The sequence below is a fragment of the Onychostruthus taczanowskii genome, unplaced genomic scaffold (assembly GCF_017590055.1).
Source record: "Onychostruthus taczanowskii isolate IOZ18803 unplaced genomic scaffold, ASM1759005v1 scaffold11, whole genome shotgun sequence".
Taxonomy (NCBI): domain Eukaryota; kingdom Metazoa; phylum Chordata; class Aves; order Passeriformes; family Passeridae; genus Onychostruthus; species Onychostruthus taczanowskii.
The window spans coordinates 10,438,298-10,582,476 of record NW_024497629.1 but is presented as its reverse complement, the minus strand read 5'-3'; the positions used below and the strand labels follow the sequence as shown (position 1 = coordinate 10,582,476).

At 39.8% G+C, this 144,179-nt stretch overlaps 3 protein-coding genes across 5 annotated transcripts; 2 read left to right on the top strand and 1 right to left on the bottom strand.

Annotated features, from left to right (window-relative positions):
• Positions 1–34,669: 34,669 nt before the first annotated feature.
• Positions 34,670–47,630, bottom strand: CMPK2 (cytidine/uridine monophosphate kinase 2). The gene is made up of 6 exons (XM_041420103.1): positions 47,554–47,630; positions 41,644–42,232; positions 41,183–41,297; positions 40,184–40,385; positions 38,804–39,037; positions 34,670–35,940 (listed from the first exon to the last, which is right to left on the bottom strand). Exons 1-6 carry the CDS (start codon positions 47,628–47,630, stop codon positions 35,820–35,822), a joined length of 1,338 nt encoding a protein of 445 aa, XP_041276037.1. The 3' UTR covers positions 34,670–35,819.
• Positions 47,631–48,119: 489 nt separating this feature from the next.
• RSAD2 (radical S-adenosyl methionine domain containing 2) lies at positions 48,120–53,988 on the top strand. Its single transcript, XM_041422011.1, has 6 exons — positions 48,120–48,631; positions 48,809–48,970; positions 49,415–49,644; positions 50,480–50,629; positions 52,340–52,372; positions 52,929–53,988. The coding sequence occupies exons 1-6, from the start codon at positions 48,313–48,315 to the stop codon at positions 53,091–53,093; spliced, it is 1,059 nt and encodes a 352-aa protein (XP_041277945.1). The 5' UTR covers positions 48,120–48,312; the 3' UTR covers positions 53,094–53,988.
• A 17,817-nt stretch (positions 53,989–71,805) lies between these two features.
• Positions 71,806–130,759, top strand: RNF144A (ring finger protein 144A). Of its 3 annotated transcripts, XR_005953793.1 has the most exons (9): positions 71,806–71,939; positions 92,037–92,182; positions 106,585–106,689; positions 106,881–106,941; positions 107,939–108,146; positions 109,911–110,058; positions 111,313–111,402; positions 119,131–119,353; positions 130,256–130,759. XR_005953793.1 is itself a non-coding variant. In XM_041419818.1 (8 exons), the coding sequence occupies exons 2-8, from the start codon at positions 92,048–92,050 to the stop codon at positions 119,200–119,202; spliced, it is 819 nt and encodes a 272-aa protein (XP_041275752.1). In that variant the 5' UTR covers positions 71,806–71,939; positions 92,037–92,047; the 3' UTR covers positions 119,203–121,825. The 3 variants fall into 3 exon arrangements, 2 of the variants coding, with proteins under 2 accessions (XP_041275752.1, XP_041275744.1); XM_041419818.1 differs by lacking the exon at positions 130,256–130,759 and having other exon boundaries at positions 119,131–121,825; XM_041419810.1 differs by lacking the exons at positions 119,131–119,353; positions 130,256–130,759 and adding an exon at positions 114,293–119,070.
• Positions 130,760–144,179: the final 13,420 nt, after the last annotated feature.

Genomic DNA, 144,179 nt, shown 5'->3' with positions numbered 1-144,179 from the left:
TCAGTTGTTTGTTTTCAGGTCTTCTTGCCCAGAGCTCAATCACTCTGACATTGCTCAAGTGCACTGAGTGCACCCTTCAGTTAACAACAGTAGGAAAAGGGTTGTGAAAACAGATGATGCTTGAGGTCAGAGATGGAGTTAAGTGCCATAGAAGTTCAGGACTATGTGAGAAATTTTCCCAGATGCAGTTTGCCAAAAAAAGATTCTATATTCATCAGTAATGTGATATGTGCTAACTTAGTGTGAAAATCCTACCTTCATTCTCAACCTTTGCAGAATCCCCTTTGCAGAAAACCCAAGTAGTATTGCTGAATAATACATGACTTAAATTAGCAGATTACTGGAGACAAGAAACAGCCATAAACTGTAGTCATCATTCAGTGCGCATAAAACTTTCCAATCACTATCTCTAAATCACCTTGGTTCTACCCACATTTTCTTTTTCATCTTCTTTCTCTAGAAATGAACAGGAAATAATAAAATCCTGGTAATTTATTAACATAAGAAAAAAATATGAGGATGGGATGACATACATTCATTGAAAATCTAATTTCCTTCCATCATTCAGAAAATAAATTTCCTGGGTTTGGTTTGCTTTGGTTTGGTTTCAATCAGAGAGCACGCTAGGAATACTTGCAAAATTATAGCAGGACTTTTACTTTAATATCAACTAGAAGACACCTGTACTGCCCTGTAAAAAACTATAAAACAAAACTTTTTTAAAGTATCACAGAAGTATAAGCACAATGCTGCTTCATGATCTGGAGTAGGTCAGATCATGCCTTGAATGCTATTTTTGCATGTAACCATCTTTATCATATTTGTTGAACAGCCAGGACTTCTCTTCTGTACCCACATGACCATCCCATGGAGGAGCACAGACCCTTTATAGACAACTGTGGACATTACCTTCATTAAAAAAACCAGAATCAATGTGCTTGGGGGCTTTGTTTTCAGCCATTACAATTATCTGCTGCTTACCATCAGCTAGAGCACGCTGCACTGCAGGACAGAGATCCCACTGGGTCATCTATGTTAAAAAATTTCTTAATAAGCTCTAGAGCTTGAAAGTTTTGCTGGGGGGGTCTGTGACCAGGGAGAACCTAAACCTCAGTAGCTCTGACCCAGCTGCACTCAACTGTGCTGATCCAGCTGGGCACACCACAATTTGCCAACATTACCAAAATAAGTGAGGTAAGGTTCATCTATCAGCAGAGTGATTGCCAAGAAGTAACTCACAGTGCAATATCAGCTTTGACCCACCTTCTCTTGCCTCCTTCCCCATCAGTGAACCTGCCTGTCAATCTCTAGCTTCAAGGTGCCAGAAATATGCTTCTTCCTGCTGAAGTAACCAATTAAGTTTTATTGCTTTATTGATGCCACAGATATAAAATGACTATGTAGAGCATCTGTCATAAAATGCTTGCTTAAGAATCTGTTGCTGGAGACATCAGTACTGCAGTGGAAAGATGAAAGGAAGATTTAAAACGCGTGATGTGGATATGTGTTAGAAGCTAATTACATGCAGTGGGAACAGATACAAGGATGGCTTGCCATCAGCTGTGGATTGCATCGAAGATGTGGTTATCAGTGCTAAAATGTTTTCATAAAACAATCTTATGTGCTGTCGAGCTAGTCATTTTTCCATCATGAATTGTTTCTTCTAGTGATTTTTTTTAAGAAGATGAAAACTCAGTCCGGGTATTCTCTTATACTGTATAGAGTGGAGTTCTTTTATGGGGAGCTCACAAGTACACACAAAACATTAAATGCTGGTCCTGAACAGGGAAGTCTATTGTCAGGAGGTGACAATATAGCAATGGCATTAATTTATAGAAATATAAAGAATAAATTCAGCATGAAGAATCTATGACCATATAAATCTATCGTGCATCAGTTCAAATGAAAGCTGTTGAAAAGAACGGGACTGCAAATATATTCATGTAACTGCCTGTGACACAGAAAGTTTACAAAAGAAAAAAAGAAATGCTAGCAATAAAAATGGAAAGGTGTCTTTCTTCTACCATATCCTTTTATCCTTGATATATGCCCTGCTCCTGCATTTTTCATATGAAAGCTTAAGAGAGTGTTGAAATTCTTTTTAAAAAAAAAAAGTAAAAGGAAAAGCAATTCCTATTGCCTATCAGATATAGTCACAGAGGCAGTTGACTCAGATATACAGATTAGAGAATCTTTTATGTTTTGGCAGCATTGGCCCCTGCTTTTTTCTGTGTAGCCCACAGCAGTATTACCTTCTTAATTTGTTATTTTATAAATATTTTGAGTGCTGAAACCTTTAAAAAGCCCCAGAACAAAATAAAAAATAAAAAAGACCAAACAGCATCACTATTGTCAGTTTTAAAATGGCAAACTCAGATTCCTAGCAGGTTCCTTTGAAAAGCAAAATTGTGTATGAGGATCATGTGCACAGGGACATATTATCAGTTCTGAACGATTTTCAAGATGTAGTCTTGCCTGCTGCTAACACATTATACAGTGCTGCAAATCACATGTACCCTTAAGAAAGGTCAAAAGCAAGAAATTTTAAATACCATGGGATTCTTCCTCTTTTTATACAAAAGGCCATGCTTTATTGAAGAGGTTAGGAAATCTGGTATTGCAAAATCCACAGTGGAGATCAATTTTGTATCACTGAAATAGGAGACTATGTTATTTACTATGTATCTAAATATTAAAAAATTGAAAACTTGTTCTAACTTAATATTAAAATACATTTTTCAGAGATCTGGACATGTATCTAATAAATTCACTATCTTATTCCGTAAAACAAGGAGATAGAAGCAAGTATTAAAGTCCCATACAAAACCTGCCCAAAGAAATATTCACCGATTGTTTTCATTCCTTATTCCTTTTCTACCCTAATTTCCTTTCTGCCTTCTCTTCCCTTTTTTAGCTATATAAATAGTTGTTTTTTCAGGGTCAGGAAGGATGTATTGTGTGTGGCAAGAGGAGGAAAGCCACCTTTTAAAGAAAAAAAAAATTGCTCCTGTTTGTTTCATCCATATATTCAGACAGAAATAGTTTTAAAATAACCTGTAATTATCGAAATTCAAAAGAATGAGAAAATTTCAATCTTTTTGACCTGACTTGATCAACTCTCATTGCAGCACCACCCAAGCATTCAGCAATCCATTCACTCAAGCTAATGGCTAAAATATTGATGAAGAAATATTTGTTTTGCTCCTTGACCATGCCCTAAAATCATTGTAAGATTAATAATTTCTTTGTGTTTATTTATTGGTCCTGACACAAATCCCATCTCTTATTGATGCAATAAGCTTTGTGACCACTAGACATCCTCAAAAGTGAGAAGGAGGAAACCAAAGCACTGCTTCTTTACAGAACATGTTTCCTGCCCCGACATTTCAAGAGTCAAATGCAGATGTTATATGTCTTCAGGTGGTTTAACCCCATCCTGTCAAATAAGATCAGGTAAATCAAGATGTATCAGGAGCAGTCTTTGTAGCAGTAACAACAAAAAATAATTGTTATGGGAAAGTACACAGAAATGCTGCAATGTCTCTATCACCACGCCCCAGTCCCCTCTGTCCAAGACCACATCAGTCACCATTACCAGGCACATGTGTGTGTATTCTCTCTGTAGTTACACTAACTTGGAGACCAAACCTAATTATATATGAACCTCTGCTTGAAAAATTGCCTGTTGAAATATCCAATTTTCTCAAAAATTATTAAATAATTATTTGTTCATGCATAGTTTCTGCTATAGAATTATTTTTGTATTTCAGATATTATTTAAATTAAAATGGTCCATACAAATGGACAACCTTCTTTCATTAGTGCTTTGTACTCTCTTAATCATAAATTTCAATTCACAGCAGAGAAATAGTGTCTGTTACAAACATTCCAGGTACAAGATTTCTGGTAGTGTCCATCCAGGACAAAAGATGGATCTATGTCATCATTATTAGAATATGTTATTCAGGTTGCATGCATGCAGACTGAATTCCTGGTCCAGCCAAAAGAGACATTGGAAAGATGAGTTCATCCTCCCTGTTCCACAGTTCCTTATCTCAAAAATGTGAAAAATTATTTTCTCTCCCAAAGGGGTAGAGGAAGTGCAAACCTATGAATGGTTGTGTAAGCTTGCATACTACAGTGCTGAGGACCAGCAAGAAACCTTTGTAACTACATTTTCTTCCAACTTTTTTAAATGTTCCTTAGTCCCCACCCTCTGGGAATTCCTACAAATAATCCTTCATCTCGTCTTGCCCCTCTGTTTTTATAGCATATGCTGGTCCACCACAATGTTATTCAGCAGTGGCTAGGGTCACGCTGTAAAGCTGTGAAACTTAGAGCATAACCACATGGTTTTAATGTGGATCAACCACCTCCTGAACTCTTCCTGTAATGGCAGTCTATCTTAAGATATGCATTAGTGAAGAAAATCAATTAAATTACCACCACTTAATGAACTATTTCTTGTTGGCCAGTCAGGGTACCTGATTGTTACCACAATTGAAAAAAATAGGCCATAAAGGGCATAAAGTAGTTGTATTCCATATCTGAGTGAATCACATATTCAGATAGCAATGAAAAATATTGATTCTTTTTGCTTGTATTGAGTCTTCTCCTGTGGTCAAACAACAAGTCACAAACTGCAATTGATAACAAATTGCAGCAGACAAGACCTAATCTTCTTCCATTGCTCTTCCCATCCCCAAACTATACATCTTGCTTTGGACTACACCTTAGTAGGAATTCTTGGCAGAATGTTTAAGACAAGGAACTGAATCACTGCATGAAGACAGGTACAGTCAAGTGTTAATTCTGTTCAGTTTAAGCTACACAGTGTATTTCTCAGGCTATTGAGTGTTTGTACTGGTGCAAGGATTAGCATTTAGTTTGAAAACTTCTGGGCTTCTAGCTTTACAGTTTCTAGTATATCCAAGGTATGTTTCCATCACTAAGAAATTTGCAAACATGCAGTTGCTTGTAGCTCACATTGTAATGTCAGCAGTGAGTGTCTTGCACAGCCCTACACAGGAAATGGCCATAAATGATCTGGACCAAATTTCCCCTTTTCCCTCAAGAGGACTTCCAGGGTCAGAGTTGAGGTCATTAACAGGATGGTGTGGGGAAACTCACACTGCAGCTATCTCTTGTGTTTGCAGCTCATGGATAAACAATGGACCTCACTGTAAAATATTTCAGTCCATTAATCATCAAAAATACAAATATTTATAATGCAGTAAGAATGTATTAGCCCTGTACACAGTATCTGTCTGATTTTTTTTCCCTTTGTGCAGTTCATGAGCTATTTTAATTCAAATACATGAGCTGTTTAATACTACTACATGAGCTGGTTTAATACAGGCGTCAGTTCTGAGGTGTGCTGTGCTCACTCTTCATCCATCTGTGCATGCACAGACTATCTGAGAATGTAGGGGTCATCTTCTGGCTTATGGATTTTGTTATGGTGTTCAGGAGAACTTAATCTTTGCAAATCTACTCTCTCCCTCTGAGGTTGACAAGGCCAGGAGAAAGAGGGCACTTTCTCCAATTGCTTTGAAACTGAGCAAAAAAAGCAAAGCACAAAAAAAGCAATCCCATTAAAGCAGTTTTTATACTCTGTTCCCAAATTGTGCCAAGCGTTCTTCAAAAAAAGGTGCTGATCCAGAAGAACAGTATTTTCAGAACAGGCTTTCTTCTTTGGTGATTTTAATTTGAACAGTTAATGTTTCATTCTGCTCCATCAATGCAAATGGGTCTCACTACAGCAATGAACTTGCCCCTCATAACTGTATTTTGTGTCCTGCATTTACTTTTCAAAAACAGGTTTGGCATTTAGACCTGCAAAGGATGATTTTTCACAATACAGTGCAGTAATAACAAGACAGTTTCTCTTGTAGAGCTAAGACTGACATAATATCATATCTAATGGGCCACTGTCAACAATGAACGGTCCATGAAAGAGCACATTCAGCACTGTCACTTTCTAGGCAATTAGTTTCACCATTTAAATTATTACACTTCCAGTAATATTATGGCAGTGACACAGGCACATCAAGAAAAAACTGTATTCTGCCCTTTCTTCACCCATGCTAATTGCTTGCAGACCTGCAAAGAAATGGAATAAAAAAAAAAAAAAAAAAAAAAAAAAAAAAAAAAAAAAAGAGGAAAAGACAATGGAATGAAAAAAAACAAAAAAGAAAATAAAAAAGAAAAAGAGAGGGGAGAAGGCAAAACAACCCCAACAATTTATGGGTCCTTGATGGAAATGACTTATCAACATTAGTTGTACATTATATGTTGTCAATTTATAGATACATAGATGTTGTTTGCATTGTTTTTACCAATATTTGCTTACTTAGATTCCTAGTTTCAAAACATGAGCTAATGTTTCAAAATCCTTTTCATTCATATTTCAATAGCTCTGCTATTTCTGCTAGAAATAGTTCTGCTTTCTTGCTCAATTTACTAACAGAGAGGAATGTCTCTTCTATACAGAGCTAAGCTTTGCATTTTGCTATGCCCAGGCACCAGTGCAGATCAGCAGGACCATACAGCTCATGCTTTACTGTAGGATTTTTCCAATAAACAGCTAGATTTTTGCTCCAGCCAGTTATATGAACTGGGCAGAGCAGGAGTGTACTCTGGCACCATCTAGCAAAAACACAAGGCAACCCAGTCTTCTTCTCTGAGTACAGACAAAAATGGGTTCATGAAATAACTAAACTGCAAGAGAATTCAAAATATTGGCACCATGTCTCTTTTTTGACACAGGTGAAAAAGTGCTTTAAGGCTGATTTGTAAATATACATCCCTTTGTCAAACGGCTATTTGTGCTGTCATAGCAGAATCTTATTTCTTATATTTCAAAGAAAATGTAATAGAATATATAATCTATAGTGATGATTGATGCCTCTGCAGAAGTGGATTAAAAAGCAAACTAATTTCTTAAGTGTAGGCTTCTGCTTTAACCTTACTTGAAATCACCAGCTGAGGCAAAAACCTAGTGTATCCTGAGAACAAGGATCTCTTTAACAGTGACTTATTTACCGGCCATAGAGAAACATCCTGGTTTTCAGTGTCTCCATATGTACAATGAAAAAAATTTTACAGGATTGCAGAGAAAATAAATTATTGCACACTTACTGGTTGTTCTTAAAGTATGACCAAAGCTGAAGCAACTATTTTCCTTCCTATCAATACTATAATAAGGCAGTTTTCAGACAGAAGCTTAAACTTTTAAAGAGAAATGAAGAACCAAAGCCTGGAGACAAGAAAAGAAAACATGTTATTGTATTAATGAGAGCAGCTCTGCTGTTTTTGCTTTACCTTGGATAAGAAGGTGAGCTCCTCAGATGGTATAAATTACACTACTTCCAACTTCCTTCAAATGGTGCCCTTTCACACTGACTGAAAGACTGGCCTGTGTTCTCTAGCAGCTCTGACCTTGTAAATCCCTTTGCTTGAAGAAGTTTTATGGAAAGCTTGCCTTAAAAACATTTATTTTTTGAAAAAACAGAGGCACTCAAAAATTTTTTTCATTAAATGACAAATAATTGCTAACATTTCTAAGTAGCATTTAGAAACACAAGATCACAGAATAAACTGAGTTGGAAGGGATCCACAAGGATCAAGCCCAGCACAGCACAGCACCATCCCCAAGAGTCACACCATGTGCCTGAGATCACTGTCCAAACGTTTCTTGAGCTCTGTCAGGCTTGATGCTGTGACCACTTCCCTGTTCTAGTGCCCAAACACCCTTTGGGTGAAGAACCTTTTTCTAATCCAACCTAAAACTCCCCTGGCACAACTTCAGGCCATAATACAATTAGCCTGCCTTTATAAATCCTGTGGTCTGAGTTCATGTTTTCATTTTTTTCTCATCAAATGACTTGTTATATAACTAGTTTCTTTTCTGTCATCTCACCAGTGCAATCTTCCTTGCAATTTCTGATAAGGTCTTTGGGATGGTTAATAAAATTTCCTTAGTAATCTGGTAATTTTTGCAGTCATTTTTAAATGTCTGTAAACTTGCGTGGATCAAGAAAAAATTATAAGCAAGTGGTTTGAATAAAAAAATGTTAAAACTGTTATTTCAGACATAATTCAGTAAATAAATGGCCCCGGTTTTCATAAGTACAATATTTATCTTTTAAGTGGACTTTTTCTTGCTTTTCTCCTTTTACCTGAAAGAAGGAATTTCTTTAAATCTCTGCTTAAGACTCATACTATCCTCTCTTTCCCAAAAATTCTTGTTTCTTTTCACCATCTCTTCTATAAAAAAAAACCTAACTTTTGGAATATCTACTCTGAAACCTGAATGCAATTAAATTCTCTCCAATACTTTACTAATTAATTCATATACCATTATATAATACCTGTGAAATCCTCAAAGAAGAGATCACATTTCTGATTTTCCCACCTCTCCAAAGACACACAGGCAGTTTCCATGTCTGAACGATTTTCTTTTTCTGGCTTCTCTTAATCACTGCACTATTCAGGCTAAATGTTTCCATCTGCAGGGTGTAACCTCAAAATACAGAGCCCTCAGCTGTTTTCTGGGCCAACACATAACTTGATAGAGACATGTGCAACACACCAGGTTGTCAGTGAAGAAGACACATTTATACTTTGCCTCCCATGGCAAGCACAGGCATAGCAGTCCCTGACACGGTGGCCTCAGCAGGGTCCTTTCCTCACCAGCACCAGGTTCCTCCCATGGGTGGAATGTCCCCACAGTCAGTGTGGCATGTCCCTGCCTCCCCAGGGACTCTGAACCCAAGCACACTTAATGGAATTCTCATTCCAAGTCACGCTGGGGAGCCGTGTGGACACCACAGAACATGACCACACTAATAAACCACAGCAGGAGGGGACAACTATAACCCACAGGACAGGTCTGTGCTCCTGCCACCATTGCAAAGACTGATGGGAGGACTTGACCTAGAGCCTCAAGGAGATCCACAGTGTCAGTCAAGTATAGGCACACTGTTTTACTCAAGTTTATTTTTAAGAGTAATGTTTGGAAACATTTTTACATCTGATTGCATGTGTTATTTAGCCACCTGCATTGGCTGTTCCATACATAAAGACAAATTTCTGTTGGCTTCTTGACATGAGTTTAAAATACATTTGTGAACACAGTAATGTGGGAAACTATTTGAAAGTGGGTCTTCTTCTATTCTGCTGGAGCAATCCCTATGGCTTCAGGGTAAACCAAATGGAAAGCATTTTATTTAGGATCTGGCAAGTGTCCACACCAATTTTTCACAAAGTCATGATATGCTTATGCCAAAAAGGTTGACATATATGAAACCTCTGTGCAGCAAAATGTCATACTAACAATAAAGCAAATGGAGTATGGTTTAGCCTATTTTTTTTGGGGTTTTTTTGTTTGTTTGTTTGTTTGTTTTTGTTTTGTTTTGTTTTGTTTTTTTGTACTGTGCCAAATTCCCCCATAGGATGAACTGCAGAGAAATTGTCTCTGGAAAAACAGACTGATTATTCCTGGTTTCATTAACAAGCTGTCAGTGTCTTCCTCTAAAAGACCCACATATGCAAATAATGGTGTTCTTTTATTTAGATTTTTCTCTATCACCTTAAAACTATCATATCTCACTGCAGCTGTGTCCTTTCCAAGCTGTCAGATTCGCATATTAACTGATATTTCATCAATTTGGCCTGAGCTGCATTTGTAACTGAGTCCCAAGGGGTAAAGCTAATGCATTAAACAGAACATTAGCCTCCTGGAAGTCGTATTTCCTTCAGAAGCAAAGAAGCCTTCCTCAGCTGAGCTGTACAAACCAGAAGCACCAAGATGGCGTGGAGAAACTCATATTGTTCCTCGTGAATTTTTCATGAGGGTTTCTGCCCATGCATCTCTAACATCCATCACTGACTTTTACTTATCCTCATCCTCATAGCAAAGATGGGAAAAGTAAAATGACCTGGGCCTCCACATTTTTGGAAATATTTGATACAGAATTGAGAATAACAGGGAGTATTTGGAGCTGGAGATAGGAATCAGGTTGGATGGATGTTTGCTTGCTAGTCCATAGCCCAGTGTCTACAGAATCATGCAGTGCCAGAGGTAGTTAGTTTGTAGCTGTACAGATGGTCATGGATGATAAGATTTGCCTCAGGCAGGAGAGCTGTTCTTGCTTATTCCACTGAAATGCAGCCTTAGATATTTGTAGCTAAATTGCTTTGATTTTTTTTTTTTTTATTCTAAACTCCTCAAGTTAAAAGAGTAAAGCTCAATTTATGAACAAGATATCAGAAGGCAAAGTTTAAAATGCAAGCATCCCTTAACCTAGCTTAAATACAAATTTCAGAAACAATTTCATTTGAAATACATTTAACTTGCAAGCTTACCAATCGCATCATTTCCCATACAGTTCAAATCAAGACTCGGCAGAACTTTCTCATTAATGCATCAAATAATGCAGATGTCCTTTTCTTGCCCCCTTTGAAGTGACATATGCTTCAATTTATTTTTAATCTTCTTAGTGATGTTGTAAGTAAAGCTTCCCTGTGTGACATATGAAGTTACTATTTTCTTCATTGCTATGAATCTGGAGAACGCAGGCAGTAGTGGCTAAATACAGATTGAATCAGGCTGTTTAACCTAAACGCCAAGGAATGAAAGCCAGCATTTAATTATGAGGACATACACAAAGGCAAATGCAATGAATTTGCCCCTTGCACTAAGAGAGAGAATACACTAAACGCTTAAAACCCCACATCTGCACTTCTCTTTTACAAGGCACATTTCCACTGCCAGATGAAGTATTTTGGCTGTAGCTGTGTGGAACAACAGTGTCATCCAGTGGTTACTTGGCTAACCACACGCTGCTCTTCCCTCCAGGCTGCCCAAAGTCTGCATCCCAAGCTTGCCGCATTGCTTGAGATAACAGCCTGGAAATGAGCCGGCACGGGCAGCCCTCTGCCTCACACTTTAGGGAATATTTCTCGTGACAGAACTGCTCTCTGCACCCTCAGTGCTGGGCAAGGATTGGGTTTCATGAGGAGCCTGCCTTTTGGGGACAGTGCAGAACAAGCAGCTGCTATGGCCAAGGACATTTCCATGTATGCTTTTAGAATCTAACTCTGAGATCCCTTTGACAAGAGCAAACAGCCAAAGGAGGGCCAGATAAGGAGACACTTGGGTACTCTCCCTTGGCTTCTGGCATTCACAGCCCAGGAGCTCCCCAAACCAGAGGCAGCGTCTCTGTGCCCTGAGCCTGACATGTAGTTTGTCCAGTTGCTCAGTTAAATGTTTGATCCTTCCATGTGTAAGTTTATGTGTACTTTGCAGGGAAAACAATATCTCTTGTCTACTTTGCTTCCACCAAAAGTCTTTTTCATTCTTTCACTGGCAGAGGAAATGAATAATCTGTTCTGATACATTTTTTCCAGGCCACCACAAACAGAGATCTTCCTTCATCCCCTTTTCCAGCTGCCAGACTTGTATTTGATCACAACAGCCACTCCACATCTTTGAGCTTCTTTGACCTTCTCTGTGCTTCTACAAGCTCTAAAATTTTGTTTTTGAGACAGAGAGACATGTCTGAATATTCAAGACTAAAGATGGCATTTTTGGCAAAGCTGAAATATTCACTCACAATAAAAGAAAGTCAAAATCACTAATATATTTTTCTTTCATTTAAATAACATAAAGATCTTCACTGGTATTAAAATAAATTGATTTGGCTTTATTGTTTTCATGCATTTTCCTCTGACCTAAGGATTAAATATTAATATCATCCTCTATATAACATATCTAGAGTATTTAATATTTTATACTGTGATTTCCCATGGTCTAAATGAAATCCTATAATATTACTGAACTGAAACTTTCTGACATTCTCAAAATAAAATGCAATAAGTGCTCTGATGTTTTCAAACTGAGGGAAATAATTAAGAATAAAAGATTCAGTCTGTCATAAAATTCAAAATTTCCATTTTAGGTTGGCATGAGATGTTTAAAAGAAAATATCATGGGAAAACAGTTCTATCTTCTCAAGTTTAGCTGCAAGAGTTTTCCAGATGGGAAATGATGCAGCTTCTCATGGGGATATAATGCTTTCCGTATATTTTGTTAAAGAAGTGCACATGATCACTTTGGAAAAATATATTAAACTTAAGATTTATGCTTTGTTTGCAAAAAAAAATATGATGCCAGGGAAAAATAAAACCTAAAGTACATCTTAGAAGAGGCTATCTTTACGACTAAGGTTTTTTGTGGGTTTTTTTGGTTTTTTTTTTTTTTTGTGAGATTCTAGTTTTTTTCAACGTTTAATTTTTCTTCTCTTGAACAATACATTTAAAAGAAATTGGGCAGTCTCAGAGTACAAGACCCCTCTGCCTCCTTTCGTCCATGCAGACTCATTATTTTACTGCAGGAGAGCCCTGGAGATAAGGAATTTTATAAAAGAACATAAGTGATTTAGGCACAATTAGATATGTGCTCTTAAACCTGCCAGGTGCATTTAAAAGTCTCCCTAGACAGGTTATGACCATTTATATCCTCATTTATATGGCCTGCCAGGGCTACTTCTTTAAATTAGCTTGAAGCAGGCCAGATAAACCCAGAAGGAAGTCAATTGTCTTTTCTTTTGGCATATAGATAGCCATTGCTCTGCTTTCAAGGCTAACAACAAACAAGATGAGGGTAGAGAGATAAAGAGGACAAAGACTAAGCCATCTTCTTCCTGAAAAGTTCACCATGCAAGCAGCAAAATGTCAAGATGAATTGGATGAAATAGTAAACCCCAATAGGAACAATACATCTTTTGAAAAGAAAGACTGCCAGATAGGAAAATGTTCCTTGGCTAGATTACCTATTCCCCAGCAAAGCTCATGAAATCATCACACTAAGAAATCACAGATAAAATGATGGGGTAATTATGAAGGTTTAAGTAATAATACTTGAACTTGGCAAAAAAGCAAGATAAAAGCTCTCTGTTCATTAGGGGTTATTAGGCTTCAGTTTGTGCTGAAAATCTGTGATATTTTAAGGAGCCTGGGAACATAACTCAGCTTCAAGAGCAGTTTCTGAAAGAGCCTCAATTAAAGAAGAGGAAAGCAAGCACGATAACATCCCTGCCAGTCTGAATGGAACAGGGTGCTGGGGAGGTATTATAATGTTCCTCAAAAGGTAGCATTGCTGGGAAAATTTTGGGCAACATGTGTTGGGAATCTGGAGGAAGAAGGCAGGTTTTATATGAAAGTGATCTTCAGAAATCATAAGCAGAATATGATCACTGACCTCTGCCCACAGCAGGAAGAGAAAGCTGTATGTTCCTGGGGGGAGAATGGGGTCACATCTACAGATGCAGATGCAGCACATATGTCTTTTTTTCTGATTTTAATGAAACTATGTAACACTGATGCCTTTTTCATTTAACAGACTGTTTTGTTTGTGGGTTTTTGTTGTTGTTCTTGCTGTTACTGGTCTTGATGTTTTTTGTTTCTTTACGTTTTTTGGCAGGGCTTGCATAGGTGTGTATAGCTGCAGCTGTCACATGGCAGAGTACACATATATATATATATATATATATGCATATATATATACATATATGTCTAGGTTTCATCTAAAATAAGCTTTTTAGTTTCCAAGGAGAAAGAAGTAGAAGAAGGACAGTAAAGTCTTTAGCTATCTGGACATCTGAACAGCAGTGCACAGAAAATTCCTACTGTGGGATAGGGAGAGAAAAAATAAGTTCATTCACAGCAAGTGAGAGGCTGAAACAGACAAAGACCAACCTCAGCTGCAAAAAAAAATTGAAAAAATATTGGCAGTATATATACATAACAAATAGGGGCACACAGAGGGCTAAACCCAATGTCTGAAGCAATGTAATGAATTCAACCTCCTGTTCCCAACGCAAAGCACCTGTAACCATGACTCTCTGCAGCTGACTGGAAGCCAGTCCTTCACAACCAAACCACAGCTTACCCAGGCTGCAGACTGGTGGGTGGAGGTCCCCTAATTCTCTTGGGTTTATAAAACCTGAGGAGACACCTCCACTAACTCTGAGGGGTAAGAGATGTATCCCCTCCTCACCTCTCCACACTGCTCCAGTTCAATAAGACAGTTCAATAAGACAGTTCAATAAGACCATGCTTCAGAGAACAGCAGAGAGGCGGCTGAGTGATAGCACTTCATTCCCATCCTGCAGCAAGTGAAATACTCCAGACCCCCACAATTGCAGATGTAATTCCATTGAGGTTTTCTGGTGACATTAGCCAAACTCCTCAAGTCTTTCTCTTGATGGAATTAGAGACCTTCTATGGTCTGTGGGATAGACATCATGTCATTAGCATCAGCACTGGTTCTGCCTGAAAAGCTGAAGCACTGAAAAGCAGCTTCTGAAAGTAAGAGCCATTTGAAATATTGCTTTAATGGGAAGACAAAGAGCTCATGTAGTTCAATGTAGCTTTCAAGATAACAATAGCTAAAAGATATAACAATATACAGAGAAACTCAATTTGCTGTTTGCATTATATGTTTTAGCATGGTACCTCCTTGTTTTTCACCTTGCTTGCACCAATATCAACTAAAATAGCATAACTGAGGGCAGTGGGATCACATTGCATAAACCCATCTAATGTGGAGTCATGATCAAGCTTTAAGTACAAACATATTACTAATTTTAGGACTGCAGCCAGACAATGGCACAAATCCTCATTACCTAAGGGGCACTTTTGTGCCTGGAGCTCTGTTTGCACAGGGCTTCACCTTCTATAGAAGGCTGCCTAACTGGTTTCTGCACTTTGTCATCTAAGTGGCCTAAAAATATGCTGACAATAAAAGCTTTTTTTGACAGCTGTGTAGAGGCCTCTAGTGGGGAGATAAACAGAGAGTGGATGTTATTCCTCCTTGTCCCTCCCCCACCCAGCCTAACCCTCCACCCAAGTTAGCAGAGCCAAAAATATGTCCACCGCAGAAGCTTTCTCTTATTTTTGAAAGTTAATCTCCCCCAGAACTGGATTACCACTGGCTAATCCCTTTAACCACAGGCACATAATGCTGGAAATGGATAACTTGCTTAGAAACCTGCTCAGAGCGTGCACATTTGAGACACGTCCACAGCCTTCGGCTGCTCGGCATCACGGCTCAGAGCAGACACTGCCCGCTGCTCTTTGCTGGCTCCTGCCCTGCTGAAGAGCCTGGCACACCCTTCCTCTTCTCATCACCTAGGGGGTTTTACTGAGCTGCTCTGCACTACCCTCCACATTATGCTGGAGCTCTGCTATTCCACCTCCTGCTTCCTCAGAATGTGTTTTATATTTTAGCTGGGGAGCTGTAGTAAAGATTCTAAATGAGTGGTTTCTGCTCATTACACAAGCTTGCTGCCCTATTAAACAGATAGATGTTGTGCTTCTCATCCTGATAGAGTGTTCTGCAGCAGTTCGTGTACCAAGTCCCACACTACACTGCTTTTTATTTACATTTCAAAACACCTGTCTAGAGATGTGCATGCAGCACAAAAATTAAAATTACAGCCTAGTGCTGAAAATATGCTAAATATTTCTGCCTGGTTGATACTGCACTGGAATGTGGGAGAGGGAAGACAGAAAAAAACCACATTATTGTTTAATTCAGAAAGTATATGAGGAATCAAAGCTTTTTTTGATCAGTCTTGTGAAGCTCAAAGGTTATGGCACAGGAGTGATAACACACCTTGGTTGATGAGTCAGCACTGAGCCAGGAGGCAGTGACATTGTTTTTTACTCTGAGCATTGCTGGCATTTGTTCCACAATCAGACAGTATCTAGGGTATTGATTACGTATAGATAGCAACACTGATTATAGTCTAATCATGTAACTGGAAGGCAGCTTCTAAACATATAATTACTTATAAAAAAAAATTTAGTCCATGCTCTGCGCTGAATTATCATACAAAAAAGAACATAATTAATATTCTGCACTGACACACTGGGGAAGATAATGACTGTACAGTATATTCCAAGTGTCACATTAAAGACTAATCCAATCCTACACTATGATTGAGGGCATAAAGTTAGGGCAGTCAAACACAGTCTTACCCACCTGATAACCTTCAGTGTTCATACCCTCTTGATGTAAGATGGAAGGGGCATTTGACTCTTTCAGCATAAGCAAACCTCAAATTTACAGATACTTACAAAGTGGTCATTGCATTTGCCTGCAGATTCCCTGCAGTACCAGTTTCTAATCAGATTATGTATTTTCACTATGTATAATGTCTAGAAATTCGTTCTGAGTTACCTATGGTTAGAAAGTTTACAGCTGGTTCAAAGAGAAATGGTCATAAAATGAAATAAGGCTGTGTCTAAATAAAACACAGATAATGAAGAGCAAAGGCACTATTACTTTTTGTCATTTTAATATGACCAGCACTGGCATAACCAAGTAGGAAGAGTTGTTAGCTTCATAGATTCCTACTGTATTGAGAACAGAAGTGACAATATGCCAGGATGCTGCATGTGCATCACTTCTGTCTCCTAGGCATAACAGGGAAATTATCACCACAGTGCACCCAACATGTTCCCATCTATCAGACAGTTCCTTCATCATATGTTTGAGCCTCCATTTCAACAGCAGGTACAAAATGTCATGCTTGTATTTACTACTTCTGGGTTCTGCTGATGCAGCTCCTCAAAAGCATTTGTACTACAAAAGCCCATCGTTCACCAGAGAAGACATGAAAGAAATTCACAGACTGTGCCAAGGTAGGTGTCTACACTGGATTGGCTGCTGTTGGCAGAAATCCAAGGTCTAGGTAAACTGTTTTGGAAGTGGTTCAGATGCTCAGGTGAAGTCTAGACTACAACCAGCACATGAATTTTACCTGCTGTCAGGAGATTTCCAAAGAGACAGCTGGCCAGTGAGGAAGTCTATCAGCCTGTGGAGGCTCAGATGTGATGCTGCCTTTTTTCATGCTTCAGCCACAACAGCCCAGGGATGGTCTTCATCTTTGGAAAGGCAACTACCTGTAACACTGAACTTGTTTCAGTCCTGTCAAACGGAAAAGTGTTTTCCATATGCCAAAGGTATGTTGTTTTATTTATGATTTAGTGACAGTTTGCCATAATGAAAGACTGCAATATCGGCAGTAATCTCACTGGAGCAGGAAACAGAAATTACCTTCATTAGTTAAGATAGTTAAGACTTCAAATATTGTTAATTTCTTAAAATAATTCTTAAATGAGAAAAATGAATCTACACAAGACATTTGCTTCCACTCTGTGGAATGGGGCTGGCTCTCAATGCTACAGTGATTAAGAAGTGCTCACATATCTCTGGTGACAGAGACTGTGTAGATGTTTCGACTAATCATGTATAGAGAAACATTGCAGCTTTTAATTCTAGTTTCCCTCCATTTTCTATAAAATTCAAAGGTTCTTTCACTAACTGACAGACCTGATGGTGATGTAAGATTTATAAACCTGGATTTTAAGTTAGGTAATTTATGTTACTTTGGATAATCCAAAGCACATTCTTGGTTTGACCAACAGATGCTTTGTGTCCCAAAATGCTGAATTCAGATATTTTTCATGTACCTCTTGGGAAAGCAGAGACTGCTACCCCAGAATGAGATCTGAGCTACATCTACATGCTGAGCTGCTGTTAAATACTTAGCACAGTCCTGAGAATATTAAATAGACTAATAGAAAATAATTATCTTTCCAGGAGGAGAGCAGATGACTCGAGAAGCTGTAGAGACCCCTCTTCTGGCTGTTATCAGACACCATTTGCCACTCCAAAAAACAGTATTTGATATTTTCAAACTTTAGCTCTGGGGCTTTGCAAAGGTTCCTAAACCGTAACTGTTTGAATTGTACAAGGTATAGACAGATCTTTCAACTACTGCAATGCCCAGATGAAGTCTCTGCCTCACTTTCTCCAGCAACTCTGTCCATTCTCTCCAAGCTAGGCTGGACCAGCTCAGAAATCACAGACCTTCCTGTGCAGAACTTGTCCCAGAGAAAAGTTTGTCCTGCTTATCAAAGCACAAAAAAATTTCCTAGTTTGAATAAAAATCTTAGTCTTGTATTACACTGTAAGGGCTATAAAAACGTTGCTAATTTTTTATTCATTGAACCCAAGCATTGTGGCATCTCATGCTTACCTTCAATAGACAAGAAGAAAGGAAGCAAAAGCTTAATTGCAAGCATTTAGTACAAGGAGTTGATAATTTTAAATTCATTAATTGAAAATAAACAGGCCTGTAATAGTGATGAACCCAAACATAAGATCTAAGCAGTTTTTATATCCATTATATACTCACCCTAGCAAATCAAAATGATTTAGAATTACTTCAGTGGCAAAAAAAAATTGTTTACTGTAGAAGGGAAGATACTACCGCTTAAAGAACAGTATTTGTCTCACAGTAATAGGTGAAATTTATCCAATTCACTCATTTTGGCCATCAGGGGGTTTTTTATAATGGAGCAATGGAAAATGTACAGTTGGGAAAATACCTTTTTTTTTTTTTTTAATTTGAATCTACACTGAACATCTGATATAATGCAGATGAGAATGCATTAAGAAAGCATGCTGGTGAGGCACTGGATGAAGTCAGCCTGGCCAAGATTTTATTAAATGAGTGCAATAGCAGAAAGGTGACAAGGTGCACTTTTTCTATCCAGAATACACACTCAGCAGACAGTACCAGTCTCTGTGTGATTAGTTGTGTACTGACACATCTAATGTGTGTTTTGATGAACCTGTAACAAAAAAAACATGTTACTCCAGCAATTTGTTTCTCAAAATATGTAAACTTCCTTGGGGCTAAAGTGTGGTACAATTTCCAGAGCCATGCAAGGGAACAATAGGATTCAGACACTCCATAAAAAATTATACAGTGAGAGACTCAGCTTGCCTTGTAGCCTGCTGCTGGGGCATTGGAACATTATCCAGCCCTTTGCATGGGTTTCACAGAAAACCCACAGCTTAGCCTTGAAAGAATAAATCTTCATTCTTATACGATGCCTGAATTGTCAGCATTAACATACCAATGGTTACTCTTGGAAGTTTCATGGTGTTGCTGACTAATACAATGGCCAAGCATATGTAAAGTGGAAATTCTGAATATTGCAGCAGAATATTTATAATTTAAGTTTTTCAAGGCAAAATTCAGCATTACTATTGGTTTCAGAGTGGTGGCACAGTCTGTCTTGGGGTTGTGGGGAGGAAATGAAAAACGAGAAAGGAAGGTTTAAGGGGGCAAAATTTTCAATGAAGGGAGCTTAAGAAAGAGGGTATCGGAGGAAAAAACTGTAGCAGAAAGGAAAAGCAGCAGAAGGTTGCAGGTGAAGATGTTTTCCTTTCCTGATGCTTCAGAGGTGGGAACAGGGGCAGGAGCTTCACGCGGGTGGGAGCAGCGCATGCCAAGCAGTAACTGCTCCGTGCCCTCCTGCGGAGGCTGGAGCTGGGGAGTGGACGAGGTGGGATGTTCTGTCTCTGGGCAGCTGCCTGCTCTGACCCGCCTTGAGCAGTTTTCAGAAGCCCTGCCTCGCATTCCTTCTCTCTCCGCCGGAGCTCCGCGGACTCGGCAGCGCCTTCGCCTTTCCTGGGGCAGCGGCAGCGGAGCGGCGATGGAGCACGGCGCCAGCGGCCCTTGGGAGCTTTTCAGCCACACGATCCTCGCAAAACACATCCTGCGCTCCCCACGCCTGCTCTGCACGCCGGCCTGGCAGGCTGGGCAGCGCGGCAGGGCTGAGGGCTGAGCCCGGCCGCAGCCTGTGCCCGGCTGCCCGCCCTTGCAGCCCCGGGGCCCGGCAGCGCTCATTTCCCGCTGCAGCCAGCACAGCCGCGCAGCCCTGCCTGCACAGGAACACACACACACAGACACACAGACACACACATGGACACACAGACACACACAAAGACACACACACAGACACACAGGAGTGCCCCTCTGAGAAGGTGACAGTAACCAGCGGTTATAATTTTACTTAATCCTTTATGACGTCTTTAATTAAAAAGGCTTTAGTGCTTTTCTAGCGTGACATTTGATTGCACTCTAGATAATGCACCCTAACCAATTCTGGCAGCAGTAAAGCACTCAGAAAATATATGAAATATTTTTATAAGGAATTCTGTCAGATCTGTCTTCAATGGGAAACACAATGATTTCAAACCATGTGTATTCTTTTCAATAAAACAAGAATATATGCCAGAGCAAGAGAACTGAAAAAAAATCACCCTGTCCAAATTACTGTCCATTCTAAATTGTTTTCATTCTTTCTGCTTAGATTCACATTTTTTTCGTATAAGAATTAACTGAAATTTGTTGCACCATTTTGAAGTACTGACTGAAATTAAACCTACTACAAGCTGTTTCTAGCTGGTCTGAAAAAAACCTGAGTCTGATTCTCTTGTCATCCATACCATTTTAATTTACTTGACTTAATCTTTATTTTCATCTAAAGCAGAATCATAGATCCTCATTCCTCAGAAACTCAGAATTATGATGTATTTTTACTTTTATCACTGTTATATATAACCCTTTGATTTATTCGCATGTATTCCTTTATCCATTTTGGTCAGCAATAATCACACTTTGCTTAAACATGGTACCTTGTTAATCTCTGACATTGAGCTGTAATGTTATGCTCTTTCCTGGATTTATGCAAATCTGAAAGCAAAAATGCTGCTACTAAGGACTTCACATACTTTGATGACAGGAATGCATTTACAAGATCAAGGAACAAAATTCTAGTCCCACTGTAGTCATCTGAAGGTAGCCATTGACAAAAAGAGCTCCTAGACTTTTTTCTCAAAATAATCGATCTCTTAAAGAATTATTTGGCTTGTTGTTTTGGTGGGTTTTTTTCCAATTAAACAAAGCTTTTGGGATTTCAAATTGTTTCTACCTAAATTGAATGGAAAAAAATAATTAAACAAAGCTTTTGGGATTTCAAATTGTTTCTACCTGAATTGAATGGAAAAAAATATTTTGTATTAATTCTGAGGGGGGGAAAAAACCCCTGTATCGAGCAAAGTTTCCGGCCAAAATCCTGTATGTTTTTTCTGGAAAATAAAAATTCAGTGGAATAATTCTGAAGAAAGCTTCAGTCATGGGAGACAGGGATACAGTCATTTCATGACAAATTTGTCTATGGGTCCATCACAGCAGTATATAAATGCTTTCCAAACAGATATGTCCTCGTAGCATCCTTATTAACAGTCCTTCCCCTTTCTTCTATGGATGATGCAAAATGCACGTCAAAACCTCCTCCTCATTTGTTAAATCTTGATTTTAAATGCCAAGCCCTAGATTTTTCAAGTGCTGTATTTATGGTAGTGTTTCCTTTACCCCCAGTACAATCCCCACTGGCTCGGACTCTCCCTGAAAACTCAGCGCTGCTGCCAGCCCTGCACCAGGTGTGCCCCGGAGGACACTGCAGCGAGGAGCACACACACACTTAGTTATCACCAGTGTAAAGAGTGGCCTGTGCCACTTGCTCAGGGACAGGAGGTGACCTGAGCCTGCAAGGGCACTGATGCTCCACTGGACCTGCCCAGCCTTGGCCCATCTGCCTGTGCAAAGGGAAGGATGGAGGGGACTGGCAGGGGACAAGGAGCATGTGTTGCAGGAAGGAGGTGGCTCCTCAGGAGACAGCTCTGGGGACTATGTGTTATCTAGGCAGATTGCTTTGAATTTGATATATGCTTGAAAAAATCAGTCCCACACTGGATCTGCTGTTAGCCTGTTTCCTTAGAGGGGCTGGTGAGGAGATTGTTATGTCCACACTGAGGATGGCAATGGGTTTCACAGTCAGAGCACACACTAATCAGTGACCCATACGACCTTCCTGTGGCTGCTAAACCTTCACTGCTTTCCATTTCTATGGTGAGGTGAAGGGCCTTTTTAACAAGGCATTGCTAAAACCCTGCCTTGAGCCATTTCCTGAATCCCATCCACCTCCTACAGTGTGTGAAGATGAGATAGAGAAGAAAACATTTTGTCAGACTGAATCTGGTGAATCCTGTCTCATTCACCAGCCCATGAGCCTCAAAAGGTGTGATCTGCCATTTGGTTGCATATAGAGAGGGGTCCTCTGTTGTGCACAACCAAGTGCATAGCTCCTTGCTTTTGGGTCATCCCAAAACTTTTTGATCCTTAGGTTAATATCATGGAGCTCTTCTTCCCAGTTAGCTGGGAGAGGTGGTGGAAGTAGCCCTGTGCCACAGCGCCTGATTCCCAGGGCTGGATTTGGGTGATGAGGCTGCAGGGAGGGTTCTGCTCAGCTCTGCCAGACCGTGGTCACCAAGAGGAGTGTCAGGTTTCTTTAACAACCCTGCTGTCACTGCAGTGTAGAGGCTTATGACTTGCTCAGATGCTGATAGGCTTTGGGCTGAGTTTTTTTGTGAGTGCTGCCCCCATGTTTCTGATACATAGTTGGGAGTGGCTCATAACCCAAGTTTCTGCTGCAGTGCAAACCATGGAGATGAGCATCCTTCAACCAAATGGTGGCTGAAACTTTCTAAAATGGGTGAAGCAGCTTGTCTTTTCCTACGTGCCATGCTGGGAAGTCAGTGCACTGGTTTTGCAATGTTTCTCCTGAATGTTTTGATAACTCTTTTCCAAAAAGCATTAACTCTGGGACAAATACAATGCAATATTTCAACTCAGAAAAACTGGCAAAGTTATGAGAAACTAAAAAGGGTGTCTTAAAAGAGCACATTTCCAACAACATTCACCATAAATACCACTATTTATGTGGTTTAGAAAAGGCATGGACTTACACAGTACCTGTAATTTTTGAGGAACTACAACTAATTTTTCAACAGTAAATCTTTCCCTTGCTTTGTAATCAAAATTCAATAAAGCCTATGGAGCTTTCATGTTATGTCTACAATGAAAAAGAACTGGCTGGACATCCAGGCTCAGAGGGTGGTGCATTAAGTTACATCCAGTTGGTAGCCAGTCACTAGTGATGTTCTCCAGAGCTCAGTTTTGGGGATAGTCCTGTTTAATATCTTTGTCAATGACCTGACAAGGGGATCAAGGACACACTCAGTCAGTTAGCAGGTGACACCAAGTTGTGCAGGAGTGTTGATCTGCTGAGAGCTGGAAAGCTGCACAGTGGTGATGGGCCAAGGCCAATGGTAAGAAATTCGACAGGGCCAAGTTCTGGGTCCTGCCCTTGAATCACAACAACTGCAGGTTTGGGGCAGGAAAGCTGGCTGGTTGAAAAGGATCTGGGGGGCTGAGAACAAGCTGAACACGAGCAAGCATGTGCCTAGAGAGCCAAGAAGGCCAATGGCATCCTAGATTGTATCAGAAACAGTGTGGCCAGCAGGACCAGGGCAATGTACTCAGCACTGATGAGACTGCACCTCGAGTCCTGTGACGAGCTCTGGGGCCCTCACTACAAGAAAGACATTGAGGGGCTGGAGTGAGTCCAGAGAAGGGCAACAGAGCTGGTGAAGGGCCTGGAGAGTAAGTCATATGAGGCACAGCTGAGGAAGCAGGGGGTGTTTAGCCTGGACTAAAAGGAGGTTCAGGGATAACCTTATTGCTCTCTACAACTACCTGAAAGAAGGTTGTAGCCAGGCGAGTGTTGACCTTTTCTAACAGCTAACAAGTGATAGACAAGAGGAAATGGCTTCAAGTTGTGCCAGGAAAGCTTTAGATCAGATATTAGAAAACATTTCTTCACAGAAAGGGGTTTTTCCAGCATTGGAACATGCCATGGAAGTGGTTGCGTCACCACTTCTGGAGGTATTTAAAGGATGTGTAGATGTGACACTTGGGGACATGGTCTAGTGGTGGACTTGTATGTTTTAGATTAAAGGTTGGACTTAGAATTTTTTCCAACCTAAATGATGCTATGATATTTAACACCAGTAATGTGTATTACTCCTACCATTATCTGTGGCCTGAGAGATGTCAGGAGAAGGATGGGGATGAATTCCAATTTTAGAACCAATTTTCTATGGGGTGCAGTCCCCCTTTTTTTAATAGCCCAATTTGGCTCAAAGAATGCTTCAAGGCATGCTTTAAAAGCAGCAGCTTCTCAACTACATATGTCAGGTGGCAGCCAATAATAAAATTTTATAACTTGTTGAAAAGTAAGATCTGCAATGGAAAAAACTGTCACACCCTTAATTATTGCATCCTGAATGAGCCCAGTACAATAAAGGATACTGATAAATCTCGGGAGACACAAAAGTCACGTCTGTAACAGCAAGACAGACCAATGCTGTGTGTTCTGTGCAGCAGAGTTCTGGAGATCTTGACTTTTTAATCAGAATGCCTGGCTTGTAGCCTCAGCAGCATGCCTTCTGCATGGCTGCATGGAAAACCAGCCCAGGACGTCCTTGAACAAAAAATAACATTGTTAAAAGTCCCAGTTATCTTATGCTAGGTGTAACAATCAAAGACCCTGAGCCCCAGTTCCTGAAACATAAAATCTTGCACTCTTTGGTGCGCTCTTTACAGCATGGTCTGTTTTTCTGTGAGGGAAAGAAGCTGCAGTTCAGACACACAGAGCAAATGGAGCATAGGGGAAATAGGACTACAGTATGATTTAGGTACTTGAGTTCTGCTGGTTTTCGGAGTGCTAAGTTTCCTTATTATCAATGAGGATCTGGCTTTGGGTGATTTGTGCACAGCCACACAAGGAAGAAGTGACAGAAGAGCAAACCTTGTTTCAGCAGTGCTGTTGTAAAGATACAGTATTGTGTTTAAATGCTGTGCAACTGTGGGTCTTTGTAATCACTTTATTTAATATGCTACTTTTGCCTTTCTCTTAGAGGAATGGTATAAAATACTTGTAATAGCCACATCTTTACACCATTTGGCAGTTTATGCAGTTTAACCAGTGTTGATTATATAAAAAAATCAAGAAGAAGGAAAAAAAACCAAAAAACACACACAAAAAACCCAAAAAACAGTGTTGATTATAAAAAGAAATAAAGAATTAGGGAAAAAATATACAAAAACAAAACAACCAAAAAACCAACACCTACCAAATGCATCAAAATGGGCTTTAAAATTTCTTTGGGGTTTCTCCATCTAAATGCAACCACATGCATTTTGAGCCAGCCCTCCCCTCCTCCCGGCTCGTGGTGATTTCTGTGCTTGCATCCCGGTGAAGCCTGGATCCCGAGCTGCCTTGCCTGGGGCTGTCGCTCCCTCTGGTGGCTCTGTGCTCTCCGCACCGCGACTCCAGAAGATGGCTTCCTCACAAACGCAGGAGAGGAGACAGCACTAATCTGATGTGCCGCAGATTTCCCTGCGTGCACAAGCGTGCTTGGTACACTGGATTAAAGAAGGAGATAAAGAAATGAGACTTAAAGAGAAGGAGCTGGCATCCCAGCTGGTTTAGGCCCACAATGGAGTGAGATAGGTGGGTTGCAGCCCACCAGCTCCTCTGCAGTGTTTCCCTGCTTGATGGAATTTATGGCACGGTGTATTTGGAAATGAGACTGCTCACACAGCTCGTGCCAGCTCTGCTCCCTGTGAGGGGAAATCTGGGCAAGCATCAGGAAAATCTGCAAGGTTCCCTCCACGAGCCTTCCAGCAGATTGTTTTGTCAGATGTTGGCCACCCTGCAGATACAGCCCCAGGCTCTATAGATCTCTGAGGGCCCCTGCCAAAACCTCCTGTGTGTCACTGGGCTCTGCTCTCCCTCCTCACCTCCTCACAGGATTTGTGGAGCAGAATCCATTTCCCTGCATCTCCCTTTGGGCCCCCAGGAGCCTGCAAGGAGAGGATTTCATTGTCCTGAGCCTGCCTCAGGCAACATTCACTCTAAAATATCTTTCCGCAGCGATCCAAAGAGAGGATCCTAATGCCAAGAGACAGTGCTCCTTTCTGTGCAAGTCTCTGCACAGATCACCATGGACATCAATAGGTCAGGCGTGCAGGCAGAGAGCCGGTGATGGAAAACATGCAGTCTGAGATCTCTGCTTCTGTCGGTGATGGGCAGACAGCCCTTATTACACAGGACAAGGTTTGACAAAAGAAATAAGTTATTTGTCTGAAGAAAATGCTGTTCCTTTCATTCCCTTTTATGCTATAGAACAAATTATGATGAGGGTAATTCCTTTGAAATTCACTGAAGTATTTCCTGTATGGCTCTGTTGCTTCATGGATTTGATTCTTATTGAAGTGCTTGAAAATGAGTATATCTTGAGGCTCTAAACCCTTTCCACTGTCTGAAACAGAGTGAGACCCCTTCTCATCACTAACCAACACTCAGGACCTGCTAGCCCAAGTCTCAGCTTGTGCACAGCTCCTGTTAAAGATTGGAGCTTAGTGCCCATGGCTCTCTGCATCTGAATATTAGATTCCAAATCCACCATGTGGATCCTGTTAACTCCACGCTGAGAAAGAATACCAGAGCTCAGAGTGATAATCTGTAATGAGCCTAACCCAAAATCCCCAGCCAAAGCAGCTGTGACCTCTGAAGGAGCTCAGACCCAGATCCAGACTTCTGTGACTTACCCCAGCTCCACAGGCTGTGCATGCAACATTAGCACAACTCCAGTCCCAGGGGACAAAAGCAAACCACAGACTTGCTGATGCCCCAGCTGTGCTTGATTTACTGAAACTGGATTACAGGCTTTCCCTATCACAACCGGCCATACCACTGGCATGGCTGGAAGCAAGGGACATGATTGTTTTCTCCTGCAGCATGCTAGTATGTTCCTGCTTATTTTCTATACCGTAAACAAAAGCGAAGCAAGGTTTGATATTTACACAAAAGCTGTTTCTCTGCAGAGTGGGAATGAGAACAAAGTCGTTGATTACAGAAATCTTCCAACTCCTCCTTTCCACTGGTCATCTCCTTGCCCCTTCTTATGTCAATACTTCCAATTCTGCAGCTATTTTCTGCTCCTTAACCTGGCAATGGGAAATGCTAAAATCACTCACCTCTTCAATTTTTCTGGCAAGATATGAATCAACACTATCTACAATATATTAATGTCTCTCTCAGTAAGTACAGCTGTGAGGAAAAGAACAAAACAAAGAGAGGTGAAACAATGGTGAGAACAAGCCTCCTGCAAAGCTTTCAAGCCTGCTGTGTTTTTATTGATGCATACCCCTCTGTGTGCAGGATATCTTACTTCTTCAGCATTTATAGTCTTGGGTGAAGGCAAGGAGATATATGAGAGAAGTCTAGCTTCAGAAGCTTCTTGATCAGTTTCTTGGGCTACAATTTTAGTTTTGATTTTTTCCAGAATACATCTCCCATGCCTATTGCTGATTTTCTCTGAAAACTAATCAACACATCAATTTTTTTTTTTGTTGTCTTCCAAAGATGATGTCAAAAATCTGAATAGGTATTATACACTTTACATGCAAAATGTAGATTTTGATCAAGGAACTTGTTACAGAAATTATGCACAGCTTAAAGGTCTCCAAAAATATCAAAGTGGAAAGACTGAGAAGGCCCTTATTAGATCCACCTTGTCATCAGATGCACCACTTATATCTGCCCAGGAACACAACCTTACTTTGTTGTTACCCTTCCAGTGAAAAGCCTGTCCAGGGCTCACCCACCTGTCTTGAAGGAACAGGAACAGAAATGCTTTTCCTGTTTACAACAGATTGACATAATACACTCCAAGAAGACATAAACCACAGGTCAGGTCCTTACTCTGCCTTCAAAATTTCAATACCTTGTCTCTTTTCCCTGGTAAGAGTCAGGCTGAAATTGCTTTGGGAATAAGAGAGATTTTGCTCATGTAGCCCTGTGGGGAAAAGATTAGGAAATCACAAGCCTCGTCTTTCCTATGTGAAAGAAGTCATGCTTTGCTAAGGGATCACAGTGCTTTCTGAAGGAGATATGCAGCGGTTTCAGAAGTGTGCTGCATGGCATTGAGGGCTAGAGAGCCAAAACTATCTATGCAGATCATTGCACCCACTGGAGCATCCCTTGCACGGGTCAGGTTATGCTTGAATCATCTCTCCCCACTGGTGAGCTATACAGAGAGAGGCAGCCCAGGGAAACTTCTGGGATCCACTGACCTACAGCTGCCTTTCTTAGGTATGTAAATTAAATTTCCAGATAGGAGACACTTGAAACAAAATACCCATAATATAATAAAGCCACATGTTAGTGACAGATGTAATTCCCTATGCCTTCCCGCAGCACATGGGTGTGCACACATGCCCACACACCAGTACACATGTGCACAGTTCAGGATGGTGTGCATTCAGTTCAGCCTTGCATCTTTGCATCCTTTCAATTTTGCATCAGTGTGATTCTCTCCTAAATGATGAGTTTTTGAAGCAAAAATGCCTCTACTTTTGTTCCTTATATTCCTTTGAACCTGCTATTTGTTAGAATACTACTCATTTTTCTTGTCTCATTCTTTTTCCTCTCTCATTCTTTGTAATGGCATGGGCTGAGCACAGCATTTGCTGGTTCCCCTGTAACTCAGATCTCCCCTCTGCCTGGTGGGCTGCAAACTTGGAGCAGGTCCCTGGTTGTTTTGTTTCTGTTGGGATACTTTTCCTGTTTGCCTTTGTCCTCCTCAAGGGGTTTTCTGCAGCCTCCTGCAATCTTGTTTGATTTGGTTTCTAAGGCAGTGCCCCAGTGCCTGTGAGCAGGCTGGTGAATTTATGTGTACAACTGGCTGCAGACCATTCTGCCTCATTCTCTGGGACAGTTCTACAGCTGCTATTTTGTTTTGCCCTGAAAAAATGAGGGTAACAGCATCTGTCTCTCCTCATAATTGTGAAATTGTCCTGAAAATCCATGCTCTAGATCCAGTGCTCCTGGAGACTTACAAGAACAATATATTTTTGCCCAACAGAATTAGATTTATAGGAAAATGTCTCTAAAAAACAAGAAATTTCTTCCTAAGGTCAAAGACTTTGAGAAAGTGAATCTATTTTGGGAGTTTGCTGGCAAAGCTACATATAGGTGCTTCCTTTGAATTGCAGCTGCAGATAACTAAGTCCTAATTTCCTATGAAGAGCCCACATTTAGATCATTTTGGAGCTGTCTTCTCAGTGAAACTCCCACTCAGAAAAAGGAGAGGCTTTTCACGGTACTTTGAGAGCAGTTGTTGCACAGATGATGCATCCTCTGAGGAGGCAGCTGTAATTGTAAAGTAGATGAACTCTACAGCTGAACTCTTTGCTGTGTTACCAGAGTCATATGGGAATGCTGCTTGGAGCTGAGCAGCACTGCCATGGGGAAGCAGAGTCACCCCCACCTCAAGGCATCTGATCTTAAATATCACAGTTAAACCTGACAGCAGTTCAGAAGCTGTGAACTGATAAATAAAAGCTAACTGTAAGTACTCTTCCTTTACTAAAATAAAGTAAGCTAACTGTAAGTACTGTAAGTACTCTTCCTTTACTATGTTCCATTTACCAAATAAATCTGATGTGGAAATGGGAAAAGCAGAGCAAAACCCATATTGTTTGGGCAATACACATACATAGTACATAAACATGATACACAAACTACATTACAAAGGAATGTCTATATAGCTTATTTGACACTTAGTAATCAACTTTAGTAAAATATTGTTGTAGAGTGAATGAATTTTTCAAATTAAAATATTGGTGCAGAGATATTTTTGCCAACCTAACACTGAAGCATTGCATCCATTTTGGAAGAAAACAATAAGTAGTTTTAAGATGTTTGAGGATTTCTCCTGTGGAGGCACAAGGAGAATCAGGCATGTCTGAAGCTTGTGCTGCCACCACTTCAGAATATAGGAGGGAAAAGCAAGTTTCTGGGAGCTGCAGTCCTCAACTGGATTATTCACCCCAAAATTTGCTGGCTGTGAACAAGGAATACGTGCAGCTTTATACAGACTAGACTTCAGAGACAGCAGCAGCACAATATTGTCTGTGTGTCAATAATATGAAACCTGCTTCCATCAGCAGATGAGGCTCTCTCCTTAGCCTGGAGCATCAATCCAACCTCCTCCAAGTATGACTAACATCAGAGTCAAGGAAGACTTACTTGGAAATGGTCGAAGAATCACAGAATCATAGGATTGTTTAGGTGGGAAAAGCCCTCTAAGGTTCTTGAGTCCAACAGTTAACCCAGCACTGCCAAGCCCACCACCAAATACCCCATCTACACAATTTTTAAATACCTCCAGGGATGGCCACCACTTCCCTGAGCAGCCTTTTATAATGCTGGACAAATCTTTCCATTAAGAATTTTTTTCTGGTATCAAATCTAAACCTTTCCTTGCACAACTTTAAGCCATTTTCTCTTGTCCTGTTGCTTTATTATCTGCAAGAAAAGATCAACCCCCACTTCAATACAACCTCCTCTCTGGTAGTTGTAGATAGTGATAAGATATCCACCAGACCTCCTTTTCTCCAGGCTAAATGCCCCCAGCTCCCTCAAGCACTCCCCATAGGATTTGTGGTCTCAACTTTTCACCAGCTTTGTTGCTCCTCTTTGGACACCCTCTGGCACCTCAATGCCTTTCTTGTAGTGAGGATCTCTTGAGCACAGTACTCAAGGTGTGGCACTTGTGTCACCAACAAAAGCCTCACCACTGGCTCAGGAGACTTACAGATGTGGGATGTGGTCTGAAACATCTGCAAAATTGTGTCTTCTGTCTTCTCAGGGAATGCTGTGCCTACTTGGTTACAACATCTTTCATGAAACAAAACTGAAAGCCCGGGCAATTCTACAGCCTGCACTAAGCTTTCACCAGTGCAGCTGGCTTCAGTGAGGGGAAGAGCAGCAGAAAAAGTAAATTTCCCTACTGGAATTCATTCTGTACTTGCCAGATGCTTAAAGTGCAGCTTTTCTGTCTGGGTATTTTCATAAGCAATGAGGTTGCAGACATAGCATTTTTCATCATATTTCCCCTGCTTTGGAGTACATGACATGCACTGTCTTTATGGCTGAATAAAAGGTCATGACTGGCCAGCTGGTAACACAAAATACATTTTTACAGTAATGGCAAGGTATTCTAGCTTTGTTTCATAAAATTGCACTCACTGCGTATTTACATAAACCCTACATCTGTTTAGTTAAGTTAAGCCAGAGGGTGATGATCTTTGTCTTTACAAGAGAGCTGATTTAATTTTATTGAACAAAGCTTTCTATTTAAAAGATCAAAGTCATTGCAGCCCCCTGCAGCAACAACTTAAAAGTTTCTTCAACTATTCAAATTAATGAAATATGGTAACTGAGACTGAACAAGCAGGAAAAAGAAAAAAAGGAAAATAAAAACTCCTCGGGGGCTTTGTTTATCACGAACTTGGAGAGAGACATTTTTCCTTGCATCAAAGTCCCATTGAGTGTCCTGACTCTCCTGCTTCTGAGAAGGCAGGAATTGATAGCAGAAGCAGCATGCACAGTTTTAGACAAATTTTTAGAAGCTGGTAATCCTGTGGGGAAAAGGCATAGTACAGTGAAGAAAATCTAGCAAAGAACTGGCCTCTCTAGCTTCCATCTGCTAGTTCCAGGTGCTAGTGAAGTCCTACTTGATAAAATATCAGTTTATATACAAAATTGCTTGGTAACTCAACAGAAAATAATGGTAAAGTCATGAGTTTGAAAATGTAGCTGTAGTGGAGATTGATATTTCATGCCTTCTGAGAGAGCCTGCCTGTCACCTCCTAGCATCTGATTTTGGGGAAATTGTCTTGCAAACTTGTTTTTGGGAGGGGAATGGGTAACACCTGCCTTACATTTCACTCCTGAAGTTTGGTATTTGCTTGCAAGTAGCTTCCTCATCTCCCATAGTGACAGCAGCACTCACTACTGATACACTGGGTGAACCCATGGCTACGCCTCATGCTATAGCAGGATGGGGTCAAACACACACCAGAATTCACTCTTTGTGCCTGTCCACAGGTTATATCTGGCAGGCAGCCCAGGAACATGGACCAAAAGGAACTGCAGCATGTTCCAACTTAGCCCCCAATTAGGACACTGATGAAACTGGCCTCAAAGTCTGTTTTGACTGCAAGGAAACCTTTCCCAGAGATCTGTGCTGCTGCTACATCTCTTCTACACAGTACATCTACATTAGCATTTCAGCTTGGATCAGGAGAGTGCTGTGGCAGCTTTCCTCATGTCCACCCCTCCTTACCATGCTTTGCTTCACATGCTGAAACAGTTCTGGCATCTATCAACTGGACTCCATCCAAACAAAGCTACACAAAAAATCTGGTGTAGGAGTGCACTTACTGCACTACAGCTGCAAACATGAGGCCAGTCAATGTGACCAGATTAGAGCTGGTCTAAAATAAATCTCTGAAATACACAGAGGGCACACACTGGGTCCCCTGTGCCAGCTCCTCTGTGCTACAGATCATCCCTACTTGTTCCAGGCCACCTGCTAATGTAGACTCAACCCAAAGAGGTTGCACTGCTGCTTTCTGACCCTCTCACTGTTTAAATGGGTGAATCGTGCCATTTTAGGCACCATATGGTACCCCTGCAGGCCTCCAGCTGCCACTCTGCAGATCAACAGCTCAACCAAATGTCTCGTGTCATATCTGGCAGCCCCACGCAGACATCTCAGATACCTTAGGGAGAATAACTGCTGTGGATATCTATGTTTAGACAACTGAATACCATTTTATTTTAGCACCTATTCCCCTCTAGACCAAAAAAAATTAAGCAAATTAGATTAAAAATGAGAATGGAGACGCTTGGAATACTATGGTGTGTTTTAGGAAGTAAAATACACAATATAGAATAAATAAAATAATAAAAATAAAATTTATTGAAAAAATATTAAAACTCTTTTTAAAATAATCTAAAAAGTATACAAATCTTAATCTGACAACAACAGAAATCTTGTTTGGTCCTTCAAGAAACAGCTGAATTTTACAAATTGCATTTATTATTCAGTAAGGGCTGAATTCACTGGCTTTAACAGAATAATTGCAAAGCTTGAGATTTAGTTTCTGTTTGTATAATTTACTGGCCTAATTCCCCAGATGCTTTGAGGACTGTAGCATCAGAGTCATTGCTAGTAAATCAATAAATTATTGAATTACTAATTTTGCTGGGATAATAATAAATGAAATAGACTTTGGTATGTTTTCTGCCCTGAGGGTGACTGACAGAGAGCAGCCCTTCTCTGTTACTAGCAAACTCCTGGTGTCCAGCATGGGCTGGCTGCAGGTGAGCAGGGATGCTCTCTGGGCTGACCACGCTGAGGACAGCCTGGCAGAGGCTGGAGGCCACGGCTTAACCTCCCTTACACAGCAAGCACCCAACAAAGCTGCAGAAAAACATTTACACGCCAAGGAACTGACTTCTGAATCTGCATGGAAATACTTGAAGATTACAGGTCTTTCAAACACTTAAACGTTAAAATCCTGACCTCTTGTGGCCATCAAACTGTCCAGCAAAATCATCTGTCAGTTTCTAACCCAGGTGATGCTCTTGCTGGATGCAGGATGGCCATTTGTGTATTCCTGCTCCCAGACTTCCTGTGTGCCAGGAGTCATTGACAAACCTCACATTTGAACATCTCTGTGGGTCCAGAGGAGGCTACAGATAAGATCAGAGGGCTGGAGCACCTCTCCTACAAAGGCAGGCTGAGAGAGCTGGGGCTGTTCAGCCTGGAGAAGTAAATGTTTTGGGGAGACCTTAAAACAGCCTCCAGTACCTAAAAGGGTCTTATAAACAAGAGGGAGAGTGACTTTTCACATGGGCAGATAGTGACAAGACAAGGTAAATAGTTTTAACCTAAAAGAGGGGACATTTAGATTAGATAATTTGAATAAATTCTTTACTGTGAGAATGTTGAGGCACTGCAAGAGGATGCCCAGAGAAGCTGAGAATGCCTGGATGTGTTCAAGTCCAGATTTAATGGGTTCCTGAGAAACCTGATCTAGTGGGTGATATCCCAGCCCACAGCAGGGGTTTGGAAACAGATGGTCCTTAAGGTGCCTTCTAACCTAAGCCATTTTTTGATTCTGTGATTTGTCCTAAATGTAAATGAAGTGCAGTCTTTTTAGACACTGTGGAAAAACATCTGGCAGAAATGTTGCAGAAATGGGAAGTATGGGTCTGCACATTAACATCCTGCACGTGGCACAAAGCTACTAGCAGACCTTTAATTCTAACAAAGATTTGAGAAAGGGAATGCTTGTTTTGTGTACCTTGCTTTGTTGTTCTCCTAGTCTGCATCAGTAGCTTTGGGCTATAGAACAATTTAGACTATGAATATATTCTGCATGTGTGTAATTGATAATGTCTGATGTCAATTTTTGCAGATATATATTATCAGCACCATTTCAAACATGAACCTACACTTCTAAGAACCCAGCATCAAAACCCAGAAAGTCTGGCTTCATGTGCAAATCTGCATAAGGAGAAAGGACAAGTGGAGTTTCTCAGGCCACATCATCTTTTACCTGGACAAGTTAAGGCTACACAGTATTTAGGACAGGCACATATTTGCACCCTGATCATTCATACGCAGTAGTGTCTTCTGTATAAGAATTTCCTCTATCCAGGACTGAGTACCTGAATGCTTTATAATTTCTAAAATAATTGGAGCATCTACAAGTGTGCATTTTCAGTCTGCATGTATGGCAAATCCAAAGGCTGCTGAAATACAAATAATATACAAAACAGCATCTATTACTAGAATTTACAAATTTATAGAATGTATAATTTATACAACATATTAATAACATACTCAAAACCATTAAACAGTGCATAAATAAAATGTATTTTTAGAAGTTTTTCTTTCTATCACCTTGCACATACAAACTGGACATAGGAACTAAAACATAAAAACATAGTATGTTTTTATTTAGAAGACATATTAATTGATAATTGCACTTGCTTAAAACAGGAAAGTAAGTAAAAGTGTTTTAAATCAAATTTACATTTTAAGAGTTTTTTTTCCTGGAACTACAGCTTTATTTCTGACGTCACAAAGGCTTATCCATATGTTTAGTTTTACGCTTAGGAGTAACAATGGTTAAACTAATGTACATAAAAATAAGCTTTTGCAGACCTGAAGTCTTGATGTAGCCTATGTTCACATTCAACCTGTTCAAACACCCACACAAGAAAGAACAGATGAGCTGAAAAGGTGCAATCATTCCCATTCCCATTTCATTTCGCATTCTCTCAAAAGAATACTAATTCTCATTAAAAAATATTAATAGGATAAAGAAAAAGTTTTGTAAAAAATATTTTAGTGATCATTTATAAGTTTTTAATTTCAGGTTGTTCTCAGATCTCTGTTTCTCACTTGCTGGCATTGTCTGGTTTCCCTCTGAAAATAACTGATATTCCATTTGAGCATATAAACAGGTTTGGACTTTATTACTTAGAGCCCTTAGTGTTTACTGGCACTCATTTACAACACATTTTGTTTTTCCAGGATGCCCATCACAGTAACAGCTGCTCATCATCTATTCCAAAAAAAACTCCAACACTGGGCACTGGATTTTCTGTTCCTAAACGTTATAATCACTTTATGGTTTTAGTGCTGATGGTATTTCAGCCTCTCCTTGGGCATCTAATGCTCCTGATGCAGTGCAGAAAATTTTGGTACACAATGGATTGGGGAATAGGTTCTCCTGGTGATGAAGATGCAACAACATGATAGCATCTCAAAACATCTTGGTGTCAGAAGGCGCTCTGAGGCACTTCATGCATGACTGTAGTATGTTTGTTTCTTTACGAAGAATGCTGAATCACGTGAGTAGCATTTTGCCTTATTCAGAAAAGTAGAGTAGCAACCACAAAACAGATAACCTGCACAGATTACTGTTGACAGAATAAAACCATGTTCAGTATTTCTGTGAGACAAACACAGAAATCACTGTACATTTTCAGGTACCAAAACAGTGGGGCAATAAAAAATATCTTTTAAGTGCTACTACAAACAAAAGTTGCTTTCAAAAAGCACAGTGTTTCTTAATTAGTTGTAGAACAGTCTTGAGAACCTCTTCCTTGGAGGGGCTGGCATCAACCTCTTGGCATGCAGGATTCACCATCCTTCTGTATGACTCTTCAACTCTAAAAACAAAACAAGAGAAATTAAACTTCAAAATGCAGGGATATGACATGAAATGAGTCATCAGTGTCAGAAGACAGCACTTGCACTGCAGAGGCAGAGGATAGAAAATCTAATATGAATCTAAAAATGAAATCTCCTGCAAAGAGCAATAAACCATTAGTAACTATTAGAATATAAATCTCAAACCATGTAGTTTCCTTGACATTGATTCCTAGAGCTCCAACCATATTAACAAGGTATGGCATAAAGTATTTCTTTCTTCACAGATTATCACTGGATACAGTTTTGTATAGCAGTAGAGTAGACAGTCTGCTTCTAGCACCTGAATTAATTTTTTTCCGTTTCTGCTAAGGCATCTCTGAACTATATGGCATTGCATTGTGTAGTTGTGCTCATTGACTGATCTCAGCTTTGACTCACTAGATTACAGAGTTGACATATCATTCAACCCCTTCCTCTGATCAACTAACCAGATGAATAACAGGATAAAATACAGGATGAAAACCTCCTCACTTAGGCTATAAGCATAATGCAGAACCCTCCCACATTTAGTCTTTGAGGGTGTGAATATTATTGTCTATTGTCCCATAATGCCATTCAGGACAGAAGTCACAAGACAAATCAAGGAAGATTCTGGATGTTCCTATATTCAGACTGACATAATAAACAGAGAGAAATAACTAAAAGCTTTCTGACACGAATATGCACAAACAGGATTAAAATGCAAAAGATGCTTAAATGGCAGTATGTTCCCTAGCTAACTCATCCTTCAGCAGGTCCCAATATATGAGCTGTGTGTTCACACAGACTTCCTGTCAAAATTAAGCAACCACAGAATCATAGAATGTTAAGTGGCTGGAATGAACCTTAAAGATCATCTAGTCCCAATCCCCGTACCATGGGCAGGGACACCTCCCACCAGACCAGGCTGCTTAAGGCCTTACCCAACCTGACTTTGAACACTGCCAGAGTTGGGGCATCAACAGCATCTCTGGGCAACCTGTTTCAGTATCTCACCACCCTCACAGTTAAAAATTTCTTCCTAATAGCTAACCTAAATTTTCGCTCTTTCCATCTGTATCCATTGCTCCTTGTTCTACCTCTACAGTTCCTGACAAAGAGTCCCTCTCTTCCCTGTAGGCTTCCCTGTAGGCACCTTCAGATACTGGAAGGTTGCTATGAGGTGTCCACTCAACCTTCTCTTTCCCAAGCTGAACAGCACCCCCTTTCTCAGTCTGTCTTTTAGAGGAGGTGCTCCAGTTCTCTCATCAACTTTGTGATCCTCCTCTGAGCTTGCTCCAAGAATTCCATGTCCTTCTTATGTTAGGGACACTGGACTCAAAACTGGACTCAGCACTGCAAGTGGGGTCTCACAAGAGCAATGTAGAGAAGGAGAATCCCCTCCTTCAACCTGCTGGCCATGGTGCACAGATGCAGCCCAGGGCACAGTTGGCATGCTGGGCTGTGAGTGCACATTGCCAGCTCATGATGAGATTTTCATCAACCATCGCCCTCAAGTCTTTCTCTGCAGGGCACTTGCAATCACTTCTCCATCCAACCTGTAGATGTGCTCAGGACTGCCACGACCCAGGTGTAGGACATTGTCCTTCCCCTTGTTGAATTTCATGAGGTTTCTCAGGCCTGTTCAGGTTCCTCTGAATGGCATCCCTTCCCTCCAGTATGTCCACTGCACCACACAGCTTGGTCTTGTCAGCAGATCTGCTGAGGGTGCACTCACTTCCACTGTTCATGTCACCAAAAAGATGCTGAATAGTATCAGCCCCAGTAGCAACCCCAGGGAACACCACTTGTCATTGGTGTGGTGTCCCCTGGGGTCACCACTGTAGACAGTAAGCCAGGGGCACCCATGTGCACAGTAAGCCATTGACCACAACTCATTCACTGAACGGTCCATCCATCAAATCCACATCTCTCCAATATGAAGATGAGGATGTCATGTGGGACACTGTCAAACATTTTCCAGAAATCCAGGTAGATGTCATCAGCTGCTCTGCCCCATTCAGCAATGTTGAATTGGTCAGGCAGAACCTCCCCTTTGTAAAGCCACTTTGTCTTTACAAATTATAGCTACTTCTGAGTTTCCATCTTAGACAAAGATGATCTAATCAATACATTTGGCAGAGCCTAGACAGCAATTCAGCACATCCTGAAGCAGGATACCTAGGGTGCCATTCAGTTGCTTAAATTAATGTACCTAGTACTGCTTGAGATGGTCTGGACTATCTCATTTAGCTTCCAGTTCCTAGACCAGGAAGTGTCCACAGGTTCTGTATCACATCTGATATGAAAAGGTTTTAGATACTTAAGTTTAGATCACCGAGCTCCAAACAAGTGGTGAGAAGAATCACTTTGAAGGCTCCATTGAATGTATTGAGTTTGCTGGTACCTGAAACACTTTGTACAGCTAAAGACATCTACAGCAGGATGTTTAAATTTTATTCTCTCTCTTAATATGGAGCTCAATTCCAGAATTTCCTGGGGAATCTGTGCGTTTCAACTTCTTGCCTCCCAGTTCTGGAACTCATAAGTCCATCTCCTTTATGACTTCACTGAGAAAGATGTGAAAATAAAAGCAGCAAAGCAAAATATAAGTATTTTAACTCAAAGCTCTTTTACAATTAAATTATACATCTGCTTAATAATTTCAGTTAGAAGTGAGAGAATTTACCTTCCCCGAAAGCCATGCATTCTTTCCAAAAAAACACCAAAACCAAACAGAAGCTTATACAAAGGAAATTCTTGTGGAAATTCTTGTCCCAATAATGTGAGAGGCACATTTGTTATTGATCCCACAGGATCCAAGAGTGCCTCCAGCCTCTTATTCCCCATTAAAGGAATTACCTTTGGCGAAACAAGCTGTTAGCTTCCAGCTCAGCTTCCTCCTTTGTTTTCTCCAGCCCCCGATGCTGAAGCCTCCGGACTCGTTCTTCAGGGTCAACAGTCAGGAGAAGAACAAGATCAGGTTTAAGCAGATCGTCAGGCCACTGATACACCTCATCTTGAGCTGGTGGAAGATCCTGGACTTTCCCACTTGTTTCAGTAGCAATTGCATAGGCAGCTGTGCTGTGCCAGTATCTGTCAGGAAAATACAAAATGGAGGGAGAGAAATTTAAAAGAGAACATTAATTCTTCAGTAATATAGGAGTCAGTTGGAATTATAACAACAAGTCAATAATGATGAGATAGGTGACACCATGGCTTTGAAGTGAAATCCAGATAATAGTTCTGTGCTATCCATTATTTCTTAACATGATAATAGTCAGTGCACTATTCAGAGTTCATGTGAACTATTAATTAAAACATTATGTAGAGACTGTTTCAGATACTCCTATCAAAAGAAAATCTCCTCATATATTGAGATGGATCAAAGAAGAGTTACAATATATCTCAAAATCCTTTACTTTGAGTGCCCTTTTTTGTGGTTCCCATCCTACTTAATGCAATAGCTTTGCAGAGAGAGGTAGAGAACATGCGGTCTCCACAAACACGTGAATGAACACAAGCATTACTAATGTTACTAATTTCACTTGCATTTAACATTCTCCCAACTACAAGGCACTGTGTTTGATAGATTTCAGTGGATTCGGGGCTGGCTGAAAATAGCACTCACATGCAAACAACGTATGTGTGCATGTGTGTCTGTGTGTGTTGCAGCAGGAGGTTACAGTACACCTGCTGAAATAAGCAGAGGGTTCAAAGTACATCTAGACATTTTTATGAGCAGTAATATCATAATCTGCCTACACAGTTAGTGAAAACCAGAAATAAGAAACAAACCCAAAAAAGTGGGAAATATATCTCTGTTTAAATTCACAAAGAGTAAGTCCACCTAAAACTCAGTCATTCCAATCCACCCATATCTGAGACACATCTTAGAGACAGCCATGACCAGCAGCCCACAGTCTCCTCTGGTTTGTCACAAAACACTGGTTTAGCTCAGGATGCACAATCTGTGCCTTCACTATTCCTAACTGAAGACATAACAATTTTCATGTGTCCTAAAGATAGTTATGAGTATTACACTGATTTAAGTTCCCTATTTTATAAGTGTTACTATTTAAAAGATATAATATTTATCTGACTCTCTGCAAAAAAACTAAACAAACTACAAAAACCCAAAACAAAACCCCTGAAGAAACACAGAGATGATTGCTGACTGCTTGCAACACTGAACAACTGTATGATGGCACTGACATAAGAGGGCTGCTTAAATAGACAAACCTGTCTATGATCACAGGTGCCTGAGTGGATGCTTTCGCTATCTCTGAAGCCAGTATGTAGTTGCCTGCAGCATAAAATGCTCTTTTAACAGGTGTTGGCTCATCATCAAACACAGTCCTCCACTGGCTGATGCAGGCTGGTGGGGACCGCAGCAGAACGCCATTCAGGGTGTCCTTAACAGCCTGGGTCACTGTGGTTTTGCCTGCATTTCATTTACAGAAGGAAACATTCATTATATTATTTACCAGATACACTTGAGTTTTAAAAACTGAAAAATGCTCCTGTCTGTTCATGTGGAGTACAGGTTCTGATATCTGAATATGTAATCTGAGCATCTTGTCATAAGGTTTCCAGTGGAAAATGATTCTGAGTCTGGTTGCAGGAATTATTATTCCCCTTCCTGCTCTCTGGGCGTTCCAGCCCTTCCTTTAGCCAGCTTTCAGTTTTCACTCCTTTAAATGCATTAGGTGCATGGCAATTTCTCTATATCTATTAATTTATAATATTTTTGTTGGTTGCAATTTATGTGAATATTGCCATGCTTGTCATCCAGTTCCTTCTTTTTATGAGGATTTTCAGGTCTCTTTAACTGACAAGTCAGAAAACAAAGTTAGTCAGAAGCAAATAATAATTCTCTTAGACAAACTGCTGGCAGTTCCCCAGACTACCACTAGTTTCGTTCATTTATTTGAAAACTCTCCATTTAAAGTATGTTTCATCATCTGCACAAGAAATTTAATTTTCAATACTCCACTCCGTATTCTTTAATTTGCATAGGTAAGGAATTAAACCACTGAATGTATATTAGCATACACTAATCTTTTACAAGTAAGAGAAGACAGCATGGCATTTGTAATTATTAATTCCACATCTGTCACAGGTTTCCGAAAATTTTTAAAAAAAAATTTTTTAAAGCCTTATGCCTAAAAAAAAACCCATAGCAGTGGCTCCTTTCAACAATTTCTCATCTGTGGTTCTTCAACCACACGTTGCTCTTACCAGTGGCATCCAGCCCCTCAAAAACTATGACGGGAAAACCTCCCTTCTTTTGGTGCTCTGGGCATTTCTCCAGCAGGTCGAGTACTGCTTCAGCCTCTGGGATCCGTTCTGCACACTGCAAGGAGAGATCACAGAATGCCTTGGCTCGGAAGGGACCTTTAAAGACCATCTAGTCCAGTCCCCATGCAGCGCACTGGACCATCCTAAACTAGATCAGGTCTCTTAGATCAGGTGTTCCATCTCTTGAAACCTGGAGTGTTTCAAGAGATGGAGCACCCATCACCTTTCTGGGAAACCTATGCCGGTGTTCCACCACCCTCCAGACGTAAAAAACTTCTTCCTTACATCTGATCAGAACCTGCCCTCCCTTCGTTTGAAACGATTACCCCTCGTTCCCCCGACACCCTCCCGCCCCACGGCGCTGCAGAGCCAAAGGCGGGCTCCGCGCCCGCGGTGCTGACCTGGCGCAGGCGCTGGCGGAGCGCGCTGGCGGAGGGCGGCAGGGCGCGGACCACGGGCCGGGGGCCCGGTGAGCCCGGGGCGCAGCGCCCCAGCATCGCCGGGAGCCGAGAGCAGCGAGACGGCAGCCGGGAGCAGCGAACCAGGAGCCGGGAGCCGGGAGCAGCGAGCAGCGAGCCGGGCCAGCGGCAGAGCGGAGGGGCCGGGCGGAGGCGGAGGAGGAGCCAGCGGGAAACGAAACTGGCCCGGCCAGCCGGGAAAGCTCCTCGGAACAAGGGGCAGCTCCTCGGAACGCCCTTCTGCCTTCCCCGCCCCGCGTCACCCGCACCGGGTTGCACGGGTTCGGTCCCGCGGGATCTGTGCGCGGACGGGCGCCAGCAATCACGGGATAGAAGGTCCCAGCTCGGGATCTGGCAATCACGGGATGGAAAGTCCCAGCTCGGGATCTGGCAATCACGGGATGGAAGGTCCCAGCTCGGGATCTGGCAATCACGGGATGGAAGGTCCCAGCTTCGGGATCCGGCCTGCCCGCCCGCCAGCAATATAGGGCGACATTCCCACAGGCTCTCGTGGCTGAATCCGGGCGGTCTTCTGAAAAAAAAAAAAAAATAAAAAAAAAAAAAAGAAAAAAAAAAAAAAATAAAAAAAAAAAAAAGAAAAAAAAAAAAAAAGATTAAAAAAACTAAAAGTGCAAATATGCTCCACTGATTAGGACTGGCCCAAAATGACAAACAAGTCCTAACCCAAGCTGAACTACTTTGTTGAGTTGCAGTGCCCAAGCGGCACTGGGCTGTCAGGCATATCAGTAACTTGACCCCATTATTTGGTAATTCAGCACCTTGATAACAAGACCAACAGACACAAATAATTTTGGGAGTAAACTGGATTATTAGAAGCCTGTTTTCATTTTTCAAGCACTTTTGCAATGGCCAATTTCAGCTTTCATCAGCTCAGATGCAGGAACCAAGAACACTACAAATAGCAATAGCACAGACTTAGTCTTGTGACAGCTGCTATGAGTAACATTGCCTGAAATGTAGTTTTTGAGTTTTCAGAAGATATATCTTAAAAATGTTGGAGAACCTGCATCTCTGTAGAAAGCTTCTCTTTTTGAATAGCTGGAGAACTGCCACTCAGAGATGGTTATGCCATCTGGGTATGGATACCAGGGTAAAACATGGTTCATTATACAAGAAGCCAATAGATATTTTTAAGACCATAATAATATGCACTGATTAAGAGTAGGGGCTCTTCTCAGCCAATATTTTGTCTGGCAGAATGACATGCTGTATGTGCCTGTCTTGTCCGTGGTCCCTTCTCCTAGTCCTTGTGCTCCTTCAGCCTCCACACTGAATTGGGAATGTTAAACGGTACATCCTCATCTTTCAGGATCTGTTATGGACTCTTGGAGTTGGCTAAATGTGATACAGTCTACCTCCACAAACCCCTGTGGTCCCAATTCCAGCAATGCTACTCTTGCATAAAAATTTCATAAGTTTTAAACTCGCGTCCTTATTTCAACAAATGCCCCTTCTGATAATATTACTGATTTTGGTGAATAACAGTTCAACATTCAGTTTATTTATTACCTACAGGATTTTTTAAAGATCACTCAGATTTCTCCTTCAGTTTCTTCCATGTCAGAAATTACAGCCTCCATCCCCTAGTAAGGCAGCTGCTTCATCCCCTTGATCAGTTAGAAACAAGGATAACTTCTTTAACTGTAAGGTCCTGCCAAGGTGTGGAGACCTGAACTGGACCACTAGTCAGGGTTTGGTTACACTTACCAAAGTTTCACAGACCAGCAGAGTAATGCAATCTACTTTGTTTCTGGGTGATACTAAGCTTTAAGTTGACTTTCTTCTCTGCTGCCTCCCTCAGAGCCTTTGATTTCAGAGGAGAAGCAACAGTGACTAAGATGTCCTTCCTGAGCACAAGTGCCACTGCTGAGCTCAGCATCAGGTACACAAGGTTTCAATGACTCTTTTGGATTTGCACTGCCTCACCTTTATCTATACTGAAACTTACCTGCCACTTTTCTGTTAATTTGTTTGCTTGAGGTCCAGCTGACTTGCAGCCAAGTTTCGTTTCAAAAGCACTTGTAAAGCTGGCCATTTCCCTCACTGACCTCTCAGCTTCTTTCTCTTCTTTTTTTTTTTTTTTTTTTTTTTTTTTGGTTTTTTTGTGGGTTTTTTTTTTTTTTTTTGGCTTTTTTTTCCCTCCAATGCTATTATTGTCTTTCCCCTCTCTGCTGAACAAATGGAAAGCACTTTCATTTTCTGTTTCCCTTTTCCCATCTCATTGCCTTGATATAACCTTCTTACAATCATTCCTGAACCAAGCTGGTGGTGATTCCTTCATATTTATTATGCTTATGAGATCATTCATAATAGGCATGCCTGTTCTCCTGCCTAATTACTTTAAAGTACCCTCTCTCAGGATTTAAGTAAAAATATAGGAAAAGAGAGTTGTCTTTTTATGCCCAAGATGTTTTGCTGTATTTAAAATCAGTGGAGACAGTATGACTTTTTCAGCCTCTTTTCAAGGACGTTTATAACTTTTTCCTCTGTATGTTGTGAAGAAATGTTGAAGAAAAAATGTGCTAATTATGTACAAAACACTGTTCAGGAGCATTTTTACATCTTTGAGTGTCCACTGTGCTTACATAGAGCTATAGGGGTGAGATACAGAGACAACAAGAGGCCATATGTATATTCAAATCAATTTGATCCACACAAAGTGGAAAAAGAGAAAAACAACCAAAACCAAACCACGGAAATTAATTAGCCTGTAACTTAAAAATATAGCAAAGTGTCCAGTCCTGTAAATAGCTGTCTGATACACAGGCAGGAAAAACTTAAATCAAAGGCCCATAAAATGTGTAGGTACATAGAATACATGCAAATAAAACTTCTCTTTTAATGGAGAATAAACTTTAAAGGATATCAATAAAGAGCCCTCCAGGAAAGAAAAAGATTTGGAGCTAAGACCATAAGAATACAGAAGTGAGTATAGTGTCCGGCCAAGAGAGATTCCTCATCCTTCTGCCCATGACAGTGGCCCCTGCCAGATGTTTGAGGAAGGCTATGGAAAGGAGCAGAAGGATCCTTCTCTCAACATACTTTTGTCAAGAAACAATCCTTGAGGTCCCTTCCAACCTGGTCTTCTATCATTCTAAAAGTCTATGATCTTTACCTAGATCATATAAACCATCTTTTTAATGCTTCCTGAATGGGAAATCACATATACACTATTAAGGGCCCATGGTGGACTTCTTTCAAGTGTGCCTAATCTGTATCTATATTCATATTGTGTGTTTCATATGTCTTTCGTAACTTAATTGCATGTGGGTTTGAGCTTTCTGTTTGGTAATTTACCCTTGGATTTTTTCATCCCAAGGAGAGCTGAGTCACTCTAAGTACAAGGTCCTTGACAGATTTGCATTTATAGGGCTGCAGATGCAATGAGAAAGAGATAGTTTCCAGATGAGACTAGAGCAAGAATACATTTACCAAATGCTAAAATTGATCTGTTGTTGCATGATTTGCATGAGTTGCCTGGTTGTCCTTGGACTGTTTCTTGTCCTCCCAGGTGATGTGATAGGACTCCTCCTTTAGCCTTTTTTGTGTTACTGGTTTGTATCAGTAGTTTGGTTTGCCTAACAAAATACTGTCTGACTGAACTGCCAAATGGCCACTCTGGAGAAAGCAATACATTTATTTCAAATATAAAATTACATTAATTTAATAAATATTATATAGTTGTTTTAAAGATTTTGCTTTCCTAGCAACTAGGCACAAGAGCATTATCTATGTTTATCCATTTGGATTCTTCCATGTTGGTTGTATACTTATTATCTAGTACACCATTAATAACAATATTCAATAATTTTTGAAAAAAATATATTAATCCTTAAAGGGTTTTCAGATACAGATTTGGAAAACAGAAACATTTTTGTTACTGGGACTCCATCGTGCCACTGTAAGATGACTTCTGGAGGAAGCTAGAGGAAGGAATCATACTTCCTACAATTTTCAAAGAATATTTATGCTTGCTTATCTGAAGTTCTTCCAGAAAGCATCAGGACAGAAAATTCCATTATAGTTCTTGCTTGCAATATTTCTTGTAGATTCAAAGCTTGTGCATAAAAATGCACATTTGTGTTTTCTTGTGGCCTCACCATAGAGTCTGTGAGCTAACACAGTTTGGGATGTAAAATGTGAATGTCCTTCTTGATGCTGCTGGTACTTGTGTATATGTAGGGGGCACATCCTGGTCTGGGTTTACTTTGAGAGGCTTTACAGTAAAGCAGAGAGTGTCATCTAAAAACGTACTTAATTGAGGCAAAAGTAAAAAGAGCTATAATTTCCATTTTTCTAAGAAAGCACTGATAGAATTGCAAAGAACAGGAAGCCTTGAGTATGCTTGGGTACAAAGTTCTCTGCATGTTTTTTTCCTTGAAACAGAGGTCTGTGTTTTCAAAGAAAAACAGTCCAAAAATGCTAATGCTTTCATTTTCTGATTTATTGAGCAATATTTTTCTGACATGTTTTTGGAGTGTTTGGGTATCAGATGTAATTTTTGTGTTGAGAGACATTGATAATCATCAAGGATTCTTTACCAACTTTTGAAATTAATGATTTTGAACCTAATTTTTCTGGCCATCTGAGGTACTAGGAAACAAGCTCAGGGCTAGTCATGAACATTCCAGCTCAAAGAAGAGAGAAAGGCTGTAGTTCCTGCACCTGCATTGACATGAGCAAGGGATATGAATGAGGACAGAAAGGAATTTGAATTGGGGCCAGAGAAGGTAACAAATGAAATAGGGTTCCTACCATGCAACAGAAGGGATGTTTGAAGTGAGGAGGAAACAGGGCATGTCAGAATTCTCCAAATTAATTGAAACATTGAAGCTACCGATGAGCAACTCCAATGTCAGATTTCAGTTTAAATTTGCATTGTCTTGTCCACCTTTCTTTCCAATCATATTTTCAAGTTTGTGATCAACAAACTATTTATTAGAACAGCCTGCTTTTATCCTTAATCTTGTGTCTTACATAAACCTCAAGGAACTGGAAGGGCACATAGTTAACTCCTGCTGGAATAATCTCTGCCGACAGCCTCTGAGACCATTTTGGAAAGCCTCAGAAGTGAGATGTTTCACATCATGCTGCAGCAATACCTTTGTGAGGGGGCATTACTGGAGCCAGACACAGCAAGAAGTTTCTCATCCTGCCCTACTAGTATGAACCTGCTCCAGCAAGAAACAGCTGACAGAGACAACAATAAAAACTGTTCAAACAATAAAAACTGTTCAAAATGGTTTTTGCTGATCCACACATTCAGCCAGTAGATCACCTCCAGGAAAGTGAAGGAAAGATAACGGGAATTTGACAATAGCCAATGACAGGCCTAATTAATACTTGTTATTCACAAGCAGGTTTTGTTTCCCATGAAAATTGCAGGATGCAGATAGTTCTACCCTTTTTTTTTTTTTTCAGGGGAAAAAAAGGGAAATAAAAAGAAGGAAACATGAGAGCAAGGCTGCTTGGCTACATCAACAGTTCTGGCTGGTCAGTGGAAGTGAGGGAAGCTCCATTTTAGGCCATTGACAACACGCAGGTGGAAGGTGTTAAGATTTGAGTATGACTGTACCTTGGCAGTAGTGGCAATGTTAAGCAGTCCATACAAGAGTGAGGACAGGCTGACTGAAGATGAAGTGAGGCTGAAAATTCGTGGTGTTGGTGTGTCTGGACACACTGGAAGACTGAAGATAGCAACCAGTATTATCATGGAGGGGCTCCTCCAGAAGCACCTGTTGTACCACCAAGGAATTGAGGAATATGGAAACTGGCAGCTTTGTCCTTGTCTCTCCTAGTGTTACTGTGAGTGGGCAGCCACCAATGTCTCACCTCAGGCTGCCAACTGTTCCTGCTGTTAAGGCTAACCATGTGCTCAACTTGGTGCAGTAGCTTTGCTTGAGGAGCATTATTGGAGACCAAGAATTAAAGAACCTGCAATTACTTTCTTTTCATGTATCTGAAGTCATCAGGCTCCCTCACTTGGGTTGCTCTTCCATGCAAAACTGTTTAAACTTAAAGGAGCTCTTGAATGCCTGGTGCAGTGCAGTTATACAAGCCCAGTTTTCCCCCTGCTACACGAGTTTAACGACAAGAGCCAAAGTCACTGAGACCTCACACACCAAAAGGGGTCCTAGGTGCTAGACCCACTCAAACCCAGAGGTGCTCAAATCCGCTCCCAGCGCCAGGCAGCCGGCGGTTCTGCGGCGGCCGTGGCCAAGAAGCGGCTCTGGAGCGTGGGGACTCTGGAATCACGGGTGGGGCAGGCAGCAGAAGGAAAACATCTCATCTCGGTGCCAAGTTTCGCTTCTGGAAGAAGGGAAAACGAAACCGAGCTGTTCCCCGCGGTCCTGCACGGCGGGGCGAGACGGGCGGGGAGGGGAGGAGGTCACCGCGCATTTAAGTGCGGAGCGCCGGACACCCTGCAGCCTGCGAGCCGAGCCGAGCCGAGCCGGGTCGGATTGAAGTGAACCGAGACCAGCTGAACTGACTCCAGCCGAATCAAGTCCAGTCGAACTGTTCCCAGGCGGGTCCGAAACCGCAGCGCATCCCGCCGGGTCCGAGCCGAGCCGAGCCGAGCCGAGCCGAGCCATGCAACTGGCCCTGCTGGCCCGGCTGCTCTCCGTCGGGCGGGCGGTGCTGGCGGCGCTGCGAGGGCGCCTGGGCGCGCTGTGCTGGAGCCTGGCTCCCTTGTCCCTGTCCCTGTCCCTGCTCGGCTGGCGGGACTCGCCCCCCCGGCCGCAGCGGGAGCAGGAAGGGGACGAGGCGCCCCCGACGCCCACCAGCGTCAATTATCACTTCACCCGGCAGTGCAACTACAAGTGCGGCTTCTGCTTCCACACGGCCAAGACCTCCTTCGTGCTGCCCCTGGAGGAGGCCAAGCGGGGGCTGGCGATGCTCAAGGAAGGAGGTGAGTCCACGGAAGGTGGGTCTGGAGGGAACCGGGGAAAGGGGGCCCCACTGGACCAAGTGCCGTGGAAAAAGTTATCCCGGGTATGTCCCTTGTCCCGCTGCTGTGGGGCACTGATAACATGGAACAGGAGCAGGCGACAGAGGCTCATAGCATCTTTCTTTGGTCCTTCTCTAGGAATGGAGAAAATAAATTTCTCGGGAGGAGAACCGTTTCTCCAGGACAAAGGCGAATTTGTAGGCAAACTGGTCCAGTTTTGCAAGCAGGAGTTGGAGCTCCCAAGTGTCAGCATTGTTAGCAATGGCAGCCTGATCAGAAAGCAGTGGTTCAAGAAGTACGGTAAGGAGGGAGCACTGGGCACAGCTAAACTGGCAGGGCTGGGAAGCCTCCATGGGGCAGCCTCACCCCTGGATGGTCTTGGGGCAAGCGGGAGATGGTTTCTTAGCACTTCATTTATAGTAAATGCAACCTGGATGTAAATACCAGTGAAACAGTGTTGATTATCTGTTGTAAAGATAGGCATTACACCACAAAAACTTTTTGGTATAATGGTGTAATAAAACAATAGTTCCACCTGTTTCTGTAATGCTGGGGACACACACACACAAGATACATGTTGCAATGCTGCTGTTGATGTGGCTTTTGTGGTTGATGGGATGAATTCACAGAACTGCATTTACCCAGCATTTTGTGACAGATGACAAGGAAGTGAAAGTAAGAAGAGTCCTGACAGCTTTTAGCTGATGGACTGGATATTAATCAATTTTTAAAACTTGTTTTCAGGTGAATATTTAGATATTCTGGCAATTTCATGTGATAGTTTTGATGAGGATGTCAATGTTTTAATTGGCCGTCATCAAGGAAAGAAGAACCATGTGGAAAATCTGCATAAACTGCGGCAGTGGTGCCGAGAGTATGCTGTTGCTTTTAAAATAAATTCAGTCATCAACAGATTTAATGTTGAGGAAGATATGAATGAGCAGATCAAGGCACTCAACCCTGTGCGCTGGAAGGTAAGAAAGTAATATATACCACATGTTTCCTGTTCAAAGAAAAGTAATAATGAAATCCTGGAGTTGTCTGATCCTCTATTGACCTGAGTTTCAGCTCCAGCTCCAGCTTGGGCTGGTGTTAGGAGCCTTCTTGTCAATTTTGCATGGTGCTGAGATACTTTCTATCTCATTCTGCACTTAAATGGAGCCCAGTAGGTCAAGAATCTTTTTTCTGGTTGCGTTATGTACAGAAAATTACTATTTCAGTGTGTGTAGATCCAGGTTGTTTTAGTATATTAAAATTATCACAGAAAGCCTTTAACATGTGAATATATGTTATGGTGTAGAGAAAATTAGGAAAGATTACTGAACAATGATACATTAAAGTCAATATATTGTTAGCAAGATATAAGTGTATATTAATTTTCTTTTACAGAGTATTAGAGGTTAGTGTACACATATTATTATTTCTTACTAGAAATAAGTTTGAAAATGGGTACATAAAATGTGACATAAATATGGGAGAATTTGTGGAATAATTTATCATTATTTGTCTCATGGATATTGTTATAGATACAGAATGACTCAGAAAAAAAAAAAAACAAACCAAAAAACACTGTAAGTGAAATCTCAGATAGTAAGGAAAATCATCATTTATAACATTTAGAACTCTGTAATGTTAATTTACAAAAAATAAATCTGCACCATGCCCTTTGTGGAGTATTCAGTTATCACAAGTTGTGTCATTTTGGCTCCACTGACAGAAAAATTAAAGACATTGCTACTGAGACTGAAGTCTCTTATCCTCAAGGCAAGTGAAAACATAAAGTCTTAACCAGGTGCTTTCTTTGTCCAGGTATTCCAGTGCCTGCTTATCGAAGGGGAGAACAGTGGTGAGGATGCTCTAAGAGAAGCAGAAAAATTTGTTATCAGTGATGAAGACTTCGATAGATTCCTGGATCGCCACAAAGATGTCTCCTGCTTGGTACCTGAATCTAATCAGAAGGTAAAAATGAAACTGTCCCTTTGTAACTTTATTTTTAAATAATGCTAGAATATTTGAAAGGAACAAGAAACTTTCATGGTAATTAATACTTTCCCTATTAATAGTGGCTCAGAAGAGGTTCAGTACAACTTTATCAGCAACTGCTTTTGTTATGGTGGAAGCCAAGATTTTAAATTTTCTTTAAGCCTTTTCATTGACAACAAAGTTATTAGTGGAAGAGGAAAAACCCATTGTTCCCACTCCTGCGGACCCCAGTGGGAGTACTCTTCCTGACTTGGGCACAAGATCCTGAAAATTTCAGAGTTAATGTAAACACGCTTTATAGTCTAAGTATAGTTTCCTAGTAGAGATTGACTGTGATGTCACATTATGCCAGAGTCATCAACCTACATGAATAAGCATCCCAATCAGCATTATATTGGGTACTGAGGAACAGTACTCAACTAATTGCACTTTTGGGTAATCCCTCTCACAATAAAGTTGCGTTTTTAACATTTTCTGTCTGAACTCCAATTTTGGATTGCACACTCAGGCTCTTTATTCAGGAGAAGACTCCTTGTGCTCCTGCAGAGCCTACCAGTCAACTTGATCAGCTGCCATGCAGCTTACATTGATCACACTTAAGGACTTTGGTGCCTAAGGTGGAGCTCAGGCCATTTTGTAAATGCCTACAGACCCTAAAGACAGGATGAGGGGAGTTAGAAGACTCACTGTTCGGAAAGTTTATGAATTAAGTGAAGAAATAGCAATTTGAACCAAGTTCAGGAATGTGTTAAATCTCCCATCTTGTGTTCCTTTTCCTCTCCAGAGATAAGGACTCCATTTACACTTTACTTCTTAATATATATAGAGGTCAAGTGAGCAGACTGGGTTGCCTTTGCTATGTAAGACCTAAAAATGAGGCTGTGCAGTTAGCATTTAAAGCATTTGGTGAGAGGGAGCACTCATCAGAGAAAGGGTTAAGATGAGAACCCAGAACTGTTTCTACTTTTTTTTTTCTTTTTTTTTTTTTTTTTTTTCATAATAGAAGTCGTACAAAAAAGGCTTCCCATGGTAGGTTTGGTTCCAGAAGACTGTTTTTGATTTCTGGTAAACCTTTGTGAAAGATGAATACCAAATTGATCAGATTTCCTGTTCTACATAGCAGCAATCTCCAGCTACCCAGAGAATTTTAAGGAGGATTTAGGAGATGTCCATTTAGCTAAGCAAGCCTGTCTTATTTCAGCTGTTGTTGGCATATTTCTTTGTGGAGACCTGAGAGCTTTTTTACCTTTGAGCCAGCAGAACACCTTTGTTTGGTGGGGTTATATTTAGACTTTCCAGTTAAAATGGTCATGTCATTTGTTTGGAAAATGGCATAATCATTCCAGCATGCAAAACTCTAAGTTCTTCTGGTGTAGAAGTTAATAGAAAACTTGGATATTATTTAAAAAACCTTTGTCCAGTTGGGCGCCCACACTTCACTTAGACACTGGAGAGGTAATATTCCAGGAATAACTAGTTTATTCATACATATAGTTTTTCTAGTAATTCTGTCATTTATGTCTACAAATTTCATCCAAGCTCACTGAAATAGTGGTGATACAGCAACTGTTTAAAAGATTTGTATCAGACCTTGAATGAATAGTTGTTTGTTTTGTCCCTCATTTTCAGTGGAATAGAATTTTGACTTGTACATTAATTTAGTTTTTTTCTTTTGATCTATTACAGATGAGGGATTCATACCTCATTCTGGATGAATATGTAAGTCTTTTTTTGATACATGGTATTTGTATGCTAATATATGTATGTATAGAACAGTGATAACCAGTTAATTTACTCTGCATTCTATAAAACAATTTTACCATGTAGTACAAGGAACAGATGTGATTTATGCCCATCAGACATGTTGTGAACTACAATATAGTATGATTTAAGGAGGCATTGCCATCAGCCTGCACACATAATCCTTGCACCACAAATCTTAAGGTGTAGGATATCTAGTTTTGCAGGACATCTTTGCTTTTTTTCTTTAATATAAAAATGCAGAACTTGAAAGTTTCAGAGTGCCCACTTAGTTTACATGTAACCGAAGTGACAGCATTTAATCTTCAAGAATTATGATATTGCTTTGTTCCAGCTAAGATATGTCACATGTCTAACCATGAGTTTCTGAGCCTTCTAAGGACTAGAGTGAACCTCTTCATGCACTTGCATAGGCTTTGGAGGAATTGCAGCGCAACTTGCTTAAGTCTGTAGAAAAAATTAAGCTTTTGCAAACTTTCTAACATCTTATGATCTTATCCATCTTACGTTCCAGATGCGTTTTCTAAACTGTAGAAATGGACGGAAAGAACCTTCCAAGTCTATCCTGGATGTTGGTGTAGAAGCAGCTATAAAATTCAGTGGATTTGATGAGAAGATGTTCCTAAAAAGAGGAGGAAAGTATGTGTGGAGTAAAGCCGATATGAAACTGGACTGGTGACTCAATATACCGTGTTAGGGCAGTGCATTCTGTAAAAATAGGTGTATCTTTATAGGTGAGTGTATACTTGTATCTAATGCTTTTAACTACACTTGGTATTTTACACAGAGTGATGCTCAGTATAACTCTACATGTGAATATGTTACATGCTTTCTAAATGCAGATTACATTGTCTATTACTTTCTTGAGCACGACCAAACACTCTCAGAGCTTTCACATGAACAGTTCTCTGAAATAAACTTTCTAGTCCATTGCACCAAGGAATAAAAGGCAAACTATTTTTATGAAATACTACATGAGTGTGCATGCCAGATAACAAGAAAAATAACACCCCAAACTCGAATTCATTCTAAACAGCTGTAATGATGGAGAAGTCAAAATTCTTATCAGGGAACATATTCTGCCTGTTTCTCAGGGCAGGATGGATTGCAGTTCCCGGGTAAATCACTGGAGGGCCAGCTGGCAGGCCTCTGGAAGCACCTTCTGCTTTTTTCAGGGGTAATAGAGGGTCAGAATCCAGGAATCTTTAAATAATAATGTATCTAAAAGGAAATCAAGGTGAAAAAACTGGCAGTTTTTATTCTTTAACACTTAATTGTTACAGCATCTTCTCCCTCTCCTCTCTATACCCACATGATATTTGCAAAAATGTTGGGGCATGTAATTTTCTGTGAAAACATATTTTTAGTCATGAAAAAGTATTATATTCATCCATCCTAAAACATAGAGGTACATTTTACCTAATGATAAACAACATCATATTTCACATTGAAAATGCCCTTCAAATATTTGTTCTAACAAATATTTACAGGGCAACATTAGTGTCTCAATTTTCCTTTTATTTGTAAATATTGAATTATTATTTTGAACTATTTTTGAACTGTGGGCACATAGTTCTGATGAATATTCCTTCTCAAACTAATTAATACCATGTAGAACAACCCAACATATATCTAATGTTGGGTTATATATATCTTATATATATATATATATATATAAAAAATAATAATCTAATTTTTATTTTGCTAAGGCATGAAACTACAAACAACAAAGTTCATATATCAAGTATATCAAGCAACCTTATTTTAAAGGTTGTTTGTCTCAGTAACTAATTAGCTTGCTGGTTATAATGCTGCAGACTTTAAATGAAACTAATTTGATTTTGTGGGAGCTACCTTTGATTTTAAGAGCATGTAGCATCAATATAAAATACAAAAATTTTTTAAAAATCCCCAAAACCTGAAAAATAATTTAATATACTGCCCTTGTTCTTGGTTTTCTGGCAATTGTTATGGCTTTATAATCGCACGTTTTCAAATTTAACTAGTCCCATCCTCCCTCTGTCTGAAAGGCACTGCACAGAGCAGAAGTGAGATGGCACTACTCATTCATCCTGTCCACTGAACTCAATGTCTGGACTGTCTCACACATTTAAATATTTGCAGCAGTTGGGAGCCAGCATGAATTAAATATACCACATAGAGAAAATGACACCTTATTCAATTTTTTTGGAAATGCTAGTTGATTTTTTTAAAGAAGTTTTTGGAAGAAGTGTTTTGCATTCACCTAATGCATCTTCAAAGTTGAAGGGGGAAAATGCTTAAGTAGGAGCTATTACTTCTGTGTAAAGGAAATTGCTCCTATGAATACTCTGTGAAAATGGTTCCATTTATAATTCCTTCAGTTCCTATTTTTACTATCCTAACTGTAAATATACTCAGTGGTGCTCTTTTGTCCCTTTGTATTTTGCATTTTGCAATTACAACACTTCCTAGACACTGACATTTCAGTATTTTTTTTCTTGCATTAACACTAAGTGACATTTAAAATGTGGCCCACACACAGTAACCCCACAGTCTTTTGGCAGCTATTTCACTGACCTTGGCTGGAGTTCTCCCTGGCTCTATGGCCAGTGCAAATTTATGTAACTGGGGTTTGACTTCCCCTACTCAAATATTAAACCTAGTATCTTCCCCAGTACCTACACCCACTGATAGGAAAAAAGCATTTTCCTTTGTTGTTGTCTCAGCCCCAGGATGGGGAAAGATTTAGTGCATCAATGTACCAAAAAAATCTACCACCCTGCAGCTTCTGCAGAAAATGCCAGCTGTAGCACAGCACACAGATATGAGGTACACAAACTCCTGTTCAGATCCAGAAATCCTGCCATTCTTTGCTTTGCATTTTACCCTGCAAATGGCTATTCTTTTACTTCCTCTGTGCCTACAGAGGAAACTGCAGGAGAAACAAGAAGGAGCTGAAAATGTCAAAATCCAGTAAATAATGCACAGACATTTAAGATGGCTTTTGTTAGAAGGTTCTATGTGCTATCTTCTTAAAATGTTAGGGAATTCACATCACCTCATATTACCATATATAATTAGTAAAAGGTTTCTGCTCTGTGTGATACTCCTTTTCAAAGGAAATATGAGTTGTGTACACTGGAAATGAAGAATCTCACATTACAGTTTGAGAGTAATTTAAGTTAATGTACAGCTATTGGCATTTTTATATGAAAACTTAATGTTGTGTAAAACAACAAAAATTTGGCTATAGTTGATGAATCTAGTTTATTTTAAAAAAATAAATTATAAACACATATTGGACCAAAAGTGGACTTTGGGCTTTTGTTATATATTAGGGGCTACCTTTCAATATGGGACTAGAAAAATAAAACAGAATTCAATGGGGTTACTCCCAGGCTTAGTGATTACAGGTATGTTGTGATCCTGAAAATCAGGATTAAAGTCTTATAAGCACAGGTATGCTTAATTGTATCTTTGTGTATAATATCATAGTATTGCAGCTAATCAGTTGCTAAAGATGCTGAATTGGGAAGGAACTGACACTGCATTCTACTATCATTATACAATTGTTTCTATTTGTAAAAAAAAAATGTAGAGAATGAGTGTTTGGGAGGATGACTTCTGATAAAATTGTGACTATACCCTGGGTAAAATTGTCACTTAGGATGCACTTTAGGATGCCCTCTTTTTCAGTGTGAAGGATCCTGATGTATTTGAGTGTTACAAATGAACAGTTTTGGACTAATAGTGTTAAATAATTAGTGCTACGTATTTCATGAGTGTGTTGCACCTTTCAATAAATGTTTCTATTTTCCTAAGTTTCCCTGAAATTTAATTTTTTTTTTCTATAATACAAGCCATACTAGCAGAATGTGTGGCTGCATTCCAAAGAGATCTGTAATTCTGGATGCATTGAGTCTGTATTTAGCAGGGGGCTGTTGCACGGTGCCAAGGGCAGCATGGAGGCCGAAATGGAGAACAATGGTGGTGATTCTCCTCGCGATGAAAGGCACTTGTTACAAGCCTGAGTGGACTGCTCTGTGCTGGGAGAAGACAGTTCAAATACCTTGTGCTGTTCAGATGACAGCCGACACGAAAAGCACAGCTATCCATAAATATCCGAGAACAAAAAAAAAGATTATCTTCTGTTATGGTAAATAAGAGAGAAAAGACAGTCTATTTAGAAGATTGAAGACAAGCAGCTTCTCAAGCTCATCTTCCATCTTCAGGCTCGGTGCAAACTCTTGTACTGGACCACCTCAAATTGAGCTTTTCACGGTATTTGGCCGTGAGTGACAGGATGCTTAGCGTTTTACGCCCGCTCTGCCATTCCCCCGCACACTGCGGCGCTGCGAGGGGCCCAGTACCGGGCCGCAGCGAGATGCTGCGGGCCCCGTGCCCGGGGCTGCTGTGCTGTGCGCGTCACGCCGGGGCGGCTGCTGGGCTGAATCCGCCAGACAGCTCCCGTTCCCCCGTTTTCCCGTTCGCCTCCCCGCTCCTTGCGGCGCCTGCCGTGCCTCCTGCCTGCCGCAGGAGCACCGGCCCTTGAATGGCGACACTCCTCAAAGACACCGACAACAGGGACGCTCGGACAGCTCCCGCAGAACAGCCGTGCTCGTCATGGTTCCCGTGCCTTCCCCTCCTTCCTTCCCTGGCAGGCAGGACAAGCCCCTCGCCTCCTCGGCACAACCAGCCCCGTTGTTCTCTCTGCCGCTGACGGACCTGCTGGGCCCATCACGCCCAGGCAACTCGAAGTGCTATTGCTTCAAGCAGATGAAAAGCCTCACGGTACAACCGGCGGCTCGACTCGGCACGCGCGGGCCGGCGGCGCTGCCAAGCGGGAAATCCCGGGATCCCCGCGCCCGCGGCCGGGAGGCGCCTCCCGCCGCCGCCAGGGGGCGCCACTGTGCCTAGCGCGGCGCGGCCGCTTCAAAGTGGGCGGGGGGCCTTCCCCCCGCCGCTGCCGCCCGCCGGGAGCCCCCGGGCGGCAGGGCGCTGTGCCGGGAGCGGTGCCGGGCTGCGGGGCGGGCACGGCGGGGCGCAGGCTGCCCGCGGGAAGCGCGGCCGCCGGCGGAGCGCCGCGTCGGGGGCGTACTGACAGCGGCAGCTCGCCCCGCGTGTGCTCTGTCTTGGGGCTTCCATAAACGAGCGAAAACGTCTCGAAAGAGACCAGCGCTCTGGAGTGCGGTAGCCATCCTTTGGGGAGGGGGAAATAATGAGTGTAGGGGTCTGTGGAGTGCCACCTCTAGCCGGGCTCTCGGTACGAGCGGAGTGTGCAGCCTGGGGAGAAACCAGATCGTTTGGGTTGCAGGGGTGGAAGGAGTAGGAGTAAGGCTCGGGTTTTCCTTCCCGGAGCTGAAGTGATGTTACCGTTGACTTTGGCTGAGCTGTTGGAAGAACCCATGGGTGCGATAATGAGGTTGTCTTCCCACCCGCTGGATCAGGGGTATCTTGTTCCTAAAGATCAGGCCCTACATCGTGTGTTTATTGCTTCTATAGTACTGGAACAGGGAGTGTCAGCAGGGCAGGCTGATGGAAGAAGATACCAGCTCTTTGAATTTTTTGCTGTGTTCTTGGAAATACTATCACTTCTGCCCTGGAACATAATATTCCTGTTCTATAACAAGCATAAATGATGATTTATAAATAGATCCGTTTGTTTATATTGTTCCCCGTGTAGCCAAACAACTGTTTACATTGGGAAATGGATTGCTTCATTTCACATTAGCTTATCAGTGCTGGCCCAGGAGTGGCTAGGCTGAAGTTACATGTTCTTGGGCAGAGTGCTACTGGAGAGATTACATCAGTACCTTAAACTTCTGGTGGCTGGCTTATCTGCTTGTGTGTGCTTCTCTCACAGGCATCGGAGGCTGGTGAAGGGGTGATTGCGGGGTTAAAAGAGTGTGTGGGGTTGTGGTACAGTGAGGGGGAGATTTGTGCCTTTTAAGGAAAATGGTTAGTTTATTCTTTAATGGGACTTTACAATGTGGGAAAACTTAGATTATGTTTTCCTGGCAGTGAGGAATCAAGGTGTCCTGACATGAAGTTTGTTAAATGCCCAAGAGAAGCAAGATCAAATGAGAAGAGTAGTGGTGGGAGGGAAAATACTTGCTTTTGTTTACGAGTGTCTTGTAAAAGACAGGATTTTTCCCCATGACCATCTTTGCCCCCTGGGATGAAGTTTTATTTTTTTACTTCCCCCCTTTCCCTGACCATCATGTCTCATTATCATTGTCCTCTTGTGCTATCTGTGTATTACGAGGGGGAAAACCATTTGTGATTGAAGTAATAGTACAATGATAGATGTTTCAGTTTGATGTAACTGCTTTGAATAAGCCATCCTTTATGTAAAACAGGGTTGATTTCCCCTCATAAATCTAATTCACCATGATTCATATCCTAGGAGCTGCTAGATCAAATAATGTGTTTGTTGTCTGCAGTTATTGTAGTTTTTTGCCCTTGAAGCGCAGTTTTGAGAGTTACACTTTTACACTATTAGAAGTAACAATTACAGACTGGGGTTTTTTTGCCTGATTCAGTATTTCAAGGCAATAATTTGTAGGGGAAAAAGACTACATAGTTGCTTAAGTTCTTTGGTTTTAAGTGTGGGTTGGTGGGTTTTTTTTTCCCCCAATACTATATTCCAAGTATTTGTCAGATTTCGTGTGGGATTTTTTTTATAACTTCTGACAACTTTTCTTTCAGTTAAGCCAAAAGACAAAGCTGCTGTCTTAAACATGAGTTTTGGCTGCAGTGTCATACAGTGGGTATGAATGGCTTCAGTGTATCTGCTGTATTTACAAGAATGCTCTCACAGGCTGGCAGAAAACTCGCATTTGCCCTCCCAGTGCTGATTCAGGGGAAATAATGGCTCTGATCATCCTGCAGCCTGGTCAGCAAGCAAAGACCTTTTCTCTCTTAGAGACCTGATGCAGCAGGGGAACTGGAACCTGTTATACTTATCACCATGTTTCCTGTGGATTAGTATCAATAGTTAGGTAATTAAGTTAGTAGTCTGTGGATTAACTAGAAGACTCGCTTTTCATTGTGTTCCTTTTTACATCTTGAGTTACAAAAAGGAAATGGAAGACAATTACAAACTAACCCACCACTTCTTTTGAGTGGCATAGTGATTCTGCCTAACTTAGGCTGTGGTCAGCTGTTCTTTTTATAAGGCACGATCCTTTTCTGTATTGCTTTGCAGAAACAAGCTCATAAAATTCATTTTATAGGAGATCAGACAAAAAGATCATAATGATAATGTCTGTTTTTCACTTCTGATGGCTGGGAGGAAGGAGCAGTTGAAAATAGACTTGCTCTTCTGGCTGCTTGCTGAAAAGTGATATGTTTTTTGTATTTCTTAATCATCTGGGATCAGAAATGCTTACAGTTTTTCTGCATATGCAGTCAGCAAATGCTGGAGCCGGCAAAGATAGTATAAAATGGATTTTCAAATAGCGTGGCTGTTTGCTGATGGTGCTGCTTATAGTGGTAATACCATTAAGTGTCTTTTCTAAAAGGCTGAAGACAAAGAGGAACAGAGAAAGTGAATCACTGGTAAAAGTGGTAACTTTTTATTTACTGTGAAGACAGACTGTCGTGTCAGATTGTTCTAGTCTTGGTATGACTGTTATTTCCTTATTACAGCAATATTTTCACCTTTTCATTCATAGAATATCAAGTGAGTGGCAGCTTGTTGCATTGGAACACCTTGCTGTTACCCTCCAGGTATCACTATGACAGTTTAATACCACTTCATCCTCTTTATATTGAATGGAAATGACTTGTGATTGAAAAAATGCACTAAAGCTATTAAATACAAACATTTTCTTCTTCATGATGTCCAATGGATCATCTAAAATACTTGAGAATGTGGGCAGGTCTTGCAGGTTGTCTGGAAAATAAAGTTCTAACTTACCAGGTTCAGGTGTAATTTTTTCATTACTTACAAATGTTCAGCTTTATTTGCACTGATCACTGCTTTGCTTGTGAACAACCAGATTCCATAGTTTTGGAGTCTTTATTCTTGAATTTCACTTGGAAATTTTACTGACTGATCTGTTTCTGGAGTATTTGGGTTATTTCCTCTAACCATAAAACTCCAGTATGAACTACAAGTTATGAAAGCTATCACTATGGTTCTTGGAGACAGTTTCAGCTGACCAGCCTTTGTCTGAACTCTACTCTCTACTAAATAGATTATATACAGCATAAGAATTGTATACTGTTCTACACATCTAGTCCTTGCAGAGGACTCTTATATTTAGCGAGGAATATGAAAAGGAATTAGTAAAATATATTGAGGCAAAAATCCATTATTAGCCCTTGATAATCAGGTGCACAATCAGCTTCTTCCTATGCTTATTGTTTCTGTCATTGTTCAGCAGTTGATTTGCTTCGTGTTTGATCACTGATGAGGATCTGTGTGTGGGTTTTATGATCTCACAGGTATTAATTTCCTTCTATATATACTTTTTATGTGTCTGTATATAGAACGTTCTATGCAGTGTATGTATATAAATATATCTGTTTTTATTTCTCTAATGGGGGCAGGTCTGACAGAAGCATCGGAAGTGGTTGCCTGCTCTCTTCCTACACAATGTTTTCAGTCAGGGCTGCCTCCCTGCAGTGACCACACAGGATGGCTGTGGTGGTATGGGTGAGCAGAGTCTGTTCCCTGCCAAAATGCCCCCTCCCTGGGGTGATAGGAGGGGTCTTGCTGCATTCTGTAAAGCAGCTGTATTTTTCTGGGCCTGATGCTTCAGACAGTGTTTGTCCTCTTAGGAGGAAAATGAATGTTTTTTAAGTCTGGGTTTCCTTCTATTACTGCAGTCTTCCCTTCATCTCTCTATTCCCGTATTAAGAAATACATCCATCCCAACAGAATGAGAGCAATGCTCTGCGACTTGTGTGGTCAGGCTCGTGTCTCCAGTGCAGTCTTGTAACAAAAACTTCAAGACCAAGCCATGTGCAGTCAGTATATATACATATCTAGCCTGTTTTTTTGAGAAAATAGATTGTGTGCAAGTCTCTGTGAATGTCTGACTTCCATTTTTGCTCTTAATTTCTAAACCTTTTGAGCAATTCCAATTGCATTTGTGAGAGGATGGTAGCTTATGTCCAATAAACCTATACCTTTTCTGGCAGTAGGTAGCCTTGGCAGATAGAAAGATGCTGCTGAAGGACAGATTGAAATCTGAACTCTTCCTGCAACTTTGACACACATTCCTAGGAAACTGGGTTTTACTGCCCCAGTTGCTTACAAATCAACTTACACTGTGTTCCTATTTTTTGACACTGTTTCAAATTATACTTTTCTTTCATTTGAGTATTTTTGCAACAGTTTTGAATATGAAGAAGAGCAAGTGTTTGGTCTTCAGCCCCAAGTAGCTTTATAATATGGCAAAAAGTGCATGATGAGAAAGGAAAGATTGTTTTTTTAAAACATTTTATTTTATTATTATTCTTCATACATGCCCTGCTTATGTGAATTCGTTTTTTAAAATAATTATTTTAACTCTTTCTTTTATAAATTTTACTTTGTAATAGCAACTCTTTAGACACCCAGAAACTTTCTTTGTGGTTGTATCATATAAAGATTGTTCCCCAAATGGAACAAGACTTAATAGGATGCAAACTGAAACAGTTCAGGCTTATTTCTGTATTTCTCCTCAGCGTTTGTTTTCTGTAAACAGACTCTGTGTGAACCTTTCAGTTAGCTGATCACTTTTGCACACTGCTATCTGTTGAATGCATCTTGTGGTCTTTGTTTGTCTTGTCATGCTGACTTGATTAATGTTGTACCATCATCTTCCTTCATGAATAATGTATTTTCTGTCATGCAGTTGGAGCCTAGAGGAGAAGACACCCACACCTACTTTCTTAGATTAATTATGCATTACTTTTACCTTTGATGTGTACTGTCTATTCTTACTTTAATGGAAAAAATGTTGACCAAAAGAAACATGTTGAGGGTGTATAAGGTATGTTAGATCTGTGGAAAGGCAGACCATATTTAAATAAAACCAACCAAACCAAGCCCCAACTCTTTTTTTCTTTGTACTTCTGATATTTATTGACAATTTGTATTTGGAAAGGTTTGCTGGTGATGTCTCTACTTGAAATCACCAGGTTTTGCTGGTATCAGTTACTGTTTCTTGGTTGTGTGTGTCTGGCTTTCTAGCAAAGATGTGACAGTGTTCATTAGGTCTCACTGTTGCTGGAAAGCTGTGAGAGGTAGAATAACCTCAGTCACAGCTGTAGGATGCATGTGCCAGCTCAAATGGGCTCTTGATGATTATTTCATCTTATTGTTTGGTCTCATTGATCCACAGGACCACACTTGGAGCCTGCTGGGCTCTGGCTTGCTCCAAACACTGAGCTGACCTCATAAGCTTTGTGCCTCAGGTAAAACAGAGCAGTTCTCTTTTGCTGTTAATCACTGAGAAGTGAAACTGATACAGGTTAAGCACAACATGGTGGTGAACCTTGTAGCTGCTACAGGAGCTGAAGCCAGCTGCTTCCTAAGGATGCAGTATGAAGCATCTGTAGATGCTTCATACTGCATCCTTCTGCAGTATGAAGCATCTTAAAAACATTCAAGGCTTGTGGATGCTCATACAGGAGCTGAAGCCAGCTGCTTCCTAAGGATGCAGTATGAAGCATCTGTAGTAAGCACTTAAAAACATTCAAGGCTTTTGGATGCTCGTCCATTCATACTCATCTGCAGGATGTAAGTTTATCTCAAGGTTACAAGCTTGTTTGTTTCTCTTTACCATGTGATGTGGCAGTCCCTGGCCTTGGACAAGGTTGTGCTGGAAGAACTGGTGCTGTGTGAAGCTTGCTCAAAGCAGTGCTGCTGACCCTGGCACCTCTCCATGCTGTTGGTGGCTTTGCTCTGTGTGTTTGGTTGTGCCCTGTACTTTGGATCCTTGTGGCTCTGAGGGAGGCATTCTCTGCAGTGTGAGTTCATCCTTTTCTCCACTGTAGTTTTTCACCCCTGCTGCTTGTTGAAGCAAACAGCTTGGCTCCATCAAACTGCTGCTGCCACTGTGCATCAGCTGTGGTGGTGTTCAGAATATGCAATGTCAAGTCACCTATTTCCTTTCTTGCATGATGTGATGTCCCACTGGAGCAGCAGCATTGGCCATTTACTTTGCATGGATTTATGTCTGAAAATCCATTCTTAAAGGTTTTACCACTGGCTTTTATTGAGACTGAAACATGATAGTTCTTAGTGGTTTTACAGTCTTAACCCCTTTGCATATGTAGAGTCAGTAGGAGTGTGATAAGCCATTTCTGTCTTTTGTTCTCTTTTGTTCTAGCTTGTCATTGTCTTAAGAATAAAATCTCACTTCAGTAGGAGCAACAGGGTAGTTCTAATTTCAGTTAATGTTACATATTTTGTCAAAAATCAAGGCATGACAAATTCACAGACAACTCATAAATCCAAAGAATATGATATCTTTTTGGCAAACTGTCAGTGCTAAATATTTGCATCAGTCACTTCACATTTCCACTAGCTCCTTAGAAAGGTGAACGTCACAGATTTGAATGAAATATAATGTTTGACACTGTTCCCTGCTTTTCAGTTTAGACTACTGCTGTGAAGCTTTCTTACAGTTACAGATGAATATGTTCTCAGGGGCTGCTCTTTTTTGGCAAGTTTACTGTTTTGCACTGTCTTTTCTGAAAGGTCTGCATGGGGCTTTTTGGGTGTGTCTTTGACTTGATTTTGTTTCCTGTCCTCCATGATTCTAGTGTATTGGTCTTCAGACCAACACAGGCATGTCCTTGTAACTTTTATTGATAGGAATAGTTGTTTTTGGATGGGATGATTCACCACAGCTGCCAGTATAAGGAAGAGTCAAAACATCGTGCCCCTTCATTGTGCTAATAATAGTGATGTACCTTTTTGCTGGCTGGCAACACTGCTGTTAGTGGCAGCTTCACAAGGGATTGCTGCAAGGGCAGTGAGGATCTCTGCTTTTTCTCTTTCGCCTTAGGATTTTTTCTTGTGCAGTTTCATTTCTCACTCCATGACACTGAGCCCATCCTTTTCACTGAAATGACAGTGTATTTTCACTCTGCTGTCAACCAATTCTGATCTTGAACTGTGGAAGGGCAAAGATAGTGCTATTTTTGGAGGGGAAAAAAAAAACCAACACAAAATCCTTGCAAAAGAAAACAATTTTTGTGCTGTGCTGGACAGGATGTTACTAAAACTATAACCTGGAGAGTTCCAGAGTAAAACAGTATGTGCACATAAGGATGTCCTATCAAAATCACCTCAACTAATGTAAAAATCCATTTGTTTTCTCAATACCAAGAGGGTTTCCATGTGATTGCCTTAATGTGGGACTTATTCAGCCCTACTGGTTATGAAGAATTTGAGCCTTATGGGAAAGAGAGGAAATCGTTCTCTTAAAAAAATAATCTTTACAGGCAAAGAAACTTAAAACAAGCACGCTTAAATGAAAGGCAGTATGTGTCCAAGCTGTTGGAAGTGGCTGAAAGGCTGCAGAAAGTTAGTATCTGTCCATCAGCAATTAGGTCTTCCTAGAAATATGTAGGAAATGCTCTTTGTTGGAGCTGTAGTCCTGAGTTTAGGTATTTCATATTAGCTAAAGTCTTTGTGTTTCCTGTCCAGCTGTTTCAGTGTTTGACTGGGAGAAAACTGGAGGTTACTCAATGAGAATGTTCCCAGGCATTCGTCAGGCTTTGATTTTTTTTAATTCAGTGAAAATATGTAGAACTCCACTACCAGAAAACAGTAAATGCTGTAAAAAGAAAATAAAGAATAATTTTAAAGACTTCTGTTCCTATTTTATACAGACACTTAATTTTTGGATATGTGCATCAGGCAAAGCAAATCATGCTTTAATGCATTTATTGAATGCTCAAAAGGGCTTTGTAACAGAGCCTTCTGTGATTTGCATCATTATGTTCTTCAGGAGTCTAAGTGCCAAATTGACTTTAATTGAGGTGCCTCCCGATATTTAAAACTATTACATGCCTACAGTGTTGGAAAGTCTGCAGGGATCAGAAAAGATTCCCTCATTTAGCAGAGATATTTTTTCCTGAATATACTGGAAATACTTTCATATATCTTTAAGACAAGTTACTTTTCATAATAATACAAAAAGTCTTCTCCAGTTTCTTCTCCATATTCTTCTTCCTACTCAGTACTCAGCAGCCATTCAGTACATGGAAATAAGGAAATGAGGATATTTTGAAATAGGGATACTTTGCATAAATTATTTCCAAAAATATTTGGTGGATTTGAATGTTGACATTTTCTTTGGATGTTAACAGTTAAGGAGTATAATGAAACTTTCAAAGAAAAAAAGATATGAATTCCTCAGAAAACAATTATGTAAACACAGTGATTTTCCTCTCAATGCTGTGTACTTTTGTAGATATCATCTGTTCCAGGAAAGTACCACAAATGCAAAGTATGCAGATGCAAAGAGTGCCTTTGGGGCAGTCTGTCCCAAAATGACCAAATGTTGGCCATCTGATGGTACAGCTTAAACTGTATGATGCTTAATGTGTGAAGGCTTGATGTGCCTGCCAGTGAATGAGCAGTGCTGTATGATGGGAAAGATGTGAGTTATTCCAGAATCCTCTCAGAGGGTTGTCTGGTTTTAGCCATGAAGACAGCCAGGATGAGAGGGCCTTTGGCTGCTGTGGTGTTATGAATTGCAGCATTGCATGCCTTGTCATAAATGAGCTCACAGGGAAGCGGCTATGTACTCTGTATGTGCAGCTGTATTTTCCTTCATGATAATTCCTATTTGAATCTTTTCCCTCTTTTCACACGCTGTACCTGTGTTCTCCTGTGTGTTAGGAGGGGGTTGTTGATTAGTTGACTTAGTTTTGAGACTCCACAGGAAACTTGAGGCAGAAAACTGAAGATAATTTGTAATGTAATTCACTTTTCCATCCAAGAACCATAGTCCTCTCTTAGCTGACAAGAGTGCCTCTGAGAAATGTCTGATATGGCACAAGATCTAGAAGAGTACTGACAGTCACCTTGAAACAGCTCTCATCCAACAGGCATAGGGGGATTATCCCCAAAAGTTCCAGGGTTACAGGGAGTATATGCTTTGGGATAATACTATTATATCAATGTCTTCTTGCCTCCTGTTTTGCCTTAATTTTGGCTGTGCAGCTCACTGCCAGTCACAGTGATGGAGCCATTGCCAAGTCAGTCCATCTGGCTTAGCCTATGCAAAATGCAGCTGTACCTCAGTTTACATCTGTGTTTCTTCCTGTGCCGTGGGGCCACTTTGTAGCCTGGAAGGAGCTGCCCAGTGTGTTTCTCTACACCCAGTACATCTCTCCTGTGTGGTCAAGTTTCAAGAAGGAAGGAATGTGAATCTACATTCTTCAAAAGGAAAGAGTATTTCCTTTTCTTTTTCCTTTCAGTCAAACCTTGTGTTTCAATGTATCTGCAATTACAGGCAACTTCTTTGGTCCATTTGTGATTGACTGACAAAATGAGGTCAGGTTAAGTCTGTGTTGATTTCTAGGTCAGACTGAACCTTAGAACCTTTTTTAATTTAATTTCTCTGTAGTACTTGTAAATGAACAGTAACTTTAAAAATATTTGCTAATGAGGGAATTAAAAATGGGTTTATTTTCTCATACAATTATGAGAGAGTTGCAGAATTTAAACTGTTTTTACACCTCACTCAGATCCCCATTATTTTATTTTAATATTTTTCCCTAGGAAATTAGACTAGCCATGTGGAAAAAGCATTTTTTTTCAAAAAAATTATATTCTTTTAAGAAATGGTGTGATATGCCTATCTCTGCCTTTTTATAGGAAAACATACAATATTTAGTCAACATTACTGCATTGGGGGATCTTCTGGAAGGCTTAGAAAAGCTTATCCAGTAAAAGGACTATGTAATTGTGATTTCATTATTTTAACCATAGGTTTTGATTGTTTATTCTTCATTGGAGGGAAAAAAATACGGGGAAGACATTTTCCATTCCAGCTTTTTAATAAGCAGTTGTGTATGTGGTGGGGAATTGTCTTCTCACAAATACTCAATTCTGTGTGCTTTTCTATTATATATATTATAATAAACCTGATAGTTAAGTCCAACCATCTCTTAAAAAAAAAAAAAATCTAAACTGACAAAGCTTCTTTAGAAGTGCATCCAAGAGTTAGTAGAGTAATAATAGCTGTCAGGTTCAAAGCAGAGCTAGCAATTAAATCTTCTGGCCTATCATGCTAGAAATGTCTTAAATTTGCCTGTGTCTCCTGTATTAGTATGAATGGATCTATTAAAATGCCTTTTATCACTGTGCTTTGAGCTTTTCTGTTTTCATGAAATCATGTAGCTGCTTTCTCTAAAAAGCCTTTGAAGAGCTTCCCACATCTGATCTGATGAAAAGCACCTCACTGTTGGGAACCAGCCAGTCAAATAGCTGTTCAGCCGTGGTAACCTGAATATTGCTTGCCAAGAGAAAATGGTGTGGGATATGTAAACCAGAGGGAGGGAGGAGAGGGACTGTGGCAGGTGGGTAGCTTCCTACTCTGCTTCAGGGAATCCATGGGAATTTCATCTGGCTTGAGCAACAGCATACTTAAGCTGGCACTGTGCAGCAAGGAGCTTTACCCAGAGTTCGTAAGGGTTTCTCTCTAAGGTGTACACTTAAATTTTGCTTAAGTTTCCAGGATGTAGCTCTGTGTTTCCTTGGCACAGGGCTTCAGTTTTTTTTGTGACCTGTTCTTGCACAGCAGAATTTCTCTTTGAAAAATGTGTTGTGTCCCTGGCTGCTGTGGGAGCTGGTGCTGCTGAGGGGTCTCATCTTTCACTCCCTTCCCCCTGTGACTAGGGCTGACAGTGTAGGGCTGTATGAAATGCTGTCTCCTGACAAAGCCGAGGAGGCTGCTGAGGATATGTTTTGCATAATCACAAGTTGTCACCGCTGTAAGTAAAGTGAGAATTCAAAGTTGAAATTCCTTCTTGTGCATATAACCTGTCAAACCTCATCCTCTTTCCTGTGTGCCCTTTAGCGCTTGTCCTTGGACCCTGTGGCTGCCAGGCTGTGAGCTGCATCATAAGCTCTGACAGGACGAAGTGCAGAGAGAGGAGTTCACAGCCATTTGTGCCTTCTGGCTACTCTTGGCTGACACAAAAAAACAGATGACCCGTGGGCTGTCACACAAATATAGAGTAGATCCCACAGCCTTTCTTTCCACATCTGCCACTGGTCCTGTGCTGGGGCTGACACAGGTTTTTTAATTCTTCTGCCTGTCAGCTTGTGGCTCTGTACAATACAGTTTCCTTGTTGGGAAACCATTACAGCACATCAGCAAAAGCCTGTCAGGTGAATGGAGCAGCAGCCAGCTGTAAAATATAAACAAGTAGATAGGTATCTGTGAGAAATAAACTTAGAATCACAATGTTCCAGGACTGGGCTTGGGCAAGATGCCATTTAACATTTTCATTTCTAAGACAGACACTTTAAAAAAAAGAAAAAGCATTCAATTATGCTGTTTACCAGATTGTAATAATAAGTAAGTAGCCGCAAAGAATGATTTATTTCTTTTTTTATGAGTAAAACCAAAGGTATATACACAGGATGTAGCTGTTCAGATTTCTTAGTGAAAAGTTTTCCAGACATGAAGCATGAGGGACTGCATCCTGGAGAACAGCAGCTCTGCAAAAGTGTAGGGATCCAGCTGGATACAGCACTCTTAAGGTATCAGTGTGCTGTTATAGGAAGGGAAGATAGGACTAATTTAATCCTTGGTAGATGGGATTTGTAAAATAAGCATTTTTCTCCTGGCCTGATAGAGGTGTTACTGATGACAACAACACTCAAATTCTGTATCTGATCCTAGTTTTTACATCTTTAAAAGATCTTCAGGTGTATAGAAAGAGCCACAATAATTATTAGTGGTGAAAAAATTCCTGGAAGTGATGTAATATGGAAAGGGTGGAGTGTGAGCAACTGCTTTTTTTCCACCTGCATTTTTATTTGTGGTTACTGGATTCCTGTCCAGATAATTTTAATACAGACTTCATGTCATCCAAAGATAAATGCTAAAAAATGTTGAATGGATTGATTAGTCAGGTCATTTTTGTGAGATAAATTGCTTAGTTGCTGATGCAACTAAAACATTAGTAAAAAATTATCAAGAAAAAGGCTGAGAAGACTGAGAAGGTTATTAAAATTATGGGAAAAGCATTTGGAGGGCAGTTCACATGAATTAAATAACAATAAAAGAGTTAAAATAGCCCAGCAGCATGTGCAGGAGATGACCATTGCTTATGTCCTTTCAGAAATTCTTGAACTTGGATTCATTTGGTTGAAGCCTGAGAAAAGGAGGAAGATCTTTCAGGATAAAAGGACACGATTCTATAAACCAGGATAACCATTTTATTTGTCTAAGAGATCAGAAAAAAGACTGCATTTTATGTACATTGTATGCATGTTCTTTCTACAGGATTTAGACATTCAGCTTCATGTTGAATGTAATGATCAGCCTGCAGGCTGGGGGACTGGCAGGATTCTGGCTATTTAAGAAGGGCCTCTTGGGAAAGTCTTGGGAGGGGAGATAATTGGTTTGTCCATCTGTGTAGAGCTTAACCTAATAGCTGGATAACTCCGAGGAAATGTCAGAGAGAAGGGTTGAAATTTCCAGTTTGGGTGAGGGGGGAGAGAGAGACTTGGAGGAGGAGGTAAATCTGTGAGGTCCTTCTGTAGAGAGGGTAAACTGAATTTTTGTGGTTGGAAGAAATTGCCCAGGAGCAAACAGGAGGGGTGACAAACACTGCTGATAAATGAGCTGCTTGTTTACTCAGGATGCCTCCCTCCTTTGCAAGATAGAAGTGGGAGAGAGGGCCCCAGGAAGGCAGCGCTGGTAGAGCGGTTAGTGAAGTGCTGAGCGAGGTCCTGGCAAGGGCAAGGTTTTAAGAGGAAGAAAGATTAGGAGATGCATAGGTCAGATGAAGCTGATGCAGTGACTGAGAGTGTTGGCCCAGGACAAGTTGTGTGCTAAAAAGAAAGAGAGCTGGCAGAAGAGATGAAAAGCATCTGTGGTAGAGCTTTAGGAAATGAGTTTGAAAGCAACTTAAGCACTAACCTTACCCTGACTGTATAAGAGACTGAGCACCTTAGCTGCCTTGACAAGAAAGTGTGTTGTACTCAATTCTTTCCTTTTTAAATTTATTTTCCTCCTCCCATTTAGAGTCTGACAAACATAACTAGAAACACTGTCTGAAGAGCTACATGGAAAGGTGAACAGCTGTAGCTCTTCAAACCAGCAAATTGCCCTTCCTGCCACTAGAGAAAGTGGTGAATCTCTCGAGGTTTCCAGCCTGAGGCAGGTTGTATGCCTAGGCAGTATTTGTTATCCATGTAAAAGCTACTTATCTTGCTGTCAGGGTACTTGGAAAATGTGTAATAATTCGTGGTGTTCGGGTTAACAATCTAATACATCCCATGGACCTTCTGACCCCAAGGTACAGGAAATAATTTTCTTATTTTACAAGTAGATAAGCCATAATGAAAGTAAATTTTTATTTTCCTCCTGAAATGTCAAGATAATTTAGGAAGAGGGCAATAACAATTTTTGTCAGTTTTCCTAATTTTCAAGCAAGATTTGTTTCAAAGAAGCAGGAGGGGAAGGTTCAAGTGCGGAGGATGTAGAAGAAGTGCTGGGGGAACCTTGTTTTGGTGACAGAGCTGTTGGCTGAATAACTGATCAGTAGCCTAGAATTTTGGAGTACATGTATCTGAGCTTTTTTCAAGCATTGGTTGCCTGAGTAACAGTAATTACTGTTTGTTTTTTCTAGAAGTATGGTAGATATTTTTCCCATATCACATCTCCCTCTAAATGGAAATCAGTGGAGGATGAGAATGTTGCAGAATGAGAATGTAAAAATACTTATTTTTAGGAGTTTCAAATATTAAGGCATACTTCAATAATTACAAATAATTTTAAATAACATGTTGTTAAAAACTTATGAATAAGGAAGATGAGAATTTTCTGTGTTTGGCTATAAACTTATTCCAAGCTTTTTTATATTTGATAACAAAATACAGGTTTTATGTTTAAAATCTACATACTCAGTTTGAATAAATAAATGTTACGAGTATTTGTTGGAAAGGAACTCAGCTAATAGTTTTTCTGAGGAAAAACACTATTAGATAAATCTGAAAAATGGGAAAAAGCTTGCAGTGAAAGTAGGACTCCTGGCAGTTGCTGTTTTCTGAATTCATAGAATCATACAATTGTTTAGTTGAAAAAGACCTCTAAGATCATCAAGTCCAGCTGTTAACCCATCACTGCCAAGTCCACCACAAAATTTTGTCTGCTAAGACTGTGCTATCACACAATTTTAAAAGCTGCTTGGCAAAATGGAACTCTCAGTTCTGGTTTTATATGCTCAGTTGAAATAAAGTGTGACCCTTATCTTTTGTCTTTCAGGCTTGTCTAACACTACCAAAATTGTAGACTGGTTGGTGCTTTCTCATGGGTTCCCTGTGACTGACAAAGGAGAGATTGTTGTGGTAGGTGTTTGCCTTGACCATCTTGATAGCACTTGGCTGGGGCACAGGCAGATGCAATTTTCAGTGCAGCTGTGCTTTCATAGGACTCTTATGCCAACAGAAGCTGTGGGAAGGGAAAAATATGCCTGAGAGATGAGTTTTACAGTCTTTGGAATTGCTCTTGTGGTTCCCCATAAAAGTGGAAGCCACATAGCCTGGGGTGGTATAAGAGGAGGGAATTTGTCAAAGTTTGCTTTTAATTATGGAGCTCTACCATGAAAAGGGTTGGTTCATTTACCAAAGAAATGTAGGCAAACAACCAAATTTGCATTCTAATTAGCTTCCTAGCAAAATCCAAGTCACAGAGACTTGTTTGATAGTAATCCTCAAAGCACAGTTTAATAGTACCACCTAAAATGAGCTCTCTAGGCTTTCATTTTTAAATCTCTACATAGCATATATATGTGTGTATATATATGCACATGTATAAAACACGTATAAAAATATATCTTCATCTCTATAACAGAGCCTGTTGTGCTTTCATATATGGTTTTTGAGTTAATAGTTCCATTTCCTGTATATTCCATATGTCCCACACACTTCATACTACAAATAAGGGAGAGAGATAATAAAGTGATTTCCTTTTTGAGATAGCTACAGTTCTATATGTACTCTATAGCAAATTATTGGTATAATTGGTAAATGTATCTCCAGTCAAACAAAAAACATAGCACATATTTAGTTTCAGATCTTTTAGAAGGCAGCAGAACTTGTGTTTAAATAATGAAAACCTGTTTCTCTGTGGTTTGGAAAAGGTCATCCTGCGAATATCACTACAGCTGCAAGTTCTGCATTATGCTTGCTCTAATATATGGCTATATGCAGAACTAATGGCATTTTTAAATTTTTTTTCATTTGCTTGAGCTTGTGACTCGCTGTTGGTAGCTTTCCATTTTTCAAGCAATGCCGCTTTTGCACACATTCATTTTCTGGAAATAGTACTAAAAAGTCATACTTATGGACTAGCAAATCGTACAAATATTTTTCCCTCCTTTTCTTTGAAACTCATGTTCTTGGCTTAGTTATCAAAGTGTAATGTTGTTCTTACTTGACTCCTTTTGACTACAGGAAGAACCTATTGTGAAAATATAATCATATTGGCTTATATTTAAGTATTGAAGGTTTAATGTAACAGTCTGTATGCTCTGCTTGAGTAACATATCTTAATATAAAGAAGTATTAATTATATAGCTAGTTTAAATATTTTTCATCTAGTTTTTTTCTGCTCCGCTTTTTAGTACTAAGTGGAAAGGTCTATATTTGCGCATCTTTTTTACAAGCAGAAAATCTAAATGGGAGGGGGGAAGAAGAGAGATAACATTTATTTTGAAACCAGGATGTCTGCTACTGTCTTTCATATCCCTTGCTTAAAAAAAAGATGATTTTTTTCGTCCCTCACAGTGCTATAGTTAATTCCTTCTATAAACTTTCAGCTTACAAGTAATCAGCATTTTTCTTATTTTTAGAAAACTATGCTAGAAACATATCATTGATTCCTGATACTTAGAAATGTGAAGAAAATCCTTATAAGAAGTGAGAAATGGCAAGTTTCTTCACTTCTTCAAGAAATACATGTCTGTTCTTGGGGTCAATAATTTCTTGAAATAGTTCCTCTCCCACTTAGTGATGTACTTTACCCTGCATCATGGGTATTCAGGGAGTGATCAGAGAGTGATCTCCTTGTGGGAAGCTACATGAGCCAAGGTCCCTCAGCTTCTCTCTCTCCCTTCCTTCACCATTCAGTGGTGAATGAACCGGTTCACCACTGTGTTCTTTCATCAGTGCAGCTGGTTCTGTTCTCACCTTGCTTTTGTTTAGTTTTCTGCTGAGGTACCTCTAAAGATCCTCAAACTTCTCCAGGCACCATATCCCATTTTCTGAAACATGAGAGAAAAAACACATGTAATGTACTCTCAGGAGCTGTGTCCATTGTCGTGGAAGAGCATGCGTAACTGGTCAGTCTTTTTTTCATTTTCTTAAACATGTGGAAACATAAGTTGAGTGTGATATGTTCTGGCAAAAGTCAAACTGTGAACTGGTATGATCTTTCCTGGCCTTCAATCAGTGTGAGGCCAGCTCTGACTTCTTGTGAACGTACATGATTAAAATGTGCCTTGAGTTCTTGAATCTTTCTGCTGCCTACCAACCCTATTTCACTGAAATGGCTCTAAGGGATTACTGAAATGGAGCATGTCCTGGCAGAGATCTGTATTGGAAAATATTTGTGGCATACAGATGATCATGAGGTATTTGTGTAAAGAACAAGAACATACCATACATAGCTCAAATGATTAATACAAAGCAGAGAAGCATTGCCCTCTGATTTTCCTCGTCTGGCAGGCAAGATCCTGCCACTCCTGTCTGTGTGATAGTGAACACAGGGGAGCAGCTCACTGATCTTTCCTAGCATCTAAAGAGGCTTGTGCTCTTGTCATCTTCTTTAGACAGGTCTTCTTTAGACATGCTTTCAAAGCTTGCTCCTGCTCATTAATAGGGAGAGAAGGGAGCAGATGGGGAAAGTCAGAGTTTGCCAGTAAAATGCAAAATTCTTCTCTAATGATCTAGTGTTGGCTTGAAATTGTCAGATTTTCTATTAGAGTTGATAATTTCTGTTCCATTGTTTATAACCTTAAAATAGTTATATGTTTCATTTCACTGTGGAGGGAAACAAAATATTTTGGCTTTGCTTCAGATAAAGATGTTTTATAGGTGGCTGTCTGTAACCTTAATGGCAGTTGAGACCTATATAAACTGAATCATTGTACCATAATTTAGTGACAAGTGTGTGATCAAGATCTAGTGATATAGTAATAATTTGAATTCTTATCATAATCATCATTATTATTTTGTGTCTTATAGCAGTAGCCAAAGAGACAACTTGGCTCAGTCCAACACAGGAAACTGGTAACTAAAATAAAATTTGATAAAGATGTAAATATCTGTCTACAAAAGTCAAAGTGTTTTTTTCAGCCTGTGACATAAAGAATTGTGGAGGTGGCAAACTCATTCTGTGATGTCAGCCACAAAATAAAATTTTATTTTTAATTATGCTTAATGAAACAAGATGAAAAGCTAAATGTATTTATTTGCCTTAGTCACAAAGAAACTTCTCCACTAATAAAGAAGGGTTTGAAGGTGGGAAATATTTATTAGTATGCAAAATTTTTAAAAGTAAATTCTCTGCTCATTCTTAATCATTCTGTGTTCCTTTGTTTACCTGGTTGTTTATGTGTTTGGTCTGTGGCTAGCTCTGATTGACGTGGAAGTGGTTCTGACCAGGCATGGCCTTCTCAGCTTTCATTGCTTTTAATACTTAGTTTTGAATGCTCCTCTAGTGCTGCAGAAGAACTTAGCATCCTATTGAAATTAATAGCTGTAGATTGCATTTCTGAGGCTTTGTTTCAAATGTTGGAGGGTTTTTTCCCCTATATTTTTGTCATTTTGTTGTTGTAGGCAGGTATTTAAAACCAACATTAGCTTCTAGCATAGGAACATTTTGGGATTGTACCATATGCCAAAACCTGATTAGGAGTTATTTCCCACCTCTTTTGAAGTTTATAGAACTAAGTCTGGCTGTGAATGTTTACTTTTTACATGGATGCTATGTATATGTGGCATTGGCTTTTTGTAGTTTATTCCAGGTTCTGTAAAATTGATCACCTTTCTGTTACGAGGGGATTGCAAGAGTTAGTGATGTTGTGGATGGTTAATTTTCTCCAGTTCAGTGTGTGAGAAAGGAAATAGAGGACACTGACTACTGCAGATGTACAAAGTATTAAATGTGCTGGAATGTACTGGCAGTGTATGAAGCGGGAAAAGAGGCACAAGTCAAGATACTTGTCTGCTATTGTGCATTTTGACCTTTATAAAGTTAAGTAACCTCTGCACACCTTGCAGCATTTTTTTGTCTTGTGCAAAAGAATCTCGTTGCTGTGTAACAGTCAGCTCCTAAGCTTTCACAAGCTTTCTTCCACTTTTTCTTTTTTTTTTTTTTTTTTTTTTTTTTTGAATGCAATGTACACAACTCCATTAAAGCAGTACTTGAAAAATTTTATTGCTCCTAGATTCAGTCATTACAGTGGAGCCTCTGATTTTCTCTGATCAGTTTTCCTTTCTCCTGGTAAGGTATTGATCCTAACAAGAGTTGATAGCTCTTTTTGTGTTATGTGTCATGTCAGTATTACTAAATCTTCCTCCTATTCCTAGCATTTACAAATTCAGCTCTTTCTGCTTTCTTCTGGCTTGCATTTTGCATGTCTCAATCCAGTTTCACTTTTCTATAAAATTTGCTGGTTGGCTTGAAGTAACACTGCAGAATAAGAACTGCCAATGGGAATGAAACTGCTGGAGAGATCTGGATCTCAGGGAGGGAAACTGTCCACTTCATCCCTTTCCTTTTCTGTCATGGTAAAAGGCTGATTTTACAGCTTGCCATATTATTCAGCAGTGCTTTTAATGTTTCTGTTATAAACTGAGGTGCTGGTTGCCATTTCTGTAAAGCCTTGAGTTCAGGCCTGGGGAGGAAGCAGATTGGTGGCTGGTCTGTCAGGCATAAGCTGAGCTGCACAAGCAAGCTGGTTTTCTCAGGGGATATGGAAAGAACTTCTCCAAGCACTTGGGAGCCCTCTCAAACCTCAGTGCTTTCTGTTCCAAGCTCAACAGCTACTTTTCAACACTGCTTTCTTTAACCAAACAGCAAAACCAGTCTCCACAGAAGAAAACATTTCATTTTGAGTGTTAGTGGGGAAGGCAGGAGAGAGCACAAATTGTCTGTGTCACAGGATAATTATATTGTCTTATGCACTGCATACCACTTTGCCTGCTTTTTCCATCTGCTAACTCTCTGACCACTGCTGTCTTTGCAAGAACCCAGACCTCCTGGTTATTTCAGGTCACTAGCAGGTATTGTAGCATCCTCTTCAAGCCAGCTCAGGTGATTCAGATCTGTGGTTAGAAGTTAAGCTCAGTTTGTTGCTCAGTATTGAAGTGTTGTGCCCAAGTATGAGAGGCTGTATTGCTGTTCAATACGTGGGTGAAGGGGTCTCTGCCCAGCACTCTGAATTCTTACTCTAGTGCCATTTGTCTGTGTCCAAAATTTGTTCCTTTTATAGTGCTTCAATTTTTTTTATACTCCTTAAATCTTTATTAGCTATTTTTGCAAACAGTTGGTTACTTCTATTAATTTCCAACAACCACATGTTTAGAAGCCCCATGTGTTCAGCTTTTACTTTATATGTTTTAAATATAATATTTGGATGACTCCTGATCTACATATCCTTCTCATTTTCACTGTCTCCCATGGGCTTTCTTTAGTGGGGTTTGGGGTTTTTTGTTCTTTTCAACTACAGATAGATTATGAATGTGCTGGTTGTTACTGACCTAGTTGTTTTGTCAGTCATATTCCCAAACTCCCCGTTAACTTAACTGCAATACTTTAGCTGTTAGACTTCATGGGTTTAGAGTTTATGTAGTGCTGCCTTGGCTTACAGCTGATCCCCTATGTCTGATGCTAAGTCCTTCCTATTCTCCATCTAGAACAGAGTTTGATGTGGCTGAAAAAAACCCTGAATTTATTCTGTTACATTATAGGGTCTTCCTGCACTGCTCTGCTCTAGCCTTTCCCAGCGTAGTGAGTTCTGAAGCCCACCAAGCACCTTGGTTCAAGTTGCAATGCTCTTGCTCCCATCTGTGCTCACCAGTATAAAGGAGATGCACTGCTTTGTGTCTCCCCTTTTTAAAGGAATGGCTTGTTCCAGCTCTCTTGGAGAAGCAGCAGCCAGCTCCTGTGCTCTTCCCTCTTGTTTGTTTTTTTAAAGTAGCACTGCTTTGCTCTTGCATCTATTTATTGGTTTCCTGCTGGAAAGAAACTCAAGGGCTGCCTTTGCCAATTAACTAGGACAAAATAGTCTGCTAGAAGACAATGCAGGATTTACCCAAGGATTTCAGAAAATAAATGTGGGATACCTTTGATAGTTTAACAGTTGTTCTCTTCAAAGAACAATTGTTCTTTGGTGGTAGGCTCTTGTCATTAAACATGCAACACATTCCAGGTTAGTTCCTTCCTGAAAGCTTTTTTTTTTTTTTTAATGCATAGTTTTAATATTGACATACTATTTAGTCCCAATAACATGTCAAATTTTTAAGTCCTAGTCAAGCATTTACCGTCTTTGGTAAAAAAAACCCAAACACATCAAAACCTAGAGAATGACTTAAGTAAGGCCTGTTACACAGGTCAGTCATGTGGTAGACTATATTTAGGATCATTAATAGCCATATTTAAAAGAAAATTTCTGTTATTGGCCTCCTAGATTGCTAGGTGCAATAACTTCAGCCAAGAAAGAGCAGTCAGATTGAGTTTGTTACTAGGAATATCTAAAAACCAACCACAAAACCTAATTTTAAACAGTGGGTTGTAATCCATGCTGTTTGGTTTAGAGCTTCTTCAGCAATTCCTTTCTAAATGCCTATTTTAAACCAGTATGTCAGACCTCTGGCTGTTTTTTCACAATGTCCTCAACATAAAACACTTTGACCATTAAAGTAAATAGGAAAAAGTAACAACTGAAGAACTTAAAAAATAAATATTGTTTTTAGTACAGTGGATTCCCTTTAAATAGAGAAGTATGTTTGAAGAGGTGGGTGGTGGTGTGTGTGCCATGTTACTTGGTTGTTCATTATGGTCCCAACCTCATCTGTGATCTTCCCAGCAGCTGGAAAGAGGGCAGGCTTCTGTGGTTTGTGTCTTGTTTGGTTTGGGAAAGCATGAGTTGAACTTGGAAAGTTTCCTACTATCTGAAATGTACACTTGACCTCTGGGAAGTGTAGAGTATCTTTGCCTACCATTTTTAAATTCAGTCTTTTAGTCATACTTTTTAAGAAAAAAAAAGGTGTTTTTTTTTTTATTTATTCCTTATTTCAGTGTTAACTTGACTTGATTGGTCTGCTTTTTTTTGGCTACATACAAAGGGATGGAAGCTACAGGAATCAGAGCTGCTCAGACAAGTACTGTATCAGAATACTTCCTGATGCCCAAATGGCTCTGCAGAAGATGGTTGCTCACCAAACTTAGCTTCTCATGTTTTCTGAGGCGGAGGATTTAGTACCAAGGCTACTAATATTAGTTGAATTGTCTTAGAGCTTGTTTGTATTGATGTAAACTTCTCTAACCTCTGGCCCACTGCAGTGTGCACCATACAAACATAAGAGGATCTTTTCGCCACAGAGGAATTTGCAGTTGATTTCTGTTAGTAAACTGTTTGGGACTGTTCTGAGGTCCTGAAAGTTTTTTGCAGACATAACCAATGTCCAAGGTAAAGGCTTGACATAGTTATTTTACATAAGGAGAAGCATGTTTTCAAAGAACTCTTAACCTTTTCCTGGATATTGTTTTTGTGGGACAAGCTTTACTTACCTTTTTAGTTACCTTTTTGGTAATGAACATAGGCTGATCATTTTTACCTGTGGAAGAAGCTCATTTTATGAAGTGGCTTAGGGAAAATTTCGTGTATGTAAATGCTTTAAATATAAGTATCACTGCTTTATTTTATTTCCTTCTTTAGGAAATAAAATTACTTATAATAATTTTCACTTCTTCTGAAAACCATCAGGACTCACTTAAAAAGCTCTTTGACTTTTTGTTTTTAAAGTTTTTCTATATAAACTCCTAGAATAATAGCCACAAGCTTAAACTGCCCTAAAAATGCTTTTCTCCTTGCCAGAATAAGTCTATGCAAATTTCAGTTGCTTTATGCAACGAACTAGATCTCTCTGCTGGGAAACTGAAGAGTAAGTAGGTGTTTTCCATCTGTGTGCCCAGAGTGCTTTCTACTCTCTGGTCAGCACTGTGACCCACAAGATGTGCAGTGAGGGCTGTGTTTCAGCATCCTTCCTGCCCATGTGCATGAGCATGTAAAAGTTACAGATTGAGCAGGATGTGGGTGGTTTGTACAGATAAAAAACCCGAAAGTGCTCCAGTGGATGTTCAGCATGGGGTGTATCCTGAACACCAGGACTATCAGTTGCAACACTTGTGTTAATTTGGGGAAGGGGTTAGTATGGTCTAGGCGCGCTAGGAGATGATGCAAAATGGTAGCAGGCAATTCCTCTCTTGAGTAGGCTGTCACATTCACTGCATACCAAATCTACAGCACAGTTAAGTGCTCTGGTGCACTAGGTATTAATGCCTGCACCATTGGTACCTGAGGTGTTCCCTCTTTAACAGGATGAATTATGGGAGTATGTAGAAGATGTAAGGATTGACTTAAGTACCTTCAGCTTTCTCTTCATAGCAATAGAGTGCTATGTAGTGCTATGCTACAGTAAGGCAGCATCCTTTTTTATTTATATTTTTATTGCAATTCAAATTGATTTTGCTAACTCTGTGTTAGAAAAGCTTTATTTAAATGATGTTTTTGATAGCTTATTCTATTGGTATATTCCTCAAATAACTTTTGACATCTCTTCTGTTTGTTCAGACTCAAAAGCCAGGTCTTCCATAATAGTAAAGGTTTGAAATCCCAAAGGTTGAAACAAGAGTGGGTCAGGCTGGAAGGGACCACAGTAGATCATCCAGTCCTACCTCTCTGGTCACGCAGGGTCATCCTGCAGCACACAGCACAGGTTTGTGTTCAGACAGTTACTGAATTTCTCCAGGTTTCTCTGGGAAACCTGTTCCTGTGCAGTTACCTCCACAGTAGAGAAGTTCTTTCTCATATTCAGATGGAACCTTCTGTGCATCAGTTTCTGCCTACTGCCTCTTACCTTTACTAAATGCGTTAATCAGTAAAGAAAGTGATTTGCCACTGTAGAACTTTTGGAAGCTTGTTCTTAACATTTTGTTGTAAATGAGTAAGAAAATTATAGTTCAAGTGCCAGAATTTAATTTTTAATCTTAATTTGCTACAATTATTCATGGGTAACAGGAGAAACTAAATGTAAACTAGAAGTAATAAACCAGAGACTAACACCTATAGACTTTTGAGCTGTCCTCAAGTGTACCAAGAGGATATTTCCCAAAGGAATTTCTCTGCATGTGTTCTCAAAATCAAGAGGTCTATAATTTACTGCATTTGTTACCTAGAAAAGAGGAATCCTGAAGGAGTGTCCATCACTGTGGTGCTCTTTTTCTCTTCCCTGGTATGTTTTCAGTTATCTCTACGTGCCTCAGTACTTCAGGCTTTGGTTTTGCTGTCTCTGCCTGTGTGGTTGCAGAGGCGTTAGGCACAGTCTCTGCCATGTGCTGCTGCTTTCTGCAGTCAACAAGGGTTATATATGTGTGTTGTACTGCAAATGTTTGAGATAGGGAGGGAGGAAAAAACAGCAACAAAGCTGGAAGCATTACTGTGCAACTGTAATAGTACTGTGAAGAATTAGAGCTGGGGCTGATGTTGAGACTAATATATTATACCCCTGAGAGTACTGTTACATGCTAATTCTCTGCAGAGGGAGAAGTGCAGGAAAACATGTACTCAGGCAGCTAATGTAATACTCATCCCCCATCCTCTGCTCAGCCCATGTAGTGTGGTAGGTACCATCTGAACTGTCTGTGTGACTAAGCTGCATGAGCTGTTCAGTTATGCAGTAGGTTTGGGACAGAAGAGGTTATCAGTTGTTCCTTATAACTCAGGTTCTGATCATCAGATTTTTTTTTTTTTTTTTTTGTGCATGCAAACTTAGTGGTTCACACTGACATAAGAACTTTCCCTTGAATGTATTTTTCGAAGGTCTTGCAAGGCCTGTGCTTAATGACTTGACCAGACCATCACTTAGAAGAGAGAGAAAAACTAAGCATCTGTCCCTAATCCAAGTGCTGTTGTATATTAACATCTGGCCTGTGTGTTCCCTGGCCTGTGTGAGTGACATATCTGTGCGTATCTCTGCACAGGCATGTGCTGGCTGTCATACAAAGACATGGAGACACATAGTTGGAACATGGAATTCTGGATGTGCTAGATGAAACTTGAAAACAAACACCACTTTATTCATCAAGCTAACATGGCTGAGATGTTAACATAGACCAAAATATAATTACATTTTGTAACACTGTGCTTAGAGGCAAAATGCCCCTTTACCAGAGAGGAAAAGAGTAAGCAGTTGCCTAGTAGGACAGTGAGAGTGAAGAACTGGATTGTGCTACAGATGATGTGATGGGAAGAGGGCAGGCTCCGTCGAGCAGGAGGAAATTAGAACAACAGCGGATAAAAAGACAAAATTTCTAGGGGGATGCTGAGGAATAATCAATTGGATTTGAACAGTGCAAAAAGAGATATTTGAATCCAGAGTCATCAAGTGTCAGGCCAGAGATTTGTTGTAAAATGTCCTAGCTGATAATTGTAATTTTTATCATGTAAAGCATCAGATATGAATAATGATAAAAATATTTTGTTCTCTTATCTGTTTTCAAATTTAGGACTACTAGTAAGAAAAACAGTGAGTAGCAGCTAATGTTGAAGAGACTAGATCCCGTCTGCAGGATGTACTGAACAGGCTGTATCAGTTTTTTCAGTGAGGGGGGTGGGGCAGGTATATGTACTGATATAATTCAGACCACTTCATAGCTCAAGCCATTTGGTTTATTATTAGGGGACAGAATTTTTACAGAAACATGTGTGGTCATTTGGGGTTTTTTTTTTCCTGTTTGGGTGGGTTTTTTCCTCTTGACTGAGGTGCCTGGTATTAGAAACACTGTCTTTGTCTGAAGGTCTTCAGGATCACTTTCCTTCCTCTCTCTGAATAAGTAGTGTAGGCAGTTATCTGAAAATCTGCTTCTTTAGGCACCAGCAGCAGCATAACTATCTCAGGTAGTCTAAATCCCATCCTAAGTTTTCCTTGTGCTTAGTCCTGTGTGTCACACCAGCATGGTGAATGGAAAATCTGCTTCTTTAGGCACCAGCAGCAGCATAACTATCTCAGGCAGTCTAAATCCCATCCTAAGTTTTCCTTGTGCTTAGTCACACCAGCATGGTGAATAAGTGTGTATACCATGTCATCTAATTCACAGGGTGAAATGGTATGGCACAATCTGGTGGTTTGGGAGAGAAGCTGTCTGACTTCTCACTAGAGCTGCTGGTTTTAGGAATAGTTTTGGAAAGAGTAAAAGTGACTTTCCTTGTGATTGTAATGAGTGCATAAAACACATCTGTAAAGATTTACTCTATGAAGAATCTTTCTCTTTTCCTGTGTTTTGGCAATACATTCTTTCTACTCCTATTGATTAAATGTGCTCTCTTGGTTCTTCCTCTTAATACTGTTTATGGAAGATAACCCTTCAGAGCAAGGGAAACCTTTACTCTAATCTCTGCGGGGTAGATGTGGGACATGAGACCAGGAACTTGTCCATACTGAGAACTATGAAAGATACTGTCTCTTACCAATACCTGCTTACCTGGAATTTTGTGATTGTTATGGAGTCAAAAGAACGAAGAGCTACAGGGAAGTTAACCATACTTCACCCCGCTCTGAATGCGGCTTTCAGCCAGCAGCATATCTGCTTTGTATTTCAAATCTAGCACAGGAAGGGATGGTGCTTAGATATGTGCTGTCTTACAGCTAGTGCAGGAGCTGTTGTTCAAACCTGAGCTCCACTCTTAGTATGCCAGTGACACCTTGAGAGGGTTTGTGGTGGGTTTTTCAATCCTAGATACTCTGTTCCTCATCTGAGACTTGTGAAGCACAATGGAAATACAGCATGCCTCAAGCATGCATTTTGTTATAGTTGCAATTGCAAGTAAGAGTTTTGATTTCCTTTTGAGAGGTGGTCCAAGTGTCTTAGTCAGAACTAGGGCTCCATTCCCCTTGCTCATATTTTCAGTTTCACAATAACTTTGCATAGCTTTAAATGTGGTTTCTAGCTTGAAGCTTCTAAGACTTTTTCTCTATTCCCCCAGGAAGAAATCTCTTACAGAGCTCAAACTTGGTGTTATTTGGACTTTGTGTAAACATAACTCTTACTTTTCTGGGAGAGTCAACTGTGGAGAAGGAAAAAGCTTGTGGTGTGTCAAAGCTGCAAACTACTCCTTACTGATTTATTGCTTATGTGGAGACAGCCCAGAATGCCTTAATTCATCAATTCTTGTAAGCAGAGAGGAGGGAAAGAATAGGAGGAAACAAGAAAGGGGATGGAGGGGAAAAGAGTTGGGGAAGAGAAAATAAAAACATGGGGAAATATAAGGGATGGGAGGAAAGACATGGCAAAGCAGTTGTTTTTGTGGTGTTCTAGAAATTTCTGGAAAATAATAAGGTGCTTCCTAGAAAGCAGTGGAATTGTCTGTGCCCTTCTCATTACTGTGTCCTTTACAAGCTAGGTCACTATTTGGTCTCAAGTCACTTCTGACTGCCAGATTACGTTGAGGGGCTTTTGCAGTTGTGCTTAGGTTACAACTGACTTTTAAGATCAGTCTGCTTTAGGTTGGCTTCATCTTGCCTCACTTTAAGACCTGTGTGCAGCTGATGTTCCCTTCTCTAAAATACTCAGAGCTTAAACATTTTGACTGTTAGTGATTTAACCTGTGACCTCTCTCACTTTTGTATATATTTTGTATATTATATTTTATACACCTATATCTATACACAGTAATTCACAGATGGTGCCTTGGTATTGGCCCCAGTATTTAAAGGCAGTGGTTCACTGTAGTGAAGTTTATGGAAGTCTCTAATAAGGATCTAACAGGTTCATGACTCTGAAAATGAGACAGGCAGGCTTGTTCTCTCCAGACCAAAATGTGTTGCACTCATGCCAGTTTTAGATCCAGCTGCAAAACCAGTTCTACAGTGTCCAGGCTTTTCTCCCTTATTATGTAGGATGGAGTTTTCCCATCCAGCAGAGATGAGGAGGCTTTTAAAGTGTGGATCATCTTGATCTTGCTGTTTCAAATTATCTTAAGCCTTGTGCCTCTGGCTGCTGAGAGGGCTCTGAGGTGTGCAGAGGATCTAGGACTCCAGTACTGAGAAATGTCATCATGCAAGGGCTTCCCAGCTTTTGCCTGAGGTCGTCTGCTGCTCCAATGCTTTTATAATCTCTTGGATAGCAAACATTGATTAGACACATGAATTCTGAGCAATGTTCTTTAGTAGCGACACACCTGTCCTTTTGTTCATGTCATCTTTTGGGAATATTGAATGTTTGGGTGATATTGCAGTGGGATTCCATTTCAGTTGTCTACTCTGCACAAAAGTACGCTACTTGTGGGACGAGCTGGGAAGTTGATTTACTTCAGCTATTTTCTCAAGAATTCTCCTGTCTTTCGTATGTTTTCAATTGTCTTACTTAGTACACCATTTTTCTTTTTATTACATTTCTTTTTTCTTACCTTTGACTTTTCCAGTCTTTCCCTTGTGCCTTTTTCCCTTCCCCATCTACAGTTTCTTTCAGATCAAATTAAGTGATTTTCTTTTTTTCTTTGAGATGTTTTCACCCTTCCCTACAGGATCTGAGTAACAGCCTCACCCAGTTTATTTCAGGTTGCTGCTGTTTGGCAGTGCTACAAGAAGCCACAGTGGCACCAGTGCTGGTGACAAACATAGAAAAATGCAAGGTCAGGAAAGTCTTTGGTTCTGTCACATTCACTGACTGTATTTTTTGGAATATGTGCAAAGATCTAGCTCTCTGGGGCACTTCTGCATGGACAGCTTATGGTATGTCTATTTTTAGTATTCTTTTGAAGGAGGAGTTTTAACGATTTCTTGCTTTCTGTGTTTGTTGCAGTATCTTTTCCTCTCTACCTATCCATGTATTTGATAGGCAGTTCTCATATCCATAGATCTAGAAACTGTCCATTGCTGTTCTAATCTTTAAAATCGCTCATGGTTTGTGCAGTAATCAAACCAAAGTTTTGATGGGGTGGTTGCCATATATAATAATCTAATTTCCCTAGAAAACAAGCAAGAAAAAAATTTACCCAGGTATTTAGCAAAGAAATTGGTGTGGAGTTTTTTTTTTTTTTTTTTTCTTCTTTTACATGCCCTAGCAGTGATTTGCCCCTGAAGCAATCCACTAGATTTATTTTGTTTTGCACTCAGTGTTACTGTTTAGATACCTTTTATCAGTGAAAAGACACCTTCTTTCTTTTTTTCTTGGCATTGGAATGTTTCAATGTAATCTTTATATATGTATGTGTTTATACAGCTATATCTGTATACATATATACATATGCATATGTGTGTGTGTATATATGATACATATATAGGTATTTAAAATACAGGATTTTATCAGTCAGGGAGGTAAAGCAAAGAAACATAGTGGCTACTCATGAGTGGACTAAAGTCCCTGGAACAATTGTTTTAACTCAAAGTGAGAGCTTGTTTCCCATGAGCTTTGTCTGGGAGACTGAAGTTGCTGACAGTGTTCTAAAGCTTTTATACGTGGTCTTTTATCTCTTCTGGGCTTGGGCCTTGGAATAGCTTGAAGATAAAAACCTGGAGAGGCTTGAAGTTGGTGGTTAGTCTGTGTAGGGGCTTAAAGGCTAGGTCTGAAGAATTTACAATAGACAGTGTGCTGACATGACTTTCTGCACTACTCTAAGTTGAGTACATGTAGAAAAGAGTTATGCCTGTAAACAGCAGCCTGTTATACTGCTGGAATAAAGAATGGGATTTAGTGGGATTGTCTGGAATTCAAAGGATGATACCTATCTGCTGGACTTGTGCAGTTGGTTGTGGATCAGATTTATGAATGAGTCTGGAGACTTAGGTAGGCATTTGACAGGTTGACAGAATTTAAGAACATAAGGAAGGCAGGCATCAAAACTCTGAAGTTAGTAATCCCTAAACATCCATGTAAATCAGTCTTGTGTTAGTGTGACTGACACCTATCAGAGAGTGATTCTGCTTTACCAGGCAGTTCTGTGGAAATGAAGACTTGGAGACACAGCTACTGCAGTGATAGATGCCAGTAACTAACGGTGGCTGATAAGTGAGAGATATGAAGTCTGCCTGCCAGTTTGTGTTATTGTAAAATCTACAATGGGTGGGTGGGTGGATGTAATAATTTGCTATATCAAGTGGCTTTAAAATGACCTTATCTGTGATACAGTTGCATAATAAATACTGGTGCCACCAACACAAAACATTTGCAAAGTGGTCAATTATGTCATGTAGGCTCCTTTCATATGATCCTTTTGAAGATCTTTGGAAAAGCCTAGGAGCAATGAAAAATGGCATCAAGTTCTAGCTCTGACAGAGGGGTAGCAAATAATGCAAGCTTCAGACTGTTGCTGAATGCCCTTAGTCACCAACCTGGATCATGGGGAGTAGTCCCTGCTGTCCTGAGGGTATGGCCCATAGCTGTGGGATCATGTGCAATGAGCCACAGCTTGGCTGCAGAGGAAGGATCTAAGTCAAAAATATTGACTTAAAAGAAGTGGTAGGCAGTGTCAGTTCCAGAGTGCAGTGTAGTAGCCTTTCTACAGATGACTGCACTTCAGGCATCTGTGGGCTTCTTCCACGTAAGTAAAAATATGTAGGTTTTTGTACAGATTCATATTTTTATAAATATTAGTGGTATGAATGTATAGTGTAGAAACATACTTCATATATTAAAAAAAATACAATTGTACTAGCAGATGTGTTTGATTCTATATAGGAGGAAATGTAGTCTGTGTTCTATACTTCTTTAATCTATAAATACTTATACACCGTACTAAAACTGTACTATAGCAGATGTCTGATTTCATCTAGTAGCCTGTATTACTTTAATTGGAGTTATTTTGATAAAGACAGATTGAGACCAAATTTTAAGTCCCATTTAAGTCCCTTCTTTTCATTTCTAAAAGAGCTGCTTTTCATCATGTCAATAAATTCAGATTAAGTTAACTCCTTAAGGCAGATGACTTAAGTGTACATGATTAACTATCTGGTAGGAGTGGGGACTGAAGCCCTTAATTTAGAAATTAAACTCATCCCTGACCTAAAGCTGAAATTGAGATTCTGCTGAGATCTGTATTTTGAGTCTTGCTTGGTGGAAAAGACCCACCAGCAAGTGTACTGCACATGGCTTCTACTCATCCCTATTTTCTAGTCACTCTTCTCACACAGGCAGTCATGTATCATAAGTGTTGATGATGCAATTGCAATTTAAATGTACAAGGCTGTGAAATACTTGACTAGTGTGCTATAAGAAGAATCATATTGTTTTATGATTTCTAGAATGACTTTTATGTAAGAAAGTTGCATTTTTTTCTGCTTTCATAGAGGTTTTCACAGTATTTTTACTTCACTGTTTTCTTCAACTCTTTGAGGCCTAAAAAGAATTATTCTATTCTTGACTTACCAGATGTTATCAGCCATTTTTTCTCACTAGAAAATGTAGTCTGTGTAGGTGGACCAGAAGCTAAGGGATTACTGTTCAGAAATACAGTTAATGTTCACTTAATTCATTAATTCTTCAAAAATAATGAAGGTTTCCTTTTCATTCCATGCACATCTCTGGGAGTGTCTAAGAGTCACATTCATATATATTGTGTTATTACAGTAAGAAGACTTCAGTCCCTTCTCTCTCTTTGTGCAGAGATTCCCTTTCAGTGTGGACATGCACGTGGTAGAAGAATTAAACACTCATTAGTCAGGTTGTTAAATATTTATGCCAAGACTGCACTGAACAAACTCTTACTAAAGCTATTTCCTATACTTCTGACTTCCAGTTTGCTTTGGGATGCTGTCCCAGAAAATCGCATCCTATCTTACTATTTATCTTACAAATTCAGTATTACCAGATGCAGACCACAGTCAGCAAAAATACGTAAATGAGGTTGACCTTGACTGCAGTAGAATTGGGAGTTTGAACTGATGACCAGCTTCTCTTCTGATTTTCTGTGCCTCTAAGTCTGATTTGGTGTATCTGCTGTCAGTATTGATGTTTGGACTGTGTTTGGCAAGCAACACAATCTCCAGTGAACTACACATATTTAGTGTGCTGGGGTCTGTTGAACTGTACCTTCACTAGCATTGTTTCTTGGGACTTCCTAGTAAATAGCCAAACCTTGGGGTGAAATTTTCTACTGGCTATTTGTGTAACTAGTGCTGTCATTCAACACAATTACACATCAAGATATTTTTCAATGTCTTGATCCTCTAGAAATTCTTTAAGTAATTGCAAGAAAGACAAGGTAACTAAGTGTTCTGCCTGAAGTATTGCACATCACTAGAAAGCATGAGAATACAATCTGAAGCCATAAGAGGCCACAGTTGTGGAACAGTAGGAGTTTTGATCTGGTTCTGAAAGAAGGTGTTTGTTTTTTCTAATTTTCTCTTACAAGTTTGTTTGGTTTTATGCTTTATTTTTTTAAGCTTTTTAAAAATGTTGTGATGTAAACAGAGAAGCTTATTATTTAGTCGCAGCAGTGTACTGGATGATCATGAAACAAGACCTAGTCCATGCATTGAAAAGCTTCATTCTCTGTTCCTTTACAGGGCACCCAGGAGAAGTGATCCAGTGGGGTGCGGAGGCTTTTTGTACAAACCATTTTAGGCTAGGTGGCAAATTTCTTGGTCCTTGCTTTAATGGCTCCAGTGACATTGTATCCTCTCCTTGCCCCATAATGAATGTAAAATTTCTTTATTAAAATGTGTTTTGCAAAGAGGGAAGAGCAGGAATGGCTCTGCTACCATTTGAGGCTGAATTCAAATTTTGCTCAGTTATCACCATGGCTGAATTCAGCATGGATTACATGCCAGCTGTATGGGGCAGCTGATGTCTGCTGGTCTATTGAAAGCCATCTTGAAAGGCATTTTAATTTGATTCTTTCTTGCTTTGCAAAAGACAAAGAGGAGAAATATGTGTCAGTGATATGTTATTGCAGTATAGTTATTCTGCAAAAGTGGAATTACCACAGTGATACCAGTAAGCCTCTATTGAATATCCTAGAAAATGGGGCTAAGCCTTGGGGCTGAAAGTTTGATATTTTCTTTTTGTTGTCACTTAACGACCCACACTCAATATATATAGAATTTTTTTTTTCTGAATTGAGTTGTGCCATACATTGTGAGCTTTAGTCCAAATTGTGTCAGATTCTACATCTTAGCCATAAAATTTGCTATGATTTTTGTCTGCCTGATATACGCAAGTGCATCCTTAACATAATCTGTCCTTTGTTGTTAATTTCCTGGTTGCATCTACTTGCAACTATAAGCATCAGATATGCAATAAACTAGGCAAGACAAGCAAATAACTAATAGCAGACAGTTCAAATGTGCTTGGTCACTACTTCTCAAATACCTCATGAATCTGTCTGTATATGTCAGATAAACCAAAGTTTGGAAGAAGAAAATTGGTCTTGCTTGTAATTTGTGTGTGAAATGAAAAAGTAGTGGTGAAGTACAGAAGCAGTCTTAGTAGCCTTAGAAATTACAGGGTTTCATTCATATCACCATGTTGGACTTTGGCATTGAGGTCTCAGGAAAGACTGCACAGCACAAGTTATGTTTTGTGAGGTGGAGCCATTATTCATGTGCTGTTCTGTGGGGCTGTTCCATCTGTTTCCTTTGAAACAGTGTTGAGTTTGTTTGTGGGCTTTCAGAGGAAGTACTATAGAGCAGCCCTGGAAATGGGGTTGCTTAACCTTTATTCTCTCCCCACTTCTTCTCTCTGTACTTCTCTCCTGCACTAGGAAAAAAATCTTTTGGTGGTACCTATGTACATCATAAAAAGCATCTATGAATTGGACTGAATGGGAGAGCTGACAAAATCTTTACTTTGTTTCAGAAATGTTAGGGACCTTGGTAGAACCATGCCTATTAATTGAATATTAAAGACTTGAACTTCAAAGAAATGTTTGTGGAGTCTGCATGTGATTTCTTGGGGGACAAAAAGCATGCTTTTTTTGAGCATTTGCCTAAATGTAGTCTAGTAAGCATTAGTTTGTTGCGGTTCTGCAGGCTTGCAAAGTTCACAGATATGACTTAAAAATTAGCAGGTCCTGCAATGAGTAGTGGAGGCAACGGGGAAAAAAGGAGGAAAAAAAAGAAAACAAACCCCCAAAAGAACTGTAACTGTGATTTGAGTAATGTAACTGCTGGTGTAAAGATGGTAAGGAGCCACCTAATTTTGGGAAGGAGAAAGGCATGATAATGTGAACCTTTCAGCAGCTTGGGATGTGAATTTTCTATGCTTGGAAGGTCAATGTCACAGTGACAAAACATTACTAGTAAATATGTTGTTAAAATTTGATGTACTCCATAAGTTACCCTCGATGTTTTGGGGGAGTGTGTGGGTTTTTGTTTTGTTTTTCTTCATGTAAAATTCATAAATTAGCTTTTCTCTTTGAGAACACATTTCTTAAGTGTGAGATTTTCTTTTTGCTTAGTCAGTTGACAACACACCATCTGGGCCCTGAAGCCTAGGATAAAGATGCTCTGCATGAACCTATCCTATCAATGTCATGAGGGTGATATATAGGTTATTTTAGCCTCTTCTTATAGCTCACTTTGTGCTCTTATTTGCCCCAGATGGTTGTTGCTACAACAAAGTTGTGCTCTCAGCATATTGAAAGAGTTGGAGGAAATTGCAAGCTAAAACTTGCAGTGTACTCAAAATATTTATTGTTCTTGCTAAAATTAACAGCAAACTGATTGATCTGTCATGCTCCTGGAACAAAAATATCTGGCTCTGTGAGTTGAAATATCATCATGCTGGAAAAGGGCATGATAAATGCCTGGCTTATGAAAGACCTTTTGAGTCTTGGCTGGGTAGCTGAGGTTAAGGAACGTCATGAGAGAAAGCTTGTAACTAGTGATAAAAATCACAGGAATTGGAAATGAGGTTTTTGCATTTGTAATGTGTGACAAAAGCCTGTGACCTAAGGGTATTCCTGCTTGCCTTCATATGTTTAGTGTATTTTGTATGGGGTTATTTTTCCTTCTGCTTTCTATATTCAAGTTCTGTCAGGCAGGGGATATACAAGGGAATACAATTGCTGGCACTGTGAAGTTAACTATTGCTAGTTAGGTTGTTGGAAAAAACAAACTCAACAGGCAATAGCTGACAATGTGATTTTCAATGCCAGAAATGTACTGCCTATCAATATAAGGAAATAATGGAATATCTTTACTTTTTGTACTGTTCTTCAGACTGCTCTGCAATGACTACAGCAAGATACAGGCCTACCTGGGACTTGGTACTTGACCCATTAGTGTCCTGTAAGCTCTGCCTCGGTGAATACCCCGTGGAACAGATGACAACAATAGCACAATGCCAATGCATCTTCTGTACCCTGGTGAGTTTATGTTCCTTTTTAGACATAAAAAAAACCCAAGACTTAGGTTTCACTGCAGAAATAGGGTGTTTCTGCTGTGGGGGGACTCACCCTGAAGTATTGATCTTGCAGTGGAAATAAATACTTTTGCTATGTACTTGAAACAAAAGCTAGGAAGTAAACCTTTGTTTACCTGCAATAAAAAAAAAATTCAGCACTTTACTATCCTGTATAGTTATCTGCTTACCAAGGTTATTCACACTTTCCCTTTTATTTATCAGTGGCTTGGATCTGGGGGTGGTTTTGGTATATAAAAGACATCTTTTAATGAGTTGGGCTGAATGTGAGGACTGATGAAATTTTCACTTTCTTTCAGAAGTGTTAGAGACCTTGGTGGAGTCATGCCCACAATTAATTGACTATCAAAGACTACTGGGGGTGGTTTTATGATTGATTGGGTGCTGAGGGTTTGTTTTATTTATTTTTTTTTTTTAACTTTAGAAGAGACTAGAGTCTTTCAGTTAAACGGGATCACTTCAATCATGATCTGTGGTCCAACTGCCTGGCCACTTCATGGCCCATTAAAAGCTAAAGCATGGTGTTAAAAGGCATTGTCCAAATGACTCATAAACACTGCTCTAGGTTATCAGCTGCTCCTCACAGGATACTCCTTCCAGCCTTCTCACCAGCTTTGTTGTCCTCTGGACATGCATCCAAGGACTTTCACATCCTGAAGTGGTGGGGCCCAGAGCTCCACCCATGCTGAAGGTGAGGCTGCACCAGCTCTGAACACAGCACGACAATCACCTCTCTTGATCAGCTGGCAATGCTGGGTTTGGTGATCCCAGGATGGGCTTTGCCCTCCTGGCTGCTGGCCACTGCTGACTCACATGGAGCCTGATGTCACCAGCACCCCAAATGCCTTTCTGCCGGGCTGTTCTCCAGCCTCTCCTCTCCTAATTCATACTTGTGCCTGGCATTACTCCATAACAGGTGCAGAAACTGGCAATTCAACTTGTTAAGTTTCATGCCATTAATAATTTCCCTGCTCCTATTTATCTAGGTCCCTCTGCAAGGCATCTTGCCTCTCAACAGAATCAGTAGCAGTTTCCAGTTTGGTATCATCATCAAATGTGCTAATAGTACATTTGATTCTTGGGTCCAAACAGTTGATAAACACATTGAACACAACTGACACTAGAGCTGAGCTTTGAGGAACAGTGCTGGTGACTGGTTGCCAAGCAAATGTAGTTCCATTCACTACAACCCTTGGAGCCCAGTTTTACACTCAGCTCATCTTGCAGCTGGACAGCTTGTGCAGAAGGGAGCTGAGAGGGACAGTAGGAAAACTTCACTAAAATCCAGAGAAACTACATCCACTGCCTAATCCTTAATTCTAGGCAGGTGACCTTGTATTAGAAGGTTATCAAATTAGTTAAACAATCTTTCTCTTTTTGATCCTGTGTTGACAGTGCCTGATGATTGCATTGTTCTTTAAATGCTTTTCAATAGTATCCAGCATAGCCATGCACACACTTGTAACTAGAGAAGTATTGAACGTATTACAGATTCTAATTTCACTGTATCATAATTACAGTCACAAAACAGGCTTCCATCACCATATTGTACAAATGCCTACCCAGAATAACAAGAATCTTGTCAGTTAAATACAAAACACTGGAGAACATGTGTAGTATTTGACAAAGGACATCATCATCACAGTTAGTTAATATTGTTAGTTTAGGAACAGAGGAAACTACTCGATAGTTTCCATCCCTAATACTGAATTTGAATTAAAATTTTAGTTCATTAAATATTGCAATGGGTGCAATTACACCAAAAACCTTGTAATGATGGTTCAGCAAAGGAAAAATTTGAGTATTATCAGTAAGAATATAACTTGTGGGATACATGATGCTCAGACTTTAATTTCCCAAGAGTTTATGATATGGTATTATAGACTCAGAAATGGGATTGGGTGACTTTTTTTTTTTAATTTAAAAAGTCCTTCCCTGAAAAGTTTTTTTGGTGTGTGTTTTTAATATTTAAGATCAAGGATTTTAGTTAATTTTATTTTTCTTCATGGAAATACTACCATTTTTTAAATAGTAGATTTCATTTTTCCTGGTGGTTATTGAAGATATAGGAGGCAGCCAATGGAATAGGTAGAACTACTGTGAAAGAAATGTTGCTCAAGCATGCAAAGGCATATAAAATAATAGGCTCCATGGAAACTCTTCTCTTCTAGTGCTTACAACAGCTGAGTGTTGTGTTTCTCCCTGGTTGAATGCAGATAATATTTAAATGTCAGTTTTCAGTAACATTTCCATAGCAGCAGAAGGATTGGGTTACCAAATACATTTTTTCATCTTTACTTTGTTCCTTTCAGTGTTTACTGCCATCCTCGATCTTCTGACTTTTTGGTTAGAATGTGGTTGCTGACTCTCACAGCTGTTTTGAAAGATATAACCAGTTACAGACATCAGATATGTAACCTTTACCGATAACCTGTTCTTAGCAGCTGATATAGTAATCTGACTGATGACATATAGTTTGCATTTTGAACTCTGTTCAGGTGGAATCATAAGCCAGTTTTTACTACTTGTATTTGATTGTCTTGAATAGTTCGTTCAGCTTTGTCCTGTTTAAAGAAATTTTTGTAGTTTGTCTGACTCTTGTTTGCCACTAATAAGCTTTATACAGTGACATTTGAGTGCTCTTAAAAATTTTTTTGTCCTTAAGCTTTCCCATGAATTAACAGATAGTACTACCTTTGCTTTTCTTGATGATGGTGAGGGAAGTATTAAGAATCAAACCAAATAAATGCAAGAGGCAGTAGCTATAAACCTGTTACAGCCTAGGCCTTCACCTGAAACCCAAGACCTTCATCTCTACCTTTGGGTCAGCCTGAAGGCTGATAAATTGCTAAAGAAAATGCTCCCATGAGTCTAGCAACATTGTTTGGCCTATTGACAGTCATTAAGGAAGAGCGTGACAGATGTATGCAGAATTCTCCACTGGTGTTCCTCCGGCAATGATTTCCAGAAACACCAGGGACACTGTCTATCAACTGTGCTTTGTAAATGGCCAAACAATCAAAAAGAGTAGCCTTTTGACTCAAGATCTTGCATGGAGTCTATGTACAGTAGATCCAGTTCATCTCTGCTTTGTTCTTGTTTGACCAATGTGCAGTTTTGTTCAGGCTTCTTTTTTGTGCATTAACAGTGGTCTTTCCAGGAATATGAGTAAAAAAGAAAAAGGAATGTCCACACAATGTCCATACTGCAGCTTTTACCACTAGCTCTAGCCCTTCTGTCTAAATCACAGCAAGCTGAAACAATGTGAGTATGTATTACAAAGAGATCTTTCAAGTGCAGTACTACTGGTATGTTGGCAGCATTTGGATCAATGTACAGGTCTTTCAATCCTATATTTCTGTCTGCAAGTCTTGACTCTTTATAATCATAGAATTGCTGTAGTAAAGATACCACGAAGGATTGTCTCTTCCTGACACTTATACAGTAGCACAGCATTTTTATTCAAAAAGATAGAATGGGGACACTGTTTTCATTTGCTTTCTGGCAGAGCTGTGCATGAATTAAATAGAGCAGACTGCCACTCCTCTGCTGATAAGGCACAGGCACTACAATTTCCCATAGTATTATTTTGCCAGTTAGTACAATACTCCATTATTGTTTTTATCATTGTGATCATTAATGCCCAGACAATGCTGTGAGCTCTAAGTTTTGTATATCTCATCCATTAGGAATGTTATGAGACTGTATTTTCTCTGGTACATCAAGCAAATCCATTGTTTGATTGCTTGAGGTACCAGAGAAACATAAGACTAAAGAATAGAGAGAAAAACAAGCTAAGATGCTGTTAGCTTTTTTGTTTGTTTTTCTGAGTATTATCAAGGGGCAAACCAGTATCTCTCTTAGAGTCAACAGGACCAATCTTAAGTGTGCTTGTGAAATTTTGGACCAAAACACCTAAATATCTTTTAATAAAAAATTTTCCCCACTTGAATAGCACACAGTACATAGCAAATCATCTTGATTTATACTTAGATAGTCACTTAGCAGTTGCTTGCCTCAAAGAAGTAATTGTTTTTCCATGTTTTCTTCAGAAAGCTTTACACTTAGAGAAGGAAAAAGAGTAAAGCAGAGAACATCACTTTTCCTTTTCTTTAATTTTTATTTGGTATTATTTTGCAATAATTTTTTTCACTTACTACTTAGCCTTTGCTTTTTCAAGGGGATTATGGGAGGTAAGCAGGGAGCAATTTTCTCAATTCATTTCTGAAATTCGGATTATTTGGTAATCTCTGATTAAATTAACATGTATCTTATTGGGCAGGATGTGTTACCAATTGTATATGTGCTGAAGTTCCAACAGGTTTATTGCAGTTGATATTCTTGCATGGAAGTCAAGCAGTTAGTTGCTTGAATGTTTTCTGGTTCAGGATTTACGTGTACATCTGCGTACATAAATACTGTATAATTTATATATATATAAAACGTACACATAGATGTGTCAATGTGTTCCAAGTGCAGTGATGCCACAATTACTCAGTGATAGTGTCACTATCACTGCACTCAAGTGCAGTGATGCCACTGTTACTCAAGACAGGCTAAGCTCCTTTTGACCTCACATTAGATTATTCAGTTCCCTTCAGGATGTTATGCACTACTGATCATTCTGGTACCAGTGGATTCATTGCTCAGTTTACTCAAATTTAAAACCAAAGTCTGTCAAGTAGGCAGTCCAAGCAAGCAAATGTCTAGAAGAAATATGAAGCATGACAGAAAACTTGTCTTTGAAAAAATTTGACTACTTCTCTGTAGTCTACCTTGTTTCTGATAGAAGGAGAAACTGTAGTCAGATGCATGAAGAAGAGGGCTACCAACAGTTAGAAAATTACAAAACTAAGGTTGAGACCCGCTTTCTACTTCATGTTTGTGCTTTTTTTTTGGTCAGATCCATGTGGATCAACTTTGGTGTTTGAAACTAGCACTGCTTCGAAGGTGCTCATACTCTGATTCTTGCCCTAAGCTCTACCTTAAGCACTTGAGGCAGCTGGTTAATCTTACCTGGACCTTTAGTGGTCCCTCTCTCTAAGTTTGTTGTGTTCTATCCCAAGTAGGTTGACAGTAGGATAGTGACAGACTTCTGTTTTCACTTTTTAAATGGGATTAGTGAATTTGCCTAATCATGACTGGTTATACAGACCTCCTTAATTTTAATCATTCTGCTGTTTGAGCTTGCTTATAGGCTGATGATCAGCAAGGCAATTATTCTGCCTATAACCGGTATCAGGCACCCCTCTTTTCTTTTTTTTTTTTTCTTGTTGTCATGCCTGACCAGAAGCACATGGAGCATCTCTGAGTAGAAGGACAGAAAAAAGTGATTTAGTTAGTGTTATCCCACACTCCAAATGAGGCAGAGGCAGTATCAGCCTCTTCTTCCCCCAGGGCAAGGCAGACACCGAGAGCAGCATGGATGGAAACAGGTGGGCTTGGTTGCCTTCCTGTTCCTGTGTGGTTTATCTCTGCTTGCCAAAAGAAGCCTACCTTAGCAGGGCAGCACTGTGCTGACACAAGACTGTTCCTCACCTGTACCAAAGGAAATGCCTCACTTGCTTGGAGACAGGAGGGAGGGGGAAACCTAATGGCTTGTGAGGTTTTGTAGAGTTCAAGGTCCTTCTTAGTAGCTGTAATGTTTGTTTCCCACCACCAAAGCTTAGAGCTTGCTGCTTGTGCTCAAATACCCCAACCTTAGCAGAGAGCTGATACTAATCTTGACACGTGATGTATCAGTAGAGGCTTCATGGTTCGAGGTCACTGTGTGTTTGCATAGCAGTTCACATGGCTGGCTGCGTTCTCACTTGTGGTGGGGTGGCAGAACTCCCTGCTTTAATGAGCAGGTACTGCAGAACCCTGGGTGAAAACTTAACTTGATCCTGAGCCTTCAGCTCTCCTCTCCTGTGTGATGTCACTAAATGAGATTAGTGTTATCTGTCTTCATCAGGCTGTTAGGAAAACTAGCTCATTTTGGTTTGCATAGGGTTTTGCATGTGAGAATGGAAGGGCCTTTGTTTGCTGCAGGTGTGTTTTCCTCCCACTCAGAATTGCTATTTCTGCTCTGAAATAGAATAAACTTTTCTCAAGCATACAAGATGCATTTTTTGTGGTATTTTTTTCCTTCTGAATATTTGATATTCATCCCAAATATGTTGGCATTTGAATATAAATTAATTTTTGTGAAGTTTACCTTGTGTTTTTACCAACTGCAGCCCTAAATAGGTGAGAACAAAAAGCGTGTGCAAGGTAATGGAGGGATAAAAATTCGTAATGAAAAAAGTTTACATGTACATCTGCTTGGAATACCTATTCAAAAATGAAGAGGTATCACAAGGTGTTACCCTTGTGTCATTTGGCCATTTTTTGCTGTCTACTGCTGTGATTGATTCCTCTGAAGAAAAATTGTTCCACTTCTATAAATTTTACAGTACACAGCCATAAAAGTGTATATAAAAAAACAAGCCCACCACTTCAAAGGCTGTGCAGCTGTTAGTCTGTGTTACTTTCTCTTTCAAGATACTCAGCTGGAGAAAGGCACTTGTTTTTCCAGTGCTTTTAGTTCTGGTTGCTTGGTCTTGTGATTTCTGCAGCCATTGATTGCTGTGTCTCAAAGGCTATTTGCCATGTCCTGACATTTCTCAGGCTGAAGTAGTCATCAGGGCTTCTCTTTCTGCTTTCTTGATAATACATTTCTTCTTGCCTTACTTCATCATTTGTTGACTGATGGCCTGATGGTGCTGTTCCCTGTACACAAGCCGACACAGTCTCATGGGGAGAAATTTGGAGGCTGGACTCAGAGAGGTGATGCACCTCATCCCGGATATCAACATCTTGCCTGTGAGTTGTTTGCATTCATTAAGAAGCATGTTCCAGGGACTGCTGTGATATTTGGGTGTACTGTCAGAAGGCATTTGGACAGAGGTAGGACCAATGCAGCAAAGTCTACTCTGCTGTCCACAGGAGGAATCAACAGCCATCACTGCTCCAACAGCAGAATTTGCAATGGGTGAGTGCCTGCTCCTGCCAGGGTGTGGCCAGTCCCCATACTAAGATTACAGCAGCTGCTGGGAGCACAAGGACTCTCGGACAACAATAATTTTTATAGCTCAGGAAAGAAGGCTCAGATGGTTTGTCCTCAAACATGGAAGTACAGGGGTTGTGTTTATCTTTTCCAGCCCTCATCCTGTTTGGCTGTCATCCACAGGGAAGATGATGAGATTGTGTTTAGACTGGCAATATAGTCTATAACAGGGCTACAGAACAGCTGAGGGAGTCTTTAAACATTGACAGCATGGTGGGAAAAAGAGGCATTTACCCTTGGCAATTTCAAACAAAAAGTATCTTTAAAAGGGGCCAAGTATCAGGAGGATAGAGGCAGGAAACCTGTCAAGCAGGGGTCTTTCAAATTGCTTTCTGCTTTGAGAAAAACATGTATCAGCTGGGATGTTATCTCTCCCTGGTCCTGGTCAAAGTCTCTCGCAGTGTGTACCTTCTTCACAGTATAAGGCTCTAGGTGTTTCCCTGTTGTGGAGCTCTGGAGTGCCTTGCATGTTCTTCTCTTGGAGTCAAGGGTTGGTATGCTTGTGTAGCAAAATTTTTGTCTCTGTAACAAAGGATATAAAGGATAAACATGTAAGACAGTTCTCTGCTGCTTTCAGATTTGAAGTACTGCGTGTCAAGATAAGTGAATTTGTTCTTCCTGTGATTTATTCTTAAGATGATAAATTAGGGTTAATAAAAATTTGAGTTCTAATAGTGAAGATGTCTTTGCAAGTAGATAATTGTTTCTGAAAAGATGTCTGTAGAAGTGGAAATGATTTAAGTTCAAAGTATTACCACAAACATTAAACACTTCTAATGTACATCTGTCACAGATCTAGGTGGTTTGTGAAGTTGAAGGTAGCTTGTGCTTGCAGATTTGGTTGGTATAGCTGACAGTTTATCTAGTAAAGAAGAAAAATCACTCCCACAGTCAGGCATATGCCTCAAACAGATCTCTGTGATTACATGTGCATAGATATTTTCCAGTAAGTCACTCGTCAACTAAGTAGGATTAGGGTGATATTAAAAAGCTAGGCTGTAGGTCTGCTGTAGAGAATTAGGCACACTGGAGCAGCAGTGCAAAAGTGGTTTCAAGTGGAGCCTGTTATTAAACAACAATAGATTTGAGGCAGGATTATAACTACTTTACACGAAAAGGCCATGTAGTAAATTTGAAAGAAGCTTAAAACCTCTCTGAGGAACCTACCATTCTTTTTCTTTTCTTGCGCATGCTTTCTTGTATGTGGTAAGTGTACCGTGGAACTTTCTCAGAAAGTAGTTTTCTTTTTCTGTAAAACACTAAGTTTAAATAATATTGCTCTTATGACTGGAGTGTTGAAATGGAAGGATACAGGCTCTTTAGGAAGGATAAGCAGAAGAAGTGAAGTGGAGGTGTCACTCTATGTCAGTAACCAGCTGGAGGATGTGGAGCTACACTTGGGGATTGATAAGGAGACGACTGAAAGCTTATGGGTCAGGATTAAAGGGAGGGCAGGGACAGGTAACTTTATGGTGGGGTTTCCTATGGGGAGTCCAACTAGGAGGCTGTACAAGAAAATTGGAGGGGCATTATTTATAAAGGCATGTAGTGATTGGACAAGTGAAAATGGCTTCAAACTGAAAAAGAGTTGGTTTAGATACTAGGATGGAATTCTTTACTATGATGGTGATGAGACACTGGACAGATTACCCAGGGGAAGTTGTGAATACCCCATCTCTGAAAGTGTTCAAGGCCAGTTTGGATAGAGTTCTGAGCAACCTGGTCTAGTAGAAAGTGTTGCTGCCTATGGCAAAAGGGTTGGAACTATATGATCTGTAAGGTATATCCCACCCTAAGCCATGCTATGATTCTGTGATTTGTTCCTAATACCAGATAAGCAATCCTGTTACTTTTAGAAGTATGCACTAAAATATTTTAAAAGGTAGCATATGATAGTTATATGTGGCGACAAGAATCTCTCTCTCAGGAATAGGGAAGGCTCTAGCCTTGTTGTATCATTCTTCCTTCTTCAGAGAACACCCCAGATGCAGGCTGCTTGTTTTAGGGGAGTTTTTCTTCTTGAAATTGTTCAGGTTTGTCTAGATGGAAAATATTTCTAGAAAATGACATTCAGAGTGAATTTGCTATTTGGACAAAAGGAAGGGAGCTATTTTTCCAAGAGTATTAGTCTTCACCTGAGACACAGACACTCAGATTTTTTTTTTTTTGTAGTGAAAGAAATTCACTCACTTTCAAACATGCTGTCTCCCCCTGCCCCAGTGATTGCACACTACATCACTGCACTGCTCTAATCTGAACCTAAAATAGGACATTACATCATGTTACCCAAACGATTTACAGGCAGTTTGTCTACGAGTATAAATTCTACCTGTTTACCAGACTGACTGCAGAATTAGCTTAGGGGCATTTGCACAAAGCAGCAGAATAACCTTGGTTTTGCCCTGTCTTATGGAAGGAGAAGACATCACCTTCTTAGAATTCATTTTAAAGCAATGTAAAGAAAAATTCTTAGTATTAGAGCATAAAAATACTACCAAATGTAGTTGAAGCTGTAGTAGTTTTTGGGGTTGTCTGTGTAGCCCCATCACATGAATTTTGAGCTTTGGTTTAGTATTCATTTAGCATAAAAGTGACCCATAGATCAAACTGTAGATTTTTAGCTACAAGACACAAAACAAGTGCTTCTCACTCAATATCCTTTCATATTCCTCATCCAGAAGAATCTTCTTACCCTAGAATGTAATGCCCAAAGGGATCTTTCATGTACCTATCCTGATACCACTTGTAACATGGATCACAAAATACCAGCCAGCTTTTCCTGACTCTTCATGTGGTCGAATGCAAGTTTATGTAATTATATGTGTGTGTGTATTTATGTATGTTTTTAGATGTTCATCTAATCCTGGTTTGCAGATGATATAGAATTTGAGACCAGCAATTTAGTCTACATGTTAATAATTATCCTATTTGAAAAGATTTTCAGCTTGGCCTTTAAAAAATCTCCCTTGTTGAAAAAGCATGTCAGCCCTTCCTTGTGTTTCTATTTTTCCCCCTTTAAATTTTATCGGTTCATGTGTTTTGGTTTTTTAAAAATTATTTTCCAATACCAGCATGTGATGATTCTGCATGTAGTGCACCTTCATATGGTGATGGCTATGGCCTAGTGGCAGCACTAAAATACATTTGAAGGTTTAAGAAATAAGTCACATGATATAGCGATATACTTTGCTCTTGTCATGTGTTTTTGGCCTTTCCAAATCTGTGGACTGATTAAAAAATTTCCCATATGATTTGGCACTTGCTGCACAGCATTAGTGTAGTCAGAAGTCTACATTTTAACAAATTCCACCTATCAGCTGTTAAGAAAATCATTCAGGATAATCTTTTTGTCTGCCTAACTCAAATAATAGGTGACATCTTGAAAAACCACCTCTTGTTTCCTGCAATAGTAGCAATAACATGTTCTTAAAAATAGTTATGACTTTCCCAAACCATCTCCAAGTGTTTTTAATTATGTGCATTTTGTATTGTAAAATGACCTCAGGCACCAAGTGAGCACGTTTTTTCTGTCAAAGTAGATGGTAGATAAGTGTCGCCCCCTATGTAAACAGTGAAAGTCAAGATTCTTTTTTTGGAATTATGGTGGGGTTTATTTGGGCTTTGATGTCAGGAGAAATAAATCAAAGCACCAACATCAGAAGCAAGCATGATTATTCCTGGAATTCTTCTAAAAAAAAGAAAATCCAAAAATTTTGCTGTGGCCTGTGCAGGTTTGTTAGAGCTAAATGCAGGAGAGCAAGATTGTGTTGTGGTTTTGAAATTAGGCAAAAAATAAGCGTTTTGATTCCTATATAGGATATATTGGTCTTTATAACATTAAACAAAAATATATGAAGCTCTAAAGCCGTGGCATATCAGTGGTTGTGTGCATACCTTCCTTTGTGGCACAATCCTTGATGTATAGAGGTTAGAAATGCAACACATCTTGCAGAGCTTTAAATACTGTGCTGGGCTTGGCAGCTTCAGAAAGTCATTCCTTTATTAGTCATCTGTCTCTGAGGCAACAGAAAAAAAAAGTGTTCCCAATTTAAATAGGCAGCTTATAGTAAAACTGCTGCTGAATTGGGGTCTCAGTTGGTCTTTGTGAGGGAATGGATCTGGGCCAAAACTCCTAAAAATGGATGTGCTTCTGCCCTTTGTCATGGGGACAGCAAATGCCTGTAGGATTCACAGGTTACCAGGTGACAGAAAAAGCTACACATGTGTCAGAAAGGACAGCAGGGATGGAAAGGGGACAGAGCAGGGATGCACAAGGAGTATGCGTGCACAGGGAACAATACAGGAGTAGCGCTCAGGGGAGCTAACCGGTCTCTTCTGACACACATCCCTTAAAGGATTAATGAAGATGTTCCTCAGCATACTAGTTTAATACACGTACTCTTATAATCTTACTCCATTCTCATGCCTTAGGTAGCTAATTTTAGCTTCTGTCTTCTCTGAGAATAGTTATGTAATAGACTTCATTTTGTATGTTGTGTGGGGTGACCTACACTCCCACGTTTTTTGTTCATGCTTTAGAGTACTTTATTGCCTTAATGGAAGGACTATGAAAATACTTTCTTCCAGCATTGAATCAAGTTGCATAGAAAATTTTGTCATCTTTTTGTAATTGTTTTACAATGAATTTTTCATAGTATATGGCTGAATACCTTATCCTGCTTTGTTGTGTTGCTTGCATGCTGCTGCATTTCTGGTACTGTAGCCAATCTTGTACAAGTTGCATGTCTTGTGCCTGCCCTCAAGAGAAGCCACAGGTACCCTGTGCATCAAATTCTCTTGCAACTGCTTTGGGTTCATCTTTCTCCACCCAAGAAGTCTCAGGGGAGTCTTGAGTGGTAGCGTGTTTTATCCTCTACCTATTTTGTGGCCTTGAGACGTTTCTCAGAAGGTGAAGCATGAGAAGTGTACTTGGTTGTGCTGATTTTGAGAAGACAGCAGCCAATGCCCCATTAAGGGGAAGGGAAAGGCCATGAACACTGCTCATGACAGGAATGAAGTGTGTAGTTTCTTGGAAAATGAGAGGAAAGGGAAGCAAATCGAGTAGGCTTTGGCAATAGTCCTAAACAGGTTGAGGAGGAGAATTAGCCACATTAATGATTAATGATAGCAAAGCTCATTCAGCTTGAAAAGTACTTTCTATAAGTGCTAAGTGCTGGCATTAAAAATGTATGCATTTTCGTTTTAATCCACACTTGGCATCTGCAAATGGAGAGGAAAGGGAAGAGCCATCAGTGTCATTATATCAGCACTAATACCTCACTACAGCTGAAATCACAGCTTGCCAAGGCACACAGCCTAGCAGAACTCAGCCTGTTGGGGTTAGTGATACAGGTTCTCCTAAAGTGTTCCACCACCTGCTCTGCAGAGCTCCAAGTGAAGGCTTGGAAACCTTCTGCAAGTCAGCATCTACTAAATGGACAGTTGTCCTCATTAAACCCCTACTGAGGAAGACAAAGACTATGTGTAGTCTGTCATACATGGATTTCTTTGCACAATTAAAAATTTTATAAATATCAGTTATCTGATCTCTGTTTTTCTTTTCCAAAAAATTGACCTGCTTTCTCTAATGCGTGGGAGACACAGAGAAAGGGAGCTCTAGCAGAAATGATTTGTCGTGCTATCAAGGTGGTGGCAACTTGCCACCAGAAATGCTGTGGACCAGAGCAGCTGGCATTGTGTGGGCAGGAAGTACAGTCTGCTGCAATCAAGATGCGAGAGGTAAAATCTAGAATAATTTGTTAATAGAGGTGTCTGAAAGGAGCTGAATAGACAAATGGAGAGGCAGAAGAGAAAGAGAAGAGGTTTGAAGTCTGAACTTTAACAGCTACAAGCCACATGCCTGAGGGTTAGGCTGGAAGGTGCTTGTTGGTGGGCTATTTGATTGCACAGGGTGAAGGAAGAAGCAGTTTGGGAGAAGCAGTTTTGTGTTCTGACCTGAAGTTAGGCATGCCACAGTCAATGCAGCTCTTCACTTTCCCAGGCTGGTGGTTAGTCAGCAGCTGCATACCTTTAGCAATGTCTGGAAATGGTAGCTGAAATCCTTGTTTTGCCAGTTTGCTGCAGAGTGTGTAATCCTTCTTGCCTCCCACACAGCTGTATGCTGAGCTGGTGTTATATCTTCATTTTACTCTGCTGTTGGTCTAGCCTCACTATTCACACATCTGCAAACAGAGTTAGGGACCTCATTCTGTGATTGTCTCCAGTTTGCTTATGCCAGCTGAGCACAGAGGCAGGGTGAGAAAATCACAGGGTGCCCCATCCACTGGGAAGCAGACCCTCGTTTGCTCTTTCTGTGTAGTGATGGGCTGGTAGAAGCTGCATGGTAGCAATGGAGAGCAGGATCTCTTCATCACTCCCCTGTCTTCCCATAGACACCTATGCATTAGCTCTCAGCTTGATGTAGGAAGGATGGAGGTGGAGGGGAGTTGTTGGTCATCAAGAATAACAAGTTTTAATCTTAATTTGCCCTTGGTCAAAAATATACACATTTCTTCTCTGCTTTGTTGACAGCCGTGCTGTGCACTGCTGTGCTAGAGGCTACATTTGCATTTATGAGTCGGGTAAAATGCTGTGGTTGCTAGGGGAGAAAAGTATTAGTATTAGTACTACCAATATTTATTATTTGGTCCCCATGGAAACTATAGTTCTTCAGGGAGTTCTAATTCTCACATTTTTCCTTTCTGTGTACTTCTTTAACCATGAAGTTCAGATAGTTATTTTCCAAGAATAGATGTCAAGATACTCAAATGCCTTTGTGTTCTAGTATGCTTGACAGATGTCTGTCTATGGGGAATTACTGCTTACTAAGATATGTTGTGGCTTCCAGTCACACAAATTTCTCTAGAGTGTGGTTAATCTAATTGTATCATGGAGGTGTTTTATTGTTTTTTCTGCCTCTGCATCCTCTTTGATTTGTTCTTTCCCCTTTGTTATTTTTTAATTTGCTGCATATTTTAAATTAATAAAGAGCTATTTGGTTAATTTTGGTTTAAGTGGTCTTAGAAGTTTTTTCAACCCAAATGATTCTATGATTTTGATGAGGAAATTAACTTTCTCTTTTCTACTTAAAGGTATAACTGTGGCAAAAGCTGTGTATGTGGGTCGTGGCTGTAAAACAGACACACTAGTACCTGTTTTTTCAAAGTTTAAGTTCTTCAGATTTTCAGTCTAAAGCTGTTAAAATACTGAGTGATTTAACCTTGGCAGAATAGTTAACTCAGCGTTTGGCTCTCTTACAGTGCCTAAAACAGTATGTGGAACTTCTGATCAAAGAAGGTCTAGAAACAGCAATCAGCTGCCCTGATGCTGCCTGCCCAAAGCGAGGTCATCTGCAAGAAAATGAGGTACACTCTTCCTGCAAAGAGGGTGTTTTCTGTACAGGATGTTTAAATCTGTCTTGCTTTTATGTTACAGCTTCATTGTTGACAACATATGTTTTTATTAATTCTTCAAAGGTCTAATACTCTGTGTTTAAAATTTCTAGATTATTACTGTTCCTAATTGGAATTTTTTCTTCTTTTCCTTTTTTCAACAGATTGAGTGCATGGTTGCATCAGAAATCATGCAAAGGTATAAGAAACTACAGTTTGAAAGAGGTAACATTACCTGTTGAAGGCTGTGAGAATGGGTTTGTTCGAGAGCAATCCTATAAATCAGAACCTCTGCATATGTTTTTGAAGTAGCATTGTGCGTTAATTGCTTGGTCATCAGAAAGAAAAACCCCAAAACCTAAAAAATAATTGCTTCTGTTCTTGCCTACATGATTCCCAGAACTGCAGCACTCTGGGAATAAAGTAAGGAAAGAAAATTGCTATGTATTACATTCCTAAATAACTGAGGGAGTGACTTCTATTTTGAGCTTTGCTGTTTAAGTTGACTACTGGTATTGTAGGGGCTGGAGAGAAACACTGACCTCTTTCACAGAGCCAAGATTATCTCCTGGGTTAGCATTTGATACAGAATTAATGAGCATGTGTGTAATGATACAAACACATTAAGAACATAAGCTGACTGTGGAGATGTGGAATGGTGTGACCATAGAGAATTTACAGTGAAGTTTTGCTGGGGGCAGGATCCAACCTAGAAACCACTGCAATCATTGGTAAGTTTTTATTGCCTTCACTGGGCTTTGAAACATGAAATGAATTATCTGTAAGGAGCATCCAAGAAAGAGATAGAACTGTATCTTATGCTGTTGTTAATCATGTGGTTACATTAGGATAGAGGTCAACTTGAAATAGGTTCCTACTGGGCAAGGCATTGTAAGAACACTTTCTGGTGGGTTTAACGGCACATTATACGCTGTATTTAACTTCAAGTACAACTGAAAAAATACGTCTCCTCCTCAGAACAAGTTTAGTTCAGTGAATGAAAGTGGGCAATTAATTGAGACTCGCGAAACTCACTTTGGTTTGGTGCCTGTTTGCAAAGCAGGCCAGATTTATGTCAATGTGAGTCATATAAATTAAAAAGCTCCTTTTGAAAATTTATGTCTTCAAATGCACTGCCAGTCAACCTCAGCTGAAATGCATTGTTATGGAAGGCTGATCTTGTATCCGCCTTTGAATTTGGTTCTTTTATGTCCCTTTGCAGAAGTGCTTTTGGATCCATGCCGGACTTGGTGTCCATCCTCTACGTGCCAGGCAGTTTGCCAGCTCCAGGAATCAAGCCCACAGGACCCTCAGCTGGTCCAGTGCAAAGTGTGTGACATTGAGTTCTGCTCTGCTTGCAAATCTAATTGGCATCCGGGTCAAGGCTGTCAAGAGAGCATGCCAATCTCTTTTCTTCCAGGAGAAACAAGGTAAGATATTACAAAAGATTAAGTATTTAGAAGCTAAAAACTCGAAGAGGCATTTTCCAGAGGTTTTGTTCTAAAGCTGTTTCCTTCACTTAGTTGTTCCTGTTCTTTTAATGCTGTATTCTAAAACTGAACAGCTCTTGGCAGCCTCACTCTTTGCCAGCATTCCCAGCAAAGCACAAAAGAGCTGCTTAAGCTTTTGGCTTTTTGCCCCATTGGGAAAAATATGACATCCAGGCAGCTCATCAGCTTCCCCTGAGAGATGATCTTGTTGCTGCTGCTCTCCTGGACAATGTGAGAGTTGCTAACATCATGCCAGACAGTGATTTTTAGGATACCCTGTCAATCATCCCCTCTGCTGCACATTTGCCATATGATCTTAAGTTCTGTTTCAAGTGGTCTCTGGTGGTAAACTGCAACCACTGAATAAGAAAGACCATTGTGCATGTGTTCCACTTCATGTCTGGGCTTTTTCAAAAAATTGTGTTGCACTCCAAGGCATCATTAAAGCCCTGTCCAGCCTTGGACTTAGTTACTCATACCTTGTCTTCTTTCAAGCTTTGCTGTAACACATGACTAGCTAGGATGCTGTCACGATGATCAAATAGACTAACTTTGGCACATGCATTTGTGTGTGCATGACAAGAACTGAAGGTTGCTAAATTTCATGGCAAGGTAACAAACTTTTATCTACTTTCGCTTTGTGTTTTGGTTGCTTCTAGTTTTTATTCCATGCTTAATTTTTTCACTCCACCGAGTAAAAGTAAAAATTGTTTTTTTCATTATTCTGAAGCATAATGGGCCTGTTAGCAGCATTAGGAGTTTCATATACATTTTATGTATACAAAACATATTTTTTTCTAGTACAGTCACCCCTAGTGTTAGTAATTAGTGTGTGTCCTTTTATCCTGCTATTGGGCAAATCAATCAGTCATCAGTCCTGTTTTGCAGCAAATTGTTGATTCTCCATCAGTCATTCTTGTATCTGACACTGGCAGTAGCCGCAGGATTTACATTTTAGTTGTTAGTGAGCATAAAACCTCCATATAGTAGAAATCTACACAAGGAAATAAAACTTGTTCCATTGTTTCAACATTCCTTTGTGTTGTGCCCATTATATCAGGGGATATCTGTGGTTTTGCACACTTGTGCAAGAACAGTCAGTGGTGACCCTAAGTCATGAGCAGTGACTTATTAGGAGTCTGTCAACAAAGACAAAGTTTAACTGAAAGAACAAAATGTGCCAAAACCTTATTGTTCTCGATTTGGAGGGAAACTCCTAGGAAGATCCTCAAGGAGAGCACAGACGAGTTCTCTGTCCCTGGTGCCCCAGTCCAAAGGAATGTGATCTGCGGTTATTGTGCAGCCAAGGGATTGTTTCTTCATCTGAGAAAGAAAGGAGAGAAAAGGAAAATAATCTAGATGTACAAAATATTTACCTGCTGCTCATCTGCTACATTACAGAAGAAAACTGTTTAATATCTGTTAGTATCACTACATAACAAAAAAGCTGGTGTTTACATGGTAAAGAAAATATCCCAGCTTTTATGTAGACACTGTAGTCATTAAACATCTATTTCTAGAGATATATTTGAAAAGTAGTGTACAGGCATAATATCTGAATAATCACTTGAATTCCTGAATCTCTAGTAATTTCTTTTTTTTTTTTTAAGCAAAAAAAGCAGGCTTGCCTTCATAGCACAGTTCTTAGACATTCTTTTCTAAACTGACATGATCATGCATTTTACTAATTTCGCACTCCCACAGTTCAGTTTTCAAAATGGAAGATGATGATGCTCCAATCAAACGCTGTCCAAAGTGTAAAGTTTACATTGAACGAGATGAAGGCTGTGCCCAAATGATGTGTAAGAATTGCAAGCATGCCTTTTGCTGGTACTGTCTGGAATCTCTTGATGTGAGTACATGCCACGCACTCTTGGCTCTCAGAAGCGTAGAAGTTCATTGCTTTGCCATCCAGCTGTCTCTTTAATCAATTAAATAAGTAGCTCACTGGTTTCTGGCCATAGCTCACCAGAGCTGGTGCTGGGAATTTGATGGGATTTGTATCCTCTGTTTTACTTGTCTGACCTGTGTGAATTTAGCATTTGGTCTGAGTCAGTAAATAATTATTAAAAAGTAAAATCTTACGACAGTAATTTGTTTACAATCTTTACATGGCACCTAACAGGGGGAAGGGTGTTGCTTTTTTTTTTTTTTTCCATTGCTGACTTTTCAATGTTGCCTTTCTTGAAGGCATTACAGTATGAGACTAGCAATGCTCTTAGTCTGAGGATGTTTAACAAACTAGATGTGGTATGTCACTAGCAGTCTAATTTGTTTACCATTCATTGTATTCTGTGGGACAAGAAATAGATCTGACATAGGAGAAAGAATACAATGTTCTCCCAACAGCAGGAATTTATTGGTCTATAAGCTGCTACTCTCATATGTTTATATTTTTTTTTTTAAATCAGCCTGTTATCATGCCCACAGATCACAGTATATACAATACACGACATCTGTTTCCATGTCATCAGTTTTACTTTATAACCTTGTTAACAATAGCAAAGGAAATTACGTTCCTGAGAGCTACTCCAGCTATTCAAATCTTGTGGTTGTTCCATTTCAATACTTTACTAACAATCCTGAAGTCACAGGCTTCTCAGATGCACTCACAGATGAAAAAGCAGTGTTGCCTTAGAACTAGGCCTGCTATCTTGTCTGGTTTCTGAGAGGCTGACAGAATTTATAGGGATGTAATATCTCAAAAATCTGTCATTCTGTTTGTCATTCTGTTCTTCAGTAGATAAAGGAACCAGCTTTGGGAAGTCTCCAGCACAAGTACTGATTTTCCTTTGCCCTTGCTATATGCGTTTAAAATAAATGCAGTGGTCAGCTTACCTTCTTAGGTTCTCTTGCTAAACTTCATGCTAGCATTTAAATATGCAGCTTGGGAGAAAAATTTGTTATATATCTATAACACACACCAAACAAACCTGTTTGTGAAGACACCTAACTATAAATAAAGCACTTTTGAAAGGTTGGACATGGCCATATCCACTTGCTTTTATCTTCCTGTGTGATTCCTGGGTTTAAGTTGTCAGGATATAGTGTTTTGTAACTTGGAGAACTTCTGTTTATTGCTTACCTTCTCATTTAATATTTGTAGGATGATTTTCTCCTTATACATTACGACAAAGGACCTTGTCGAAACAAGCTGGGGCACTCCAGGGCATCTGTTATCTGGCACAGGACACAGGTAAAGCTCAGATCTTTGAAAGCTCTCTACAGGCCTCCTAATGTCATAGTTCCTCATTTTAACTCCTTAGGATAAATTCTGTGCCAAATGGTAACTGATTTTTGTAGCAGATAAAAAGAGGGCAGTAGCTTGGAGTGAACAATTAATTCTCCTAGAGAAGGCTCTCCTTGGCCAAATGCCACTGAGAACCAGAAAAGGTATGTTTGCAGAGCCAGTTCAATGCCAGTTCAGATTGTTCTCACTGAACTTGGAGGATAAAGTATGTTGCCACTGTTGGTATTATTTACAAGGAAGCTCTTTCTGCAAGGCCTTTTTAGCTCTGGATCCAGAACTGGAAATTAATTAACCTGAATACAGACATTATCTTGCTGTGGTCTCTCTCTGACTCTTTCCTGTTGGTTGGATAGAAAGAGCCCTGAAGGTTTATCAGTAGTTTCAAACACAGATTCAAACTGACAATCGCAGAGTGTGGGAATACCTTTTATAGTCTAGATTCAGTGTTGCTAGACTCAGCAAGAATGCTAGTAATAAAAGAGCTCTCTGCAGCACTTTGATGCATGCAGCATAAATGCTAATGTGTGACTTGGTCCAATCTACCGCCTTTACAGTCACTTCAGAGATAGGGGGACATCTGCATATCTGAGTCATCTCTTTCTAAATTAACTGTGTGCCTGGAAAAAGCTGCCTTAGCTTGAGATGAGGTACTTTTCTTGAAGTCAAGATTTCTTTCCATGTGAGCATAAACTCCAAGTCTATAGAATAATCATCAAGTCTGGATAAACAGCTAAACTGAAATAAAAGGAGAAGGATCTCACCCCTCTCACCCACACCACTGGGTGTCTGAGCTGTGGACTGGCTTTTGCTTGGATTAGCCAGTGGTATCTGAGGAAGTGTGTGGGTACAGGAAGTTTACTTGATAAACCTGTAGTATGAGGTGATTAATCTGATATTTAGCATCTGTTCTAAGCCACTGCAGTTCGTGCAAATACGCTTGATTTATCGAATGTTTGATCATCTGGTTATTATTGAGAAAGAGGGTGATAATTCACTACTAGTCAGGATGTAATTCTGCTAAACCCACTGAAGCCAAGTCAACACTGCAATTGTTTCCTTATGTTAACTTTGAGTAAGTTGTTAAGGTTTTTCTTAGATTATCCAAAGCAAATTGAGGTGAGTCTTTGGTTTGTTGTTTGTGGGTTTAAAAAAATATTTGTTTTGGCCAGAGAAAATGGCTTGATGCCTAGTAGGGCAGCAATTTCTTCAGAAGAAAAAGAACCAAGGAAAAAGTAAGTAATACTCAGCAGGCAGTTTTATTTAAAGAAAAACAACACACATACACAAGCAAAACCACACCAAAAAACAAAAACAGCAAAACAAAATAACTTGAAACTTGATTTCTTTGATGGCATATTGAGGTTGAAAGGAAGGTGTAAATAGGTGTTTTGTATTAATTACCAGTAGTCAGTCTGGTCCATGGAATTGCTAGCTTCTATCTTGGCTCTGTCTGACCAGTGCACTCAGTGTGGATTGCAAAGAGCACCGTGGCAGTAGTGCAGCTCGTGTTTTTTAAAGACAAGAATTTAACTTTAGTTTCTGGGAAACAAATGCAAAGATTTGTAGAAGTTGCATCAGATTGCCAGCACCACCAAAAAAAGAGAATGGGAATTGCTGCTGGGGTAGAATGGCTAGGGCGAGGCCGTAGGGGCTCGCCGTGGCCGGGATGCCGGTCCCGCCGGGAGCGCTGTCCCGCTGTCCCACAGCGCCATCTCCCGCGGCCCCGCAGCCCCACAGCCATGTGCACGATCATGACACCCAATTATCCGTGGCCAGCAAAAGTGCTACTGCATCGTCCCATCTGTACCGCGGCTAATTTAATATTTGCTAGCTAATTGAAGTGGCATATCTAGCCCTGACTAGAAGAATCCTTAATGAGTGCTGCACTCTAATTTCATTTTGCCTTCTGCTGTGCGGTTTTGCTATTGTATTAGCACTCCATTCTTGCCATCGTTATTCAAAATTATTCACAGACACTGTCATATGAAAAATCCAAATTATTCTCTTAAATAATTTGTGGCCGTATCGTCACAGCATCACTCTTACAGTTGCCTATGGCAAATGGGAAACTTTCTCAGGCGATGAAGCTCAACTTGAATGTTTCTTAAATAATTTTCCAAATTTAACTGCTTTGTCACACTGACCAGTTAGGTAAGTCTATGGTCCTGTGCTTATGCTGGGAAGGAGGTGGTCAATAAATGGCAGTGAAAAAGATGCACTTAAGAGTTAGATCATGTGCCCTGATGCAGCAGCATGAGCTCAGGTCTGACTGCAAAAAGCCATTGCGAATGCAAAGTCTTTCTATAGTCCTTGGTGTTAGTAATCTGTGATTGAAATTCCCAAGCTTGAGTGCATGCTGGTGGGGCCTTGTGGGATTCTTCCCAGACTCTCTGAACACCTTGACTAATTCTTCTTGAAGCTTTCTTCAAAAAAAAAATGGAGCACCTGAAAGTGGAAGTCTTTTTTGTAGCCTTGATTTCAATATTTAGTATTTAGGTTTGATCAACAAAAGAAGTAGAGATTTGCTTCATTAGTTGTTTGAGATATAAGCAAACTCAAAAAGGCAAATAGCCATCTGCATCACCTTGTGTGGTAAAACAGAGTTCTGTGGCACAGTTCTGACAGGAGCCATAAGACATGAACATTTACACTACTTTCACTCACGTTTTCTGGTCACAGGAGCTGACTGTAGTATACACTTGGGGAGTTCTGGCTCTGATAAGGTCAGTGGCATTTGCTGAGGTCTTTTTGATGAACACAGATGATGCAATAGTGTAGCAGACACAGAATCTAGGCAATGCTATCCCTGACACAATGCTATCCCTTTCTCTTACAGGTAGTAGGCATTTTTGCAGGATTTGGTCTTCTACTTTTGGTGGCCTCCCCTTTCCTTCTACTTGCTACACCATTTGTTCTGTGCTGCAAGTGCAAATGTAATAAAGGAGATGATGACCCTCTACCTACCTAGACTGAGAGAAGCTTGGATTCATCACAACACGTTTTGATTTTACTGTTGCTGTTATGTTTCCCTCTTGCACTTACGTTGCTGTAGCCTTACTTGCCCCATTCTGCTTTTTGTTGACACAGTCTTGATTCCAGGAACTGTTGTTACTACTGTTGTACAGATGACTTGATAACAGACAAGGAAGGTAATAGAAGGCAAGTTTTGTGCTAAAGGGAGACCACAGACCAGGGTAGCTATCTGAAATTAAGAGATGAGACTGCTAAAAATAATGCAAAAGGTTGGTGCTGCCCTGCTGGTGGACTGGGGACTCTACTGAATGACATCAGCAAACCAAGCTGAAAAAGCCTACAAACTTCTGCATATCTGTTTGCTTCCAAATTTGGTGTCTTATTCCTGCATATGTTTGAGTTGACTATCATTTAAATCTGATAGTCTACTTCGTGTGACTTTATTACACATCTGATTTTGTTAAAGCCATCACAATGTCCTTTTTAGTACCTAGTTTTTCCAAGTATAACAACATTAGTAAGGTGCATATAGGCCATCCTATGCCTTTCTTGAAATTTGGGGAGGATCAGAGGGACAAAGTTGGTCCTGCTGCCTTCCACGAATTTTATAAAGTCTTACAAGAAATTTGTTTGATTAAAAGCCACATTTTAAAATTAATTGATGAAGCTGTAAGGTTGAGTGACGACACAAACCTGCTATTTAATCAAGTTTCTTTTAAAAATACAGTGATGGTATTGCTTACCCCTGGACCACTAGTGTTTTTCTGAATTATTTTTTGCTATTGTTTAGGGTTCTGCTACACTTATAGGGCTATGTAACTTTTAATCCAGGTATCTTAATCTTTTTTATAGATACATAGATATATATATATATATAAAATCCTATTTAAACCAAATGTGTAAATAGCTGTGCTATTGAATTATTTTGGAAATTCAGAATAGCTTGTTTCTGTCTTTAGGACAATTAATAAAAAATACAGGACTAACTTTACTGTTTAGACTGTTTAGCAGACTTTTGGGTTATCAATGAGTCTTTCCTTTTAAATACAAAAATTCATCATGGTTATCCATGTAGTTAAAATGAAAATGCCTGAGATATTTGTGGAAGTTGTGCTTTGCATTTATAAACTACTTAGCCCATTTTCAGAGATAGTATTGTATGATATGTGGTGTATTGTGCTAATAACAATACTGTGACAAAATAAGTTTTTATTTGAAAACTAATCACTTGATAGTTTTGCAGAATTCAGTGCTCTGTTTTCAGGGTAGTAAAGTGTGCTATTCAACATACTACATCATTGAGGTTTCTCTTTAGACATTTTGTTTTGAAAAACATTTTGCTCTACTTTAAAGCCAACAAGAATTTGACTAATAACTTCTTGCCATTAAATGTGAAGCACCTGAAACAATGTGTATATCTGTAATACAAAGGAAAACATTCTTTTCATTGGCTTGTGGACTGAAGTTTTACTGCATTTTTTGTTCATAATGTATTACTGCCATTAGCAATGTACTGACATGGATGAATATCTTGAAGCCAGGATAACTTTACACTGAAGATGTCTTAAGATCCTTAAATGCATCTGCTTCTGGCTGCTGTCACAGGCTGGGAATGTTTTCATAGCTCAGCCATCAAATATTACTCTTTATTGGCTTTTGGTTTACACTGTGTATCTGTTAAATAAAAATATTGTAGGGCACAGTTTTGAAAAGGCCAATTTATTTTTATAAAACTATTCTCCTCCCTTATCTTCCAAGTTTAGTGCTATCCAAATTCAAACTGTATCAAACCATAGATTTTAGCTCTCGGAGATTGTCTGCAATTCACTTACTTGGTTTGATTTTAATGAGTTATTCACGTTCTCTGTAATGTGAATAAAAAGGATAGGTTGTTTCCAGCAAATCTGAACTCACAATATCTTCAGATTTGTTTATGGCAATGCACTCAGATCTTTTGTTATCTGAGTATCTCTAATATTTTGGCTATCTTGGTTATTAAAAATTGCTTCATTGTTCAAAAATACCTGTAGGGAAGTCTGGTAGTGCATTTGATCCCTGTTTGCCAGCTTCCAGGGATGTGTGAAGCACTGCTGAGTTCAGCAGGCAGGGAGATGCTTCTCTCCCTCTGACATCAGCTCACTCCATTTCCCAGAGGGATCCCAAGCCATGCACCTGAGTTGTCCTGAGTCATAGCTTCACTGTTGAGAATTGGTGGAAATCCTTCTGCAAAGGACAGCTTCCTGAAGGTTAGCTTGAACTATGGCCTTTCCTCCCTGGCCCTGTACTCCTGTTTGACTGGAGAAAAACCTGGACAATAGGATGTAAAGACTTCATGGGTTATTAATTTTCTAGTTGGGGCACTTAGGGGTTTTGCTGTATTGTGGCTGTGACTGATGACCAATTCTCCTACTGTGATCAGAGTAAACAGGAGAGATTCACTGGCCTGTGAACAGTATTGAGTGTCCTGGTATGAGGAGGTTTATTTTCTCTGTGCCTTTCTTAGAGAATTTGTGTTGAAATACAGCAAAACTTGACTTTTCCAAAGTGCTGTGCAGCCAGTTAATAATTTGTCTGAATTAATGAATTTCCAGATTTAAAAGCAAAAAGAAAGATAAATAAGTTACTTGCAAATAGAGAAATTTTAAGATGACAATTTATAATTGATACTCACAGGTAACATCATATGCAATTAGAAAACTGTGTCAGTGTATCTTTGATCTCAACATACTTGAATTGCTACTGGTGATTTTTATGACACAGCTCTTGTTTCACATCCCAGCTGTTGGAATAGACTATATGCCTACATATATTTACCAAATACCCAGTCTTTTCAGGTTTGCTAAATGTCATTCCATCTGTATTCTCGGGGATTTTTTTGCTTGTTTTTATGGTTGTTAATATTATTACTATTATTACTATTATTATTTTTAATGCTGATTTGGTTCCAAAGTAGCAACTTTTCATGGTGATGTATCAAGGTGCTTTTATGTTACAGCTTATGTTGATACTGTGACATTTAATACCCCAAAAACTCAATTGTAAATACATAATTTTCAACTCTGACATTTAAACCCCCTTCCATGGGAAAAGGAATGTTTGTTTCTTTGACTTTTCAAATGAAAATCTGTTACAGCAGCTATGGCTTTTTGGATTTGCACCAGAAAAATAAGTATCACAGCATGATTTCTGCTGCATTTTTATGGTTATGCTATTATTTAGGGGGTTTGTATTGGCACAGAATCATAGAATATTCTGATTTGAAAGGATCCACAAGGATCGAGTCCAGCTCTTGAGTGAATGGTTTGTTCACAAATGCTGTTTAATGGAGTCTGTACTGGTACATCATCTGCATGTTCTTCTGGGGTGTCACGTGCACATCTAGGGAGTGTGGAGTCCCCTCCAGAGGCTGTGCATCTCCCTAGCCGTGCTGTTAGTTGGGCTGAAGCCAGTCCTGAGAGAGATCAGGAACACAGCCCACTTCATCTTCCATGGTGGTAGTGTTGGGTTTTGCCCTGTGACATTGGCCAAGTCACTTACCGCCTTTTATCTCAATTTAACCATCTTTTAAGTGAATGGGCCAGTGTTTACCTCAGGAGAGCTGTGAGGACAAATTCATTGGTTCTTTAAAAGTTTGTGAATTATGAACAATTATATATAAAAGGTTACTGTATATGTTTTATGTTAATATTTCAGTTTTATTCATGTTGGCATTCATCCTGAAGCCTCCTACTACTGACTTTAGCATGTCAAGAATTTAGGATACTTTCCCCCACATACTATGAAGCATGGTCTTTCTTCAGATACGCTGGTGCATAAATTAGGCAGTATCCCAAATAACAGCAGACTGAATCAACTCTCAGTTTACAGCTGAGCTCCTGACATGCAGAAAACAATCAAAATTAGTGAACAGCTCTCATTTATGGAGCTGACAGGATAAAATATCCATAGGTGAGAAAAATACAAAGTGTTTACACAAAAAAAATACAAAAAAAATTGTTATGGGCGGGAAAGATTAGAATGAAGTTCTGTGCATTTCATCTGTAGGCCTTTTACCGTATAGGAATAAATATTTTTAATGCAGGCCATTATCATTCCAGTGAGGTGCAGCATGCATAAACCTTTGTGCAGGTTTGCTTTTTTAAAACCAAAGTTTGTACATTTCATGTACATAATCTAAAAGCCTGAGGAAAACAAGTAAATTACAGTTGTTGATGACAGTGATACTAAGGACATCAAAAAAGCCTGTATCAGCCCTTAATTGCTAATGCACTTGTACTAAGTAAAGCATGCTGTTTGTGTTTAGAGCCCTGTGGTCTTCATTATTGGTTTGATTTGTGTATATCTTACAAGAATTCCAGGAACATTAGGTACAGGTACATGGTACATAACTGAACCTTTCTTGATCATTTTATTATGATGTATTTTAAACTTGTATAGGGATAAGCATGAAGGAGTCATGCATATGTATAAAAAATGTATTTGACCAGTGTAAAAATAGTTGTTGATGTATTTGAAATGTAAGTGCATTTTGTGCCACTAACACTGTGATGTATAAAGGAGCTGTTGAATGCCTTTTAATGTGGTGTTTTGTACTTTAAATCATATTGGAGAGTTTAATTTGTAATTTCAATAGATATTTTAATGAATGTGTTTCCTGTGATTCTTCGTAGTGACTTTTCCCTGTGCTTCTCTGCCTCTCAGGCTTTTGGAGAAAGCACAGCCTGCGGCCTGGAGACCTCCTGCCACAATTCTGGACATAATTGTGGTTTCTGACTCATCATCTCCTAGCTTAGCTAGAAGAGGGAATCTGGATATCTCTAAAACTAACTAATTGATGCACAGCTGGATCCTTGATCCAGCTCCAGTTGTAGTCCATGGATGGATGGTCTTGGCAAGTGAACGTGCTGCCCCAAGGATCACTGAGGTGTGTGTGTATGTTCTTGCACAATAGGTTTAGGTCTGGTGCAGGTGTCTGCGAGCAGCTTGTACTCCCCCTTGTTGGTGTGGAAGAGAAACTTAAAAGCAAAGCCCAATCTCCTGAATAGCTGAGCATATTTAATCTCTGACACTTGGTAATGAATTCTCATGTTCTTGACTCCATCAACAAGCACTTTGCACTTTCCTTTAGTTCCCACAGTTTATTTCTCATTTGTTAGGATACAATTTGTCCGTACCTGTAAAAAAAGCACAGGCACAATTTCTTCAAGAAAATGGTGTGCATAAAGAATATGGATATATGTTCTTTCTACCTGACAACTTTAGAAAAGGCCATGTAATAGCTGCTACTAATTTCTTCTTTCATTTTGATGGAGCATAATGATTTTTATTCATAAAGGTAAGAGCAAGTTAGATATTTTATTCAATTAATTGGGCAGAAAACAGTGTATAAAAGCCACAAGGTGTTTTGACTTCTAGGAGCAGGTATTGTTAATAATGATCTTTGCTTTCTGCTGCTCCCACATAGTGTTGCTTCCAATGAACAGATGTTTACTCTCTCTTGGAGAGTAGGATTATTTCTCAGTCATGTGCAATAATAGTGTAGTTCAGTGACCTTTAGCTTCTGGGCAGTCCCTCTATTTCTCTACCAGGTTCAGCCTCCCTTGCTATACAAGGATTTTCTAACCTGTGCCTTTCAGCTGTGTGACTGGGTTTCTGCACAGCAAGGCTTCATCAGAGAATCAAGCACTGCAGAAATTAGGTGAAGTAACAGTCATCTGTCTAAAATTAGAAAATTTGAGTTGAATTCTCAAGTGGCAAACTTACAGCACATACATATTCTAGTAAACAGTGTCCAGGATCATCCAGATGCCAGAACTGAACCACGTCCGTACTAGTAAGTTCTGTTAGGAGAGACTGCAGCCCCAAAACAGCTCCTGAAGTGTATCTGGGCATTGGATGGAAGCGTTCTGCTCAAAATCATATAATTAACTGTCCTGTAAGAACTGAAAGATTGAGACAAGAGAATTGCATAGCACAAAACCCTTGTGCTCATTCTAGCATTCTGCTAGTTACAGTGGTACTAATGGAATTGGTATTGTGTACACACACATGCATGGAGGACAGTGCTAGAAATTGCCGCTACCAGCTTGTGAGCACAGTGCATCCACAGCGTCCACAAGGCACCTTTGTTCTTCTTCTTTTTAATTGAAGATCAGGTGAGAAGTTCCTCATAAGAGATTTTGTGCCATAGGTACTTGACCTGTCAGCCCTGCATCTATATCAGGAGTTATTTCATGCAGGATATATTGAAACCAATGAAACTTTCATTGATATTGAGAGTGACAGGTAAGGCTATTTGGTACAAGGAAGCCTTTGCTACCGAGATTCTGTGCTCTGGGAACCAAGATTCAACCTGTAGTATCTGATATCACATAAGTATGAGGTGTCTTGACATATGTGTGTCTGGCCTCAGCTGGTGGTAGTTAATGCAAAGACATCTCCTGAGTTTTTTTGAACATCTCCCTTCCCATCCTATACTGCTTTCACTAAGGTTGTTGTCTAGATAAATTAACTTCTTTAGCCTCTCAAGCTGCTTCTCACATGTGGGGTTTTTTTTCCAATATGCTTTGATTGCAGAAGTCTAAACTGTCCTTGTCCAGGTGTATAACTTTTACATGGCTAAAACTGAGGACAGCAGTCATAGAGTGCCTTATCACAAGGACTGCTTTCAGACACCAGAGCAGAACTTGGTGGTACAAATCAGAACCAGGTTACTTTGTATTTCCAGATGGCTCTGTGTGTTATGACCATAACTTAACACCAGTGTGCCACATACAAAATGTTTAGATGCTGTAAATCATACAAACCAACTCTCAGATGCAAGCAATGGAAATGCACTTAAAAGAGTCCTGTTCTTTTGTGGTGTGTCACAGAGAGAACAATGTCAACTTGTGTGTGCTACCTGTGAATTTATTCCCATGTTCCTTGGTTTTTTTTGTTTGGGTTTTAAAGCCAAAAATGTAGTAAACACTGTAAGCCAAATAAAGAGAGCCCTTGGGAGTAAATGGTAGGTATCCTAATTCAGTGCAGTATTCTAAAATCTGGATCTATATATCTGTGTCTAGCTGATGTGTACTTAATTTTTATACACAGCATCTCCTTTAGTGTCAAATGTATCTTCTAGTCTGTGTACTCGTATGACTACAGGAAGAAGAAATCTTCTTATTGCCATTATTTTATATTTAAATTTTATATTTATAAAAAATATGCCATTATTCTATGGCATAATTTTGTAGGAAATGCAATCATTTAGCAGGTTCTGTAGGCCTGACCTCCTCATACCAGTCTAAATTAAAGATGTAGGCTCAGCCATTCCTGAGATCTCACTGCTGTATGTTATTCTTGAGAACAATTACAAACAAGCACACATTTTATTTTTTCCTCTTTGCTCCCTCAAAGTGATGTTTTGGTGGGTGGCAGAAATACTTGGGCTGCCACATAATCCTGAGGTCTTACTGTATTTTGAGAATGCCACTGTCATTTTAGGCGTTAGCTGCAGAAGAAATGCATGAGCTTGTGCAAAATTGCATTTAAAATTCCCTCTGCAGATGAGCAGAGTGCAGCGTTTCTTCATTTTCCTGCCTTAGTGGACTCATTTTGTTGAAGTCCCATGTAACTGCTACGAGGGGCACAGGTGGACTGAGGGATTTCTGAGCTGGAATAGGGCTAAACTCTTGCAGCTGCCGTAGCAGAGTCCCCGGAGGGGCTGCGGGCAGCGAGCGGCGCCGCCGGCAGCCAGCAGGGAGCAGCCGCCGATCAGCGCAGCTCCGCGGGGCTGCCTTGCGGGAGAAATCCCGGGAGCCAGATTTCTACCTCGAACTTGTAAAGTCTGTATTTCAAAGCCTCTGCAGAGCTAATTGTAAAGATAGGGCTAAAAATAACCATGTTATGATGGGTCTGCTCGCACTGCTGGGGCTGTTCTAGTCTCTGATATTAACATACATTATTGCTCTTGTTCTCTGAGGATGTATAAACCTTTTCTGACAGGGAAAAAGCCCAAGTGTTGAACTTTCAAAAGCAGATATAGAGATGTTGCAGTCTGCAAATGTAAAATGAGAGGTGCAAAGCAGAGGTCTCTTTCAAAATGCCAAGTTCAAAAAACACTGATTTCACTGGGAGAAGAGGGGGGAACACTAAAATCAATTGGTTACAAACAGAGTAAGATTTGGCTAATAACAGTGCATCTTCTCTATATTTTATAATGGGTGGATATTGTAGCTCAGCCAAATTATTTTCTCTCTTCCTACCCACGCCTGCTGTTGTATCTGTATTCTTTAATACAGATGTTCAGCAGAAACAATGCAACTGTCCAAACAACTCCAGCCATCCATTCAGCAGTCAACATGTTTGGCAGGGGTGGCTAGATGTAACGGGAAAGCTGTTGTGAGTCCTTCTGCCTTTACCTCTCTATTTATATACATTCCAAAGTTCATGTGTCTTCCTACCCCTGCCCAGCCACCGAGTATGTCTGAGTGGAGCAAAGTGAAAAGTTGATTTCTCATATTTTTTGGTGACTAGAGGTTTGTTTCAGAATCCTGCCAATACTAACACAAACTGTAACTTTTTAAAGAAAGATATAATGTGCAGTCCTGGTTGCCACCATCTTCCTGACAGAATTCCAGGGACTCCTGGAGTTCATGCTAATTACAGCCTGTTAGGGATGTGTTTGGAGCATGGTTTTGAGCTGAATCAGTTTTTCCTTTTCAGAACCTTGAAATTTTATCAGGTGAAGCAGAGCAATTAGAGGATTGGGGTAACACAGTGTCTCTTACCAGACCACTAACACTTTCGTCCCAACATATCCATGCATTTTGTTCAGCAGATTTTCCCAGCCTTCAACACCAATCAGGGGGCTACAGACTGAGAATCTTCAGAGTGCAGGATGCCTCCAGCCTTTCAGTGTTCCTTGCAGCTTTTCCTGGCTTCCCAGGAGGAGGGTAGTGTTTCTAGGTGCAGAGAATTGAAAAATAGCCCTTGAAAGATACAAATCAGGGGGAGAGGGGGTGTGTGCTATGTTGCTGTTTCCCGCAACTGGAATCAGAAAGCAGAGACATCCAGAGCAGCTGGAGGGAGAGGCTGTGAGAAATTGCATCTTTCTTTCTGTCACCTCTACCTATTCTGTGACTAAAATGTACATTGGTACTCAGTGCAATCATCCTTACCAGCAATTTTTATCCTTTCACTTGTGATCTCAGGATGTGCTGCATTGCAGGTTCTGCAGTCAAGTGCTAGCATTTCCTTACAACTAAGACTTGGTAAGGGAGGCAGAGGAAGGTTGTGGCTGGGTTAAAATATGAGTGCCTTATGTGAGAGCTGACCCTCTGACTCAGCTTCTCCTGTGCCCTAAGACTGAGAGAATTAACCCAGATATTTTCTCTGCCATTGTGCTGTGGAAATAAACTGAATGTGAAAAGCTACAGCACCTGCAAACAACATCCTTTGTCCTTCTAGAGACATCCCAGGGCTCCTTAAACCTAAAGAGTTCTGCTGGGTGCAGCCATCTCTCTTTCACAGCTTTTAACATTAAGCCTGGAAAAATGCTGTCTGAGCCACAGCGTCTGGCCAGAAGCTGCAGGGAAAAGCTGTGGCTGTTAGGGAAAAGAAAATGAGAAATGCTTGAGGTTGCAGCAACGTTTGTTTTGAATGACAGGATACCTTAATGACCCTTCAGGACACACAGTACTTAAAATCTTTAAAGTTTTTGACAGCAACCTCAGACGTGCAGCCTGTCAGCACAGCTCAGTAAGGTTATAACTATGCTCTCAGCTGCATAGACTATGACTTTCCTTACTCCAACTCAAATATGAAGCTTGCAGAGGAGCTCCAGCTGCTATGCAGTGCCAGCAAAGCAGCTGAGAGCTACCTATCTGCCCTTTTCATGCAGCTCACAGCACTGTGGAGCGCTCCCTAGCAATGATCATGATTGTCTCTGCTCAGACATGGCCATCTCCAAACAGATATGGGCAGCCACCCCACGGAAATGATTGTGGTGTTTCTTCAAGCAACAGTCACTGGTTTTTCTCAGGAGGCCATGTCAGGTGGGATTTGCCAATAAAACAGCTAACAATGCTCCAATGGAAGGGTTTTGTAGAGTTTTATGTATCTGTGTTCAACAACCACATGTGAAGCACTACAAACAAAGCTTCTGGATACAAGGAGCACTCAACATGTCAGTAGGGAGAAGAACATCTTTTTCTCTTGACAATAAAGTATCATAATCTCTTTAAAAGCCATAAAAGCAGTGACAACATGATGTTCAGGAAAAAATCATTCCTCTCTAGAGTATCCTGTATGTCCTTTGTGTACAATATGTTTTTCCACCTGAAGAACTCATTCTCTCCAGACTTCTCTGAAGAGCTTCTGAAGGCTCAACATAAGGTTTGTGTGAAGAGTGTGTGGGTTGTGTGTGGTGCACAGGCTAATTGCTGCCCCTGAAGAAGCTGGGAGGGGGTGGCCACAGAGGAATATTAAATGAAGGTAGTCCACAAAGATTAGAAAATGTGATCATCACTTGATTTGTCAGGAGCAGAATCAGGAAATTTAAGCTAATATCTCAAATTCATTATTATTCCCTTCAACAAGCTAAATTTCAAAAGATATCTGCCATGTACCCCTCTCTCACCTCACAGAGAGAATAACATCTCTTGTGTTACTGCTGGCTTTTGTTTCACTATTTTCTTCCTGTTTTAAACATAAGAAGCAAACCCCAAAATTTCAACAAGCTCTTGAGTACTGCACAATGCCTGGCTTATTTCTTTTCATGCATGGTGTCATGGCAACAGGAGGAATTCAAAATTAATTATAATCCAGGCAAGACGGGCTCTACTTATATTATGTTTGATTTAGCCTGGCCTCCTGATTTATTTTTGACAAAGCAATATCAGAGGAGCTATTTGCTACTACGGATTTTTCTTTATCTGGTAAAGATCTTGTGGTCAATAATTTGAATATGTAGCTAGCTGCTAATGAAAATTGAACTATTACAGAGAGATGAGACAAAGAATACTCAAAGGGAAAAGCAGGAAGAGGTAGGAAGTGATTAAGTGAAACAGATCTTGTTAAACTTTAGTAAATTTTAAGAGTAAAACAAAGCATGCTCTTTTTAACAGGAATAGCTCTACAACTATTACTGTTAACAATTTCCCTAAAAAGATTTTATTTATGACTTATTAATCAGATATGAGAATGTGTTTCATCTGAGAAATGCTCAGTACCTGCTTTAATATGGTGATGCCTTAACCTGAAAGATACCTTGATGATACACAAAGGGAACTCAATAAAAATTCAGTTAGACTTTCCAGCCTAACAAGTGTTTTACTTCCTCATTCAAAGTACTAAATTAATTTTTCTCTTCTGCTCTGCATTGCTAAGGAGTCGTATATTGTACAGTTTTTACATAGAGAGGACCAAATTCCATTTTTAACCATTAGATAGAATTCTTACACCTGGAAAGCCATCACTTTGCGTTGCAAATTTTCACCTGCAAATCTGTACCAGCAAGTCCATTTTGCACTTCCACCTGCAGGCGTGCTGTGCATCCTGTGAAGGACCAAATGCAGACTGAGAAACCCTGCAGCACATTCCTTCAGCCTCTGTTCTGCGTAATGCAGAAATAGTTCCCATGTGTGAGTGACCCATTTATGAGGCAGCTTCTGGAAAATCATGGGAGGTTTAAAGGCATTAATCATAAAGAAAAAGGAGATTCTGGATTAGCTATGTCCATCTTTTTTGTCTTTTGAATGATAAACATCCATGTCTGCAAGTTTTCATTCACTATGATCACCAGAACCAATATGTTTTATAAAAATCCCAAAACAAATCAAATCTGAGATACAGCACAATCTCCAAAAGTAGAATTTTGGAATAAATAATAGAGACAACAAGGTGTTGAACTTTATTCTTTGTTTTTTACAAAGTATTTTGCATGCAGCTTAGTTCCTTTATGCCAAATCAGTCTGATAAGGTACCCAGAAACAACCTACCATTGACTAAACAGAATATTCTCGCTTTTCTTTTTTTTTTTTTTTCTTCTTTTTTTTTTTTTTAATGAGAAAGAGAAACACTTTTATTATTGGCATGCAAAACTATATCTATCTGGGAGGGAAAAAAAACCAAAAAACCTAACAACCTCTATTCAGGTGTCACAATGCATTTAATTCTTGACTTAGTGAAGAGTAAAAGAGATCTTTAACTGGGATAATAACCCACAGAAGTCAGGCTCTCAGCAGTCCTGCAGCTTGTGAACATCACTGTTGTTCAAGCCTTTGCATGCAGTGAGAGCTACTTCCAGGACACTTTGATCCTAAGTTTCTCCACACTTATTTACCTCTGGAATCTCAACACAATTTCTGGAGCTGTTGCACAATATGTGCTGATGACTGGAAATTCCAGAAGCTAATGCCCTCCAGACTGGCATCAGGGATCAGTGGTATTGCATAAATTGCATATTGAATATTGTGACTAATTTCTGTCAGAACAACAGCTAAGTCATTGCAACCACTGAGAAAGAACATGGGGGAAAAGTAGCAACAAGCACTGAACAACGTCTTGACATGTCCTCCATGCAGTGTTGAGGAATTGATCCACTTCCCAGATGGGAAAGAAAAGTCAGGCACGTTTCCTGATTCTTCAGGTCCACATATCAAAGAGGTGAACTCATATTTTTTGAAAACGGAAAATTACTCAGTTCCTCAGAAATATTTGGGGGTGTAGATGCTTCCCCAAGATGCAGGATGAAATTATTCTGGTATGTGATACCACTTCTGTTTTAGGTTTCTGGCGAAATTTGTGAGGCTAAAGGCGAGTGGGTAAGAGACAAGGAAATACCAGATTTACTAGTCCACATTATTCTGAGGAGTAGTTCTTTCCCTGTGACTCTCTTTCAGTGTTTTGAATCTGTACTGCTTGCAGCCAGTACTGGTTACATGTTATACTGGAGGATCTCTAACATCTGAATTGCTCTAGCATGTTTTCAGATAGTTCCACAAATTACTATTGCCATTTATTTTGGATATTGTTTTAAATTACTCTGTTTCTTTTACACATGGTGATAATGAGACCCAGGTTTTTTTCCATATTGACTAACAAGCAGGCAGCAATCAGGAGTGCTGATGTGTACCAGTAAACCCTTTCTCCCAAAATGCTCCCAAAACTGCCACTTCTGAAAAATGTGGTCCCAGCTAGCAAAAGAGTGAGACCTTGCAGGCAGCTGAAGAGAGGCTGTCTGTTTAATCCATAATTAAACAGAAGTGGGAAAGCAGTAGGAGCTCAGTAACTTCCTGGATATGAACAATGTTATGTCAGCTGAAAACTTGGCAAAGCAGATTCATGTGGGGGCAAGGACAAAAGCTTAAAGCATAAGGGGAGAATTGTCCAGCAGAGTACAAGAGGATGCTGTACTTAATAAAAAAAAGGAAACATGCAGCAGTGTAATTAAAAAAAAAACAAAAACAAAAAAAACCCAAAAGAAACCCTGCACAAGCCCATCATGCAAATAGAAGTGAAAGGAGGAAAAAAACCACCATATGCAAATCAAGTGAGTGTAAAACATTTATGTGAAAAGACACACATAGAATACCTGTGTAAAAAAATATTTCTGCTGTGTTTAATAAATTGTCTGTGTAGAAAAGTGCATATCAGGGTTAGTTTACTTCTGCTATGCATATCTGCTCAAGGCAGAACTGCTGGCAGGACACTTCCCTTCACAGCAGCAGCAGCACTCCCACCTGGCTGAGCACAGACTGACTTCCCTTCCTTCAGCTCTCCAACCAGGGTCACTGAAGAGAGTCACTTTCCATCATCATACTGGGCAAGTTCAAGGGCCCAACCTTGTAATATTGTAATTTTAGCTTCTTATAACTTAACATTTAATGAGAATTAGATCAGTATAAAGAATGACGAAGCCGTTCCAAAGGCATCCATGGGAAATTCATCTCAAACACAGGGAATAATACTAAATGAAAAGAGTTTGGAAATTGAGAGGAATTTGACCTTGGCAGAAGGTGGGCTGAAATCAGAGACTGGCACCCTTTCAAGGGTATTTTTCCAGTCAGTATTTTTCCTGCCCAAGTTAGAAGTTAAGCAATCCTAGTAGGAAGTTGGTGGGAGCCAGAGACACCATTCTTAACCAAACAATGTGCTACTGATGAAACGGTCAAACCCCTCAGGGGACAGGGCTGGAAACTGCTGCCTTTTGTAGACGTTTAGGTGGCAGTCTTTGCTGGCCTTGCTGATAGTACCTGACATCTTTCCAAAGAAATACACTTGTATTCCACCTTTGCAGTTTCTGACCCTGATTTTCCCATCCCTTCTTTCTAAGAACATTTTGTTGTATTCAGTGTTGGAAGCAAATACTGTGACCAGTCAAGTAATCAACCCAAAAGGTAAACACAGAAGTAATTTGTTTTATGTTATTCAGCATCTCCTCTTCCTTTTACTTTTTTTCTATGAAACTACCGAATAATTAAGTATCTTGGAGAAACTTCTGATTTTTAAAAACAGTAAAGGAATGTACATCAAACAACAGTGATGGCTCTAATAGTGGTGGCAAATCATGCAACAAAACCTTGCAGTAACACAGCAAGTTTCCATCCCACTTTAGTCTGGGGGCTAGGATATAAATAGCAAAAGTGAAAATGTGTCCAAAAGAAATAGAGATTTACAAGACAGCCTTATTTCTTCAAAATCTCTTCCTTTTACATGCATACATGCAAATTTCTAGCATTTACATTTGGTGGGCTTAATTACTAAATTCTGCAAAATTATTCATTCATTCCTTACACAGAGCTGTAACGAGGAGCCCAAAATTGAGTTTCTCACTGAGTCTCACGTTTTTTATCTCACCCAAACTGGATGTCTGTGAATTAGAGCTACACAGCAAAGCCTCCCATATTATGTCCAACAGAAAGAAAGAGTTCCCTCCAGAGGAGGCTTAGCTCACAAGCTTTAGACTTGTGTCGAGGTTGGTATCTGAGAAAAGTGAGATGTGTTTAAACTCTCCCTCTTTCAGTCCACTGATGTTGAAGAACCATGGGGGTGGTTTCCCACTGCCCAGGCAAGCCTGACAGAAGGTATTTCTCTTGCCAAGAACCAACACTGGAGCATGTGGGATACTTTTCCACATGTACATTTGGCAGCCCCTTGGAAGTATCACTGAAGTCACTGTAAAATTGCAGTCTGAGATTAATAAGTTTTAGCTTAAGCTTCCTGAGATAAATTTGTTTCTGAGAAGTTCTGTATGTTTGTTTTTGTGGAATTGGTGAGAGGGTTATGTTCCTGACTGCTTGCTACAGAGGTTTTTTTTCATTTCTGAGCTGGCAGTATAGACTTGCTGTTTTCAAGTGTTATTTCTGGGGTGGGGGGTGGTGGGGGGAAGTCTAGAAATCTCTTGGGGAAATGCAAACAGCGTGTTGCACATGCTCTGTATTCAGCAAATGAATTCCTTAGGGAAGTACCTGACAGTGGAGAAATTAAAACAGTGGACTTGATACAGGCATATGTAGGAAACTCAAAGTGAATTTGATTAAGAGTAAAAATGCAAATAGTTAAGATTTTGTGCCTGTTCTGAACTGTGATTAGAAACAGTCATCTGAGTTATCTGTGGGGGACACTTGCTTAAACTACCTAAAACACATGGGGCCATCTTGGTGACTCTTCTGTTTATAGTTGTTCATATCTACCAGGTTTGCAGTTGTACCTTTTCTACACAGCAGTTCACTACTTCATAAATCCAGGTGCAGCCACATATTAGAAGATCCATATCAGGACATTAATGTTTTTAATCAATACAATTTTGGGTAATATTCCTTCTTTCCATTCTCTCTTCCAGCATAACTGCAGAACACTGGTGCCAGAAGCCATATGTCTTCACTTTGAATATTTATATGTAGTCTATAGTCCCTTCTGGTTTATTGTTTCTGACTGATCTTTGTTTTTAGAGCAATTCATCAGTTTAAAAATAGATGGGTGTGTTACTTTCAAAAATCTCAATGAAGGATGAATGCTTTGATGTTTTCTTATTGAAAAATCCTAAATGATAATTCTTTGTATGGTATGACTCTCTAAGACTTGCTTAACACAAGTTAAGCAGTTTGGGCAGCCTGATATTCCAAAATAATATTTTATAATGAAAATGAAGTTCAGAAAAATGCAAGTCAAACTAAATTCCTTTACTGTTGCCATTATTGTATTTTTGGTATGTCTTACTTCTTAATGTATTTTGGCTGAAATTGAGTCTTGCTTGTGTCTTATATTCATTCTTGTTTGAAAGCATAATCGCATAATCTCTTAAATCTGAAGGCCATGACCAATGATATTTTTTCTGGAGTAGTAAGACCTAGGATAAAATCTCTCCCTCTTTTTTTTTTTTTTTTTAATCTTACATTTTGTGCTCTAAGCCCCTTTCTAACCTTCCTAACTCAAAGTGACAAGGTTCTGGGGGTCAGAATGAAAAAGAAAATAATTTATATTTTAGTCACTTGATCTGGGGATTCTACAATTAGTGGCCTACAAGGCTACTGAAATATATGTGGCATTTGAGAAAGGTTCTGCAACATCCCCCACCAGAATCTGAATTGAGCAAATGAGATGTCTGGAGAATACACCCCAGCTCCTGGCTGCACAGGGAAGATATGTGCCTGTATGAAAAGTGGAAGGGATTTTGTCAGCCCTCTTCTCTTTGGGCATTTCATTAAAAATCCAGATAGATGTTGAGTTTCCACCTGAAGACTGGTCACCCCTTGGCTAATTCTCTCCATCTGCAGTACCTAAACAGTAATCTTACAGAATCACAGAGTCAAAGAGTGGTTTGGGTTGGAAAGGACATTAAAAATCGTCCTGTTCTAACTCCCCTGCCATGGGCAGGCACATAGTCCACTAGACCAGGTTGCTCAGAACCCCATCCACCTCGGCCTGGAACACTTGCAGGGATGGAACATCCACAGCTTCTCTGGGCAACCTGTTCCAGTGTCTCACCACTCTTACAGTAAATAATTTCTTCCTAACACCTAATCTAAACCTACTCTCAGCTTGAAGCCCTTACCCCTTGTCCTAGCACTACATGCCCTTGTGAAAAGTGCCTCTCCAGCTCTCTCGCAGGCCCTCTCCATGTATAGGAAGCGAACTATAACTTTTCCAAGTTATGAACCAATAATTATGGAGTAATTTAGAAATAGGTACCTTACATGGCTGAATCAAAGAGTATCTCAAAATTCTCCTGGCAGGGGTTTGTTATCATTTCCTATCACCTTTTCCCACTGTGTCAGGCTATCCTGCAATACCTGAACTGCTTTTCTTTTCTCAGAGCAAGATGTTGAATGGTTGAAGCATGTTCTATCTGTAGTGGGTGGGTAAGCAGTGACTTTAGCCTGCAAAAAAGGCCAATGAAGTGAAACAAAAGTTTACTAATTGCAGAACCAGTGAAACCCAAGAACAGGCTAAAGATTTTCAGATTTCTGAGTTTTATAGAGGCTTTGAGAAAAGACACTAAGATGGAAAAATATCTGACTTTGGAATAGTTTCAACATATGTTTGGGAGTGAAGAGAGCTCAAGAAACAAAAGACGGAGAAAAGGGTATTTAGGAAAGAACAATGGTGAAGGAAAGACTTGTTTCAAAGGTCTATGTCAAACCAAGTTTGCTTGTCCAGACAGCAAGATATGATGCAGACACATTCAATAACCTTATTTTGTTTTTGATAACCACACACTGGGACAGTTTGGCACACCAGCTCTGCCAGGTTGACTAGATTTAAAATAGAATTAAATACTACTTTGGTTGGAGACAAGACTTCCATTTTTTTTTTTTTTTTGCAGGTATCAGCTGTGGTCTTAAAAATCTTTTTATGAGGGGAAAGAAATAGCAGGCAGTGATGTTTGCCATGTCAGACTTATTTGGGAAGCCAATAGGCTAAACCTCTACTCTCTTTGTTTTTTGTTGTTTTACTGAAGTGGAATATCTTTAAAAGCCTGCCATATCATGGTCTTTCTGCTATCTAGAGACCTTTTCTAGACCTACACATCCTCAATGCACAAACCCAAGTTGCTCCTGCTCCCAGTTTGTGTAGATCAAAGTGGAGATAACATCCCCACATATTGATAATATGCTTTTTTTCTAGGTGTGTATTGTACACTTAGATAATTCGGGCTAGCTATGAGCTGGACAGTTGTATTGCAGGACAATGCATGCACTCAGGAGCAGTAGTCCAGCTCAGTAGTACTCATGCAAGGCTTACACAAGTTGAACTCACATAATTTGCACATGTTTAGGAGACCTAAACTAGACCTAAACTCTCTCCTAGTCCCAAAGCAATGGAACAAAATCATATCAATATGTTTTCCTATGAAATAGAAAGCAAGGAAATAACTGTTCTTTAATTTTTCCTGCATATTTCTAATGTAAGATGACATCAGAACTCACACATGGAGAAGTGGCATGAAAACGTGTTATAATTTCATCTCACATGGGAAAGGAGTGATGGTGTTATTCCTCAGGTAGTCACAAATGCAATACTGTACTTCATTTCCACCCTTATCTGTATTGTATTGTATTTCAAATGCTACAGCGTAAAACAGAAAGTATAGAGTGTTTGTCATATTCCAGAATGATGTTTTACATCCAATTGTATACGTTAAGTAATAAAGTTATTACTTTACCTTGTGAAAGGAAAAAAAAGGGAGAGAATTATATCAAAGTAGGAAACAGAAAAGAGTCATGGGAAACAGATGAATGATGACATCCAAAGAATGGCATGAAAAACTGAAGAAATGCTACACAAAGCCAGGAAATTGTCATTTTGCAGCAATGGCATCTATCTGTGATTGTCTCCAGCACTGTTTCACCACATCCATCACTGAAGGATGCACAGATGTCACCATGAGAAAATCACAATTTGAATAAAGTTCCACAGCAAGCAATGGAAAGACTTTGATTAACTCCAGAGGGCTTTGGATGTGGCTCTTTCCATATCCTGGCTCATTTTGGCTCAGGTCCTGAAATCACTGTTTTTCTTTTTAATAACAATACTTTCCATTTCTGTGATGACTTACATCCACAAAGCTCAGTGAAAGCTCATCATATTTCCTTTTATGAGTTCTATTAATATCAAGGAAGATAAAAACCTTTTGGCTTGAAACACAGGTCTTCTGACCTTCTCACAGTTCAGAGGCAGCTCAAAATTGTAATTAATTTGGTAGAAATTGTAGCATGTTGAAGATTGTTCTCATTCTAATTTAGAAAAATACAATGTTGTAAAGCTGCACCAGAAGAGGTTTAGATTGGATATCAGGGAAAGGTTCTTCCCCAAGAGGGAGTCTGGGCACTGGAACAGGCTCCTCAGGGAAGTGATCACAGCACCAAGACTGACAGAGCTCAAGAAGCATTTGTGCAATGCTCTGGAGTACAGGGTGTGACTCCTGGGAATGGTGCTGTGCAGGGCCAGGAGTTGGACTTGATGATCCTTGTGGGTCCCTACCAACTCAGCATATTCTATAATTATTTGATTTTTTATGACACAAATATTATAAAATATAATAACCTAAGAAGTTATTCACATTTTGAAATATCAAATCAGAGATCATTCTTCAGTTTTATGTTTTACTTATGAAATTAGATTTTCTTCTTATATACATATGACAGTCAACATCAATCATTAATTACAGTCAAAAACAAATTAGCACTGCCTGTAACACATCATAATATGATAGAAATATGGCTGAAAAACCCAGTTTGATTTGGTTTTCTTTTTTAGATTGTGGAGGAGGCTGCTCTCTAGCAAAAAATGAAATATCTTAAATTTTGCCTATTTTTTCCTTTTTTTAATCAATATCTCCTGTTTATGTTACTAGATAATTGTTTTATTATTTAAGAGAGGACAACACACTATTAAAACTAATGGAAATAAAGTAAAAAAATCTCTTGAGCACAAAAAATAGTATGTAGTTGTTTTGTTACATGTTTAAGAAATGGAAAAAGTGCTTGTGTATAGCAATATGATAACGGATTCTTCTGGGAAATCTGTCCTGGATTATACATAAGTAAAAATAAATTACTTTGAATAGGTAACCAGTGAATTGTAGACAATGAAGTTAAAATACCTCTGCACAAATACAAGCAGCAATGAGCACACATGACTGGGGTGTGTGTGCCTGTGTGGGTAGGATAGTGTAGGGGCATGTGTGTGTGTGCCTGCAGGTTGCCTGCCCTAGAAGGGATTTCCAAATCCCCAAAGATGAGACAAATAAAGCAAATAATAGCACTGCTATTTTAGCAACAAGAAACAAGAAAAGAGCAGCTCCAGCAGGAGCAGCTTGATGCAAGAAAAGGGCTTTTATCTCTGCTTCCATCCTGATATCACAGCCAAGCATCGTGATGAGACCTTCAGTTCCAGAGCAACAGTACACTCCATTTTTAAAGGCCAAAATGAATTCCAGTGAGGCTGTCTTGATTAATTTAAAATAGCCTTATGTTGAAGTGGAAGAAGGCTTGTTCCAAAGCCCACTGAAGTCAATAGGAGTTGACTTCAATTGCCTTTGGATCTAGGCCAAGATAGAGGCACCATGAAATCAGTTTAACAACTTTGTTCTAAAGGACAAAGCCTAAAATGTTCCAACACTTGTGAGTTCCTTACTTAACTCCAGGAGGCTTCAGGAGACAGTTTGCATTATGAACTGAATTGACTTTGCTTTTACTTGAGAGGATGCTACTGAGTGCTCAAGTCAGAAAAGCTTGTGGTTCCAGTGGTTGTGGTCGCCACTAGAACAGGAAGGGTTCTCAGGGAGCTCTGAAGCTTTCTCCATAAATTACAGCTGTGCATCCCAACTCCCTACTTCAGCTGCCGCCACAGATGGCCTGGGCCAGCTCAGTAACTGTGTGTCACCATAGCTGATTGCAGGGACTGTCCTGAGGGCTTACGTCAGTAGTTCAGCATCCAGCTCTCTGCAGCAACTTGTTCACAGAGAATCTTTCTATTTAGATTTCCAATAAATTAGTAAAAAGACCCATAAATCTATTAAACACTATTTCCCACAGTTTTTTTCATTTGTAGAATCTTTCCTCTTTTATTTCTCTTGGCTCCCAGCACCATTCCAGTCCCAGTCCCTTGCTCCAGCAGACAGGTCTAGCACAGCACAGTGTTGTGTCCTCCCTGTCTTTGCACATCTCTGGGCATGTGAGGGGAGCTCATGCTGGTTTGCTGGGCAATCCTGGGCCCATAAAATGTTGCCTTTGCATTTGTCCTACAGCCATGGGGTGGGTTGTGTTCACTCCAGGATTGTCCGCACCCCAGGGTTGTCCTCATTGCTTTCCCCAGCCCAGGGGTGGGTTTGTCACTGGGCTCTGCAGCAGCACTGCTGAGCTGCTGAGGGGCAGTGAGGGGTGAGGTGCTCTCTGGGGAATATCCCAGAGGGGAAAAGATGTGGGAAGGTGGTGACAGCTTCAGGATGAAGCAGGTGAAGCATATGAAAAGGGCCTTGCTTGAAATTAAGTCTGATTTTGATCCAGTCTAGACCAACAGACAGTCTTGCATGCAAAACACAAAATACTTGCATCTTGTCCCTGAACTTTTTTGTGAATGCTTGCTTAAATCAAATAAGAGCCCCAAAACATAAGCTCAGACATACGAAACATATGAAAAATCTATTACAGTTGAAACAGTGACAATAGAATTGGCCCCACCTGTCTCTCTCAAGGAAATATGACAGACTTATTTTTGTCTTCTTTTTCTTTTTCTTTTTCTTTTTCTTTTTCTTTTTCTTTTTCTTTTTCTTTTTCTTTTTCTTTTTCTTTTTTCTTTTTCTTTTTCTCTTTTTCTTTTTCTTTTTTCCTTTTTACTTTTTCTTCTTTTTTCTTTATTACTTTCTTCTTTTTCTTTCCCTCTTTCTTTCTCTTTTTCTTTCCCTTTTTTCTTTCCCTTTTTTCTTTTTATTTCTTCTTTCTTCTTTTCTTTTTTTTTTCCTTTTTCTCCTGCAACAGTTGCAAAATTGAAAGTAACAAAAATTGGACAGAAGAAAATGCTATGATTTTGGATTTGATTTGCCTGTGTAAAATAGTCTCATACAAGTAACAGCCTAGTCCTATGTAACTGTCTCAGGTGATTTGGCTGACACACCATCCTTATCAGAAATATGTTAAATAAATATTTCTGAAAGCATCAGGTTTTGAGAAATATTTAGCATCCTATAAAAAGAGTTGTAAAATCAAGAGAGGCTTATTCACAGGAAAAGGTAACATGAGAATTTGTTATGATCAGAAATGTATTAATTCAATATCCCAACAAAAACACAGCACCCACCCCACTCCCCATCCCTCATTTATCTTAGCTTTATGTATTTGCCAGCATAATATTTGCTGTTACATGTGATAGATACAGTCCCCTGTCTGGTTCCAGTTTGAGCTCTAGTCTGATGAGTTCTGCCACTAAGGATGTTTGCTGGTTCTTATCCTTGATCAAAGCTTATGTCAGGAAGTATTTTGCACCAGTACTGTTAAAAAGGTAGCTTAAATAAACAACACAATTTTTATTTTCTGTACATGAAGTGATTCTTTCATGGACAGTAAAGTTTTTGTCCATTCTTACTGAATAAACAGTATTTTTAGTCTATTATCTCCCATCATTATTGTAATGTTACTCAATAAACTAAATGCTTTATTTGTTCAGCAGGGTGACAGTGTATTTCCTTAACAACACAACATCATTGTGTGCTTTAGGAAACAGCTGCACAAACCAGTAAAGTGATGACACATACTTGGAATTTTCTCCATCTCTCAACCACATTTTGATGAATATCCCATGAAATGAATAAAAGCTATCTGCTGTAAATGTCAGGCAGGTGCTATGCAGCTGCACACCAAACACGGAAAGACTATTTCATGAGAATCTATCTGCTCTATCTATCTCTTCATCTCTCCATCTCTGCACTGTGTCTACCCATCTACATGTTTTTCTGTCCACTCTGCCTAAATCTCATATCTAAATCTATTTCAATCTAAACATCAGCTTGCTTCTCTCTAAATCCAGGTTTTGCTTCCTGCTGTGGCTATGACATACAAAGCCTTTTGTTAAAGACATTAAATACAGCTTGTTTTCTAGATCTGGCATTGGTTGGAATGTCCTATTAAAGGACATTTAAGAAAGTCAGCTCTCCTTTAGGCACCATTTAATTAAATTGTTTAAAATGCTCATCAAAATGCAACTAACTTCTGAATTTTAAATATAACAGCACAATTCTTGCAACACAGAGAATTTTTAAAAGGAGTTTTGCGCTGGGTGGAGGCAAAGAGGCATTTTAATGCCATTTTCTCCATGATTTGCTGCCGAGGTGGGCATATTTCATTCAGCAGGATAAGAGACAGTATTTGTGTGCTTCAGTGAACCCTGATATTATGTAGGTACTACAATCTCCACCCTTCTGAAGAACTGACAGATGTAGGAGAGTGTTGGTGTGTGCCATCCCTGTGCTGTGCTTGGCACATTCTGGTGATCAGATTTTGGGTGGCTCACTGTCCACCATCATAATTCTCCATTCTCTGTGACTTATGGATGGGACTGACACATTCCAAAATGTGCTCTAAATGACATTCATCTGCCTAAAAGCTACTCATACCCCATGAATTTTTCTAGTATACCTCATGTATACCTATCAGTGTGTGTGTGTAAATATATATATATACACACATATACACACCCTGAAATAACACATTTATGTATATAAAATAGAATAATAGAATACTTCAGTTGGAAGGAAGCTACTATGTTCATCCAGTCCAATGCCTACACACTTGTTTATATATTCCAGTGCATCATATGGATATGTGTGTGTGTGTGTGTGTGTGTGTGTGTGTGTGTGTAAAGAAGAATCATCAATGCTGTGCATGGTGCCAGCTTGTATCCATGTCATTACCAGACTGTGAGGAGTGGGGTTAGGGTTAACACACTGACACAACCAGGTGCTTGCCCTGCAATGAAAGACCTCAGCTAGCTCGAGAAATGGTCCAGCAAGAATCTCACAAACTTCAACAAAGGGAAATGCTAAGTCCTGCAGCAGGGAGAGAGTGGCCCAGTGCCTCAGGACAGGCTAGGGGTGAGCCAGCAGGAAAGCAGCTCTGCAGAGACAGCCCTGGGGGTACTCTTGTACACCAAGTTGACCATGAGCCAGCAATATGCCCTCACAGCAAAAATCAACATTGTCCTGGCCTGAATCAGGGGCTGCAGTACCAGCAGGTCACGGAAAGTCACCCTTCTTCTCTACTGAGCTCTGAATATGTGGAGAGCTTTGTTCAGTTCTAGACTACAAGTACACTCTGGACCGGACCAAGACAGACATTCATTCTGCAGCAATTGCAGGGAAGGACCACAAAGATGATGAAGGAAGTGGAGCATCTGACATAGGAAGTGGAGCATCTGACATGTGAGTAAAGGCTGATTCATCCCAGAGGAGAGAATGCTTAGGGGAAATCTTGTCAATGTATATAAACACCTGATCAAAAGATACAGGAAGGCTCTTCTCAGGGGTATCTAGTGAGAATAAAAGAGGTAATGTCACAAGTTGAAATACTGATTATTGTATTTAAACATCAGGAAAAAGCTTTTTTTTAATGTGAGGCTGGTTTAACATGGTAATAGAGTGCCCTGAGACGTTGTGCCATCTCCACCTAACATCTGAAAGGACACAGTCCTGGGAAACCTGCTCTTAGCTGACTCTGCTTTGAGCAGGGAGTTGTACTAGGTGAGTTCCAGAGGTGCCTTTGAATTTCAACAATTTTGTGATTTTGTGGGATTGTGATTGTGTGGGTGGAGGTGCCCAGAGTTTCTTATTTGCTCAGAATTTTACCTTAGTTTTGAGTCAGATGTACAAGAAACCTGGAAGAAACCTACACTTAATGTGTTCAACAAACTTCTAGAAACACTGATAATCGTCACTGAAGGCCTGAAAGACACCAATGAATGGATTGACTTTCCTATTCCACACACTCTCTCAAGTGCCCAAGTAATATGTCTCTCTTTAATTTTTTTTTTTTTTGTTTTGTACAGAGTACTATATCCAATAGATATACTACAAAGATTCTATCATCCTCATGTTTTCCTTTCATTTCCAGTCCCTTTGTATAGTAAACTGCACAAAGTTTACTCAGTCACACTAATCCGTGGTCTTTAGCATTGTGCTGGTCCTGTGAGCAAGAAAACTTCAAAATAAATTTTCAGCTTAGCTTGTTCTGTTACCTTGGTTTTACTGGCATTGATTATTCACACTCAAAATCTTTACCAGAGAGAAGAGTAGCTGAAGTCTGTTTTTTCAGCCCTCTAGAGGAAGAAACAACATTTAAGTGAACCAGTGTTCCTCACATAGCACTCTCAAAAAGCAAGACATTTTCAGCTGCAATGACCAACAATGGTGTGAAGCATTTTTCTTATGACATTGTAAAAGCTGGATGAACACAATCATTTCCCAGCTCACCCTAAACTAAACCTTAAGTGTTTTCATAGGACAAATATATGAGAATCTTTGTCCCCTGAAAAGTTTTCTAAAATCAGTTTCTTTAAACTTTCAATATATAATGAAATATATGTTAAAAAAATCATTTGGCTTCAATTGATCAGATTTTCTTTTTCACTAGTTCCTGAATGATAAATTTGCTTTAGGTAGAATTGATAACAAGCATTCACCAGGTAGGTCTATAAGGTTTATGACACCCATATTTTATGTGAAATCAGAAAAAAAATAAATATCCTCTACCTAACAGAGGTGTTGAAGGCTTGTTTGCATTTGAGATTTCCTCCTCAGCTAGTGAACAAATACAAATGGATGAGGTCAGCTAGGTGTTAGAAAGAATTTTATAGATTATAGATTTTCTATAAAAATAAAATATCTCCTTCGCCTTTTTTTCTGTTACTTTTTTTGGATATCTTTTTCTTGGAGCACATATCCACAAAATACTAATTCTTCCCATACATGCATAAGAAAAATTAAATTTTTCTTGAAAGTAAGGTTGAAATTGTAGGATTAAGATATGCATTAAAGACCATAGAGATATAAGACAGTTTCATGATATTAGAAAGAAAATTGAAGTTGTTGTTTTGGGGTTTTTTTTATTATAAAGGAGATCACCTGTGTTTATTTATTCCTCCTATAGAACAAGATATCAGCCTTGATTAAATCGAAAGCAACACAAATTCTTCTTGTCTCTAGCGCATAACCTGAAGATAAAAAATGATGGTCTACTTGAGTGATAAGGAATGGTTTCTGTCTTTTTCACCCCTCAAATGGGCAAATTTTGTGCCATACTCCAAAATATGAATCTGTCAGAGAACTTGTCTTCCAAGCATTTGAGATTATTTGTAGTCTAAACCCAGGGTTTCTAAAAATAACTCCCTAAATCTAGGGTCATGCATGGCTCAGCTCCTTTGGGATAACTCCATGCTGTACAGTGAGTCTCATTTGCAGGTGAGATGAAGTTTCCCAAAGGAGTAGCAGTGATGTCCATCATAGATCTTTCACCCTTCCACAGCAGTGTGTAATCCCAGTGCCATGACTATTGTATTCTCTTCTCCACATTCATCTTTCTCAAAATGGATACAATTTCCAGCAACTGGCAGTAGGATTGAAGCATCAAAAAGAGGTTAATATTGCTCTGAATAATTTTATTCTCTGAGATTATAGATTCAAAGAAAGTATGGAGGAAAAAGCCTAAAAGAAGTAACCCAAAATGTCTAAACTTAATGTAAAATTCCTCCTTCTCTCCCTCCCTTGTTATTGTGTATAATACCTGTGTTTGCTTAACTTGGCCTACAGACTTTGAGGATACTGTAATCATCTTTGACAAAACAATCTGGAATTTCCTTCTCCTTACAGTGAGAAAACTGTGAAAGTTTCTTCTGTTGCAATGTAGTAGTACTTGTTCTGTCTCCAGTATACATGGAGATAAAATTTGAAACAACTAATGCCAAAACTTTCTTCCCCCTTTTCAATAAACTTTGATGTAGTTGAAAACCACTTTTAAGTCTCTCCTTCACTTCTCTTTGCACTTAAAAAACCCAAACAAAAATCCCAACACTATGAGTTCAAGTCTTCTTGCTAGGTCTTCTAGGTTTCAGATTTTGGATCAGAGCTGTCAGTGACTTCTGGACCCTCTCCAAAAGTGTCCTATTTTTCAGAAATACATTTAGAATGGAGATCTGGCTGAAGTCACACTTTATTTGAATGATCAGTGTATGTGCTGTGTTATCCACTGTAGCCTCAAGAGCTTTACCTGTAGTCAGTTGATTTAGTGATGTATTTGTACTTCAATTTTTTTTTATCTTTCACAGTGCCATGTTTTGCACACAGCCTTGTTGAATTGTGTCCTATTTATTGCATGTCATTTACTCATCTCAATGTCATTCTTGACATCAAGAATATATTCAATTTATCAAAGTAATTTTGAGTTCTAATCTTGCTGTCTACTACATTTACGATTACAGCATTGTACAGCCTCAGATTTCAAAAATGTATTTCTGTTAACCTGTCCAAATTATTTAATATTTAAATAATTTAAATGTTCATCTAGAGACTACCAGACCATCCACAAAACCTTGTAGAACCCATCTTCATGCATCTTCCCATCTTAATGTTGCAATTTTTTTTAAACCATATATTCGTAACCTGCTTATAGAATTGGGATAGAAGACAGTCAAACCTTAAAGAAACACAACCATGTCATACTTGATTATTTCTTCTTTCCTATCCACATACTCCTTTATTCTGACATCAAAGGTCTTTCAATGCATTCAACAGTGTCTCTTCTTTACTAATCTATGTGTCAAATACTTATAACCTTTTTCTTTATATTTATTTATCCCAGGGTCATTGTACAGTGGAAGTGAAGCTCCACTGGTCTGTAAATGACTGAGGACTACTTTTCTCCTTTTTATACACATTACATTCTGGTTTTTCTCTTGTGTCTTCTGGAGCCCAGCTATCCTCCATGACTACATATTCTGGCATTGCCCTAGACAGTGTCCTAATTTCTCTGAGGAGAATTTAAAGAGAGTATTAAATTATTTGAAAGCAGTTCACATATTTAGATAGCCTCCAAGATGCTCTTTTTATGCCAGCGGTCTTCATACTCCTTTGACATTGATGCTAATTGTGTGAGCTATCTAATCACAGTTGGTGAAGACTAAAGCCAAAAACGCATGAATCTCTTCAGGTCCACTGGCAACGTGTCATTAGCCTTCCATTTCCATTAAGCAGAAGAGTAACTCTTCCGACATAAAAAAATTGTGCAATGCTTTAATACTTCTCTTTTTCTTCTTTTTTTTTTTTTTTTTGAGACAAGTGTACTGAGATTTTTTTTTTCTTTCTGCCATTGGCTGTTTACATTTATGTCATTTGTCATGCTTGTCATTAAGAATTTGGCCAGTTTGTATTTTATATTAATTTCTTTCTTGAGAGTGGAATACTGAAGAGGTAGTTAAAGCATCTCGCTATTATGTCCATTCATTTTCTTTCAAGGAGAATCTGAGGTGGAACGTATAAGGAATATTTTTCATTACAGCTCAGGGGAAATTAAGAGACAAAGGAAAAAGAACTTGTGAGGTAGTGAAAGATTTCAGTTCTGTTTCCAGTGCTGCTGAAAAAAAAGTTAAATCAAGCCCTGCAATGGCCACTCTTCTTTATACTTACTTTGCCATTCATCTTTTTTGTGTCTTATTTAAGAAACTGCCAGCTGCAACTCCCTTGGACTCTTTCCTATAGCTGTGTTTCCTAATGGGTTCAGTTCACTAAGTCATGAAAGTCTCTTTTCTTGAAGCTCACTGTCCTGTTTTTTCAGTGTTCTCTCCTCCCTCATTTCTGAGATGTATCAATTCTACCACTTCACTGCTCATTCTCCCTCAATTGACCTGCCCCTCCTTATTTTCAGTCATGTTTTCTCTTTTGACCAGATTCGAGTCAAGAAGAGATTTGAATTCCACTTAGATCTGTGAAAGAGATAATATTTTATTCTGATTTTCTTGCTATCTTAGGCACTCAGTTATCTAGGTTTCATTCAGTGTCCTTGTAGAGAAACAAACTCCTTCAGAGGCAGTCCTTCCCATCATAAAATCAGTCTAGGACAGGTGAAAGGGTCTAATTACAACACTAGCCCACATGACTAGTTTAAATTTGATACCTAACTATGAAAAGACTAAAATAAATTTAAACATACCCTGGTTTGCATTCTCTACATCCTGTTTTATTTCTTTTCCAAAGATGCCCTTTCCTCCTTCTGTTATTACCCTGGGGAATTTTAACAGGTCTGTCTCCCTCCCGACTCCAGATCTCAGACTGAACATGTGCATCCTGCATCATATAAGGCAAAATACTTTACACATATCTACAACTGATTCAGTCATTTCCTTCTCATCCCTCTTATGACCCTATTATGAATACAGCCTCCCCCTTCAGGAAACCCAAGTACTCTAAGCCTCACCATCTGTACAGCCATATATTTATCTCCAGGATGTGTCTGTCCTTGCTTGGGCTTTTACCCTCTCTGATGGGATTGATAAGAACACCAGCTGAGGCTCCAATTCTCTCGCCATCGCTTCAGGATCCCTGCTGGTTTTTATGGTTTTCCCTTGCTTGTTCCTAGAGCAGTGGCATTAGCTCTGAAGTGACTGAGCCATGTGGAGGAGGTGTCAGAGGGCTGAATGAGCCTTGGCAAGCTTGTGCAATAGCTCTGGTTTGGGCAAAGCCTCTCCATAAGCATTAGGTCATACCAACAAACTGATGTCTCTGC

Bases quoted from the DNA above. Each gene is read 5' to 3' on its own strand.
- CMPK2 (XM_041420103.1), bottom strand. From the start codon at position 47,630: ATGCTCCTCAAGCAAAGCTACTGCACCAAGTTGAGCACATGGTTAGCC. The intron at 42,233-47,553 runs GTGAGACATTGG...TTTTTTTTTCAG, and splicing joins GGAACAGTTGGCAGCCTGAG to AAGACCGCCCGGATTCAGCC. The intron at 40,386-41,182 runs GTAAGAGCAACG...AATGAAATGCAG, and splicing joins TGAGGGGCTGGATGCCACTG to GCAAAACCACAGTGACCCAG.
- RSAD2 (XM_041422011.1), top strand. From the start codon at position 48,313: ATGCAACTGGCCCTGCTGGCCCGGCTGCTCTCCGTCGGGCGGGCGGTG. The intron at 48,632-48,808 runs GTGAGTCCACGG...GTCCTTCTCTAG, and splicing joins GGCGATGCTCAAGGAAGGAG to GAATGGAGAAAATAAATTTC. The intron at 49,645-50,479 runs GTAAGAAAGTAA...TTCTTTGTCCAG, and splicing joins TCAACCCTGTGCGCTGGAAG to GTATTCCAGTGCCTGCTTAT.
- RNF144A (XM_041419810.1), top strand. From the start codon at position 92,048: ATGACTACAGCAAGATACAGGCCTACCTGGGACTTGGTACTTGACCCA. The intron at 92,183-106,584 runs GTGAGTTTATGT...GCTCTCTTACAG, and splicing joins AATGCATCTTCTGTACCCTG to TGCCTAAAACAGTATGTGGA. The intron at 108,147-109,910 runs GTAAGATATTAC...GCACTCCCACAG, and splicing joins TTTCTTCCAGGAGAAACAAG to TTCAGTTTTCAAAATGGAAG.